Here is a 144,179-nt window from a genome sequence, read left to right as displayed (position 1 = left end):
TTCGTGAGGACCTGACCTCTTACTGCTTTGGAAGGGGAGGATGAGATTACCAGAGCTTTGGATCCATTTTTGGATCAAATGAAAACGTCAGGCTAATCCTTAGCGTCTCCCTCTCGGCTTACAGATGCCGCCTCACCCTAGGGGTGGGGCATCAGAGATCTAACAGTCCCCCTCTGTCCTAGGACGGGTGGAAGGTCACATGCTGCTCACGAGGCCTACAGCGCCCCTCCCGACCTCCGTCAGCAGCACCTTGTCTGCCCTGGGTGACCCAGTCTTTCCGGACAACCCCAGAGTCCCCTCGAAGCCCTCAGGGGCGATGTCCTAGACGGTTACCACTCTCTCCTCCTCCCTCCACAGCATCTGTTATCATTTGCTGTACCTTCTGTTCACTCGTCTCTGTTCCCAGCAGGACTGTGGGCTTTTTGAGGGAAAGGATCTGCTCTGGTCAGTGTTTGGTGCATATAGATCTCAATAAGCCTTAGATCCCACATCAGCTTGTTTCCTGCCTCTCAAACACTAGTACATAAGAATTACCTGAAGAATGGATTAAAATGCAGACCGCCCCCAACTCCCCACCCAGACCCCAAAGCAGTCATTTTGAAATCTGGGTCTTTAATAAGACCACGTGACTCTCATGCACACATGTTCACAAACCACATTTTAAGAAATACAGGTTTGTTCAATCTTTTCATTTCATAGGTAGGGAAACAGAGGACTAGAGAAGAAATGATCTGCTTCAGGACCCTAAGCTACCAAGTGTAATGGGATGTCATGGTGCTTTGAGATAGAACGGTCTTAAGTTCTTATTAAGCAAATCACAACCCCACGGATGGTTACTGGTGGGAATATTAAAAACAAACAAATCCTGGACTGAAATCACTGCACACTGCATCTTAAAAGAGCGATTGCATCTCAGACTCAGATATAATGCTTCCACTAGAAGGACGTACAAACAGGTATCAAAAAGCACCCCTTTTCCAGAGCTTATCAGCGTCCCCTGAGAATATGAGTTGTGGAACAAGGCCCCAGATGCTTTCTGCCTCTAAACTTGCCTCAGTGGCTGTTAGCAGGGCTGTCTGTCACAAGCTCTATTTCCAGCAGTGTCCTCTGCCCGCTTTCTGATGCTCAGGTCTGTAGCAGCAGACCCGGCATTCAGGTGTCCGGTTCAGGCCTATTTTTACGAGCAAATCCTTGTTTCATCTGTCAGTTGCTTGGCGAGTGCCCTGCGTGCTGGTTACCGCTTTGGGCAGCAGGTGCCACCTAGAGGGCCCTGTGACAGCCACCGTGCTCACCGTCAGGAGCTGGACAGTCCCGGGGCCTGAGGAAGCGCTGCAGCCACCCACCGAAGGTTACACCAGCTCCCTAGCAAACCTGGCAGTAGGGGTTCAGAGGAGGGGCTTGCCAGGGGAGCCCGGGAAGGACAGAAAAGATCCGGCCGGCCCTAGCCTTGTTCAGCTTCCTTGTTTGATGGGGTTCCGGGGTGGGGAGTGGGTGGGCGCTCTTTCTCTCGGCCACAAGGTGGCAGCAGTGGGCTGGCCAGGTGCCTGCTCTGCGCGGCTCCAGGAGGAACGCCCAGCACGCGGAGAAGGTGTCGCCGGCTGCTCTTTAAAATTCCTCGTTTTGAGAGGGATTTTTTGAGGAACTGCCTTTCTTTTTAGCAGGAGCACTGTATTGAAGTTACCAAAGCCCCTCCCTCAGTCTTGCCAATGGACCAACCACAGGCCTCTCTCACTTCAGAGGAGTAAAACGGCCCCTGCGGGGCTTCTTGACCAAACCACAGTTTCAAGAGGCGGAGACAGGTGGGAGTCGGGGGCGGGAAACATCCAGAAAGCAGTGATGCACCAAGTGTGGAGACAGAAGAGTAAGGACAGTTTTTAAATTTATTTTTAATCTAGGCGTGAGTTTTGGCTTGTTTGCTTGCTAGCTGTGAATCTGAAGCCTAGGTTTGCTTCCCATCTGTAAAATGCCACATTCCTTTTTCAAATGGCAGTAGTCGCAGGGTTGTTCTGTGGATCAAAGGAGACAAAATGGTTTGCAAACTGTGATGTCCCATATACACAGGGGTGTCGTTGTTGGGGTTGGTCTTTTGAGCTGAGCCATGTCACAGCGCTTTCTTGGGATTGGAGGCACAGACACCGGCAGGGCAAGGGGCCAGCTCCTCTCCCAGAGGGTCACTGCAGTTCGTGCATGAGCTGCAGGCTGTCAACTCCTGATCCAGCCTGATAGTCATCTTCCAGTGAGATTCTTCCTGGATGCCTTTCTGTGGCAGGTTTCCAAGCAGAGCGCTGGCAGTGGCTGCTCCCCCTTCCTCCAGTGAGCCTGCTTTTCCATACTGGAAGAAGATGAAATGCACATTTCAGAATGTAAGTTTTTCCTGCAGGACACTCTCCCCAATGGTGGAGTGATGGAGAAAAATATTAGATGAAGTCAGGGGATAACTGAGTAACATACTGATTTATAAACTCATGGAATGAAATGAAGGCGTTTTTTCCACTAGTGGGGTTATTTATTATGTCCTAGTTGGCCAGAGCCAAGGGTTGAAGAGGCTTTGGTTCCTGAGCAATAGAAATAGCAGGAACCAATTTTCTATGTTCCTCCTCTTTCAAAAACACAGAACTCAGCCAGTATTGAAACATACCCAGTCGTAGGTTTGACTGGATACTCCTCTGCTCATCACCCTATTGGGGTGAATGGGAACTGAGACCCAGACCCCATCACCCTGGGATGGTGGCAAAGAAGAGATCAGACTATCGTCAGTGGTCATTGCTCTGTGGAGTTTTTCCTGTGGCTTGTCCCTCCATGGAAATTAACTACTCTGGAAATATCCTATGAAAAACTCTGATGCTCTATGTTAATTTGTAGGAAAGTGGCATCTTTACAATATAACATTTTTCCTTGCATGAACATGGTGCATCTTTCCATTCATTTCATTTCTTCTTTATATCTTTCAGCATAAAATTTTATTTCTTAATAAAGCTATTGTACATCGTACGGTAGATTTATTCCTAAGTAAATTATAGCTTTTATTGCTATTATAATGGTATCTTTAAGAATAGCTACCTCTTCTAAAAACCTGTTTATTGCTTTGCCAGAACAACTGATTGACATCAGAGAAGATGGAAATCTATAGCCAAATTTTAACAAAAGTCTTTCCATAATTGGTGAATGAAATTTAGTTAAAACAGCCAATAAAGAAAATTATGGATTTATGTTTCTTCATGAGACATATTCCTTAGTTGCAAAAACCACTACAACAAAACACTGGAGAAAATGAATTAAGAAACATTTAAATGATTGTTGGACTATAAAGAAAGCTGAGTGCCAAAGAATTGATACATTTGAACTATGGTGGTGGAGAAGACTCTTGAGAGTCCCCTGGACTGCATGGAGATCGAACCCATCCATCCTAAAGGAAATCAATACTGAATATTCATTGGAAGGACTGATGTTGAAGCTGAAACTCCAATACTTTGGCCACCTGATGTGAAGAGCTGACTCCTTGGAAAAGACCCTGATGCTGGGACAGGTTGAAGCCAGGAGAGGGGGATGACAGAGGATGGGATGGTTGGATGGCATCACTGACTCAATGGACATGAGTTTGAGTAAACTCCGGGAGTTGGTGATGGACAGAGAGGCCTGGCATGCTGCGGTCCATGGGTTCACAAAGAGCCGGACATGACTGAGCAACTGAACTGAATGGAAGTAAATGATTGTATCACACATTTTTTTGAGTTTCAGAAAATAGTGAAGCATATTCAAATATAAAAATAATTTCAGTGAGAACAAAAAGACTTTGTTTCTTTAATAATTAAAATAAAAATAAAACCATGTTTATTTCATCATGAACTCAGCCTCTTTGGGTTATAATGGTATAGACTTTATGCTATGCTCAACAGATATTGACACAGTACTTTGTCTACAATTTTAAAATAAATAAGTATACATATAGTAAAAAAAAAAAAAGAATATCTACATCTAATTATCTGTGTGTGTATGTAACAGTTGATTGAAGCCTTATTAGTTCTAACAATTTGCCTGTTGCTTTGAATTTTCTGTGTAAATAATCATATCAAATAAATACCAGTTTTAGTTTTTCCTTTTTAATCCTAAATATGCTTTATTTCTTTCTGTTTTCTTCCAGTGCTGATTAGCATTCTGAGGTCATTTTACCACTCTTCCTGACTTGAAAAGAATTTTTTTTTGCATAAATATTTTATTTCAGAACAATTTTAGTCTACAAGGAAGTTGCAAAGATAGGATGCAGAGTTCCTGTATACCCCGCCCAGTTTCCCCCACTGTTAGCATCTTACAGAACATGGTACCCGTGTCAAAACTAAGAAGCCAAAACTGGCACGTTGATTTGAACTAAATTCCAGATCTTATTCAGATTTCAGGAGTTCTTCCATGAGTGTCCTTTTTCTGTCCCAGAATCCGAGGCAGGAAACCACACTGTTTGATTCCTTTGTCTCTTTAGCCTCCTCTGGTCTATGATAGTTTCCCACTTGTCTTTCTTTTTCATGACCCTGACAGTTTTGCATACTGGTTGGGTGTTTTGTAGTGTATCCCTTCATTTTTTTTTCTTTATGATGTATAATTTGGCTTTAAAGTTGAGTGATTTGTCTAAGGTCAAAGAACAAGGTGTTCTGGAAACATCTTACTTTTCTCTGATAATAAATTAAAACAATACTGAGAGAGAAGAAGGTGGCGGAGGAGTAGGTGGACATGGAGTACATCTCTCTCCATGGATACATCAGAAATACACCTTCAGACACAGACGTGCATGCAGAACACCTACATATCTCAGCTGAGAGCAGACAGGAGTACCTAACCAGTGGAAAAGAATATATAGAACCATGCAAAACTCGGTAGGACGAAGGAACTAGGGAGAAAAGCGGGAGTGTTAGTAGGACTGGACCTCCCCTCTGCTGGTGGGGGAACTGAAGCAGGGGTCTGATCCCCACAGCAGGGCATTTGTCTGAGTCAGAGGAGAAACATTCAAGGCTGAGAGTGAAATAGCTGATCTGTGGCAGCCTAAATGGGGTGAGAATCAGACAGTCCTTGCTGCAGCCATACATATCCCGGACAGGGACGCAGGTCCGGTGGAAGGTACAGAGGCTGGGAGCTGAGGATTAGGGATTGTGGACCAATCCCAGGGCGAGGGCTGCTGTTGACTGCGGAGAGAAGGATCGAGGGGATGTGAGGAAGGAAATTGTGAGGGGAAATGCCTGTGGAGGAAAGTCAGGCAGCCATGGAGGCAAGGTGATACTGCTGAGTCACACATAGCGGTGTGGAGCCATCACCATAGCCTCTCTCCCCGCGCCAGCATCAGCAGCTGAACAATAGAGAGGCTGGCCCATCAAGTGCCTGACACTGAACTACAGAGTAGGAACCCAGCCTGGGGGCCCCTCTATGTGCCTGACACACCAAACAACAGAGAAGGACCCCAGGGAAGGGAACCCTCTAAGTACCTGAATGGGCAGAGCTATGGAGAAAGACTGGCCAAAAAGGCCTTCTGATCGCCAGCTACAAGAGGCTCGAAAAATGACTCTGATAGGGCCATAACTCCTGCGGCAGAGGCAGTCTGTGTCCTGCACACTTGGTGCCACCAGGGTCCCCACAAGCCAAGTAGCTGTGCCACCTTCACGCTCATCTCTCACTGGGGCAGAGCTGCCATAGGCAAAAAATGTCCTGCATCTATGCATGCAGGGTTGCTTTGGTTGTGTCCTACTCTTTGCAACCTTGTAGACTGTGGCCTGCCGGGCTTCTCTGTCAGGGAGAGGGGATCTCCAGGCAGGAATACTGGAGCATATTGGCCAATACTGGTTGCCATACCCTTCTGGAGCACTGTATTTCCTGCTGCCCTAGCCACCAACTCTCCTGAGTACCTGGTGCTGCCAGAACCCCTGCGACCCAAGCAGCTGCACCACCTCCACACCTGGCCCTCACAGGGGCAAACCCAAGTCCTCCAGGGCAGCCTCAGGAGCAAACCCCAGTGGAGGACCCACTTGTAGAGGTGGAAACAAAACCACAGTTGACACTCAGGGGCAGTGTGGCTAAGGAAGAAGACCCAAAACCTTCCCACCAGCTGTACAAGCTGCAGATTAAATCCACACAATCAGGTAGGCAGACTCTGTGTCTATGGAATATATAAAAGGTCATTGAGAGCTCCCACAAAAGAAAACGCACTAGTTCTGAGAGCTGTGGACAGGAGTAGGACCAGATTAGAATCTGAGCTGCCCCCACAGCAGGTCCAGAGATTAGCACAGTGTTGGAGGGCTTCCTAGGGAGATGAGGTGGACTGCGACTCCCAGCGAGGGAAAGGACTCTGACAGCAGTGACTCAAGAAAAACATTTATTATTCTTATTTTTTGACTTGTTCTGTAGAATCTTTTGGATTTTTTCTTTTTTTTTCCTCCCCATCCCTGCGCCCCTCATCTGCCCATTGTAGTTGTAGATTTTATTGGCACTATGACAGCCAATTAACCTTTTGAACTTTTTTTTTCCCTCAGTCACATTTTTTATTGCTGTTATAAACCTCTGCCTCTACATTGGACTTTTGCAGTTCTGTGGAGTTCTCCCTTTTTAAAAAAAAAAAAAAAAACTTTTCTTTTTTTTAAAAATTTTTTAAACTTATTATTATTTTTTCTACATTTATTCCTTTGTTTGCTTTTCCTATTATTCCCCTTGCAGTTAATCTTTAATGTAAATAAATCTTCTTCATCTACCTCTATTTAACTTTGCATATCTGTTCTTTCTTTCTTTCTTTCCTTTCCTCTCAACATATTTGTTAGTTCTGTTTTCATTGCTTTATTTCCCACTTGGCCCCTTGCTTTAGTTTTCTTTTCCAGTTTGTGCTTTAATTAGTTTTGTTCTTAACTGGTAAATATTATTTTTTATTTCCTTTGTCTGCCAGGTCAATCTACTGTACTTTATTTTTGTTGGACTGTTTTGACTTTGCTCATGGGTGTATATGTATACATGTATATTCCATTATTTTAATTATGATTTGCCTGATTTTGTAACTGCCATTTGTCGGGTTCATCTTTGGTCTCTCATTTTTGGATATTTGTTTTAATTTCACTTAATGCCATAACAAACCACTTGTTGAATCTTCATTCCTGACCAGAGATCAAGCTCTGAGCCTTTGGAGTGGAAGCACTGACTCCAAGACCCTAGGCCACCAGAGAACTAACACCCTAGGGAGTATCAAATAATGAGAACTCACACAAACGAAACTAATTGAATATAAGACCCAGCATCACCCAACCACCAGTAGCACCCTGTGCAGGACACCTCATCTAAACAACAAAGAAAACAAAAATACAAACCCAATCATCAGCACACAGGATTACCACCTGACTCAGCCTTGCCCATCAGAGGAAAAACAAACAAACAAAAACTCAGCACAAATCTCACCTTATAGGAAACTTTCACAAACCACTGGACCAATCTTAGGAGGGCAGAAACCAAAAGGAAGAAAGAATTCAACCTTCTTCAAGGAAAGAATTCAACTTTCCTTGAAGCCTGGGAAAAGGAGACCTCAAACACAATAGGTCAAAAAAAAAAAAAAAAAAAAGAAAGAAAGAAAAGGCAGAGAAATACTACACAAATGAAGGAACAAACTAGAAACACAGAAGTCCAAATAAATGAAGAGGAAATAGGCACACTACCTGAAAAAGAATTCAGAATAATGATGGTAAAGATGATCAAAAACCTTGAAAACAAAATGAATAAAATGTAAGAATCAACTAATAAAGGCCTAGAAGAATTAAAGAATAAACATATAAAGACAAACAACACAATTACTGAAATTAAAAATACTCTAGAAGGAATCAATAGCAAAATATCTGAAGCAGAAAAATGAATCAGTGAGCTGGAAGATAAAATGGTGGAAATAACTTCTAAAGAGCAGAATAAGGTAAAAAGAATGAAAAGAACTGAGGATAGGCTCAGAGACCTCTGGGACAATATCAAAGGCACCAACATTTCAATTATAGGGGTCCCAGAAGGAGAAGAGAAAAAGAAAGGGTACAAGAAAATTTTTGAAGAGATTATAGTTGAAAATTTCTCCAGCATGGAAAAGGAAATAGTCAACCAAGTCCAAGAGCCACAAAGAGTCCCGTACAGGATAAACCCAAGGAGAAACATGCCAAAACACATACTAATCAAACCAGCAAAGACTAAACACAAAGAAAGAATATTAAAAGCAACAAGGGAAAAGCAACAAGTAACATACAAGGGAACCCCATACACTTAACAGCTGATCTTTCAGCAGAAACTCTGCAGGCCAGAAGGGAATGGCAGGATATATTTAAAGTACTGAAAGGGGAAAATCTACAACCAAGATTACTGTACCAGCAAGGATCTCATTCAAAATTGATGGAGAAATAAAAAGCTTTTCAGACAAGTAAAAGTTAAGAGAATTCAGTACCACCAAACCAGCTTTACAACAAATGTCAGAGGGACTCATATATTTAAGAAATACAAAAGAAGAAAAAAGATCTATAAAATCAACCTCAAACAATGAAGAAAATGGCCATAGGAACATATATATATATATATATATATATATATATATATATAAAATTATTTAAATGTAAATGGATTAAATGCTCCAACCAAAAGACACAGGCTGGCTGAATAGATACAAAAACAAGACCCATATATATGCTATCTACAAAAAAACCCCATGGGGTCACAAAGAATCAGACACGATTGAGCAACTGATCTAAAGACACATATAGACTGAAAGTGAGAGGATGGAAAAATGTATTCCATGCAAATGGGAAGCAAAAGAAAGCTGGACTATCAATCCTCATATCAGACAAAATAGACCTTAAAATAAAGAAGATTACAAGAGATAAGGAAGGACACTACATAATGATCAAGGGATAAATCTAAGAGGAAGATATCACAATTGTAAATATCTATGCACCCAACATAGGATCACCTCAATACATAAGACAGACATTAACATACATAAAAGGAGAAATTGACAGTAACACAATAATAGTAGGAGACTTTAACACCCCACTCATACCAATGGACAGAGCATCAAAACAGAAAATTAATAAGGAAACACAAGTCTTAAATGATACATTAAATGAGATGGATCTCATTGATATCTTCAGGACACTCCATCCAAATGCAGAAGAATACACCTTCTCAAGTGCATATGGAACATTCTCCAGGTTAGACCACATCTTGGGTCACAAATCAAACCTCAGTAAACTTAAGAAAATTGAAATTGTATCAAGCATCTTCTCTGACCACAATGCTACAAGACTAGATATCAATTACAAGAAAAAAAAATGTAAGAAAAACAAACACATGGAGATTAGACAACACGTTTCTAAATAACCAACAGGTTGCTGAAGAAGTCAAAAGGGAAATTCAAGAACTTCTAGGAACAAATGACAATGAAAACACAACAACTCAAAACCTGTGGGATGCCGCAAAAGCAGTTCTAAGAGGGAAGTTTTTAGCAATACAATCCTACCTCAAATAACAAGAAAAATATCGAATAGACAACCTAACTTTACACCTAAAACAACTGGAAGAAGAAGAACAAAAAAAAAAACCCAAATTAGTAGAAGGAACAAAATCATAAAGATCCAAGCAAAAATAAATGAAAAAGAAATGAAAGAAACAATAGTAAAGATTAATACAACTAAAAGCTGTTTCTCTGAGAAGATAAACAAAATCAACAAACCTTTAGTTAGACTCATCAAGAAAAAAAAGAGAGAAGAATCAAATCAACAAAATTATAAACAAAAAAGGAGAGGTTACAACAGACAATGCAGAAATACAAGGGATTATAAGAGACTATTATGAACAACTATATGGCAATAAAATAGATAACCTGGAAGAAATGGACAGATTCTTAGAAAAGTTCAATCTTCCAAGACTGAACCAGGAAGAAATAGGAATTATGAACAACCCAATTACAAGCACTGAAATTGAATTTGTGATCAAAACTCTCCCCAAAAACAAAAGCCCAGGACCAGATGGCTTCACAGAAGTCTATCAAACATTTAGAGAAGAGCTAATGCCTTTAACTAAAACTCTTTCAAAAAATTGCAGAGGAAGGAACACTTCCAAGCTCATTCTGCGAGACCACCATCACCCTGATACCGAAACCAGACAAAGACAACACAAAAAAAGAAAACTACAGGCCAATATCACTGATGAACATAGATGCAAAAATCCTCAACAAAATTTCAGCAAACAGAATTCAGCAACATATCAAAAAGCTCATACACCCTGATCAAGTTGGGTTTATTCCAGGGATTCAAGTATTCTTCTATATATGCAGGTCAATCGATGTGATATATCATATTAACAAATTGAATGATAAAAACCATATGATAACCTTGATAAATGCAGAAAAAGCCTTTGACAAAATTCAGCACACATTTGTGATTAAAACCCTCCAAAAAATGGGCATAGGAGGAACGTAACTCAACATAGTAAAGACAAAATATGATAAGCCTACAGCAAACATTATTCTCAATAGTGAAAAGCTGAAAGCATTCTCCCTAAGATCAGGAACAGACAAGGGTGTCCAGTTTCCCCACTATTATCAGCATAGTTCTGGAAGTCCTAGCTACAGCAATCAGAGAAAAAAAAGAAATAAAAGGAATCCAGATCGGAAAAGAAAAATAAAGCTCTCACTGTTTGCAGATGACATGATACTGTACACAGAAAACCCTAAAGATAGTATCAGAAAATTGCTAATCAGTGAACTTAGCAAAGTTTCAGAATACAAGGTCAATACACAGAAATCACTTGCATTTCAATATACTAACAAAGAAAAATCAGAAAGAAAAATTAAGGAATCAATTCATTCACCATTGCAACAAAAAGAATTAAATATCTAGAAATAAACCTACCTAAGGAGGCAAAAGAAAAGTACACAGAAAATTATGAGACACTAATGAAAGAAATCAAAGACAACATAAACAGATGGAGAGATAGATATTCCATGTTCTTGGGCAGGAAGAATCAATATTATAAAAATGACTATACTACCAAATGCAATCTACAGATTCAATGTGATCCCTATCAAATTACCAATGGCACTTTTCACAGAACTAGAACAAAAAAAAAAATCACAATTCATATGGAAACACAAAAGATCTCGAATAGCCAAAGCAGTTTTGAGAAAGAAGAATGGAGCTAGAGGAATCAACCTTCTTGACTTCAGATTACACTACAAAGCTACAGTCATCAAGACAGTATGGTTCAGTTCAGTTCAGTCGCTCAGTCGTGTCCGACTCTTTGTGACCCCATGAATCGCAGCACACCAGGCCTCCCTGTCCATCACCAACTCCCGGAGTTCACTCAGACTCACGTCCATTGAGTCAGCGATGCCATCCATCCATCTCATCCTCTGTTGTCCCCTTCTCCTCCTGCTCCCAATCCCTCCCAGCATCAGAGTCTTTTCCAATGAGTCAACTCTTCACATGAGGTGGCCAAAGTACTGGAGTTTCAGCTTCAGCATCATTCCTTCCAAAGTAATCCCAGGGCTGATCTCCTTCAGAATGGACTAGTTGGATCTCCTTGCAGTCCAGGGGACTCTCAAGAGTCTTCTCCAACACCACAGTTCAGAAGCATCAATTCTTCAGCACTCAGCCTTCTTCACAGTCCAACTCTCACATCCATACATGACCACAGGAAAAACCATAGCCTTGACTAGACGGACCTTTGTTGGCAAAGTAATGCCTCTGCTTTTCAATATGCTATCTAGGTTGATCATAACTTTCCTTCCAAGGAGTAAGCGTCTTTTAATTTCATGGCTGCAGTCACCATCTGCAGTGATTTTGGAGCCCAAAAAAATAAAGTCTGACACTGTTTCCACTGTTTCCCCGTCTATTTCCCATGAAGTGATGGGACCGGATACCATGATCTTCGTTTTCTGAATGTTGAGCTTTAAGCCAAATTTTTCACTCTCCACTTTCACTTTCATCAAGAGGCTTTTTAGTTCCTCTTCACTTTCTGCCATAGGGTGGTGTCATCTGCATATCTGAGGTTATTGATATTTCTCCCGGCAATCTTGATTCCATCTTGAGACAGTACGGTACTGACACAAAATCAGAAATATAAACCCATGGAACAAGATAGAAAGCCCAGAAATAAACCCATGCACCTATGGGTACCTTATTTTTGATAAAGGAGGCAAGAATAGACAATGTTGCAAAGAGAGTCTCTTCAATAAATGGTGCTGGGAAAACTGGACAGCTACATGTAAAAGAATGAAATTAGAACACTTCCTAACACCATACACAAAGATAAACTCAAAATGGATTAAAGGCCTAAATGTAAGACCACAAACCATAAAACTCTTAGAGGAAAACAGAGGTAGAACACTCAATGACATAAATCTAAGCAAGATCCTCTATGAGTAATGGAAATACTTCCATTACTCCTAGAGTAATGGAAATAAAAACAAAAGTAAACAAGTGCGGACCTGATTAAACTTAAAAGCTTTTGCACAGCAAAGAAAACATAAGCAAGGTGAAAAGACAACACTCAGAATGGGGGGAAATAATAGCAAATGAAACAACTGACAAAGGATTAATTTCCAAAATAAACAAGCAGCTCATACAACTCAATACCAGAAAAACAAACAACCCAATCAAAAAGTGGGCAAAAGACCTAAACAGACATTTCTCCAAAGAAGACATAGAGATGGCTAACAGACCCATGCTCAACATTGCTCATTATTAGAGAAATGCAAATGAAAGCTACAATGAGATATCACCTCAAGCCAGTGAGAATGGCCATCATCAAAAAGTCTACAAACAATAAATGCTGGAGAGGGTGTGGAGAAAAGGGAACACTCTTGCACTGTTGGTGGGAATGTAAATTGATACAGCCACTATGGAAGACAGTATGGAGATTCCTTAGAAAACTAGGAATAAAACCACTATATGACCCAGCAATCCCACTCCTAGGCATATATCCTGAGGAAACCAAAATCGAAGAAGACACATGTATCCCAATGTTCATTGCAGGGCTATTTACAGTAGCTAGAACATGGGAACAACCTAGATGTTCACCGTCAGATGAATGGATAAAGAAGTTGTGGTACATATACACAATGGAATATTACGCAGCCATAAAAAGGAATACATTTGAGTCGGTTCTAATGAGGTGGATGAACTTAGAATCTATTATATAGAGTGAAGTAAGTCAGAAAGAGAAAGATAAATATTGTATTCTAACGCATAAACACAGAATCTAGAAAAATGATACTGAAGAATTTATTTACAGGGCAGCAGTGGAGAAACAGACATAGAGAATAGACTTATGGACATGGGGAGAGGGGAGGAGAGGGTGAGATGTATGGAAAGAGTAACAAGGAAACTTACATTACCATATGTAAAATAGATGGCCAACGGGAATTTGCTGTATGGCTCAGGAAACTCAAACAGGGGCTCTGTATCAACCTAGTGGTGTGGGGTGGGGAAGGAGATGGGAGGGAGGTTCAGGAGGGAGAGGATATACGTATACCTATGGCTAATTCATGTTGAGGTTTGACAGAAAACAACACAATTCTGTAAGCAATTATCCTTCAATAAAAAATTAATTAAAAAACAAAAACAATACTAAAAATGCAACGAAAACTAAGGAAATAAAGATAGCAGAGACATCAGTTTGCCAACAAAGGTCCGTGTAGTCAGAGCTATGGTTTTTTTCAGTCGTCATGTATGGATATGAGAGTTGGACCATAAAGAAGGCTGAGCACTGAAGAATTAATGCTTTTGAATTGTGGTGCTGGAGAAGACTCTTGAGAAGTCCCTTGGACAGCAAGGAGATCAAACCAGTCAATCTTAAAGGAAATCAACCTTGAATATTCATTGGAAGGACTGATGCTGAAGCTGAAGCCCCAGTACTTTGGCCACCTGATGCAAAGAGCTGACTGGTTAGAAAAGACCCAGATGTGGGAAAGATTGAAGGCAGGAGGAGAAGGGGATGACAGAGGATGAGATGGTTGGATGGCATCACTGACTCAATGGACATGAGTTTGAGCAAACTCTGGGAGACAGTGAAGGACAGGGAAGCCTAGCATGCTGTAGTCCACAGGGTCACAAAGAGTCAGACACGACTTAGCAACTGAACAACAACAAAAGATAATCTAAAATTTCGTCACCCCAGAGGAAAGCTCACTTTATATTTTGGTGTATATTTCCAAATTTAATTTTAGCAAAGAGCAAGTTTAGAAGTTGAACCTAGACCAGAATTAAGGCCTCTCGGTCCCTTTTAAGAGTATTTGCTTTTATTTATTGAGATATATTTCAAATCACAATAGTACAAAAATCCAAGAAGCCAAGGCCCACGTGTAACACATTTGCATATTTACTTCAGATACCTTTTGTTTTAGTAAACACGATGTGGCCGAGTTTTGATACCCTTCCCCACCCCCAACCCTTTCCTCTCTCCTGGAGATAACCACCCTCCTGAGGTTGAGTCTCTTTCCCATGTGTGTTTTTCTATTTTTCTATGTGTATTTACATACTTAAGCAATAAGGTATCATTTTTGTATTTTTTAAGATTGACACAAATTTTATCAATATCCTTTGACTTTTTTTTTTTTGCATTCACCATTGTATTTCTTGCTTTATTCATGTTGACGCATCTGTATTATTTTAGTTACTGTATTGTAGCCCATTGTTGGAGAAGATGATGGCACCCCACTCCAGTACCCTTGCCTGGAAAATCCCATGGACGGAGGAGCCTGATGGACTGCAGTCCATGGGGTCGCGAAGAGTCGGACACGACTGGGCAACTTCACTTTCACTTTTCACTTTCATGCATTGGAGAAGGAGATGGCAACCCACTCCAGTGTTCTTGCCCGGAGAATCCCAGGGACGGGGGAGCCTGGTGGGCTGCCATCTATGGGATCGCACAGAGTCGGACACGACAGAAGTGACTTGGCGGCGGCAGCAGCCCATTGAATGAATATATCAGAGTTAGTTTATCCATTCCCTTGTTGATAGGCTTTTAGGTTGGTTCTAATGTTTGGCTATTTCAAGCAATGTTGCTGTGAATATATTTGGCCTCTTTGTGAATACCCATGAGAATTTCTAGAAGTGGAATTTTGCTGTTGTAGTATAGGCACATGTTCAACTTTGTTAGATGTCACCACATTGCTCTCTAAGATGAGATTCAGGTACGAGTCCTCCAGGTCTGCACCCTCTCCCTGGATTCCGGCTGGAGTTGGAGTAGCTCTAACCACACCTTGAGCTGTTCCATCTTGGAGCTGGGTGGCTGCTGTGTCTCCACCACTGCCCTCGGCCCAGGGCGGCTTGCAGGCATGAAGTGACCATGCTTGCCATGCACTCCTTGTAAAGAGGGCTGGAATTATTGCTTCCCTGCCATATCCATAGCCATTGCCATGTGCCTATCCTGTCCCTCCCATCCAGAGGCCTGTCTCCCCTTCCCTGAAGCCCTTGTGACTTCTTTGACTAATAAAATGTGTAGGAAGGACTTGTGTGACTTCTGAGCCTCAGCCCCAAGAGAACTTGCAGCCTTGTCTCCCCTCGTTAGAGCTCGATCCTGCCATGTTGGGAAGCCCAGGCTGCCCCCTTGAGGGTGAATGACCATGTACAGAGAGAGGCCCTGCCATCAGCAAGCAGCTAGATGACTGAGTGTAGCTGCCTAGACCATTCAGCCCCAGGTGAGCCCAAGTGAGCAACCGGATGCCTGTGGTTATGAGCAACCCCTGGCAAGACCAATCGAGGAAACGCTCCACGGCACTCAGCCCAAGATGCTTGCCTGTAGCGTCATGCTCTCATGAAAGTGCTGTTGTTTTAACTTAGGGTGGTGTGCTCCGCAGCAGCACACACCTGTCACAGTGCCCTCCCACATGCCAACCACCCGGTTCCTGCCTCTAACCTGCTGAGATGTGGGAGGCCACCGGTGCCCATACAGACACACCCGGAAATGGCAACTGGCATGCCAGTACCAGTGGAAGATGGGAGCTGGAGGTAAGTCCATCTCCCTCTTCCCCTTGGGGGGACTGTCTGAGGATGGGTTGTGTCATGTGGTCTCTGCACGGACGTGCTGCAGGACTGAGCAACTGCTTTCTCTCGAAGCCATGAGCAACTTGGTGACCCGCCTCCTTATGTGTTTGCCTTCTCTCTTCTCATTTCTCTTATCTTCAGTTCTGCTTCCCCCATTTCTCAGGAAAGTCTTAGCATTTAACCTTGGCTCAGACTCTGTTTTCTAGGGATTCTGGGCAGAGACAATTCCCAGTGTGGCCCTAGAGAGCAGATCCTCAGGATGGATTTGGGAGTTGAATCACCTCCTGGTCTGAAAGTGCTGGACCCCCATTGCTTGGGGGAACAACCCTGATGTGCCCTGACGTGCAGTGGCCACGCTAATACTTTCACAGCACTGCAGGGAGATGCGAGTCAAGGTGCCAGGATATGCCAGTAGTTTCCAAACTGCTGCATGCTATAATCATGTGGGGGAGCTTTCAACCCCCCGCTTGGGCCCCACCACTTATTTATTAAATGGAACTGTCTCTAGGTGGAAGCCAGGTGTCAACAATTTTTGAAATTTATCAGGTGATTCTTGTATGCACCAAAATTTGGGAACCTTTGAACTATGCATGGGCTTCCCAGGTGGCACTAGTGGTAAAGAACCTGCCTGTCAAAGGAGGTAGACATGGTTCGATTCCCGGGTCAGGAAGATCCCCTGGGCATGGCAACCCACTCCAGTATTCTTGCCTGGAGAACCCCATGGACAGAGGAGCCTGGCAGACTGCAGTCCATAGAGTCACACAGACGCAGACATGACTAAAGAACTTAGCACATGGTCTATGCATGGACCATGGTTCTCGACTGGTGAAATGGGATCATTATAATGGTAAGGATTGAAGAAGGTGCTGGCTGCTTTTGATGGCATTGTAACACTTGATTAAAAAAATGTTTGGGATACTTTACTGCCAACTTAGAGCATGCTGGGAAAGCCAAGGTTCTCTGTGGCCACCCGTGACTCTCATCGCCTGCGTCCATGGTGCAAATTGTGCTGAAAATCAGCCCTGAGATCTGATCATGGTAGAGGCAGAGTTGCCAAGGACACTGAGTGGACAGCCTGAGGTTTCCGGCAGCTAATCCACGGTTCTAAAAGTGACAGAGTGGGACCCTGAGATTTGGGATGGAGACATTGACTGGAAGCATCTGGGAATCTTCAGCCCCCCAGTTTTCCTTAGTTCTCCAGGTCAGCAGAAGCAGACCCCTCTCACTGAACAGAGGGGTTCCCTTTGCCTGGAGACAACGTAAAGTCTTCCTCTGAAGCCTCACAAGCTGGTCCATGGACTCTTCGAGATCTGCCCCCTCCCCCGACCTCACTCCAGGCCCTGGCTGCCTCCGGGTGGATTGCCAGGGGCAGGGCTCAGCAGAGCTAAGTGAGGACACACAGCCCTGCTTCAGGAGGGCATGTTCACACGCCATGTCATCCGGGACCTGGTGAGCGTCTGCTGGCAGAGCAGCGAGTGCACACGTGACTGTGAGTCTGCAGAGGTGGGACCGATGAGAGCAGACTCTAGCCAGACAAGGAGGACTCCATCGACGTGGGTCACTCACCAGTGCCACGGGATTCAGTGTGCTGGCAGGGATGTGAATCCTGAGTTTGCTTGAAAGTTACACACCACGAGGGTCTACAGTAAAGGATAGAGCACATCGGCTGGGAGTGCTGTGTGAATGTGTAAGAGTTGTTGAGTGTATTTTGAGTGTGTGAGTGTGAGCTCGTGTGCTTCTACTGAGAGGAGGCTTTATCCTTGCCTTCCTCCAGGTGGGCAAGGTGACAAAAACCAAAATTTCCCTTCATTCTTGTGCTTGGCATTTTGACAGCTTTTGAGAGGTTTATATTCATAGTCTCTGAGAGAAGGGAAAAGGTCCCCCTAGACTGAGGACAGGGGTTTGTGAGCTGGTTCTAGCCTAGGACAGAGGTCTGATCAACAGACCCGGTGACCAGCCTCGATCCTCATGGAGAACAAAGGCCTCCCAGAGGACAGAGCACCTCGGGGCGTGCTCATCTGGCCCTCCAGATGCCCACAGAGCAGGGTGGGTGGAGGAATCAGCCACGTGTTCATGTGAAGCACCCAGGGCTGACCTCGACTCTGAGCAGGAACCGAGGGGTGCCCATACCTGGCCTGCTCCAGCTGGAGCTCCACAGCTGCCCTCCCAGGCCCCGAGCTCGCTAAGGCCCTGCCTGGGAGGTTGCTGCAGGCTTGGGTTGCATGCTGGGAACTGGCCTCTTGGAGGGGCCGCCGCCCAGCTGCATAATCAAACATTAGGAGCCCAAATGAGAAATCACAGCTTAGAATTACATCCAGAGCCTCCACCAGCTTCTCAAGTCATAAATCAAAGTCAGTTCTCTGAGAACCATGGGTCATGGGGCCCTCAGGGCACCTCACAAAACAGCGATTTCAGCGGCAGTCAGAATGCAAGCAATGGGTAGGAAACCAGGCGACAACCCATGGGGCTCAAATCCTCCCTGTCTGGGGAGAGAGGGGGTCTGTGTCAGTAAAAGGGGAGGGAGAGAAGCCCAGAGCACTTGGTCCTGGCCTTTCCCAAAGCCCAGCGCCCCTCTCCAGCTCTGTGCAGATGGAGGCCCATGGGGGACTCTCAGAGCTTTACTGGATGCCTCTCTAAAGTATCTAATTTTAATGAAGAAATCTTTCATCTGCCGTCCTGTTTCCAGGAGACAAGTTTGGAAGGAATTTTCACAAGTCACTGAGGCCCTTGGAAGAGTGTTTGCGGGTGGAAAATGTAAGGCAGTGAGACTTGCAGAGGGATGGCCTTGCTGGGGTGGGGGCAGAGGAGGCAGAGGAGGAAGCAGAACACCGAGAAAAAGTACTCCGAGAGCCAAGAGGAGGAAGGATGCAGAGGTGCAACCAAAAGGCGAAAGAATTGGACTGGAGATGTGTAAAGAGTCATTCAGCCAGAAAACACAAAGTCCCTCCCAGGGGAAATCATATGCAGCGCCAAGAAATGCTGGGGACCAGAGGATGCGTGGGAAGGGGTGGGTGAACGGAGAAAGGGTGGGAGGGAACGTCATCCACGATGCAAGGAGGCAGAGAGCCTCCATATGTAAACATAACACACCCCACACACACACACCCCACACACACACACTCCACACACACACCACGCCCCAGAAAAATTCTCAAATTCATACCCTCTGGAGCTTTTTAAGCCAAAAGGAAAAAAATCAACCAAACAAAATAGCTGAATTGGAAAGTGGAGCAGTGTGGCGAGGGCATAGCAGGTCGGCTGGGTTGCATCTGTGAGTGTCGGGGAGGGGCTGAGACACAGCCATGCCCCTCTGGAGATGAGGCTGAAAGGGCTCCACTGCCTGCTCTGGCAGCAGCTCCCGCCCTGCATTTTGCATGGAGGAAACGGCTCCTCTCGCCTACATCTCTCCATCCCACAGTGCCTCCCAACAGCTGGAGGACACACTCGCCAGGACCCCGCCTCCCAATCCACAGGGGATGTGACGCCATCTTGGTAGGAGGTCAAAGCAGACGCCAACATCTTTAGCACCACCTGGTCCTTCCCCAGGCCCGTGGGGAAAGCGATGGGTGAGCCTGTATGAATGCATGCAGAGGAAATTTGGCAGATGAGGCTCTGGGATTTAAACATCAGCAAGAGCCAAGGGTGGGGAGGTGTGGGGAGACAGGGAGACAGAACTCAGAGCCCTGGAAGTGAGAGCTGAGGGGGGTTAATGGAAGTGGTTTTGTTGAGGCCAAGTGGCTCTCCTGGATCACTAAATCACTGCAAAGTCTCCTTCAAGGCTAATAAGCACTGCGACCTGGAATTGGCATTGACTTAGCCAGGCTCTTACAAGCCTGTGAATTTACTCTCAGTGGACTCGAGAGTGTGTTTCCTTCAGCTGGTGGTGAACAAAGGAGCTGCTTCCTACCTCTTTCTGATTTACACTCCACACCAGCACCAAACAATGGGTGAGCAGGGAAGTGGCAGGCTAGCACAACTATAAAATATTTGGATGAAAGCATCAGTCTGATTTGCACACAAACAGCATTTTCAATGTGCTTCTGTTTACCCTATTTCTGCTAACGAGATACTACTGTAGATGCAAAATTTCAAGGATGTTATCTTCAGCCTGGAGAGAAAGAAACTGTAATTTGCAGCTTTTGCTAAGTGATAACCTTATTAAGTAATGGGATTCGCTGATTAACTGCTGCTAACAAAACATCCTTGCCAAACCTGTTAGTCTGAAACCGGCAACAGAGCTACTGTCAGATCCACTTATTCTTCACCTCCCAATCCCGGGGGATTTTACAGAAATATTTAAATAGCCCTTGCCTCTCAATAGATTTTTTTTTTTTTTTGATTGCTTCCACTAATAGGTTAACAGTAAGTTACCAGCTACTCCTAGATGGATTTTTGAATCAACCTTGGTGAAGAGTTCAAGGAGAAAAGTAATTTTCCTTAAAAAATGATTTTTTTTTAACGAAAGGGGTAATTGGAAAATGTGCAAGTTCATTGAGCACTGAAATGAATGGAAGTTCTTAGCCATCAGTAGGCAAGCTGTGTCCGCCCTCAGTGTGACGGCACTTTACCTCCCTGCAGTGGAGCAGTATCTCTCTCACAGGAAATTCTCTTTTCTGGTAACTTGTCTGAGAAAAATCAACTGCATTCTGTTCTTAAGAATAACCTTCCCTTGTCGATCCTTAAGGAGAGACCCTGACATAGGTGGTCATCTTGGTCCCAGCTAATTAAACTCCTCTCTTCTCCTCAGGGCCCCACGGGTTTCCCACCAGCTCAGGACTCTCAAGATCTTGACAGGAGAATCTAGGCACACATGGTCTTTCTGCGACCAAGCCGCAGGCTCAGGGCGGCTGGAGTGGTCAGGGTGAGAGTGGGAACGTAGACCTTGGCTAGTCTAACACCCTTGGGGTCTGGAAAGTTGAAGTCATTTCCCCAACATCCGCAGCTGGTCGGTGGGAAAGTCAAAACTAAAACCCAGGCTGGGGTGGCTTCTGGTCCAATCTACTGATGAAATAAAATCCATCTTTTATGGCAAGACAAAAATGTACATAAAATGTTTCTCTGCCTGCTTGGGTCTCCTCCTTCTCCTTTAGGTGTGTTTGTGCATTTGCATTACCCAGACCTCCTTAGGGGATGACGTTCCTTCTTCATTTCATAAAGGGCTGTGACGACCCACTGCCTGCTTTGTCCGTGCAGCTCTGGATTGTGCAATCTGTCAGAATGTCACTGGATGCATAACCTTTTGTCTCAAAAACTTACTGTTTTGACCTCTAATGGACAGACCGGTCTTCAGAACTTCCTGGATTATAATATGCAGGTTGGCTTGGATAAAAATTTTTCATTTCTCCCTTAGATTGACTACTGATTAATTTTTTTCATTAACAATATCTTCTGGCCCTTAAGAAACAGAGAATGAGGCAGGGTCTGTGTGTGCATGTAGACGCATTCAGGGGTTTACACGCTGACATGCCAGCTTCAGACCTGACCATGCACACCTGCTACACTAATCCTGCCCTGCAGTGATGTCTGCACATCATGTAGCTGTTAAAATCTCAGGCAAGATGTATCCCTCCGTCGTGAAGTTCCCTCCTTCCTTTCCAGGTCTGCAAGCATTCAGCTGGTCAAATCTATGTTCAGATTTGACAGAAAAGCATATAGCATTTATTTCAGGATTTCTTCTCCACATGGACAGTTTATAATTAGGATACTACAGTTGGTACAAAATAAGAAAAAACTAGTCATGGAAGGTGGGTTTTCAGAGCTTTCGTCTAACAACTGGGGAAGAGCAGGCTCAGGGAAGGGATCCTTAGGACCTGTGTGCCTGGGTTTTCTTGGGGTGGCTCAGGGGCTCATGGACATGTGAGAAAGGCCACTAGCTTGGTCCTGGACTGGAGGAGAGAAGGGAGAGATGAGTTTGAAAATGGTTGTGTTCGAGGCAGGGCAAATAGTAAGGTTAATATTTTCAGAGGCTATTAAGTTTTAAGCAAACCCATGGCAGATAGCTGGAGAAGGCAATGGCACCCCATTCCAGTACTCTTGCCTGGAAAATCCCATGGACAGAGGAGCCTGGTGGGCTGCAGTCCATGGGGTCGCTAGGAGTCAGACACAACTGAGCGACTTCACTTTCACTTTTCACTTTCATGCATTGGAGAAGGAAATGGCAACCCACTCCAGTGTTCTTGCCTGGAGAATCCCAGGGATGGGGGAGCCTGGTATGCTGTCATCTCTGGGGTTGCACAGAGTCGGACATGACTGAAGCGACTTAGCAGCAGCAGCATGGCAGATAGTGGGAGAAGGCTTTGGAGATTTGCACCCCAACCCTTCCCAAGAGCTGTCCCCAAACCTTTCTTGCTGGCTTTATCCAGCCCAGAGAACACTGACATGAGAGGATCCCCCATCCCGGATTGTTTCATTGAGAACCACGTTGCCCTTGTCAGGGATTATTGCAAAGTGCCAGGGATGGGTGGGAGGCCTCTGGGCAGGGAACTGGCCACTCAGGGTGAGGGCTGGATCAAAAACCAGGAGGAGCCATGACCCCTAAACAGCTACAACCAATGGGAGTAAACAGCCTGGAACAAGGATTCCAGATTCAAAGGACTCTGTTTGAGGAGCTGTCCAAGCATTGCAATTTTAATCTTCCCAACTGTCACAGGAGGCAGCCCTCTTGTCTCTGATTACTGACCTAGAAGAAGATCCTGGTCTGAGATGACCCCTGGGGGACCCTCACTTTGAGCCTCCGACCAGATCGAGTTTTCCTTCCCTGCCCAGGGGCTGCCCGGTTGTAGTCATGAGCTGAAATTAGAAGATCCGGGGAGATATGAAGTGTACTCAGCAGAGACCCGCAGGCTCCTGTAACAAGTCCCTCCTGTGCAGTTGTGGGGCTGGGCCTCAGGCAGCCGGTGGGAGTGGCTTTCCAGACAGCTGTGAATCAGGCCTTTGGGGTCTTGGCTGGCAACAACCTTCATCTGAAAGACTTTTCCTTGTTAGCCACTTACAGGAACTAGTCCTAATGTAATAATAATGAACATTAAAATGTTGATCAGATAAAATATACAGAGGCTCATAGAAATTCCATTCTTTATTAAAAATACAGAAATACTTTTTACAGCATGAACAGAAAATACTGCATTGTCTTGGAATCTTAGGATTCAGAAATTTTATTGAATCAGTCCCAGGTCAATGATACACTGTGCTAGAAAAAAAAAAAAAAATACTGCATCAAAAATGGGGGGAAAAAGCACCTGAAAAATATTAAAATCATTAAGGCCAGTAGTGTTTATGTAATGAAACTGTACGTATCTATCATGTACCTGTAGTGACCATTTAAGGGAATACATTAAAAACAGACCCCTAAAAAATGAAAGAATTGTCAAAGGCAAAGAGTTACAGATAATCAAAAGGTTTTGAAAAATTTAAAGCACATTTTGATACGGTGTCTCACATAACAGTCTGTTTGTTAATAGTCCATTTGCACTGTACGCTGTAACAAATAAGCATATCAGCTCACTCCTGAATGCAGTTCATTGGAGCCTGCACATTACAAGTAAGAGAAAAACTGGAAATATGTGCGGTAAAAAACCATGTATGTTCACACACAGATAATGCATCTGTATGGACAATGTGTGATGAAATTAAACTAGAGGATAAATAACTTTAATAAGATCTACACCTTGAGGCACATGAGGAATAAAATTCATGTTCTTTCTAAGTTACGGACACAGCATCTTTTCTCCCCATGTGTTTTTGTACCTTAGTGTAATGCTTATTGCATTTAACCTAGTTATCTTATGTTTGCATGCTTTGCAAACTGAATTACAGAACCAAATTGCCTATTACAATTTCCCATCATGTGACACAATTACACAGGAACACTTTGAGGTGAGAGGATTGTCCCGATGTCAGGAAACACTGATTGCATCATGCTCGCAAAGAGCAAAAATTAAGGAGCCGCTGTTTCCCCAGGTGATAGAGTCTACTGCTCTGTCTAATGTAAATACTGTTCCCCATTACAATGAGTTCCATTCACTGATTTCTGGTCTGCAAATTTAGATCCGTTAGTATTTTAAAAATAAAAAAGCCAGATCCTAAGACAACACCATTTCCTAATCGAAGCTCTGCATTCCTTGCACACTTCTAAATAAAGCAGGGAGTTGAAGTAATGTTCCAGAATTAACTTCTAACCATAAAAAGTAAAAGCACAGTGGATTTTCAAGTAATTAGAGTATCTGCATCACACTCACCAGGCCCTTCTTGCACACATGCCTCGGCACAAGCAAATGCTGTAAAAATTTCCATCATCCAGTAAATGCTGGATGAACTTTGCCTCAAATTTACAAACTCAATCACAAGCACTCATGTGAACATCCATGTAAACGCACCCTTTCACAATCTTTAATTAGAAAGGAGGAGAGACCATCTAGGTTGAGAAAAGGGATGGAGTCAACCCTGTTTCTCTCTTACTGAGATGAGGGGATGGCCTATTTTCACCTTCATTAAAAGCAGAACTTCACCAGAGAAAGTGAGCAGCTGCAGTCAGTCCCCCAGGTGGAGAGAGCAGAGGGTCCCCTGTGTTGGCATATTGAGGACCAGACACAGAATAAGGAGGTGGAAATGTGAAATTAACTAAGGCTGAGTTGAAAGAAAGAATCTGAATATAAACTCCTCAGCTTACCAAACAAAAGGCACAACATTTCAATCATCATCATTCAATCTCGAGAGTTTAGTACACAATGATTTCCACTTACTCAGAATTCCTCGTTATTTACCTAGAGCCTTGTCAGATAATCACAACCTAGCATAGTAAAACACAAAACTTTTAGCCTCACGATGCTTTGTGATGTTAAAACGGACCTTAATAAAAAGTTTTCACTGTCAATGTGGAGAAAAATTTGCAACAGAATACAATTATGATGAAATGATTTTATTTCATCTATTTATTTAGTTTTCATGTGTATGGAATAAAAAGTCAATTTATCTACGGATGTACTTTTAGTATAAAATCTTTGTATTTATAAAATTATTTTATGTATATACAGGAAAGAAATAATCTAATCAACCAATAATTATAAAATGAAAATATACACTATATAAGACAACTGCTATTTCAAAAGATCTGGAGGATGAGATAAGAAGAGCTCATTTTTTAAAATCCTCATGTCATCCAAGATATAGCTGGAAGTTGACAGAAAATTAAGTACTGTGACTTAGTAAACAGTGGAGAATGAAAGAAATCAAAGTTCTCCAAACTCTTTCACATTTGAGCAGAGACACTTTCGGTTCCTGCGGAGGCAAACAAGTTTGATTTCTAGAAAGACCTTGAGCAGGTATGACAGTGTTAGATAAAGGCCAGGAACAGAGCATCCTTGTTCCAGAATTTTGCTGTCTTTCTCCCCCGTCGAAACCACATTTTCCTTTGGGAAATATGTCATCATCTTCCCCTTCTGAGACACAAGCCCCTTAACACTGCACACATCTCAGCAGACTTGTAAAATGCCTAAAAACAACCCTCACCCTAGAAGTGCCTCTGATGTAGGTCATTGTGCCTCACCTCTGATCCTGGCTGCCCTCCTCATTTAAACGGAGACCCTGGCCTGGTTTTGGTCACTGGGAGGTGCAATCCGTGCTCAGCGGGTCTGGACAAAGCTACACGTTCTATGAAGAACAGTAGCATGGCCAGCATTGCTTCTGGAGGGCAGAGTGACTCCATGCAGGCTACAGGAGCCAGCACCGCTGGGAGAAACAACTCATGCTTCTCAAGAGGCGTGTGTGTCCCAGCGGCTCCAGGTCACTTGGCTCTGGCCTTTGAGGCTGAATGAGGAGGGACAGCTGACAGGGTGGGCACTAGGGCCGATGCTGGGCGAAGGCTGAGGAGGCCTAGGAGGGAAATGTCAGGGCGAATCCAGAGTGAAGCCATTAAAGGGACAGGACTCTTGTTCCCAAACTCAAGGACAGACTGAGAGGGCAGGACCTTGAAGAGTGGAATGAGCAGGTGGAGATTGGGCCGGAAGCACCACAGAGCTGAGGAATGTTGTAGGTGGCTAACGATGGGATGGTGGGAGGCAGGCAAGGGCCAGGATGGCCCAGTTAGGCAGGGAAGAGGTTACTTGTTAATTCTTTATTTCCCTCTCCATTTCTCCTCTCTCTCCCCCAAGGCACTGGAGCGGATGGAATGGAGAAAAACAGAAAAGAGGAAACAAAGGAAACACAGAGGCAGAAAGAAAGAAAGAAATGGAAAGTAAAAATAATGAGAAAGGGTATCACAGTGATACTTCAGTGGCTTTGAGGAGGAGCCATGGGACTGATGCTGAGGCTGAAGCTCCAATACTTTGGCCACTGATGGGAAGAACTGGCTCATTGGAAAAGACCCTGATGCTGGGAAAGATTGAAGGTGGGAGGAGAAGGGGACGACAGAGGATGAGATGGTTGGGTGACATCAATACCTCGATGGACATGAGTTTGAGCAAGCTCTGGGAGTTGGTGATGGACAGGGAAGCCTGGCGTGCTGCAGTCCATGGGGTTGCAAAGAATCAGACACGACTGAGTGACTGAACAACCACAATGGGCCAGTGAGAGAAGAGAATGAGAAAACATCTAGACAAGGTCAGACAGGAGGAGAGGCAGAAGCTGGAAATCGTAAAACGGAATATGGAGGAGCCAACAGCCCCACTGGCCTTTGCTGGAAGTAATATCTGTAAATGCCTTTGAAGGACATCTGGATCCCACTTCTTTTCCAGATGAGGAGATAGGGTATGAGGCAACTCGGAGGGCTCATTTCTTTGCACTGCACCATAATCTGCCTCCAGAATGGTGAGAACCAGTGGGAGAAGGCTCTCCCCTGGAGGTGAGCCATCCAGGTGTCCCCCAAGGCTTCTTCCTCCCAGTTCCCCTGCCATTTGGGGCTGTAGGGACAGTCACAAGATCCTGAGCTTACGATGCCTAGAGATACAGCGGCGAACTACAAACGAGCTTTACAATGAACATGTTGAATGTTCATCCAGGTGATGTTGCCCTCCAAAGCAGTCTCTGCGGTGCAGCTCCTTATACTGATATATTCAAGTTAACAAATGAGTTGTGGCTGTTATTGTTCAGACCATCTGCATCCACTAAGGAAACGTGAGGAAAAGACAAACTGATGAGTATGGAGACACACTGACATCTCAAGTCGATCAGCTGTGCTGCTGTGCAGACATGACCCCAATCCCTTTGACTCCAGAAATAAAAAAGAATCCACCCTCAAGTGACGACAATGGGCTTTCCACTTTGACGAGAATGTGTTCTAGCTTCTAAAGATGACCCCCAAAAGAGATGCACTAGAAATATTCTAAGCAATGACAACATCCTTGGGACACACGCTCAGGCTTTTGAGCTGATTTCTTTGAAAGTGAAACACTCCAAAATTTGGTGTGGTTGTGGGGGAAAAAAGTCTGTCACGTAGTTCTATTTTCAATGCTCCTGTGTAACTATGTGGGAGAGACAGAAGCCCCTGATCTCTCCAAATCAGCTCTCAAGGGTAAAGACGGGTGAAGAGTGAAAAGGCAGGAGAAGGTGGTCCCCTACCACCTCCTGTAGGGTGCGCCTTCCCAACCGGGTCACCACCAAGAGATGACAGAGTGGCTTGTGGGGGGCTTGTCAGCTCTGCTGACCTGCCCTCTCCACAGTCAGCAAGGCACTGGGAGCGCCAGGCTCAGCGGACATGCCCTCTGACTCCCGGGGACCCTGACTGTCCTCGAGTGATCAACCAGCCCATGGAAACCCTACTCAGTGCTGAGAGCCATCATGGACTAGGAAGGAAAAGATGTCTTAATAGTAAAGCTGGAAAGAGTCTATTGTTATTCTCTGATACTTTGAGTAGCACATGAGGCCACTGAGAATGTGAGATCCTAAGACGAAAAGAGGAGTGAGATGGAGTTTACAACTGAGGGTCTGACCTCCCTGAGCGTTTGGGAAACTAGAGGAAACGAAAGGCTTCAGCTCTTCTTTTGGCCTCCGCCCTTCAGCACTTCTCCTTTCAGTAAAGATATGGTGTCCCAAAAGGAAATCAGTGGCTTTTTTGAATAAAATATGAAAACTAGTCAAGCATTCCTGCTTTCAGCCGATGAATATTAATGAGGTAGCTTTTATATGGCAGGTGCCACGAGGCAAGCTGCTGGATGGTAGCTACTTTTTCCAAATACCAAGTTTTAAATATTTTCAGAGAATCTGTTCCATTATCTAGAATTTTATCTCAGCAAACTACATAATCTACATGTTACTTTGGGATCTGATTTCTAAATCATTGCTCGATAGTTCTCCTGAATAAGAACGCTCTAGAAAGCAAAAGCTCCCTTTTGCAATCCCTTTTCATACCTTCCTCAATTCCCACCTCTTATTGCACAAACTCACAAATACACAGTTGCCAGGGCATGCACACACAAGCTTGGGCTTGGCGTCATAAACTCCATCACTCTTGCTTAAATTCACAACAGACCTTGTTTTTGTCTAAACTAAAGCTTCCTTAGTTTATTACATCACCAGCGAGTACAATTAAGAGGTAGGACCTCCATGTCTTTTCCAGTTATTGAGGAACATGGACTTACAGATTTGTTCATGCAATCTTTTCTAACTCACATGCTTATGTGACCACAGCCAGATTTACAACTACAGTAAAGATTCTCCCAGGACACCCTTTTCTGTGTGTGTGAGGCCGCAAGAATTTCGATAGTTTTTCCTGACAGGGCTGATGAATCTGATGGCCATGACCTATCTAAGTCCCCCATTTATACACAGTGTCTGCCGCTCTACGCTAATATAGTGGGGCTGGGGCCTACTTGCCAATGTCAATTTGTATTATAGGTGTGGTTACTGCACGGACAAGCTCCGTTGAAAAGAGAAAGATTGCAGAGTTGGCTTCGTCTCAAACGTCTGTGTCTGATTCACAGACATCTGTGTCTCCCTGAGAAATAACGTTTTCACAACCAGAGCCGTCCAACAGAGAAATAAGCCACTTCCTATGGGACTGAACTCCCCCTAAGGGGAAGTGGTCAGGCAGAGCCATTTCTCAGGGGTGTCGGGAAGGCATTCCAGCGTTGGAGGGGGAGGTGGGGCCCACCTGAGGTTTGAGGATGCTACGTTTATGGTGGAGGTAGCCTCCGGTCACGTATGCTTACTGTAAAATGACACCCAGCGAGGGTCTGCTATTTCATAGTGAGCTGCTTGGAGAAGCAAGGCTTTGGTTGTGTTCCAAAGTAGGATCCAATAGAAGGCGTTTGTGTTGGCCTTTACAACACGCATCTGATATGGGGAACAATACAAAGGCTCAGGCCATGAGGTGGAGCTACAGAGCAGAGAACGGTGGGCCTGCGGCCCTCAGCAGGTCTGAGTGGTACGTCTAGACCCTTCAGAGGGAAGATGCCCACACTGTCTGCTGTCATCACTCATCCACTCTGAGCAGCTCTTGGCTCTCAGATGCATCTCCATTCCTCTCGGGCCTCGTCTGCTGATGGTGGCCCGGTGGGGAAGGCACAGCCCACATGAGGTGGACAGAAGACCACCTTCCACTGCCTTTTTCACTCTTTACTCTGTATTCACTCTGGGCACCATGCACTGACCTGGAGGAAGGTGTCACTCTTTAGCTCTGCTGGCTGTGTTTCCTCTGGAGGAGATCAAGCTCATGGCTGAGAGGGAGGAGAATCCCAGGCTCTCTAGATGGGACTTGAAGAGCACAGGTCTGCAGGCCTGTTCAGAAGCAGAGAGTCAAGGAAAAGTACACCCTCCTCTAAAAAAAATGCTTTGCCCAGAACTGCTTCTAAGTGAGGGGAATTTCCTGCAGCCTGGGAGAGCCGGAGTGAGTGTTCTTCTCAAGTTCAGCGATTTGGTGAAGTCCGTGTGTGATAATACCACTGTAACCACAAAGGAATTCACCACAGGAAGTGTCCCAGCTGTTGCTTATTAGCATTAGAACAAATTACACAAAGCAAATTGTTAGCAGACATGTTTCCATAATATTTAACTGGTGGCAATAAATAAGAACGATTCTCTTTCAAGTAAATGCTAGATTTCAAAAACATCCAGCTTCCAATTGTCCATGAAGGAATCGTCTTCGATTAGGATAAAGGTTGGAGGGAAGGGCACCCTGGAAGCGGGGGCTCCCAGCCCTCTTCCTGGGGCAGTGTGGCCAGGAGTCACGTGAGAGGAGCTGCTGGGGTGACGTCACGAGATGGGAGCAGGACTCTTTGTACCACTAGGTGGCTGACCATCTGCGGGGCTCAGCACCCGTCTTCTCAGCACAGTCCTCCCCTGCCACCGGGGCTGTGGCAAGACTACAGCAGGGTTGTGTTAATTCTTGGGAGTGTGTTAGTAACTACAAATAAACCTTGCCCACAGACAGGTGTTCATCCCTCTCCTTAACCAAAAATCATCTCCTCCTTCCCCATCTTCTGTCTTGTTATCTGAGGTGTAAGGGAAAACAATGAGTCTCTCCTCCTCCCCTAAGCCCATCAGAGAAAAGTTGAAAAAGCACTGGTCAGAGCAAGTATCACAACTCACCTTCTCGCACGGATGGAAACCTGTCTGGTTCTTTAGAAAGAAAACAAAGTGTCTCCATCTTTTGAGAGCTTCTGACAATGACTAAATTTGAGTCCCTGGTCACTTTTGGGCATTTCCAATCTTATCTTCAGAGCTATAACAAAATTCTCCTTAAAACAATCTCAGAAAGTAATAAGAAAAATAATTTTAATTAAAAAAGAGAAATATTCCATATTCCATACAGCACATAAATACAAAAATAGGTCCTTGTAGCTGAAAGAGTTGGGCCTGTTAGAGGGGTGTCTGCTTTCTAAGACAGTCACTTTTGGCTTCCTCTCCTCAGTTTCCTCCTCACATACGCCAATCTCAACTCAGTCTTCCTTCCCAGTGTATTTTACTATCCTCTTTGTTTCTCTTGAGGAGCGTCCCATTCCTTTCTCCTGCTGTAAAGGAAAATACCGGACAGCCCTGCTGCCGGGAAATGATGGGAGTGCGTGGAGCTCTGGCGGGCACCGTACCAGGCGCTCAGGAGCCCAGTGGGCTCCCTGGCGAGGCCTGTCCTCTCAGTCACGGGGAGCAGAGCCTGGGCTGGCTTGGTGCGCCCAGTCAGTGCCTGACAGCAGGCAGGTCCAGAATCCCAGCACCGCCCGCCAGCTGCCTCAAGGGTGCACCCTGCTGCCTGGGGCGGGTTCTACCTCAGTGCTACAGAACTGAGAAGGCATTAGAAACAAAGCAAATGCGAGAGCTGATACCTTCCCAGCCACGTTCAAAGGCTCTTCCCACCGCACTGCCAGGAAGTACGCATGTGCCTGCATGCGCGCGCGCACACACACATACGAAATGCACATCTTTCACCTAAAATCTTCACAAAAGGAATAATGTGCTTTATAAAATATTTTAAATGCCTTAGGCAATAAAATTGTCTCAGATTTTTTTTAAGTGTTTAACAGACAAGTATAATTGGAAATGTTTCGAACATGAACGCACACGCCCGCGCACACACACACTCTAATTTGAAATTATGCAAAACTATATCATTATTCACCACAACCTGAAGCGAAGCTACTGCCATAGAATAACAAGTACCACATCTGTACAAGCGCAAGGCCTCCCCCCAAATAAGCGCCCATTTGGATCAGAGCGACACACATGGCCTGACTCTGTAAGGTCCATGTAGCGGAGATGGCCGGCATGTTTTACATTTGCTAAGCTATTTATCTGCCTGGTTTGACAAGATTTTTGAAAAGGGTGAAAATTAATTATAATTGCAGGATTGACGACAATAATTTGGCCAGCTAATTGCATCTCAGTGTAAAAACAGGCAAGGAAGAATTTCCTCCCTGGGTTATTCTCTGATGTGGCAGCATTCATTTTAAGAGTAATGAGATTTTTTTAAAGTCAAACCTTAAATATCATGGCTGCAGCAATCTGTCTTGCTTAAAGTTTAAAGCAAAATAAGACAGCACCTCTGTGAGAGCAGATCCACATGAACATGGACCCAATTTTCTCAAGATGGAAAAATCTCTCTCCCCTGAAAACTCCTCCAAGTGTCTCCTCAATATTGTTTGAGGATGATTTTCACTTGGTGGCACCAATGTCGGTATTTTTGTGCCAAGGGAAGCACTAGCAAGAATGGTAGAAAGTTTTGAAAGTTTCTGTATGAGGTACAGGGCTTCCCAGGTGGCTCAGTAGTAAAGAACCTGCCTGCCAATGCAGGAGATGCGGGTTTGATCCCTGAGTTGGGAAGACCCCCTGGAGAAGGAAACGACAACTTGCTCCAGTATTCTTGCCTAGGAATTCCCATGGACAGAGGAGCCTGGCAGGCTACAGTCCATGGAGTCATAAAAGAGCTGGACATGCCTTAGCAAACAACAGCATACAGGGTATATGTTGATGGAAGAGGCACCACAAGTCTCAGTGGGTTTGGAGTGAGGAACATGGGTTGTGGTGGAATTTTTCTGGATCTCACTGCTTTCATCCTGGCTGTTCTGAATATATACACTCCCCATGGTTTTCTGAGAGAGACTATTTAATTCCAGACCAGCTGTGAGCACTTCACGATGAGCAAACTTAGAGAGACAGAGTCAATTTATTGCTTCAAAATCGTGAAGGCCTGATTCAGGATAGTTTAGTCAGCGGCCGGGACCGACAGACATTCAGCTCTTCTGTAGCCTGATAACTCCAGCTCGGCTTCGTGGGCAGTTTTAGGACATTCTCCTCTGTCCTTTACATTCTCCTCTGTCCCTTCTCTGTCGCACTTTAAGTCAGCCACTGTTTGTGTGTCGAAAAAGGATTCTGCTCTGAGGTGCTTCCTCAAATATCACTCATTAAATGGGTCTAAGAGCATGGCATGGGAGGTTTCTTAGGGATTTTATCCATGGGATTTTTCAGACGAGAATACTGCAGTGGGTTGCCATTTCCTTCTCTAGAGGATCTTCCGACCCAGGGATCGAACCCTCATCTCCTGCATTGGCAGGTGGGTTCTTTACCACTGGGCCTCCAGGGAAGTCCTAGTAGAGGGGTGGGAGGCTGCACTCACCTCCTGCTCTACTCACCGGAGAGACACCTGTCCAGGTTGAATCCTGAGGACGGTGTGCCTTTTCTGATCACTGGGCCAAGGGAGGTCTGGAGTTATCGTTGATCCTCCCCCTCCCAGGGAACACAAAGTCTAAGATTCATCTCCTCATGACCAACAATATGGATTTCTTTTTCTTTTCTTTTTTTTTTTTTACAGAAGAGGATATGCCCATGGCAAAGACGAATTCATTTTGAAGATATGTTTCCTATTCAGTGAGAGAGGAAGGAAAAAGGAGACAGGAAAAGAGAGAAAGGAGAAGATAAGAAGAATGGAGATGCAGTTCCCCTTCTGCCTAGTAAATTGTGGATTCACTGCCCTTCCCTGGACACAGCTGCAAAGGGGTAGAAATCAATTTTTTTCTATTATTCCAGAGTGAGAAAGGAAAACCGATTTGTAAATTGAATTAAACCCAATAATAGCATGTCTGTGTACATGCTATTATTATTAAAATTAGCCACAGATACAACTATATAATCCCACAGTGTAACTAGAAATCAACACCTTCCGATTTCAAAGCTTAGTTGGGATAGCTTTTTTCTTTTTGAAAGAAATGCTGTGGCTAAATGTCACTAAGAGTCTATAGTGTGCCAAAACATTGACACCTCAGTAAGGACTCTGGAAGAGAAGGGACTCCAAAGCCCCATCTGGGAAGAATGTGCTTCCAAATTTTTGCCTTTGCTGCTTGTGCATCTCAGTCAGTCGATAATGACTGGTTATGAACAAGAACCTTCTAGAAGATGGTTTCTTCCCACATTGCAATCTGTGGTGCTGACTGTGGAATAAATTCTCTGTGTCTGTGTAGGCTAGATCTTGTTCCCAGAAACCCTAATTCATCCACTGGGTACTGAATATCAGGCTGCTGCAGTGAGGGTCCTGAAATTACATTGGCAGCCTGCCCCCTAGTGGGGCAACACAGTACTTCAGATAACTAGGAATAGAAAAGATTTTTTTTCTTCTTCTTCTCTTTCAGAGAGCAAAAGAATTCAAGTTTTCCGGATAGTGCAAGGTGAGGCATTTATCCTCAGAAGACAGCTTCCAGAGCTGAATCAAGCAAGGTTGACAATGATAGGTCTCCGGGTCAGAGTTAAAGACGGGGAGCTGCTGTGGTGGGCATCCCCACAGAGCCTGCGGAGACAAAGGTTCTTCCCACATGCTTGGAAATCTCCAAGGTCCTCCTTGGGTGATAGCCTTCAGTTCCCCAAACTCTCATTATAAAAACAGGACCTACCCTAAGAGCAACAAACCAACTAGAAATGTTTAAAAATAATGGGCCTTTTTTGGGTAATTTTTTGGCAAATCATTAAAACAGAGGAACCTTTCAAAAGGGCCATGTTGAATTTTTTAAAAGGTCAAGAACTATGAGTTTTATTTAAAAAAAAAAAAAAGACCAAGCCTTTGTGACAGTTCTTTTTCAGAAGAGAGTCCTTGTGATGGTGGTGATGTTGGTAAGGCAGATGGTCTGGAGATTCTGCTGTCTGGACTTTGCTTGTGTCTTTTAAACACCTTCAGAACTTGTCTTGCTTCAGTTTATCAATATGGTAGCAGAGTTTCAGCGCAGGCCCCAGCTTCAGGCCCAAGTATTTCATGATCATGTCACTCTTCAGCAACAAGAGGGCATTGCCATCAATCTCCTGGTGGAACAGGATGAGAAAAGAGAAAACCCAGAAGGTGGTCAAAGTAATCAAATAGTGGCCACGGTGAGAGTGTGGTCAGGAAATAAGGTAAGGGAATATAGATTTACTTAGATGTATACTCTCCTGGTCCCACAGCAGTGTCTTCAAAAAATAAATGAAAGCCCACAAATACTATGTGCTCGTCATGCCACATTCGCCCTGGGGTCATAATCCACTGGATCTTTCATATTCCTGCTCTGTCCTGATAGAAGGAATCTAACCTAATCCCAGCCATATTCCCAATACCATGCATATGTTTACCTCTTTATCCAATCTAGGGCTGTAGGAGTGAGAAAGCTCCAGTGGACTGAATGTGTCCTCCCCAACTGCTCCCCAAATTCATATGTTGAAATCCTAACCCTCAAGCGATGGTATTTGGAGGTGTGAGTTTGGAAAGTGCATAGGCCATGAGGGTGGAGCCCTCTTGAAGGGGATTAGTGTCCTCGTGAAATGAGAAGGTAGCAGTCCAAAACCTGAAAGAGGGCTCTCACTGAAAGCCGACTTTGATGGCAACCCAACCTCAGACTTCCAGCCTCCAGAACTGAGAAATGAATTGCCGTTGTTCATAAGCCACTCAGTCTACGGTGCTTTGTTACAGCAGCCTGAACTGACTAAGACAAAGTATCATCTCATGAGACCCTGAAACTAGTGGTTCCCTTTCCATTCCAGGCGCTGGTATAAGGCCCTGACTTCCATTCATCATCCTAATTGCTGGTTTCTATTCTTGGCAAGCCCACCAGCTTTCAACGGATTATCAAATTGCTAATGACAATCTAAAAGGGATTTCAGGTGCTTTTTGACCCTGTCAAGAATACTAGGTGGCACACAACTAAAAAATGCACCTGCTTCATCCCAGGGTTTAGCACAAACACATACTGAGGGAAAGCCAATCCTTTGAGGTCCTGAAATTGCTCCCATTTGTCTCTGAAAATGGTAACCCATCCAGACTGCATGCTGAGTTCACAAACTTAGTAAGGCTGGGTTTCCTCCTTCATCTATAGTGCTACTTTCAGATCACTAGAGAGAGAGGGTGGAGATTTTAGGTGCTCGGGTGGGAAGAAGAGGCACATACAGGACTCACATAACTTCAAGTGTTATCAGCCCCTCCCTTTCCTCTAACCAGCCAAGCTGTTCAGCCAGAGAAGCACCTACTCTGTGTCACTCACACTCCATGTCCTTGGTAGCAAGGCAAAGCTCATCTGTGAGCCCTCCCAGGAGCCTCTTTGCCTAATGTTCTCTCTTTACCCACTGCCTAGACTTCTGCTGACTCCTCTCATGCTGGAAGGAAGCCAGAGTCCTCCCACTCAGATCTGTCTAAACATCATCCCTCTGCAGTCTTTGCTCTCAAGTCCCCACTGTGAACTGAAGTCAAATATATCCCTAATAAAATATGAATGTTGGGTGAGATGACGATCCTCTCCAGGTCCGAGTGTATGATTTTTGTGAGTTTCATTTCAAATAAAAATAAAGACAAGGAGAAAAAAAAAAGTGGTAATGCTGGTAGAAGAATGCTCCCTCTCCTTCACATGAGATGTCTACATCCTAGTCCCTGAAAGCTGGGAATTAAGGCTGCAGATGGAATTAAGCTACTAACCAGCTGCATTTAAAATAGAAAGAGTGTCCTGGATTATCAGAGAGGGAGGGAGACAATACAATCACAGGGTCCTCAGAAGTGGAGGAAGAAATCAGAATAAAGAACCAAAGAGCTGGCAGCTTGAGAAGGACTCAGCTTGATGTTGTTGGCTCCAAGGATGAGGACGGGAAGATAGGAGCCAAGAATGAAGGTGGATCTCGATGCTGAAAAGGCAAGGAAATGAATTCTTCCTAAAGCTTCCAGAAAGATGTCAGCCCCACCAACACCATGGTCTTCTCTCAGAGAGACCCCTGTCAGACTTCTGACCCACTGAATTGTAAGATAATAAATTTCTGTCATTTTAAGTTACTACATTTGTGGTAACTGGTTACGGCAACAATTGTAACCATGACACACAAGGCTTGGCAGATAAAATACTAATCATTACCCATCTAATTTACCATCTTTATATATTTTAGAATCTCCTAAATAATGATACAAATGCCTGCTAACCAAAGGCCATCTTCAAGCCAGGCACTGTGCATTTTTTCATTTAATCCTCAAAGCAGCTTAAGAATAGGCACTGTTAGCTTGCTGGCACGTTGTAGGTGTGTTACCAATGTTTGCTGACTGCACAGACAAATAGACGGGCGAGAAAACAGGACTCCTGATAAAGGCCACGTGAGGGAACAGATGGGACAAACGTGCCTTCGGTACAAGACTAAGTGGCTGTTCTGCTCTGAGAAACCTGTGGTCCCATCTGGCCTCCCTTGAGTGGTGCCCCCAGGGTGTAGTGCAGACGCTCCCCAACCCCACAGCTCCCTGAACCCCACTCCCGAGGCCCACCATGGTGCATACATGCTTCCGGAAGAGCTCCACATGGGGCCCCAGAGCCTGCGGGTCTGCATCTTTCAGGAACCAGACCACATCCTCCACGGACCAGCTGGAAGGGTTCCTGCTCCTTGGCCGCCGGGCATCCTGCCTGTCCGGAGAAGGGTTTGAGGCTGGAGGGGAGAGCACAGAGAGGGAGGCCGTGAGGCTGCGGGCTTGGGCTCGATGCCCACCTGGTGCTGCCTGCCCTCTTGCCTGGCCCTTGAGTCCAAGGTGGCCTGAGTGATCTCCTGTGGCCGAGTGAGGCTAGAAGTGCGCTGGAGACGGCTCCCAGAGGCAGCCCCCCACCCCCTCATCTGTACAGAGGAAAGCACCAGAAGAGGGATCTCCTCCAGCAGTGGAAATGCTGACCCATGTTAGACTTCAAAGACCCCTCCTGACCACTTCTGTCTCCGTGGGCCTCGGACCTCCTGTGACCCAGGCCTTGGTGGCCAGAGAATGCTTATTATGATAGGCTCTGGAGTGCTGTGATGCCAAAATGACGTCAGGTCCTGTGTGACTTCACTGGCATCACCCTGAGATGACATGGCAGAATGGAGGCCACATTTCGGTGCTTGTCCTGGGTCTCTACTGCCATGGTCTTGGAAGCCCTGTCTGTGAGAGGTCTGTACCCTGCACCCACTCTGAGCACCTCCCCAGCCCTCGGTTCTGCCGAAGCGCTCACTCCAACCTCACCACTAGACGGGGTTGCTGGACAACAGGAGCCTGGTTCCGTGCCTGGTCCATGCTGGTCAGGGACTTGAGTTGCATTGTGGTATAAATGCTTTTCCCCCAGGGCAGATTAAATGGTGTAAGATCAGTGAAGGAGGAAGAGAGTAGGGAGTCAGTATTTAGGCAATATTTGGGGATGGTGTGTTTTGTTTTTCTTTTGTATGTCCCAAACTAATCCATCCTCTTTCCCTAGAAGCAGCATCTCCTCCTCTTCATGCTTCTGAAACCTCAGTCATCTTTCCTGTCCTTTATTTGCTCCTCAAATTTAATTATTCTGAAGCTCTTAGAAGGATTCCTCTCACAGGGCTCTCCTGTCTTCCATCCCTGCTGATTACAGCATGGGATTCATCCATCCATGGCATTTCACATGATGTTCTCTGCATATAAGTTACATAAGCAGGGTGGCAATATACAGCCTTGGTGTAGTTGTTTCCCAATTTTGAACCAGTTTGTTGTTACATGTCTGGTTCTAACTGCTGCTTCTTGACCTGCATACAGGTTTCTCAGGAGGCAGGTAAGGTGGTCTGATAGTCCCATCTTTTTGAGAATGCTCCACAGTTTGTTGTGATCCACACAGTCAAAGGCTTTAGTGTAGTCAATGAAGCAGATGTTTTTCTGAAATTCTCTCGCTTTTTCTATGATCCAACGGATGTTGGCAATTTGACCTCTGGTTCCTCTGCCTTTTCGAAATCCAGCTTGTACATCAGGAAATTCTTGGTTCATGTGCTGTTGAAGCCTAGCTTGAAGGATATTGAGCACAACCTTGCTGGCATGTGAAATGAGTACAGTTGTGCGGTAGTTTGAGCATTCTTTGCCATTGCCCTTCTTTGAGATTGGAATGAAAACTGACCTTTTCCAGTCCTGTGGCCACTGTTGAGTTTTCCAAATTTGCTGGCATACTGAGTGTAGCACTTTCACAGCATCATCTTTTAGGATTTGAAATAACTCAGCTAGAATTCCATCACCTCCACTAGCTTTGTTCATAGTGATGCTTTCTAAGGCCCCCTTGACTTCACATTCCAGGATATCTGGCTCTAGGTGAGTGATCACACCATTGTGGTTGTCTGGGTCATGAAGATCTTTTTTGTACAGCTCTCCTGTGTATTCTTGCCACCTCTTCTTAAGGTGTTTATCCTTCCTCCTTTCCAAAGAAGTTCTAGTAGCCATCAAAGCTCAGGTAGATCCCTTCACAGGCAGCATTTCCATGTCCTGCCATCTGGATGTCACCTTCCTCTACTTTTAACCCCCAAATCTTTGTTCTTCTCTTAAAGATGCTCTGCACATTCTGCTTAGTATTACCGTTATGCATGTGCTTGCCTGTAACCTCCAGTTATCTTTTAAATTCTTGAGGATAATCTTTTTCATCTTCCCCCTAGTCATCCACAGACACCTAATGAGCATCTCTTCTGTACCAGGTCCTGGGCTAAGAGTTTGGTGAAAAATGTAATCTTCTCATTGTGTGCGTGCATGCTAAGTCACTTCAGTCGTGTCTGACTCTTTGCAACCCCATGGACGGTAGCCAGCCAAACTCCTCTGTCCACGGGATTCTCCAGGCAAGAATACTAGAGTGGGTTGCCATGCCCTCCTCCAGAGGATCTTCCCAACTCAGGGATTGAATCCATGTCTCTCACGTCTCCTGAATTGGTAGGCAGGTTCTTTACCACTAGTGCCACCTGGGAAGCCCAGAATCCTCTCATTACAGGGTTTATAATCGTTAAGTCCTCCATGGCTCCAAGCAAATATATTTGTAATATGGGTTCAATGAATGTAAAACAAATCAATACACTTCGCAAAAACAGTATTAGTAATTTACACAAAAGCTTTGTGTGTGTAATCCTTAATCTTATTTTCAGGCTCTGAACAATGAAGCAGCTTCCCTACCGAGTAATTCTAAGTTCGTAGTTGAGAAGACTTCCTTTCCATTTATGTTCTTTAATTTCAGGGTGCAGCGGTTTTTCTGCTGTCTCTTTTTTCCTCCTCTTTTCAATGTGCTTGAGAAGGGCACAGCTCTGCATTGGTGCTGAGAAAAGTACATTATCACATTGCTGTGTCTATCCTCAATACAATGGTTTGGTTGAGAATTGGATTTTCTTTGAGATTTTCCCTGCCTTTTCCTTGTTAGACCTGGAAGGGTCCCCTTAGGTGATCTGGCATAAGGTGGGGGCTGCATTTTGCCAGGAAACTGTTAATGCACCCCGGGGCTATCTGAATGTGGATGCATGCTTATTAGAGATGATTTCATTGCATTTAAGGACATCTGCACTCAACAAGGGGAGGAGGAACCATGGAAATCGCATTTGCCTTTGGAGCCTGCCCCATCGGAGTGTCGGCAGTAATCAGGGTGATAATAGATGCTCTGATTACAAAGGCGGGAAGCCTTCAGTGCCAAGAATGATTTTTAGAGTGATCAGAGCAGAGGTCAAATCTAATTTCCCATGTTTGACAGGAAGGAAAAACACCAGACCGACTCACAACACCATCCATGGGAGCCTAAGGTCCTCTGAGCAAGGCCAGGGAAAGGCTCTCTCAGTGAGCCACAGCCATGGGATTGAGCAAGGGGTCTGGCTTGTCTTTAGGGTGAGGCTCTCCAGGCAATGAGCATGGAGGGAAAGTGGCTCTGCTCCTGGCACCTGGTCCTAGCTGTGGGCATTTTTGTGTTTCCTCTTTGAGGGGCCTTAGAGTCACACAAGACAGACAGTAGCAGGAAGCTGTCACACCTAGAGACCAGCTCAGGATCCAAAGTGAACTAGCTCTAGGAGGGAGAGAGGGAGCTTTCCAGCTTCTGCCATGCTCACACAAAGATAATAACCACACAGTCCCTTCAGCTGCTGTCAGGCTGTCAGGAAGACACATGGGTCTGGGCTGACATGGCCAGGCTAGGCAGATGTGACTGCACAGTGGTCAGACACAATAGATGTGAAAAAAATCTTGTTCCTAAAAGAACAGAGTGTGCAAAGCACTCGCTGATTGCCTTTGTGAAAGGGGGGCATTCTCCAGTGCAGAGAACTTGGTGCACGGTCAGGTCTGTTCCCTGGGTGCTGCTGGAGACATGTGCAGAGTGAAACCCAGCTGTGAATGGATGTAGGATGAAGATGGTGGTGGCTCCTTCTAATGCTGAATTCATACCCACCAGGAATGGAATGACTGTGAATCCGTCTAAAGTAATTCCGGGCACCTTCACAGCCCGGTCCGCCTGCGGCTGCCTGTGTATCACTCTGTCTCACACAGGCCCACAAGCACAAGCATAATTTCCTTTTGCTCACTCATAATTCAGAAGACACTTTATAGCTCATGATAGAATCCGATGAAGGAAGAGAAGGATCAATGATCCAGGAGTCAGAGGCCCCTCCACCCACCACCGTGCGAGTGTCTCTGTGCTTCTCTGCTGGGAAATGAGGAGTTGGGAAGGATCGCCAAGGTCCCCTCAAACCACCGCCTCTCCTGGGCAACACAAAGGCACTACATTCTCACACCTCTGAAGCCTTATCAGCGTGTCTGTGGGCAAAGTGCAGTGAATGAGAGCCGGTGGCCAGGTTTCCAACCCCTTCCCAGACCTGATCATCTTATTCTTCATGGGCTTTAGGTTCTTCATGCTGTTTCTCTAGAGTATTGTAAGAATCATATGATTCTGTGGCTTTGGGCTGGAGCCTGATGACAAGCATCCTGAAGGGAAGCCCATCGGCTTCCAAAAGGGGCCCCTCGGTTTTGTTTGTTAACCATCAGTCTCTCTGCAATTGGAGACTGTCCAAGAACAGGGCCCATATCTATCTTGCTCACAGCTCCACCCTTAGACCTTAGACAAGCATATTGTGCTCCATGAGTATATGCTGGCCAGGACTGACCAAAATCCCTCTGAGTCTTAGCTGCCTCAACAGTCAACTACCTACCACACTGTGAGGATTAAATGTGATAATGTGAAGCATTAAACAGTAAGAATTAATTAAAGGTAGCTGCTAGTCTTCTTACTGTTATACGTCAATTCCATAGTGGCCAATAGATTTGTCTTCCTGAGTTCTGTGGCCACCATCTCACGTCCCTGTTCAGAAATGTCTGATTTCCACAGAGTAAAGAAAGCCCGATCTGCTTGGTTTGAACCCCAAATCTCCCAGCATGATTTCCGTCCATGTCCCTGCACAAACTCTTCTCATTCCTCGGAATGAATAAGCCCTACTACACCTTCACTCACTTTACCCTCTGCCCCACATAGAGTGCTGTTCCCATTCTTCTTTTTCTGGCTGAATCATTCTCTATGCGCCACCCAAGGCCATACCCTATAGACTCAAACTCGAACCCATGGGAAGCATGTAGGTGGTAAGGTAAGAACAATGTTGAAGTCACTTCAATTCTGAAGCTTGGATGCACTCTCAGTTGGGAATTCTACAGCATCTCCTGTTATCCAAAATCTCTTTATATTACTAGTTCTTAGTGATTATATCTTGGATGAGAGACAGAGGTGAGCTCTCAGATTTTCACCTGAGTATCAGCAAAAAATAGGAAAATGTGTCCTGTGAATACACCCCTTGAGTCCATGGGCAGAGACGATATATCAAGCCAGTAGTAGTCCAGGGTAAGAATTCATGTGAGAGAGAGGACTGAGAAGTCTGTCACATCACTGATACCTACCTTCTCACACAGTCTCATACCAGTTTCTGATTTCTGCAGGTTTAAACCATTAAGGTTAGCACCATGGGGGAAAATCCATTTCTAGGTCCCTTCCAGTTTTATGACTTGGGTCAAACCCTCTTAAAGAAATATGGTTTCTTAATACCGACTGCTTTCACTTGGGATGCAATTTCAGAAAATACCAAGCACTTCTTTGGACAGAGGGAAAACTTAATAGCCCTCCAGAGGGCCTGCGGCAGCACCCAAGCTGACTGCTAGGTGACTAATGGGTAAGGAGGCCAGGATTTTCTCTCCTATTTTAATCTACCTTCACTCAGTTTAGCATGGTTTATCTCTATGGTTTCCACATGTGTTTAGCTGCGCAAGCTCTGTTTAAGCTACACAAATGGAGAACCCCACTCTGCAAATGTGAAGAGGCCCTGGTTACAGAGGGTGGTGGTAGAGTCCTGTCTGCTCCCATCCCCTCCAGCCTTCCCCTAGAACCTCAGAGGGACCCACTGAAGCCCACTGAGCATGTGAAAATCCCAGGCACAGTTTTTGAAAGCCAGCTTTGGAGCCAGCTTAAGTCAAATCCTGGCTCAATGCTTGACTGACCTCTTGATCTTCACATGCTTTATCTGTGTATCGAACCTAATAATGCCTACAATAATAATATACACCTGACATAATAATAGGGCTTCCCTGGTGGCTCATTTATAACTCATAAAAGTCATAAATAATGTGTGGAGAGTGTCTGGCCCATAGTAGGTGCTCAATACATAGCTATTTAGGCTATGCCTCAGACAGGCCACTTTTCTGGGGCTGCAGAGGATTCGAATTAGAGGGAAGACCTCATGAAGCCGAGAGCTTGGCTCCTACTGTGAGATGGAAGGGAAAAAGTACGAGAGATGAGGAGACACAGCACCACAGGAGGAAACAGGCAGAAGGAAGGAATGTTTCTAATCAGCAATGGCTGAAAACTGCTAGTTACCAACCCAATCCACCTGCTAGATGCACGGAGCATGGCGGCCACAGGGAACAGCAGAGCCACAAAACGGATGATCCCAGGTCTCTGAACTGTGATGCACACACCAACTATAAAGACTTCTACTGTAGCTGAGCCACTGTACATTTTGGATTCTCCTTATTCCTACAGTTTAGCCCACTCTCATACACCATTGTCTTTGCTTGTGGTCAAAGGTTGAAGTCAGCTGCCTTCAAGAATAACAAAAGTCCACAAAGGGATTTGTGGAAACATCTGATTTCCCTGTGTTCCCACATTCAAACAGCCACCGTCCCCAGTCCCTCTATACTCGGTGGTCTCAGGGCAAGGGCACAGGAGGTCAGGTCGTGGGGAAGCCAGATCATGCGTTACATTACCACATCTGTTTCCTTCAAGAGCCGTCCCGTTCCTCTTGGGGCTGGAGCCAGGAGGCCGCAGCCCAGGTGCCGAGGGGCCTCCGGGGGACAAGGGGCTGGCGCGGGGACCACTGACTGTGGTGGCTGAGCCGCCCCCAAGGTGGCCGTCTCCAGAGTTCTGCCGCTTGCAGTACAGTGAAGAGGAGGTGGGCAGGGAGCCCCTGTGGCTAAAGGTGGGGGAGGAAGGGTCCACGCCGTAGCGGTTCATGCTCGCAGGGTTCACCAGGCACTCCTCGGCGGTGACTGTTTTTGCTAGGCAAGAAGGCAGAGCAGAGAAGCAGAGATTAGAGAGCAGTCAAGAGGCCACCAGGCGCTGGGTCTTGGAAAATCTTTCCCCAGCAGCACGGGTGCCACTGTGTGTGGGCATGACAGAGGAGAAGGAATGGACCCGGGTGCCACTGTGTGTGGGCATGACAGAGGAGAAGGAATGGATCCGGGTGCCACTGTGTGCGGGCATGACAGAGGAGAAGGAATGGACCCGGGTGCCACTGTGTGCGGGCATGACAGAGGAGAAGGAATGGACCCGGGTGCCACTGTGTGCGGGCATGACAGAGGAGAAGGAATGGACCCCAAGGCATGCACCCCAGTAGCTCAACCCTCAGCAGAATGACACCTGCCTCACCAACAAAGCAGACTTTAGTAGGGATTAGGACATGTGACCCTTCGTGTTCCAAGGAAAATGAGATCATCTTGGTTATTGATGACGTGTAAATAAAATTCAAACAAAGGTCTTTCTTCCTCTATGGCTCTGCTCCTCCAGGAGTCTCTGCCAGCTTGTTGGAATCTCCTGGCTCCCTCTTCTTTTGCCCATAACCACTGCCTTCCTCACCTGGCCCAAGATTCCTGGGAGAGATCAAGCCAGAGTCACAGTGTCCCAGAGTCAGGAGAAACAACTTTGGCCTGCGTTCTGGTACAGGTGTGGCGGCGCTTCCTCCCCACACTTTCAGTTCCAGTATACATGAGGGCACTAACCTTCCACCAAGGTGAACAAACTAGGGACATAAATGACGATCTGGATGGCCCCATGGTCCTCCCCAAACCCTGCAGATAAGAGAGAAAGACCCCATCTAAAGTACAGAGAGAGTAGAGGACCTGAAGAGCCTGCCAATCTCCTCCTCAGCTCCCTCACCGAAACAGATCAGGACTTTCTCCACTTTTAAAGCTCATTCTTACAGCCTGTTGAACTCTATCTGTGAGCTATACAAATGGTGTGGGGCGTTTTGTTTTGTTTGAAAAGACAAGGCCTAGAGGAATTATAGGGATAGAAAGAGGAAGAAAAATATTCTAGCAATTCCTTTTCTTCTTGACCCTAGACAAGATCATATCTGTCTAACTCCATCAATAACCATCCAAATACCACACATGATAAAAACAGATATGGACATCCCCAAAGTGACTTTAAAAAAGAAAAACCAATGGACCCCCAAGGCTGGCAATAAGTAAGCACATCTGGGGCCATGAGATCCAGATGTCTTCTTCTGTAAACCAGTATGGGTTATTCCCACAATATAGGTATTAAAAGATAAAGACTTGATTTAATTAGGGCAACTAGCAGGTCTTCTCACATATGGGGATGCATATGGAGCTTGCCTAGAAATAAAAACCACTGCATATGGAATACAGCTAAAGCAGTGCAGTGCCTAGAGCAAATTTTATCTGTTAATATTTATATTTAAAAAGAAAAATATTAAATTAATAACCTAATCTTCCTCAATAAAATGCTGGAGTAAAGGAGGGTAAACCAAACCTAAAGCAAGTACAAGGAAGAAAATAATAAAGACTGAAGCAGAAATTAATTAAATAGAGGACAGAAAAATAGAGAAAATCATGAAACCAAAGCCTAGCTCTTTGAAAAGATCAACAAAATTGACAAACTTTTTAAGCTAGATTGGCTAAGAAAAAAAGAAGACTCAAATTACTAAACTCAGAAATGAAGGAGATGACATTAACACCAATCTCAAAGAAATAAATGGATTATTAAATAATATTACAATTATCACCAATAAACTAGGTAAATTAGAAGAAATGGACAGACTGACAGAAATAGACAATCTGAATCAACATAAAGCAAGTAAAGAGATCAAATAGTAATCAAAAAACAAAGAAATCCCAGACTTAAATGGCTTCAGAAATTAATTCTATGAAACATTTAAAGAAAAATTAAAACCAGTTCTTCACAAAGTCTTCCAAAAAGTAAAAATGGAGTGCTATGGACTGAATTGTGTCCCTCTCAAATGTTCATATGTTGAAGCTCTAGCCCCCCCGGGCAACTATACTTGGAGAGAGGGGCCATAATGAGATAACTGAGGTTAATTAAGGTCTTAAAGGTAGGGCCTCAACCCAATAGTACTGATTAAAAAGAAAGTACTGACAAGAAGAGGAAGAGACATAAGAGAGTCTCCCTCTTCATACACACGTACAGAGAAGAGGCAATGTGAGGACACAGAGAAAGTGGCTGTTCACTAGCCAGGAAGAGTGGGCCACTGGAAACCAACCCTGATGACAGCTGGATCTCAGACTGCTGACATCCAGAACTATGAGAAAATAAAGTTAAAGGATAGAGGATGAAGTTTCTATTATGGAAGCCGGGCAGACTAATATATGGAGAGAATATTTCCCAACTCATTCTATGAGAACACCAATGCCCTGACACCAAAACTAGACAAAGACATCACAAGAAAACTAGAGATCAATGTCTTATTAATATGGGTACAAAAATTCTCAACAATATACTAGCAAAACAAATCCATAACATACAGAATAACTTATAAATCATGGTCAAGTAGGATTTGTTTCAGGGATGCAGGGTTGGTTTAACATCTGAAAATCAATTAATGTAATACATGACATCGTCCATTAATGTAATACATGATGATGTCCATTAATGTAATATACAGCTTCCAGATATTCAAGCTGGTTTTAGAAAAGGCAGAGAAACCAGAGATCAAATTGCCAACATCCGCTGGATCATGGAAAAAGCAAGAGAGTTCCAGAAAAACATCTATTTCTGCTTTCTTGACTATGCCAAAGCCTTTGACTATGTGGATCACAATAAACTGTAGAAAATTCTGAAAGAGATGGGAATACCAGACCACCTGACCTGCCTCTTGAGAAACCTGTATGCGGGTCAGGAAGCAACAGTTAGAACTGGACATGAAACAACAGACTGGTTCCAAATAGGAAAAGGGGTACGTCAAGGCTGTATATTGTCACCCTGCTTATTTAACTTCTATGCAGAGTACATCATGAGAAATGCTGGGCTGGAAGAAGCACAAGCTGGAATCAAGATTGCTGGGAGAAATATCAATAACCTCAGATACGCAGATGACACCACCCTTATGGCAGAAAGTGAAGAGGAACTAAAGAACCTCTTGATGAAAGTGAAAGAGGACAGTGAAAAAGTTGGCTTAAAGCTCAACATTCAGAAAACGAAGATCATGGCATCCGGTCCCATCACTTCCTGGCAAATAGATGGGGAAACAGTGGAAACAGTGTCAGACTTTATTTTGGGGAGCTCCAAAATCACTGCAGATGGTGATTGCAGCCATGAAATTAAAAGACGCTTACCCCTTGGAAGGAAAGTTATGACCAACCTAGATAGCATATTAAAAAGCAGAGATATTACATTGCCAACAAAGGTCCGTCTAGTCAAGGCTATGGTTTTTCCAGTGGTCATGTATGTATGTGAGAGTTGGACTACAAAGAAAGCTGAGTGCCAGAGAATTGATGCTTTTGAACTGCAGTGTTGGAGAAGACTCCTGAGAGTCCCTTGGACTGCAAGGAGATCCAACCAGTCCGTCCTAAAGGAGATCAGTCCTGGATGTTCATTGGAAGGACTGATGCTAAAGCTGAAACTCCAATACTTGGCCACCTCATGCAGAGTTGACTCATTGGAAAAGACCCTGATGCTGGGAGGGATTGGGGGCAGGAGGAGAAGGGGACAACATCACTGACTCGATGGACATGAGTTTGAGTGAACTCCGGGAGTTGGTGATGGACAAGGAGGCCTTGTGTGCTGTGACTCATGGGGTCACAAAGAGTTGGACATGACTGAGCAACTGAACTGAACTGACAGCATTGATAGAATTAAAACCAAAGATCATATGATTATCTCAATATATGCAGAAAAAAGCATTTAACAAAATCCAACATTTTTTCATGAGAAATACACTCAACACACTATGAATGAAAGGGAACTTCCTCCAACTGAAAAAAGGGCATTCCACAAAAAACCCTACACTTAACATTATAGTTAACGGTGAAAGACGGGACACTTTTTCTCCTAAAATCAAGAACAATGCAAAGATGTCTCTATTCTTACTACTTCTATTCAACACTGAATTAGAGGTTCCAGCCAGGGTAAATAGGTAAGGAAAAGAAAAGCCATCTAATTTGGGAAGGAAAAATTAAAACTGTTTATGTAGAAAATTCAAAGGAATCCAATAAAACACTACTGAAATTAAGAGATGAATTCAGCAAAGTTACAGGATACAAAATATGTAAATATCAATTGTACTTTAAGCTATGGTTTTTCCAGTAGTCATGTACAGATGTGAGAGATGGGCCATAAAAAAGGCTGAGCGCTGAAGAATTGATGCTTTCGAATTGTGGTGCTGGAGAAGACTCTTGAGAGTCTCTTTTACTGCAAGGAGATCCAACTAGTCAATCCTAAAGAAAATCAACCCTAAATGTTCATTGGAAGAACTGATGCTGAAGTTCCCCTACTTTGGCCACCAGATGTGAATAGCTGACTCATTAAAAAAGACCCTGATGTTGGGAAAGATTGAAGGCAAAAGGAGTTGGGCGGGTAGGGGTGGCAGAGGATGAGATGGTTAGATAGCATCACTGACTCAGTGGACATGAATTTGAGGAAACTCCAGAAGATAGTGGAGGGAGGAAGAGCCTGGCGTGCTGCAGTCCATGGGGTTGCAAAGAGTCAGACACAACAGCACACACACAGAAAACTGGACCCTCACACACTGCTGGTGGGAATGTAAAATGGTACAACCTCTTTGGAAACATCCTGGCTCTTTCTCAAATGGTTAAAAATAAGTGCACCATGTGACCCAGCAATTCTACTCCTAGGTATATAAATTTCCAACAAAAGTGAAATTTCCACACAAAAACTTACACATGAATATTTACAGAAGCACTATTCATGAGAGCCCAAATGTGGAAACAACCCAAATAACTATCAGCTGATGAACAGATAAACAAAACATGGCATATCCACACAGCGGAATATTATTCAGGCATAAAAGTAATGAAGTATTGATCCATGCTACAGTGTGAATGAAGCTTGAACTATTATGCTAAGTAAAGAAACCAGGCCACAGAATATCACATATTAAATGATTTCATTTGTATGAAATGTCCAGGATGGGCAAATCTATAGAAACAAAAAAGTAGATTAGTGGTTGCTTAGGACCTGGGGATTGTGGGGGCTGGGGGTCCTAGCTAAGGGGTGTGCTGTGTTTGAGGTGTGGAAAACATTCTACAACTGACTGAGGTGAGAGCTGCACAAATCTGTGATTCTACTAAAGCTGTTGAATTTAAATGGGTGAATTGTATGATACATGAATTATATCTCAATAAAGCTGTTTTTAAAAACATCGCAGAGGCCCCAGTGTTTGGCTGTGAACAGATTCCTGAGAGTGCTATGCAGTCCAGTCTGACACTGCTTTGGCTACTAGGACAGGGACGTGAGAAGCAGAGGGGAGGCCTGCGTGCCCTGTGCTCGTCTTTTGTGGCTAACGCAGTGCTGCAAGAGGTCTGCAAGAACCTGGAACCCCACACCTCTGCCTGGATAGCCTCCATTTCATTATCCCTCCTGGTCAGAAGACATCAGCGGGAAGGAGCTGGCTATGAAGCTACATACTAGGCTGCTTCTTGAGTGGAGTGCTGAAGAGGAAGACAAACATTTTTGAGAATCTACTAATATGGCCAGCACATTCCTAGCCAGTCAGCAGCAAGGCTGCCACTCCATTCCCTTTATCAAAAAGTATTCCTAGTCTGGGATACTAATCCTTTCTGCGTCCGCAGTGGCAGGTGCTTTGATGTATGTGAGGAAGCTACTCATAGGGTCTGGCCTGATGCTTGGCATACAGAAGGTGCTCAATACATATTTATTAAGTAGGCATTTGGGCACTAAGGCTGATATTACAGAGAGGATGCATTAAAATTCATATTATTAAGAACTAAATATGAATGCTTCATGTAGATGCATGACAAACAATGAAAAACTCTAAAACATTTATTCTGTTTATTAAATATTTCAAATCCAAATTAAATATGCCTATGGAAGTCTGACAGTCTACGGTAGTGAATGTAGATAATTCACCAATCTGCAGTATGGCTGAAAAATACAGATGCAGATGGAATTTTGTTCTCCTATGACAACGTGTGGAGATGTGGAACAAGGGAATGTGGACTGTATTGGTTTAAAAACTGCTGACAACCATGGGTGAGATCAAAGGTAATAAAAGTCAGCTTCTGGGCTGTGATCCAAATGAATTCATCGTAAAGTAAAACTGACTTGAGAGAGCGTCAAACAATAGCCCTCTACCTGGCAAAGGCTGTGCCAGTGACTCCAAAGGCGGTCAGGTGGACAGTCGTGAAGATGGATCAATAAGCCGCAGACATGGTCCCGCACAGCCTGCAGCTCCCGGGAAGCCCAGGAGAGAGCAGCACGCTCAGGTGACACTCACCAGGGTGCCGTTCAGAATTGAAGAGATGCACCTGCTCCAACCCAACTAAGACAGCCTTTTCCTCACCTTTACAAATAGGGGTGCTGACACTTACATCACACCCAAGGGTAAAAATAACTGACCCAGTGAAGGCCGTCTTTCAACCACAGGACTGAAAAGGACCCTCACTGAGCACCCTGCCCAACATTTCCTCAAGTGTTAAAATGTGTCCCACTGGCCCACCAGGGGCTGATTCTTGGTGGTACTTAGGTGTATTCGTTTCCTAAGGCTGCAGAAATTACCACAAATCTGGTGACTTCAAACAACAGAAATCTATTCTCTCCTAGTTCTGGAGGCTACACGTCTGAAATCAAGGTGTTGGCAGGGTCATGCTCTCCGAAGTCTCCAGAAGAAGATCCTTTTTTGCCTCTATCTGCTTCTGGTGATAGCCAACGACCCATGGTGTTCCCTGGCTGCAGACACAGCACTCCAACCGCTGCCTCTGTTGCCACATGGCATTCTCCCTGTGTGTCTGAATCTGTGTCCACATTTCTTATAAGAACACCAGTCATTAGATTGGCACCCATAGTCCAGTGTGACCTCATCACAGCTTGATTACTGCCAAGACCCTATTTCCAAAGAAAGTCCCTTTCACAAGTATCTGCAGTTAGGACTTAAACGTGTTTCTTTTTGGAAGACACAAAAACTGGTGAACGTTATCTTTTTATGGCCATGTATTTTAGTGCACAGCAATAAAATATAATTAACCCATCAAACTATGCTTCCACTGATAAGATATCACTGCTTGAGAGGACTAAAGGCTAAGGTTAAAAGAAATGAATCCATTTAAAGGAATATCTTGAGTAAATACTTCTATAGGTTTCCTCAAACAAAGCAAAAATTACGAAGGTGGTAAATTAACGGAGAAACACCTGGAGCTCACTCCAAATTCTCTCTTCAGGCAGGGGTGGTGTTTGGAATGGAAAATAAAGTAAATAGCTGAGCCTCTTATTTAAAAGCTTCCCCAAAGAGATTTTACAGTCTCCTCACAGTTAGGTCATTATGCCACAAACCTCACTGCCTAAAACTTCTTCCTTATATCTAACCCCAGTTCCTATTGCTTCAGTTAAAAAAATGACTGCTGGATACATACAGTTTATACTCTTAAAACCATTAAGCCATCCAACATACAGGGAAGATGAATTACAGGTAAGCATAACTTCTAGTAGTTTAAGAACTTAATGAAGTGTGGCTCATGAATTGTTTGTTACAAAATGACTATTTGAAGAAGAAGAAGGACCAAACCTATCCTTGGAGACAGAACTATATTTTTCAAGCGGTTTTGTGGATGACTGGGGAGTGAACACCAGATGGGGCCAGCAGACCTGGGATTGTCTGGCGAGAGTGCCTTATGAAGATCCGGCTCCCACACGCAGACTCATGGCAAACCAGAGGGCTGACAGATTAACACATTCCTGGTCCTTTTCCCCCAGATGAGATGAAAGAGAAAATTCCTTCTCATCTGAAATGAGTTGTCTTGTCACCTGGCAGCTCTCATTAAACAGGAGGCAACAACCCAGCCTCTAGTTAAAGCTGTTTCATCGCTGTGGACACCAGCACAGTAGGGTGAACAGGAGGCACTCTGTGTACTTCTCTTCTATAAACCCTGCCTCTATCCAAGACACTAAGGATGCCACTTGTAAATCATGAAGTCTTTCCTCCCGGAAAAGGACTGATCTGCTTTTGTACAATCACAAGAGTGTGCTTAAATAGAAAGGCACAGGCACAAATGGCTCTCACAGAAGCCTGCCACATTTTCAGGATTTGGTGTCTTGGAAACTTTCAAAAGAGGCTTGGTGTGCCTTTTTCACCGTGGCTAGTCTGTGGACTATGGTTTCCCCCAGCTGCTACATATAAAGTCTGCCTATTAGGCCAAAGAATACACTGCGTGCTCTGTGTGTGCTCAGTTGCTCAGTTGTGTCCGACTCTTCGCGACCCCACAGACTGTAGCCCTGAGACCAAACTATGGTGGAGGTAATGAAGATGAGAAAGACTTCTGCTTTATTGACTACGCCAAAGTCTTTGACTGTGTGGATCACAACAAACTGTGGAAAATTCTTAAGGAGATGGGAATACCAGACCACCTGACCTGCCTCCTGATAAAACTGTATGCAGGACAAGAAGCAACAGTTAGAACTGGACATGGAACAACAGACTGGTTCCAAATCAGGAAAGGAGTACTTCAAAGCTGTATATTGTCACCCTGCTTATTTAACTTCTATGCAGAGTACATCATGCGAAATGCCAGGCTGGATGAAGCACAAGCTGGAATCAAGATTGCCGGGAGAAATATCAATAACCTCGGATATGCAGATGACACCACACTTGTGGCAGAAAGTGAAGAAGAACTAAAGAACCTCTTGATGAAAGTGAAAAAAGAGAGTGAAAAAGTTGGCTTAACACTCAACATTCAGAAAGCTAAGATTGTGGCATCTGGTCCCATCACTTCATGGGAAATAGATGGGGAAACAGTGGAAACAGTGACAGACTTTATTTGTTTGGGCTCCAAAATCACTGCAGATGGTGACTGCAGCCATGAAGTTAAAAGACGCTTGCTCCTTGGAAGAAAAGCTATGACCAACCTAGATAGCATATTACAAAGCAGAGACATTACTTTGCCAACAAAGGTCTGTCTAGTCAAAGCTATGGTTTTTCCAGTAGTCATGCATGGATGTGAGAGTTGGACTATAAAGAGAGCTGAGTGCCGAAGAATTGATGCTTTTGAATTGTGGTGTTGGAGAAGACTTAAGAGTCCCTTGGACTGCAAGGAGATCCAACCAGTCAATCCTAAAAGAAATCAGTCCTGAATATTCATTGGATGGACTGATTGCTGAAGCTGAAGCTCCAATAACTTTGGCCACCTGATGTGAAGAACTAACTCATTGGAAAAGACCCTGATGCTGAGGAAGATTGAAGGCAGGAGGAGAAGGGAATGACAGAGGATGAGATGGCTGGATAGCATCACCAACTCGATGGACATGAGTTTGATCAAGCTCTGGGAGTTGGTGATGGACAGGGAAGCCTGGCATGCTGCAGTCCATGGGGTCACAGAGTCGGATGTGACTGAGCAACTGAACTGAACTGAGACTGTAGCCCGCCAGGCTACCCTGTCCATGGAATTCTCCAGGCAAGAATACTGGAGTGGGTTGTCATTTCCTCCTCCAGGGATCTTCCCGACCTAGGGATTAAATCCAGGTCTCCTGCATTAGCAGGCAGATTCTTTACCACTGAGTCACCTGGGAAGCCCAAAGAATACTCCAGAAGAGTTCAAACCTGCTCAGCCTCAAAGGATACCCCTTTGCTCCTGAATCTGCACCAGGTCTAAGCCTCCTCGTTCAGGGAACACAGCTCTAGGGTCTGAGGAGTGTGGACTCCTCCCTCTGCCTGTGCCCCTGCAGAGGCTGGGGCAGGGTTGTTGGGGGAATGCCCCTGCATCCTCAGCTTCCAAAACACCCAGCACGGCCCAGCCTGCTGCATTTCCGGGTCAACTGAGTGCCTGGAATGTGGAGAACCTCTGAGGAGAAGCAAGAAGAGGCAGAGGTACAGGAGGGAGAAAGCCAAGAGCCAGGAAAGTCCGAGAGCAGCAGGAGTGGCCAGGGAGTTCTTTTGGGGGGTGTTGACCTATTTTCATGTAGGACACAAGACCCAAATGCTCACAGTTAAGTGAGCTTGGACTATTTAATTTATTTAAAGGATTTTTATGGCACTTAACTTGGATTCTCTAAAACAAAGCCTTGAAAAGTGGCAACACCACGATCTGCAAAATTATTCTCAAATAGGATCTCTACATGCAATAATAACCCTACACCCATCTCAGACCCTGTTCTTCCCAGCACTAAATAGTTCTCTCTCTCCCCACCCCTTCTCTATGTCTCTCTCTCTCTCTCTCACACACACACACACACACATACAGACATACTCACCCTCCATTCCCCATCTTATTTCCCCACATCAGTCACAACTTTCCAGCTGAAGGAACAGCTGCACAGAGTGAACCCTTTCCTCAGTCATCTCTATTCCTGGCAGATTGATTGCCAGCAGGTCTGACCAGCCCAGCCGGCCACACAACTCTGCCCAGGCTGGCAGAAAGGTCAGACCACGGGATCATGTCCAGAGGGCTCCGTGTGTGAATGCCTTGGCTCTGCTGCATAACGAGATGGCAGCACCACGGATCTCTAGCCCTGAACCCCAGATTAGAAGAGAAAGTAATACAGTCAACCTGATTACACCACCTCTTGATTATCTGTGGGGTAACTATTCCCCTCTGCTTAATCAGGTGCCACCACCTAAGAAGCACAGCCAGTACACTCTGAAAAGCAGGGAAAGAGACCTGCAAAAAGAGAAACAGAAAGAGCTAGGGAGGAGGGCCAGGAAACAATCGCAGGTCCCAGTAGAGCTGCCCTCCCCAGCTCAGAGCCCGACACCTGGGTTCCTACCTTGAGTGGCTGCTCCACCAGGTGCCTCACACACGCTCCTCTCCAGCACCGCAGGTGCCCAGCCCGTGCTCGGTGCTGTGGGACCTAGGGGGGACCTCTGAGGGACTGCCTGGTGTCAGAAACCCCCAGATTTCCTCTCTGCCTTCCTGCCGCCTTTCGCTGAGGTTCTCGCGGAGGTCTGCAGGTTTCCTTCTCCTGCTTGGTCCCGCCCCTTGTTCTTGTTCAGATAAGCTCATCGTGTTTTCCCTCAGGGCCCTCTGCAGCCTCCTGTCCCAGCCTTCCTGGTTCAAAGGGCACTGGGCCACACCACCTATGAGGCTTAGCCTTTCATTCGCCTCAATTAAATTTTCCATTAACTTGGTCTCTGGCCAGTATAGATCTTCCCTTCAAGCTTGTCTCTAAGTTCAGATCGCTCAGCCCTCAGAATCAACCTTACTACTCCCCTCGGGTCCATTCAAGCACATTTATACTTATCCTCCCTAATGAGATGTACAGAAACCAACCGTAATTTTAATGCCTGACACCTGAACTTCTTTAGTCCTTTCTAATGTTGATGGTTTGCCTGAGACTTTGTTCTTTATGATTTAAGATCTTCCCTCGCAGAAATTTTGCCCAAAGGCAATTTGGCCCAATGTTGGCCACTTTAGAACAGTGAATGCCCTTTCAGTCTCCAGAGGAGAACAGGTTCCCTCTCTGTAGTCTTTTCTTTGCAGCTTTGCCAAAGCCTTTACCCAGAGGCTTCTGGGAATTTCCAGAAGGAGGGGGAGGGCGAGAGTGGGGAGCTTTCTGCTGTCAAGCTCTGTTTCTTCAACAACTTTTGGGTCTTTCATAGGAAACTGGGGAAACTTAGAGTGACCCTTACTCAGGAAAATGCTGGAGTCCCTGGAATAGAGGACACCATATAAATTCTGGTTCCAAATGGACATCCTGACTTTTAGGAAGGCATTCCAATATTTCTCGAGTGGGTGAAGTAGGCTGCCATGTTGTGAGCATCTCTGTGGACGGGCCTACATGGCAAGGAATCAATGGCTCATGGGAAGCAGAATCCTGCCCACAACCACATGAATGAGCTAGGGACTGGGTCCTTCCTTAGCTAAGCTCTGAGGTGCTTGCCACCTTGTGAGAGACCCACAGCTGGGGAACACAGTCAAGCTGCACCTGAATTCCCGATCACAGAAACTGTAAGATGATACATGTTAAATTAAATTTTAGGGTAATTTGTCACACAGCCATATATAAATATTACAGGTGGGAAAGGAATAATACATTCCTCTTGACTCTGCATATCTAGGTTGGAAGTTACAATTATTAATTCAATAGCAGTTAAGATGTATATGCTATTAGAATATTTAATTCTCTGTCAGGAAGTTTATGGGATTCTTTTTTTTTTTTTTTTCCCAACTGTCAAAGGGTTTGCTACTTATGTCTGAGACCCAGAAATGACCCACTAATAGGAGAAAGTCTATGGAATTTATCTTAGATGCCTACTGGTTTCCAAAGTTGCTTCAATTCCTCTTGACAAGGTTTATCATCTTATTCCTAGTTCTGATACATGGTCAGTAGATACTGGTGTGGATAACCTGCAGCTATTACCTTAGAACCCGCCACAGAGGCTCAGGGTACAGGTCCAGAGGAGCAGCCCAAAAGATAGTCTCTGGTTACAGCTCCTGTGGGCCCTGGAGATTTGGGGATGGCCACATCTCATATACTCTTCCATCACAGGCAGGAGCCTCTTTGGACAGGCCTGCCAGAGACACAGAAGGCCTTCTGCAGCTGACCCAGATGTCCCCAGCATGATCTCCAGTACTAGAGTGGCTCATGGGGGACTAATGGGTAGGGTGTCACCTGAAGGACAGTTAGCTTCATGAAACAAAGGAAAAGATTTCCAGTAGATTTCATTATTTGAAGAGAGGCATGGCGTTGGGGTAGAGGTATCTTTTAGAGAATTCCTGAGGCCAGCCTTGTGGGAAGAAAGAGTCTACACCACCTCTTTTTTGACAGCCTCGTTTCTCCTTCTTACTCCCTCTTAGAAGGAGCTCTCCCAAACAGGAGAAAGCCTACTAGGGATTTACAACCATCATCATTCTGCTCCTCAAGTCTTGGTGTCTTTAATCCACACCATGACTTTATTTGTGACCTTGAAAGAGGAGCATTATCTTTGTTTCTTTTTGTTTCATTTTAACATTAAAATATTACCAAATTGGTCAACGTGATTCAGTACTGGGTTATTTATCTCATATTGAAAGTACCTTGAGTGACTTCCTTGGTGGTCCAGCGATTAAGACTCTGTGCTACCAATACAGGGGGCTGGGGTTCCATCCCTGGTCAGGGAAGTAGATGCTACATGGCGTAACTAAGAGTTTGCCCACTGCAACTAAAGATCCCACATGCCAAAACTAAAAGAGACTGCATGCCTCAACAAAGCTCGAAGATCCCGTGTGTTGCAATGAAGACCTGGTGCAGCCAAATAAATGAGTAAAATACCTTGGGAGGTTCCAACAATTTAATTGGAGCATTCATTCATTCATTTAACCAATAATTATTGAATCTTTGTGCTTCCTCAATATCTGTAGGATTTGAAAGAGAACCTAAGCCTTACAATGCAAAAGAATTCAATAAATTGCAGAACATGGTAAAAATCTATTTAAGATTCTACAAAACCCAGTGTTTTACTTAGAGGTTCCTTTTTTCCCTTTTAGTTCAGTGTTTTAAAAAGTACAGACAGTATACTTTCATGAATGATATCATTGAAAATAGAATAAATAGCTTTTCCTAAATGAACTCATATAGGCATACAAGCAGAATTAAGATCAGGAATTCTACACTGGCAATCGGTCCCTCCTGGACCCTCCTGGCTTCTCCTGAACATATCTGTCTAAAAATATAGGAAGGCCTTTGTATTTACTGCAGAACTTGTGGACATTCTATTTTTTTTTTTTTTTTTTTCCTGTGGCATATGGAACTTCCTTGACCAGAGATTGAATCTATGCCTCTTGCATTGAAAGTAGAGTCTTAAGCATAGGCCTGCCAAAGAAGTCCTGGACATTTTCCTTTTCATGTGTCCATCAAGACTCTCTCAAAGATTCTTAAAAACTGAGCTTGGCACTAATACTCTTTTCTCCTTCCAAATGACCCCAATTTCAATACATGGCTCAAAAATCTAACCACTCATTTTGTTCACATAGCCCATGGCTATACCAGGATGAACATAGCTCTGCAATATTCTGATCATTGGCCTGCACATGCCTTCCTTCATTGCTCTTTTTTTAACCCAATCATTTCATATATTATTTAAAATACTGGGTTAAACCATGCCTGGGGCTTCCCAGATGGCTCAGTGGTAAAGAATCTACCTGCCAATGCAGGAGATGCAAAAGACACTGGTTTGATCCCTGGGTTGGGATCCTCTGTAGTAGGAAATGGCAACCCACTCCAGTATTCTTGCCTGGGAAATTCCATGGACAGAGGAGCCTGGTGGGCTACAGTCCATGGGGTCACAAAGAGTTGGACATGACTGAGTGAGCACGCAAACCATGCCTAGCATTGGTGGAGTAGGCCACTTTGTTGGATTTTGTAGGGATGAGGAAGTTCTCCTGGTGTCTAGGATGATAGGTTCTGCCTGTCCTGTGGATGTCATCCAGCAATGACGCAACTAGGGCACGAGGATAAGGATGAGACACTCCTTGTGGCTAAGATATTAACCCAGAAGGAGAAAGGATAACTGATCTACCTAGAGTTCAGTTTCTGCCTGGATTTTGCTAAGTGGGCATTGGTGTTTGTTTTGTTCTTTTACATCTTTGCTAGAAGAAGTGACACAAGGGTACCACAAGCCACTTGTGAACATCCATTTTGTGTGGTCACACTTCTGAGCCAGGAAACAAGACATATACCCCACTCAGTGAGTGCTGGGTAATGGGGCCTTATCAATAGGCTTGGGAGGAAAAGCAAAGGGCCAGGGAGGAGACCTGGGCTCAGTTTCCACTTCGCTGCTGCCTTTCTGGTTGGCTTTGAACAAGTGGCCTCAGCTCTGCAGGCATCACAAGTAGAGGGAACTCAGAACACATTTGCTGTCTGGCCATATGGATGTTTCTATATAATGGAACTCATGCCACTTGGTACACTCTATTGCCTTTTAGAAATAAACAACCTTTTGGAAAGAGATATTCTCTGGATAGTCATTCTTTTGTAGAGCTATTACATTAGACAAATTTGTAGTTCAACAAAGAAGCAGATTTGATTTCTAGATGCTGGGTATGCAGAAGGTACTGTGCATGTCTGTTACTCCAAGAGTTTTCTGGTGCCTGTCTCCAAGACCACCAGCCAAGGACAAAAACATCAAGTGTCAAGAATCAATGGCCTTTCTCATCTCCCACTCTCACCATTTGTGTATCAAAAAAGCTACTCAACAAAAAGTAAACAATTTGTTCCCATCAAGTCAAACCTTTAGAAGACAGGAAACCAATCACTAAATTAGATCTCGCAAAAGACTTCAGCTATCACATTTGTGGTTTCCAAAGAAGATCTCCCCAATGCTTGGTGAGCACAGTTTGTTCTGTTGTGTCACACCGAATTGGAGTCAGTAAAATATTTACTGCGGACTTGTGTTTCAGACTCTCCTCAAGTTCCCACCCTCAAGTCTACCTAGGGAGATGAGGTCTGGACCTGGATTCTAGCAGAATAAGGCAGAATTAAGAGCCATGAATGCTGTGCAGACAAGGGTCTGAGAGAATGGATCCCTAGGGTCTTCTAGGGATTCTGGGAAGCTCGGAAGGCAACAAAGACCCTCCTGCCAGTGCTGGTCGGAGGTCACAGTGCTTTTCCGTGCTGCCACACTGAGAAATGTGCCAGTCATCATTCTTTTCTGTCTTTTACCTTCTTCCCCAGCACTGCAAACCTCCTTTTTCTCACCTGCATTTTCACCTGTGCCACTTTGTCTGACCACTCTGCCCCTCACACCCATGGACATCTCATCCAGCTCATCCTCAGCGTCAATGCTCCTACAGGGCGGCAGCATCCTAGAGTAGATAGGTGTATTTTACTGAAAACCTGACATAAATTTCCCTCTGTGAGCAGGACTCAGTCAGCACACACCTTCTCATTCCTTGTGTTCCTAAGCAGCAACGGCAAAGGACATCCCCTGGGAGCCTGTCAGAAACACAGGCTCTCAGCCCACTCCAGCCATCCTGAGCCAGAGTCCATATTTCATCAAGATGCCCGGGTGGTTCCAGGGCACAAAGTGGAGAAGCACTGGCTAAAGCTTACTTATAACTGAGACCTTTTCCCCCCAATATTCAAAGTGAAGTTTCTCAGGCATGTACAATTTTCTGTTATCCCATTGACTGTAGCCTACCAGGCTCCTCCATCCATGGCATTTTCCAGGCAAGATTACTAGAGTCAGTTGCCATTTCCTTCTCCAGGGGATCTTCCCAACCCGGGGATTGAACCCAGGTCTCCCGCATTGCAGGCAGACGCTTTAACCTCTGAGCCACCAGGGAAGCCACCATTCAAAGGTAAAGTAAAATTGTTATCAAATGCAAATCCAGAACCAAATGTTATCAAATCCATGATTTTACTTCCACTTTCCTAAAGCACCCAGAGAGCTGCTCTCCACCCGATAACATGAACATTTGGCGGTCAGTTAATAGACATAGAGGAAAATGACTGAACTTCCCAATCTAAAGCCAAGAACTCCACGGTCCAGACTGAATTCAGGCAGCTGAATGGGTCTGAAGCTTGTTTTCCCTGAACATAAGAGAAAGATCATTTGGTGAGAGAGTTTATATTTGAAAGGTCTGAGGAAGAGATGTGGAAGAAGCACGCTCTCTGCTCCACTGTGAGCCCTTCTACCTTGGTATCCTCATCTTCCCTCCTGGAGGATCCCACCACAGGGCTCCTGGGGGCCCTCACCTCTTACTATCTGCGGCTCTTCTCTGCCACTCCCAGCTGTGACTCTCAGCTTGGAAGGGACCAGAGAGGACATCTTGCTCTTACATCCTCTGGATGCCTGAGTTCAGCCTGATGGCCGTGACAAGTGGACATCTGCTTTTGTCACCAGTCATGAGGAGATCACACCATCCAAGCAGCTCCATCTACTTCTAATCAGTTTTGACTTTTCAAAGATCTTTACAATGTCAATGCCACCTGACTCCCGAGGGAGCCATCTTCTGAGAGTTCCACTGTGTTATTCAGCTTCCAAGTCCTTTACCTGGGAGAGTACTCCTTACACCCACACTTCTCAAACTTTAATGTGTCTTTAAACACCTAGGATCTGTTGTGAAGGAGTGAGGGAGGGCTGTTGAGCTTTTCCTTTCTCGGCTGATGGTGATACTCCTGACCAGAACTTGAGTGACAAGACTTGAAGGTTAATTAAGTATATCTTCAGGACCATAGAGGACAAATCCATGTGACCTGGTGTCACATCCTAGAACAGAAAATCATTTCTTTCCCAAATCATCCTTTAAAAAAAAAAAAAAACAAAACCACAAACATCTTAGTTTCTGTGACAGTTCCTTGTGTGTCCTGGCTTTGTATTTTCTTAACTGTCTGATTTACTGTCTTCTGGAAACGCCCTAATGAATGCTGACAAACCCTCTAACTGTGTGGCACCAAGCCTGGAACACTCCAGCTTTGAATGAACAACCTTGGGGCAGAGCAGGATCTGGTTCAAATGAGTTCAAGACTGTATGATCTTGTTTAGGAATAACATGGATATGAAGCCTTAAGTCAACAAAGACCTCCAGCCCTTCCCTCATAAATGCACCTGCCTTTCTTGCCACAATGGTGGGAAAGTGGGTAATAAACTAGTTCCTCATCCAAGGTAATAATAACATGATATGTTATCCTTTAAGGGAACTTTGGGGCTTCCCAGGTGGCACTAGTGGTAAAGAACTCACCTGCCAGTGCAGGAAACATAAGAGACATAGGTTTGATCCCTGGGCCAGGAGGGTCCCCTGGAGAAGGGCACAGAAACCCATTTCAGTATTCTTGCCTTAAGAATCCCATGGACGGAGGAGCCTGTTGGGCTACAGTTCATAGGGTCGCAAAGGGTCGGACATGACTGAAGCGACTTAGCATGCACACAAAGGAACTTTGACAAGGCAGTCCTACAGAGGCAATGTCTTATTCTAAAGGCAAACTCTTTAATGGTATCATCCTAGGCCCCATGGAGACAGGTAGGAGAGACATGTGCCAGGGGGCTGCTCAGAGCCTACCATGCCATTGCTGCTTCTTCCACCCTCCCCGAGGCCCCTAGACACATGAAACACACAGCACTTGGTCCTGTAACACCTAGGGCATAAGGAGCAATTTCCACAAAGTTGGTTGATTTGGAGCAATTCATTTTTTCAAAGCATCCATGGGCTGGGAAAGGTTCTTGACGACAACTGAAGTAATTGCTTCTAAAGCCACAACACCTAGGAAGGAAATCAGCTTTAGGTAGAAATACCTGCCCCAGTCAAGGGAAGAAACAACGTGGCTACTTCCAGGAAAAAGACAGGAACTTCACTCAGCATGTTGAGTTTGGAAGGGGAGAGAATATGGTGGAAACCAAGGCAAGGGTTTCTTCAATGATCACTTAAGGAAAGCTGGAGGGGGGTTCCTGGGACAGGATGTTAACATGAAATTATTTTAGTTTTAGTTTTGGCTGAAGCTGCACGACAGTAGGCTCCCCATACAAGAGTCAAGTGTGGAAATCTTGCAAAAAGAGATGGGGTGGTGGGAAGCCAGCTTTACAGCTGTAGATGACCACCCACGTGCAGCGGCGCACCCAACTGCAGAGGCTGAAAAGCAGGTTGAATAGAAGATGAATTGTGGAGAAAAAACTGTCCCACGTTCCCATGGGCTTCAGTGTGGCCCTGTGAGTAGCTTGATCTCCGACCCTGGAGCTCAAGAGACAGAAAGTATTATTGTTTCATTTCCATGAGAAAAAAGTCTGATGGAAGAACAAAGGAGAGGTGGTACAGAAATCAGCCCGCAGGCCCTGAGTCTGTTTGCGCAAAGGATGTGTGAGTGTTTCTAAGAGACCAGATCTGAAGTGAGATCAGCTTAGATCCTTTCTATGGGACTATCTGGAGGCACAAGGGGCCTCAGGAAAGAGAAGCCAGAGATTTACCTGCAGATGCCTTGAGGCTGTGGGAAGAACTGTAAATGATCAGCCAGAGAAGAGTTGCCTTCGTCTTTGACAATGAACGTGCAGATGAGACATGGGGACTCTCCAAAGGACTCATGGAAACAGTGTCAGATTTCATTTTCTTGGGCTCCAAAATTAATGCGGATAGTGACAGCAGCCACAAAATTAGAAGATGCTTCCTCCTTGGAAGAAGAGCTATGACAAATCTAGACAGTATATTAAAAAGCAGAGACATCACTTTGTCGACAAAGGTCCATAGTTAAAGCTGTGGTTTTTCCAGGAGTCATGTATGGATGTGAGAGTTGAACCGTAAAGAAGGCTGAGCACCAAAGAATTGATGCTTTCAAACTGTGGTGCCGGAGAAGACTCTCCAAAGTCCCTTGGACAGTAAGGAGATCAAACCAGTCAGTCCTAAAGGAAATCAACCCTGAATATTCATTGGAAGGACTTATGCTGAAGCTGAAACTCCAACACTTGGGGCACCTGATGTGAACAGCTGACTCGCTGGAAAAGACTCTGATGCTGGGACAGATAGAGGGGAAGAGCAGAAGGGAACAATGCAGGATGAGATGGTTGGATGGCATCACTGACTCAATGGATGTGAGTTTGAGCAAACTCAGGGAGACAGTGAAGGACAGGGAAGCCTGGAGTGCTGCAGTTCATAGGGTCGCAAAGAGTTGGACACAACTTAGCAACTGAACAATAACAACAAGAGCCCACAGGATGAAGAATCAGCTTGAAACACCCGCCAGAACCAGGGAGCCTCATGCCAGCTCACAGTGGGATTAGTCAAGCAAAAACTCTCCTACCTCTTTTCTCTCCTCCTTCCCTCACTCTGATCAGGAAGGATTTGGAATCACCGTTAGTTCCACACAGAAGGGGCAAAAACACAGGACTAGGCAGGAGGTGAAGAGAAGCCAACCATATCTTCCTTTGCTGCTGCAGGCAACTGGCCCAAAGCAGGGCTGTGCTGGGAATGGGAAGTAGTTACATCTTTGAGTGAAAATTAAAGTTTGATGATCACACTGACCTGGATGTTAACTATTCACTAAAGAATGTTTTGTTTTCTGAAAGGAGCCAGGAAAGGCAGGAGATCTGCCCTAAATTTCATCCATAGACAGGGAATAAGTGGTCTCACAGGCGACATTTATTTCAAGGAGAATGGGAGACATGAGTTCTATGACTTTATGATTATGTCCCCTAGGTCATTGCTTATTCAATGTAACGATGACTTAAGAGTTTGTCAAATGAAATCAGTCATCTGCTGTTCTCATTGCAAGATTCACTGGAAGATACATTAGCTTTACAATATGTTTCTGAGTCAACCAAGGTTTATAGGAGAGGCCAGATTCATAGACTGTCAGAACCAGAAGGTTATACATGAGCAACTCAACCCCTTATTTCACACAGGAAACTGAGGCCCAGAGACATGAGAAGACTTTCTCAAGTTCAGACATATAGAGGCATCAAGAAAACACAGAAGTATAGAGCATCTGCTCACACAGGCTATATTTAATTAGATACCTTTCTTTGTAAAGGCCAGATTTCTTCCTGTTTCCCAGGTCTCAGAGAGTTTAAAGTAAAATTGTAGACAAGATTCTTGACATTATATGAGAAAAATCTATGCTAAGAATCTTCCCTGATGTCCTCCTAGGCTTAAAATATAGCCACTCTGATTATAAGTATCCTTCTGCTGAACTCTCTAAACCTGTCTGTGAGCACATAACTGCAAATGTATTGGTTTTTTCATTATTCACACTGGTCACTCAATACCTCAAAAACTTCCTAAGCTCACATATTTGCCTTATTCCAAGACAGGGTCTCACAAGGTACTTGGAATAGGAAAGGGGTCAGCAAATGTTTGCAGAATGACATAATGGCTAGATTTCAGTTTCACCATCTATGTGTTCTTTATGTATCAACAACACTGCTTCCAGAGAAAGAAAAAAGGCGACATGTCTCCTCATCCTTGAAACCTGAAACCTAGAATCTGGACTCATGTTCTGCTGCTGCTAAGTAGCTTCAGTCATGTCCGATTCTGTGCGACCCCATAGACGGTAGCCCACCAGGCTCCCCCATCCCTGGGATTCTCCAGGCAAGAACACTAGAGTGGGTTGCTATTTCCTTCTCCAAGGTATGAAAGGAAAAGTGAAAGGGAAGTCGCTCAGTCGTGTCCAACCCTCAGCGACCCCATGGACTGCAGCCTACCAGGCTCCTCTGTCCATGGGATTTTCCAGGCAAGAGTACTGGAGAGGGGTGCCATTGCCTTCAAATCCATAACTCAGGGCCACTACGTGGGGGATGAGCAGCTCCCGCTGGCACCTAGCCTATTGGGCAGACAATGGTGTGGCAAGTTTGTCCAGGTGGTCTTGCCCTTCCCACCGACCACTTCCCTACACTGAGCTATTCTGGGGCTGGTGGTACAAAAGGCATTTAGCTCCTGGGATACCTTCTGTCCTGTGATGAGGGAGAAACACTAAGTCTCACTGGAGGACATATATGATTTACAGCCAGGTCAAATTCCTGCCATGATAGACACTGTATTACAGTTTTACTGTAATACACTGTATTACTGTTTTATTGACCTGGGTAGGAACCTGAGGCCCCCAGACAGGACCAACGTAATCACTTCGTTAGCCCTTGTTTCTTCAGGATTTCTTTGTTACTTAGGTTAGTAGTCTTTCAATTATTCGACAATGATGAATAAATGCTCAAGAGTCTTTATTAGAAGAGAGGAAAAAAGATCACTCATTACAAGTGATGCCGTCTCAGTGTCTACATTCTAATAACATAGGCCTAAAAGTTACAATGTCAGCTCTCAGTAGCTGGAGCCATCTCTTCCACTGCAGCCTGGGTGGGGACCGTCGGGGTGTCCTTGGTCCTGGCCGGTTCTCACTGTGCCTCAGATGCCCAGAGGGGCAGCTCATGAACCTCTAGCAGAAGGAGGGAACCTCTAGCTCCTAGAGCTCCCAGGAGCCCCCTCAGTGGCAGCCTCCTCTGCCCTGGGAGGGCAGGGACACCTGGAACCACCTGCAGGCCCCGAGGACAGACCACAAAAGCCTACCTGACTCCATCCTGCCTTCCTGGCTCTCGGGGGCGTTGTCGGAGGCGCTGGTGCCCCTGGGGAAGGGCTGGTGGCTAAAGAGGTCGTCACATAGGAGACTTCGGCACAGCTTGGTGAGGAAGCGGAGGACGTACCCGACGCTATTCACCACAGGCAGGCTCCGCAAGTGCTGCTTCCCATCAAAGGAGGCGGAGACTGGAAGAGCACAGACACAGCTACTCAGAGCAGGACTCTGGAGAAAGCCACAAGCCCATCAGCCCTGGGGAACAGGTCTTGGTGTGGTCAGTTCTGCTGTGCTTTTAACTAAGTTTTATTTGGATTTCACCTGTTTTTTCACTAACACCCTATTTCAGTTCCAGGATCTCATTCAGGAGATCATATTGGCTGTACCTGTTGCGTAAACTTGGTATCCTCGGGTTTGTGACTGTTTCTCAGTCTTTTCTTGTTTTTCATGATCTTGACAGTCTTGAGGAGTACTGATCATGTATTTTGTAAAATGTTTCTCAATTTGGTTTGTTTGACATTTTTCTCATGATTCGACTGGGGTTATGGTTTTTGGGGAGCTTCCCTGATGGCTCAGACAGTAAAGAATCCATCTGCAATGCAGGAGTCTGTGGTTTGATCCCTGGATTAGGAAGATCCCCTAGAGAAGAGAATAGCAACCCACTCCAGTATTCTTGCCTGGAGAATTCCATGGACAGAGGAAGCTGGTGGACTACACTCCAGGGGGTCATAAAGAGTTCGACACACGTGAGCAACTAACACCCACTTTCACATGAGTTTTTGAGGAGGAAGACTGCAGAGGCAAAGCGCCTTTCCCCTTGCATCAGATAGACACATGACATCTCTGGGATGTTAACCTTCATCTCCTGGCCAAGAAAGTGTTTGCTATGTTTCTTCACTGTATTCTTCATATTCTGTTCCTGGGAAATAAGTCACACGGTCCTATCCACATTCAAGGGCAATGGAGGGATTAGGCTCTACCTCCTGAAGAGGGAACAGTCTCTATATAATCTGAAATTCTTCCATAAGGAAGACTTGTCCCTTCTCCTCCACTTATTTATTTGTTTATTCATTAATAACAGTGTAGACTCAATATATTTATTTTGTACTGTGGGCTGTCCAACACTATGTTATTTATTTTATTGCTAAATTATTCCAGTTTTTATCTTTTGGGAGCTTGCAGATTTACTCCTGCATCCCTCTGACACACCGTCATTTTTTAAGCAACTCTAGATAAACAGACTTGGATCAAAGGTGGGTCTTGATAAATGTCTGTATCTAGATGTGACTGTGTGTGTGTGCGTGTGTGTGCACGGGTGTGTGTGTTCAGTCCCTTCAGTAGTGTCTGACTCTTTGCAACCCTATGGACTGTAGCCTGCCAGGCTCCTCTGTCCACCAGATTTTCCCAGCAAGAATACTGTAGTGCGTTGCCATGCCTTCATCCAGGGTATCTTCCAGACCCAGGGATTGAACCCACATCTCCTGCACATCTCCTGCACTGCAAGCAGATTCGTCATGCCACTGGGGAAGCCCAGATCTAGATATATATGTATATTCAAATAAAACTGAGTTCATACTGAGGTGTCCAATTCTAACCCAGTGTTCAGGGTTCTTTCAGCCTTCTGGGGAGGAGTCTTTATAAAAGAACTCCAAAGGTGTTCTCGGTGTTCTCTCCGTAGTGATGCTAGATCACACTCAATTTCTCTAGGGCTACCAGAATTTTGAAGAAACATCCAGTTCCTCCAGCTGAGAACTTGTTTCTTTGTGTAATCCTCCTCACGGAACTCTGTTGCCATGTGAAGCTCACACACCAGCTCCAGTGTGGGGAACACATAAGAAGATCCCCAGCAGGACATTCTGCTCCCCTCCTCCTCCAGGCTCTGCCCTCAGTGCGCACATGTGGAACGCAGCCTGGACTTTTATACTCTAGCTCCCAAAGGCTAGCGCACTGCAAGGACTGGGACAAGGCGACCAGAGCTAACTTTGATTTCAGAACTGAAAAATAAACTCTCACACACACCTACCCATTCAAATTAGAAATAAAAAGAATCATTTCTTTTGTGTAACTTTTAATAATTTAACAAGAGCTTTCACGTCTATCACCTCATTTATGCTGTCTGACTGTCCTGTGAAGACAGTGGAAAGAAGGTTATGATCCCATAATGTAGACGAGGAAACTGAGAAGGCCTGAAGTGTTTTTCCAGCTCCTGTGGCCTCTAAGGGGCGTTTGCCTGTCACTTTAATACTCCATAATAATGACTCTGATTGGGAGGGTCAGCAAAGAGCTGCCAAGGGGCTCAGTAAGGAGGATCTTGACCTCTGGGACATGCTGGAGATTCCCTCTTGGGTGGGGGGAGGGGGGGAAGTGGGGAGGGGCAGGCACTGCTGCTCACCTCCCATACCTTAAAAGACTAGTTGAGATGGAGACTGACCACACAGCAGGTGGGTCTGGGGCATCAGGCCTGTGCCTTAGATCAGGGTTTCCACATTCCCAGAGATTCCTGCAAGCTCACACAGTGGGAAAATCCCACCTCCTGGAAGCAGACATGTAATATGTGAGATCTCAATAGCTACCCCTCTGGGAGAACATGGTTAAGGCAGAGCATCCCAACAGGTGTGCCGGGAATGGGCCATGGTACTGGGACATGGGCCCTCAGCCTCTGGGGTGGCCCGAGGCCCAAGCATGGAGGTTTGAGTTCTTCAGGTCCACGATGCCCACACTAGTGTCACCATTTTCTACACGTTGTGCCCACGAGGATGTTTAAAAAGCAGTGTCTGAAGGCTCAGGTTCTAGGTGGAGAGTGGGGGAGACTGGGTCTTTCTCCTTAGGCCCCTCCCTAAACCACCTTGGAGCAATCATCATCTTGCTGGGCTCCCACATCACCACCAGAAAAGTGGAAGACCACTGTGCCGCTTCACAACCTCAAGGAGGAGGCTCCTCAGTGCCACTGCATTCTCCAAGACCAGGCACTCCACTCTGGCCTTCCTGGGAATCCCTCAGCCAAGGGAAACTTGGCAGGGCTTTGCCTGCTCGGATGTTGGTGTCAGGCTCTGCAGAACCTCCTCACCAGTGCCAAGGCCCCTGAGGCCACAGAAAGGCTGAGCAGCAGACCAGAGAGTTAGGGGTCTGCTCTCCCAGCCGAGGGCAGGGCCACAAAGAACCTGGGTGGGATTCACTCAAGAGGGAGGGGCACAGAGTGCAGGAAGAGCTTTCTCTGAGCACTGGTCTGTGTCTTGAGCTCTGCTGTTTAGCCAGGAAAAGGACAAGGCTTTCAACCTCAGAGAGTAGTCCAGGTTCGAGAACCTGGCTCTCAGATCAGGAAAGAACAACCAAGGAGCCCTCAGAGGTCTGACAGTGGGACTCTCCTCTTGGGCCCCTCTTGGTGCAGTTCTTCTTCCTCCTCTCTTCTGCCCGCATCTACTGGAGTCTCTTAGAAGTCACCCTGGGTCAGACACATGCACCCAGACCTCGCCAAGTTCTGTTTTAATCAGTTACCAGCTAGACAGATCCAGCTTCTTTCTCAGAGGGAGCTCCAGAAGGAGGGCTGAGTCAGGATGAGCTGGTGAAGCTGTGCTGCAATATCTCCCCACCTGCAAACCCTGGTTATTGACCTGGAGTCCAGGAAAACACTTATGTTTTGGTTTTGCAGGACACAGCCACATTAGAGGCCCCTCTCTCAAATCCTCTCTTAGCCAGCCAGCAGGGTCACCTGTACTGCCCTGTGAATGGAAAGTTGGCTCCCTTTTGCCTGGGTATATGGAGGCTGTGTCCATGATGCTGGGCCAGAGAAGACACCAGGCTGTCCTCTCGGATTCAAAGCATCTTGCAAAGGTGTGGAGCTCCAAGGCCTTAAGGGCAAGTGGTGACAACCACTGTACACGTGGAGAAGACAGGCAGTCTCGGTCAGGGGAGCAGCTGAGGGGGCGGAGCTCTAAAGTCCTCCTCCACCTTGTGGTGACACCTCCCCCTCCCTCTGGATGCTGTTCAGTCAGGGTGCAAACTGGAGGAGTGTGCTGCGACGTGGGATTGAGCTCTTGTTAAATACAAACAAAAACATATCCTGTGAGATAGGTTGAGACCATGAACTTTCCCCACTTCCCTGCACAGTGACAAGTGCTATGAAAAAGGAATGAAATGGAGGAAGGGAGAATAAATAGTGACAAAGGCTGATATGTCAGACAGGGTAGTCAGGAAAGGGATTTTTGAGAAGGTGGCATTTGACTATAAATCTGAAGGAAGTCTAGGAGCAAGTCACATGGACACTTGGAGAAAGAACATTCCAGAAAGAGAGAACAGCAGGTGCAAACGTCCTGAGGCAGGAGGAGCGTGGTTGGAGGACATACGAAGGAAGCCATTGTGACCAGAGTCAAATGGAGGACTTAAGAGAAGTGACCAAAAAAAAAAAAAAACAAGAGAGAGAAGTGACCAGAGCCAGGTCACATGGGGCCTGGGAGCCCTTGTAAGGATGTGAGCTTTTTCTGGGAGTGACATGAGAGCTGTTGAGGATTTGGAGCAGAGGAGGGGCATGATCTGGCTTAGATTTGGAAAGAACCAGAGTGATTACTGTGGGTCATGAAAAGTGGCTTGATTCTGAATGTATTTGGAAGTTAGAACAATAGGATTTATTGATGAGCTGGAAGTGGAGATGAGAGAAAGGGACAAGTCAAGGGAGAGGATTCAGATGTCTAGTCTTCTTACCCAGGTCCGGGAGCCTCTTCTCCTCAGGCCCCTTTGGCACACAGGCTCATTTAAGGCCCCTGGAGCCCAGCAGATGGAGACAGACCCTGGCCACAGTCCCCCAAGCCTGACTCAGCTGCTTTCCTCTTTGGAGACACCCATGGATGCCATGCTTAGTCGCTCAGTCGTGTCTGACTCTTTGCGATCCCATGGACTGTAGCTTACTAGGCTCCTCTGTCCATGGAGATTCTCCAGGCAAGAATACTAAAGTGGGTTGTCACGTCCTCCTTCAGGGGACCTTCCCAACCCAGGGATTAAACCCAGGTCTCCTGCATTGCAGGTGGATTCTTTACTGTCTGAGATATCAGGGAAGCCCAAGAATATTGGAGCGGGTAGCCTATCCCTTTTCCAGGGGACCTTCCCAACCCAGGAATTGAACCAGGGTCTCCTGCATTGCCCTCCTCATACCGTCCACTCCAGGGCCTTACCTGACACCATCTCGCCACCGTAGCCCTGCTTGACCAGGGAGAAGACCAGCTTCTGCTGGTGGGCACAGTCGATGCATGCTTGCACAGCCTGCTGCAGGACTGCTGACGGCCGCTCAGGCCCGAAGTGCTCAGGGAGCTGCTGCACCTTCCTCCTCTCCAGGTACGGCCCTGCATTGGCTTGCTTGTTGATGTAGAGGCAGACTGTGGAAAGAGACCCACAAAGCCCTCAGTATCGAAGCACATCAGGCCTGCAGTGGCTCCTGTATTCGGGGCTGGGGATGGGGGGCAGGGGCAGGATGCCTCAGCCATGTCCCCTTGGCTCTGGCCTTGGGAAAGCTGAAAAGGCCAAAGTGGCACCAATTCTTCCCAACTTGACAAGTAAAAGAGACAAAAAAAGCCCAACTACCAGGGCTTGCTCTCAAGACAGCCTCCTGGTTGGGAAGAGACAGACAGGTGTGTCCCCTCCGATGTATTCAAATCTGAAGCATAGACAGTTATGGACCGTGTGTACAAATGTATTTCTATGCTGGGAATATACACATATAAAATCTTCCCTCTGGGCAAACTGAGAGAGTAGCACTGAAACATAAGCATTACCATATGTGAAATAGATAGCTGGTGGGAAGTTGCTATATAACACAGGGAGCTCAGCCTGATGCTCAGTGATGACCTAAAGGGTTGGGATGGAGTGCAAAGTGGGAGAGAGGTTCAAGAGGGAGGAGACAGGTGTATGGCTGATTCATGTTGTGTGGCAGAAACCAACACAGCATTGTAAAGCAATTATCTTCCATTTAAAAAAAAAAAAAACCTTCCCTCCTCCTCTCAAGAAGCTCTCAAGCTATACATAATGTTTGGCATTTGCCATCATTGTTGTTGTTAACCTTCAGTTAAAAAAAAAATCGACATGATGCTAATTACTCCAAAAACTATATATTCGATGAGTTCTAAAGAGAATTCTATCAACAATCTCAGGGATAATGAACACTCAGTATTAGGTGAGCCCAACCAGAAGCCCCTGTAGTTTTAGTTTTGTTTTTTTTTCTTTTAGAATTTTATTTATTTTTGGTTGTGCTGGGTCTCTGTTGCTGCATGCAGGCTACCCTCCAGTTTCAGTACACTGGCTTCCCATTGTGGGCTTCTCTTGTTGCGGAGCATGGGCTCTACAGCATGGGTTCAGTAGTTGTGGCACACAGGCTTAGTTGCCTCGAGTCACGTGGGATCTTCCTGGACCAGGGATTGAACATGTGTCCCTTGCATTGGCAGGTGGATTCTTAACCCGTGGATAACCAGGGGAATCCTCCCTGCAGTTTTAAATACATCATACTGGTAAAAAAATCTTTTAAGCATGTGTCCCCAAATGTGTTTATTTATTTATAGGTTATAGACCTTCTCAACCATATTAATGTATTGCATACATTTAAAATGCAACCAAAAAATAGAAAAATTTAAAGGGTGATATAAAAAGAAATACTAATAGTAGCTATCATATTTTCTTCTACAGGTTAATGACTCCTCTTACGTCTCCCTATGTCCCCAGCCCAGATATGAGCATCTTACCTTGGGGGCCACTAGTGCAGAGGAGTGTTGAAGAAAGACTTTAAGAGGAAACCATAAGAATTTTGGAAGGATTAAACAGTAATAAAGTTGAAGAAAATTAGTTTTTACTGAGCAGCTACTATATAGTCCAGGCATTGTATATACTTTACCTTGTTTGATTTTCAAAATAAACCTGAGAACTACATATTATTATTTTGTTGGTAATGAAGAAACTGAGGTAAAAAGTGGTGAAGTGGCTGCTCAGAAAGTATAATTAGTGGTGCGACAGGGATTTGAACTCACGTCTTTCTGATGTCATGACCTGTGTGCTCTTTTCACTCTACCAGGTTGCCTTCTCCCCTACTAAGCCCAGATGATTCGGTAAAACCCCGAACTGACAAGGGACCTTCATGCCAGGCAGTAGTGTGCTAGGCCCCACAGAGAAAATGGTGAACCAAATCGACATGATCCCCGGCTTCAGAGAGCTTAGGGCCCTGCAGGGGAGAAAGATCTACTCAGAGAACTACAGAAAGTGAAGTGGGACCTTGGCTGCAAAAACACTAGGGAGGGGCTGGAAGAGCTCTTCCTGGGAACCCTGGCAGGAAAGTCAGTGAAGGCTTTTTTGAGGGAAGTACCTGAGCTGAGATGGGGCTTCTCTGGTGGCTCAGATGGTAAAGAATCGGCCTGCAATGTGGGAGACCTGGGTTCCATCCTTGAGTTGGGAAGATCCCCTGGAGTACTAAATGGCTACCCACTCCAATATCCTTGCTTGGAAAATTCCATGGACAGAGGAGCCTGATGGGCTGCAGTCCATGGGGTCACAAGAGTTGGACATGACTGAGCGACTAAACCACCACCACTACCTGAGCTGAGATACAAGAGAGGGTGACCAGAGGAAAGATCATTCCAGAAAGAGAAGAGAGAATATGCAGTGATCCTATGGTGGGCCCTAAAGACTAGAGCAGGGCCTTGTAGGCCATACTGCAAAGTCTGCTTTTTACCCAACAGTATGGGGAGGGCACCAAGGAATTGAAATGGGATGGGGCTGGGGGTGGTTTGTGATGAGGAGGATCTGTGTGTGTGTGTGTGTGTAAGAGAGAAAGAGACCATCCTATTGCTGTTACTCTTGGGATGGAACTGTCGGTCCACTGGTGGACACCCCATCAGAGAGACTGGGCAGAGGTCTACCCTGACTGGACTGGCTGGTACTAGGTGGGACTGGGGGACATCAGGATCCTTAGGAGATCTGGAAGCACAAACACAGGGACAGAAACTCTTTGAGGTGAGCAGGCTCACTATTGGTACAAAGTTAACCTGTCTCTGAAGAGAAGAAGATGGGCCAACAACCACTCTTTCTAGTCCCCATCCACTCACAGCAACCAGCGAATTCAAGATGCATTGAAAAACAACTGCAAATAATTCAGGCTGTGAGACATTTAAATAGATGTTCTCAGAGAATTTGGTCATCCTATGTGTTGTCCAGCTAACACACATTAAATCCTTCATTTGAGCCATCTCGGTGGTAGCTCACTAGCTCACAAAAGAACTTTAGCTTGTGGACAAGTCATCACAGCCTTGGAGTTCATTCACCTGACCTACCTGTGAGAGCCTGTGAGGCTGCCAAGCTGGGTACCGTGGCTGCATCCTGAGGGATGGAGCTGAGGTCGGGCTCTGGTGTGCTCCGTGGAGGAGACAGGGCTAAAGGAGTCATGAGAACTCGAGACTTAAGCTGCAAGAGAGAACCCATGGAATCAGTGAAAAATCTGGAGATGCTCCCTACACCTTCCCAAGCTCATTCCTGGGCTCAGTTAACCACTGCTACTCCATCATGCTTCCTACTGTGCTGCTTTGGAAGCTGAACTTCAGATTCGAGTTCATGAGCAAGACTCAAGTTTGGATCACAACCAGAGCTGAGCTCTGCACCCCGTCCTTACAGTGGAGCCGCCCAGGAAATGACTGTGTCAGGCAGTGGGTGTGGGACACACAGAGGTGTGAAGAGTTGAAGCCCGTAAGCCTCCTGAGGGCAGGATGCAGGGTGGGGTCCGTTCCCCGCCTGAGCCCCTGTGCTCCTGAGGTTCCTGAGACAGGGTTTTCCAGCCAGCCAGCCAGTGAGCAGCCCTGAAGCTCTGTCTACTCTGCTGAGCTTTCTGCTCACAGAGCGCACTGGATCCTGCTGGAAAAGAGCAGGAGCTGGTCTTCCAAATGCTTCTCGGGAGTTTTTTCCTGTGGTGGAGCCTAAGAGTGCAGATGAGTGCATTCTTTAGTGGTGACAAGCAGCCACCTTGAACGTTGTTCACTTGAAATCACAAATGAGGAGCTGAAATTTGCTGTTATGGATTAAGGGAGAAATGACTAGGTGATGGATCAATACCAACAAATCACTCTTTGTACCATGGTTCAACAGACAAGTTTCTAATTTCAGTTCTCCACCCTAAAAATATGAGTAAGTCAGTTACTTCACCTCTTCACTGCTGACCTGTGTTTCAACCCTGCTCCAGACTGCTTTTCATTGCTGCTTTCTTTTTTAATGGCTTGTTTTGGTTTTTAATGGATAATATAAAACAAAATGCTGCTATCTTCATTTCTAATACCATTCTTCAATCAAAGGAACCAGGTATCCTTGGAGAAATGGCTGATTCTAGGGCTAGGACTGGAAACATACAAGATGAGCCTGGATCATCTTACTGTGCCAAAAAGGCAAGTACTAAATTAAAAAACTACCTACATACACAAACAATGAAAGGGGTAGGTCCCAGGGACAAAGGAGTCATCTGAAAGAGTTTCAGTGGTCAAACCAGGAGCAACACGAGCAACAGATAAAGAAAGTAGTTAAAAAAAAAATAAAGTCTATAGTGAATATCCATGACTCCATACTTACATAAATGAATGACTGACTAAGTAAATATATGGGGAGAATAGACAAATCTCCCAGGGATAACAATTCTAAGTATTTTATTGTGGAGCATAGCTCCTCACTCCTGAGTGTGGGCCACGCATAGTGACTTCCTTCCAAAGAGGACAGTATGGAAATGGGGAAAAAGTATCTTTACAGGAGATAAGCCGGTCAAACACCACCTCAGTTAGGGGAGCCAGATCGCCATCCACAGTGATAAACCATGTCAGTAGTATGCACCCTTGATAAGACATGATGGTAATGGCACCTTACTTGTGAGACCTCTTTTCCAAAAACCCATAATCCCAATCTAATCATGGGATAAACTTCAAACAAGTCCAAATTGCAGAATATTTCATAGAATGAAAGTGAAAGTGTTAGTCACTCAGTTGTGTCCTACTCTTTGGGACCCCATGGACTGTAGCCTGTCAGGCTCCTCTGTTCATGGGATTCTCCAGAACACTGGAGATGGGTTGCCATTCTCTTCTCCAGGGGATCTTCCCGACCCAGGGATCAAACCCAGGTCTCCCTCACTGCAGGCAGATTCCTTACCATCTGAGCCAGCAGGGAAGCCCTTACAGAATACATGACCAATACTCCTCAAAACTGCCAATGTCATCAGAAACAACAAAAGTCTAAGAAACTTTCACAGCCCAGAGGAGACATGATGACTGAATGTGTGATGAGGTATCCTGGATGAATTCTGTAACAGAACAGGGAAGAAGTAATGAATCTCATTAAAATAGTGATATTATTTAACAATAATGTATTATTATTAATTCACTAGCTGTGACAAATGTAACACTATAATGTAAGATGTTAACAATACAGGGAACTAGGTGTCTGGTATATGAGAATCCTCTGTATCTTTGCTACTCTTCTCTAAACTTAAATTATTCTAAAATATAGTTTATTTTAAAAATCTTAAAAACAGAATCTGGCACAAATAGAAAAAAAAGAAAAACACAAATAAGAAGGAAGAAGAAGAGGCCTCTTTCTTGGCAGCGTAGATTTGCTGCCCAGGACGCCTTGCTCTGACATACAAGAGCTAACCCTTGGCCTTCAAAGCCAACAGCCCCATACAGATGCTGTCAGCTTTGGCACCTTTACCTGAAATTCAAAACCATAATCAAATGGGTGTGGCGATTCCTCATCCAGGGCTTGGTTGCCAGTGGCTGTGCTTTGCTGTGTTGAAGTATAGTGAAGGGATGAAGCAGAAGGGTAGAGGTGGCCCCTGCCAGCTGGAGCCTCCACCAAAGGGGCTGGGGAATTTGGGAGTGGCTCATCTTTCTTTTCCATTCACAGATCCAAAGTAAGGGCCTGGAGTGTTTCTTGTTCCTGCTGTCTTCAGCGGAAGACCTTCTCTAAGACACTTGCTATAGAAAATCACTGACAACAGCTGGGAAGGGATTCGCTTACAAACTGAGATGTGTGGCCAGGGCATGCTAAAGGAGAAGGGGTCAGAATGTAAAATTCAAGTATTTTTCTAGAAATATGCAAGTGTGGCAGAAACAGATGTACTAACTAAACAGTATTTGTTAGATTGACAACAAGAGGTGGGTAAATGAAGGATATGCAGTGTGATCTGGGGAGTATACATATGTGTAGAGGCTTCCTTGATGACTCAGATAGTAAAGAATCTGCCCACAATGCAGGAAACCCAGCTTCAATCCCTGGGTCGGGAAGATCCCCTGGAGAAGGAGATGGCAACCCACTCTGTATTCTTACCTGGAGAATTACGTGGACAGAGGAGTCTGAAGAGCTACAGTCCATGGGGTCGCAAACAGGTGGACATGACTGAGCGACTAACATTGCATATCAGCAGAGGATGAAACAACAGAGCAGAACTTAAAAATGAGTTCAGGAACTTCCTTGGTGGTCCAGTGGTTAAGAATTCGCCTGCCAATGCTGGGTACACGGGTTGGCTCCCTGGCCTGGGAAGGTTCCACATGCCATGGGGCAACTAACTGACTTAACTACTGAAGGCCGCGCACTCCGGAGCTTGTGCTCTTCCAGCAAGAGAAGCCACCACAATGAGAAGCCCATGCACTGCAGCTAGAGAGTACCCACCCCCCACCCGCCAAACTAGAGAGAGCCCACACACAGCAACGAAGACCCGGCACAGCCAGAAATAATTAAGTTCAGGAGAGCAGTGGGCACATGCAGTGGGGCACTAGCTTTTGGATCTGGGTTCAAAACCCAGCTCAGTCACTCATTAACGCTGTGCTAAGTCTTGTTACTCAGCCTTCAGAGTCTGCCTTTTCTCATCTGTAAGGATGATACCTTCTCACAAGGATGGTAAGAATGAAGTATAAACATTTAGTACAGGGCTAGTGCAAAGTGAGAACTCGGTAAACATTTATTATCATCATTGCTGCTGGTATTATACTTTTATTATTAGAAATTCCAGAAATACAAATGAGTTCCAAGTTTCCTGCTCCTGTAGCCACAGCAGGAAAGGGAATTGTCCATCTTCCTCCCAGGACCCATCTACATTTTCTACACCTACCCACTTGGGACCATATCTCCCCAATCTTTGAAGACCCACCTTCTTACCTTACAACTTGCTCATGATCCCCTTTAAAAAACATATTCCCAATACATTTTGCAATGGTCCCTAAGTATTGCTTAGGCAGGAGCTGCTCTTTCCAAGTTGCATCATTTAAGCTAAGTCTGAAAAGGGAAAAAAAATTCATTCCATGAGGTAGTCATTCACTCAACAAATATTCATTGAGCACCTACTGTGCACAGGAAACTGTTCTAGGCGCTGAAGATACAGCTGTGAATGGGAGAGATAAGGTCATTGTTCTTGATGAGCTAATATCATAGTAGGAGGAAACAAGAAACACACAACAAAAATGTCACATTGTGATAAGTACTACTCTGAGAGGTAGAATATGGTGATGTGATAAAAGGGAACCGGTGACTGGGGTAGTCCGATAAGGAAGTGACACCTACTTCAAGATCTGAATAACAAGAGGGAGCCTGGGGAAAAAACTTTCCAAGCAGACAGAGTGGTCAGTGTAAACCTCCTAAAGCTTGGCTTCTTCAAAGTACAAGGAAGCCAGGGTGGCTGGAATTGTAAGCAAGGCAGAAGGAGGTAAGATGGGGTTAGCCAGGTGGTCAGGGCCCAATCATGAGGACTTTCTAGGTCAGTGCTGTAGACTGAATCCTGTCCCCCTCAAGAAGACATGTTCAAGTCCTAAGCCCCAGTACCTGTGAATGGGACTTGACTGGGAAATAGGGTCTTTGCAGATGTAATCAAGTTAAGATGAGGCCACACTGGGTTAGAGTGGGCCTTAATACCAGTGCCTTGTGTCCTTATAAGATGAGGGAAATCTGAACACATACACACAGGTAGAATGCCATATGGCAATGGAGGCAGAGATTGGAGTGATAGGTCTACAGTCAAGGAACACCAAGGATTGCAGGCAACCACCAGAAGCTCAGAAGAGTCAAGAACCTTCAGAACCACTCGAACCTTCAGAGAGAGCATGTCCCTGCCAATATCTTAATTTTGGACTTCTAGCCTCCAGAACTCCTGTTTCAAGCCACACTCTTTGTGGTACTTTGTTATAGCAGCCTGAGTAAATAAATACAGTCTCTAAGAGGAATGGAAACAATTACAGCATTTTAAGCAGAGAAAGACACATCCTAGATTTTATTTTATAAAGTAAAGTATGGCTGCTATACAGAGAATAGATGAGGGGGTACAAAAATAGAGAAAAGAACACTAGTGAGGAGGTTGTCATATGGTGCAGGCAAGAGGCATAGGTGGCTGAACTAGGGTAAAGGTAGTGAAGACAAAGAATTGGTTGGATTCAGGTGTATTTTGGAATTGAAACTAGGGTGATGGGAGAGATAAAATGCAAAAGCAAAGATAACTTCTAGATTTATTCACACAAACTTTGTTTTGATAATATATTTCTATTACATTAGTTTAAAACATTAGCATTTTACTTGTTGCTCATTTAGTTAACTTTGCGGAAGACTCACTTGTCTCCAAGATTCTAAATATTCCTCCTCTACTACTCAAGCAGTAAGCCTGCAAAATACCACACGATAGGTTCTACATAGTACTTCTGGGAGAAAACATGAAGAGAAGCTAAGCATCCACATTTCCTCATCTGGGAAATGGACACTGAGAACTGACATGATTTCATATTGCCCAGCAAACTGCAGGGGAGTGAAGAGAACACAGGCCTCAGAGACGCTGGAGTTCTAATCCTGGTCCTGCCCCCAGTTCACACGGGACTCTGAGGAAACCACTCAATACCTCTGGGCTTCATCCTCCGAATGAGGGTGTGTGCCTGCCAAGTTGCTTCAGTTGTGTCCAACTCGTTGCGACCCTATGGACTGTAGCCTGTCAGGCTCCTCTGCCCATGGGATTCTCCAGGCAAGAATTCTGGAGTGGATAGCCATGCCCTTCTCCAGGATATCTTCCCAGCCCAGGGATAGAACTTGCATCTCTTACGTCTCCTGCACTGGCAGGCAGGTTCTTTACCACTAGCACCACCAGGGAAGCCCTAAATGAGGATAGGGTTGTTGGATTTATTTATTTATTTTTGGCTGTACCAACAGCATGCGGGATCTTAGTTCTCCTGACCAGAGATTGAACTCACGCCCCCTGCAGTGGAAGCATGGAGTCTTAACCACTGGATTTCCAGGGAAGTCCGGGTTGTTGGTTTCTAAGTTCTCTTTCAACTCATCATGTTATTTATGTACCCTGCATTAGACCACTTTTGAAAACAAAGAGTTTGAGATAAAACCAGTGTCAGTGCCATATTTTTGAGTGTTGATTAGAAGAAATGTGGCATCCTAAGTTTCTTTGGAGCTTTGTTTCTGGGAATATAGAAAACTATGTTATTTGGATCAACTGAAAACAACTACTTACAATGGATAAAATGTAAGATTAGTAAAAATAGGAGGAGCTAACAATATATAATATAAAGAATAATTGGGCCCAAATACAGGTGAAATCTAGGCCTTGGAATTGCCATAGATCCCAGGGTTCACCCGAAGGGTTAAAACCTCTGGGTAAGTGTGAGCCAGCTAGCTGTAAACTTGTCCTGTTTCATTCACCACACCCATTCCTGACTCTCAGGAAAGTTGCCTTAGTACAGGGGGCGGGGGTGTGCAGAATCCCTGGGAAGATATTGCCACAAGCCAGAGCTCACATAGGTTTGCAGCCCAAATTCACAAAATTTGGGTCACCAAGAAAACTTTAGCCTGTGAAGTTAGTTTAAAAATTACCCAATCTGGCAATGCTCCCAGATTACCTGAAAAAACAAACTCAAATCATCACTGGAGAAAGGTCTCAAAGAAATCTCCAAAATAATTTTTCAAAGTCAATGAATAACACAGCTCAAACACACAAGAAAGCAAGGAACCAAGCAAGAATGGGCAATAAAAACACACAGCAATCAAACTCTACAAATACTTGAGATATTTCAATTATCAGACTGAGATCATGAAAGCAACTCTGATATTCTGTATAAAGATATAAAAGACAAGTTTGAAAATATCTCTGGAGAACAGAAAACTATAAAAATAACAGCAAAACTACAAAAGAACCAAATTGAACTTCTATACAATAACTAAAATTAAAAACTAAATAAACAGATCTAACAGCATACTAAACATAGCTTCCAGGTGACTCAAGGGTAAAAATCCACCCGCCAAGCAGGAGACATGGTTTCAACCTGTGGGTCAGGAAGATCCCCTGGAGAAGGAAATGACAATCTGCTGCAGTGTTCTTGCCCGGGAAACCCCGTGGACAGAGGAGCCTGGTGGGCCGTAGTCCACGGGGTCACAAAGAGCTGGACATGGTTGGCACCCCACCTCCAGTGTTCTTGCCCGGGAAACCCCGTGGACAGAGGAGCCTGGTGGGCCATAGTCCACGGGGTCACAAAGAGCTGGACATGGTTGGCACCCCACCTCCAGTGTTCTTGCCTGGAAAATCCCATGGACGGTGGAGCCTGGTGGGCTATAGTCCATGGGATCACAAAGAGTTGGACATGGCTTAGCGACTAAACAACAACAACAAATATAGCTAAAGAATGAATTAATGAGCCAGAAGATATGTGAGAAGAAATTCATTAAAAAGTAGATAAATGCATAAAAACTATGGAAGAAAGGTTAATAGACAAGGCAAATATAGACATTTTAACGTTAGAGTTTCAGAAAGAATGGAACAGAAGTTACATTTGAAAAGATAATGGCTTAGAACTTTCCAGAGCTGATGAAAATTCTAATACACAGATTCATGAAGTCCAACAAATTCTAAACACACTAAATAAAAAAGAAATCCATAGGTAGACACAACAGGATGAAATTGTAGAATGTTGAAGAAAAAGAAAAAAAAATCTTAAAATTAGCTTAAAAATACAAAACCTTATTGGAGGGAATGCTCCAGTAAGTCAGATGGATAGCTGAGTTCTTTACAACAATGTACCCCAGGAGATAAACAAAATAATATCTTCAATGTGCTGCAAGGAAATAAAAACCTAGAAATCTACAATCAGACGCAGAAAAAAATATTTTTTTTCCAAAAGTGAAGATGAACTAAAGGTAATTTTAGATAACAAAAGATAAGAGAATTCCTCACTAGAGGATCTATAAAGAAGACTTCTAAAAGATGTACTACAGGCAAATGGAAAGTGATTTCAGGTAGGATGTATGATATGTAAAAAGGAATGAAGAATTTTTGAGTGGTAAGTAAGCAAGTGATTCTAAATGAAAATGACTCTACAAAACAAAAATAATTGTTTTAAGGGGACTAAAAAACAAAAAATAATTAAGATGTATGTTGACAATAATATTCAAATATGGTGATAAATCGAGTTAAAAGTGATCTAAGGTCCTTGTATTATCTGGGAAGAAGCAAATGTAAGATTAACTTTAGAAAACTCTACTATGTAAGCATGCTGTAATTTCTAGAGCAATCAGTAATATACTAGAAAACACAGTGCTTAAACTTCAAGGAGTAGAAAAGAAAGAATTATATGTTTAAAAAAAGAAGGCAGGAAGACAGGTAAAAGGAACACAGAATGAGTAGGATGAATAGAATACACAAAATATCGATTTAAACCCAAATTTTTCAAGAATTACTTTAAATATAAATAGACTAAATGCCTAGTTTAAAGATAAAGATTATTACACTGAATGCTATGGATTAAAATGTGTCTCCCCACAAAAGATGTTAGAGTCCTAACCCCCAGCACCTATGAATGTGATCTTATTGGGAAATAGGGTCTTTGCAGATGATCAAGTTAAGATGAGCTCATTAGATCGGGCGCTAATTTAGTATGACTGTGTCCTTATAAAAGGGGGAAATTCAGACGCAGAGACAAACATGCACAGAGGGAAGACAATCCACAAGCCAAAGAACATCTGAGGCCCCCAGAAGCCAGGAGAGAGACCTACAAAAGGTCCTCCCTACCAGCCCTCAGAAAGAACCAACCTGGCCAACCCTGATCTGATTTCCAGCCTGCAGAACAGTGAGTCAATAAGTTTCTACTGTTCCATCAACAAATGAATAAAGAAGATGTGGCATATATATCCAGTGGAATAGTATTCAGATTAAAATAATGCCTTTTGCAGCAACATGGATGGACCTAGAGATTATCGTCCTAAGTGAAGTAAGTCAGACAGAGAAAGACAATATATACGTATATTCTACCCAGGGATTGAACCAGTGTTTCCTTTGTCTCCTGCACTGCAGGCATATTCTTTACCTGCTGAGCCTTCTGGAGGAGGAAATAGCAACCGACTCCAGTATTGCTGCCTGAAAAATCCCATGGACAGAGTAGCCTGGTGGGTTACAGTCCAAAAGGGTCACAAAGAGTTGGGCATGACTGAGTGACTAAGCACAACAGCAACATTATAATATAATGTTGTTATATATAATATTATATACATACAATTATATAATGATATATATACAATTATATATACAATTACAATATATACTATTATATAACATTATAACTATATTATATAATATAGAATAAATATTTTCTTATATATGAAAGAATACATATATATATATCACTGATTCAGTTTGCTGTATACCTGAAACTAACACAACATTGTAAATCAACTATATTTCAATTAAAAATAAATAAAATTTTCATAAAGTTTTGTATTTTTTAAGTCACTCAATTTGTTGTATTTTGTTACAGAAGCCCTAGGAAACTAATATACTGGGTTCTATTTTTTTTAATCATGTTTTCCTCTCTGACTCCTTTGGAGGATAGCTTTGTCCACGTCCCTGCCCATTGCTTTCCCTGGGGACACATTGCTCCTTTAGGTTCGCTCTATTTCTTCACACAAAACTCCCTCAGGGTTCTGCAGCGATGCAGGAAGTGGGGTTGGGGAAAACTGAATACCTCACCGTGTTTAACCTCAGACTTCAGTCTAGAAAACTTGCCTGTTGGAAATGCAAATCAGCTCCAACAACAAGAAGTTTGTGGCCAATGACCTAATTCCATTCCGAGGAGTCAGCCTGTCTGAGTCTACCCACACCTTTTTCTCCTTGCCCTTGGGAGAGATTAAACATGCAAGGGATGGAGGGGCCAGTATCCTTTGGCCTTGGGACCTGCTTTGGCAATATACCCCTCAGTCAAATCTGAGACCCCAGTTAACCAATCTTTGCACAAACTTCTCAAGGAAAATAAAATTACCCCAATACAATATACTGCCTGCATAATAACGAAGACAGAAGAGGATGCTCAGAGATGGGAGGGTAATGGTCTAGCCTCTTGTGCTTTTCAGGGGAGCAAATGGGATGGGAATAACATGAGGATGCTGGAACTTTCTCCCACCAACTCTATGTTGGGTTTATATTCTCCTTTGGGCCCAGAGAGGTAGTGAAACTGGTGAAGTGCAACAGGGTGGGTGGGCATGGGGGGAGGTGGTGGTGGTGGTGCTACTGTTCTGTCTGGGTGGGACTGAAGAGAATGACTTAAATTCCTCCTGACAGAGGCGATCTGGAGAGGAGACAATGAAGCCAGTACTCCATGAGTTATCAGGAGACAGAAGGAAGAAAAAGGAAAACAAAAATAACCATCACTGGCTAAAGTGGAATTCAGAAAAACAGATCCATTCATGTGAAATATTTAATGGAGTGTCCACTCTGTCCTGTGACCCCGACAACCTTCAGTAGAGACCACACACTTCAAGGAATGTAAATTGCTGTGACTGAGTTTCTTCAGAAACGGGGGAAGCAGCTAAGTTCTATGCATCAGCAGGCATGGGGTCAGCCCTGCAGATACGAGGGGGGACATGGAACGTGCAGTTACAGGCATTCTGTGCATAGCAGAGCTCAGAGCAGTGGTGAGATGGAGCAGCTTATGTCAGTTCACAAGATATGATTGTTAAATTTTCAGGAATATTGCAAGTTGTTTGCAATATGTGTTTAAACACAGCAATTATTAAAAACTGAAGTGCATGTACTTACAGAGTATTAATCAAAACTCACCACTTTCTAATTATTTTACTGCTGCATCTGTGTGGAAATACAGTTACAGGAGTGATACTGCAGTATCTTTGACCAGCTCCACGTTCTGGAACATTACATTTGTGCCTTGAAATTGGCCATGTTGGGAATATTTACACCTTGGAAACTGGCAAATGCTACAAATAGGGCTGGATTTACTGTTTTGTTAACTCACAGGTTTAAGAGAGTAATGGAGAAAATACTTAAAATGCAAATTAAACTTAAAGTGTGCCTTTTCTGTAGCCATTACACAGTGAACAGCATGAAAACAAACACTTTTTGTTTTCACCAACTGGTATCCGATTCAGCAAAGTCAATCACATCCTTGATGAATGAGTGAAATTTCAACATACAACTTCATTGTTTACATTTGTATTACTCCTCAAAATAAGTGAAAATACCAACTAACATTCATTTCTGAGTTACATTCAAAATGCTGATCAGAAAACATTCACCAGGTACCGCTGCCCCTGACCCACTGCTGAGCCTCACCTCTGATGACTGCTCAGCCCCACCTCTGATCACTGCTCAGCCCTAGGGTGGGAGTGGGGGTGTCACAGAAAAACCCAGGGGAGACGGTCCCTGCCCTAGGTGCTGCACACTGTTCAGCCCAAGGGAATGCCCCCTGCCTTGTGCCCATGTAGTCATTTCCCTCATGGCCACAGGTGGCACATCATATGCACCATCAGCAGGTGAGGGACAGGAAGTAGGCACAGGAAGAGTTAGATGTTGATTCTTCCCTTGCATACTATTAGACTACATTTAGTGTTCATAACTATGACTCTCAAGGCAATACAAGATCTGGATAATCAAAGAAGCATTGAAACCCATTCAGCATTTATAACGAAAACACATTTTAGAAAGAGGCTTTAAAGAGTTTTGTTGAAATAAACAAAATCCTTTCTACTTTCAGCTTGAGCATTCTCTTAATTGAGATTTTTGGGAATTTGACATCCTTGTTACAGTGTCAAGAACACACACTTTTTCAGTGGGGAAAAGGATGACAATAAAAAAGGAGGAACAAAACCAAATGTTGCATTTACCCATGTTCTTTAGAAAAGTACTTTCTTCATAAAGTTAATTCTCCAGTTAATGGAAGACTGTCCTTTAAATTCTTAGCAGAGATTGCTAGTTCTTCCCAAATATCCATGCCCCTTTCTTCATTAATTAATGAGATCTCTGAATTTTAGCTCATCACCTTGTCACTCAGCACTACATTTTGTCACCTCCTGTGGAGCTAAGTGTGGCCAAGTGACTCAGTGAGTTCTGGCCAGTGAGTTCAAGCATGAGGGTTGTGTGCAATTTTGAAGCTTTCATCCTTAAAGAGGAACAACTTGCCCTCCGCTACCTCTGTCCCCATTCTGCTGGCTGGACTAGTCGGCTTGTGGGACCTGGAGGAGCCATCTTAGAGCATGAAGTAGAGACTGTGTCTTAGGATAGCACAGCGGTGGGCACCTCAGTCCTGCGACCCCATGGACTGCAGCCCGCCTGGCTCCCCTGTCCATGGGATTTTCCAGGCAAGAACACTGGAGTGGGTTGCTGTGCACTCCTTCAGAGGGTCTTCCTGAACCAGGAATCAAACCCATGTCTATTACGTCTCTTGCATTGGCAGGTGGGTTCTTTACCTCTAAGCGCCACTTGGGAAACCCATTAGGATAGCAAAACAACAATATAACAGAAGCCTGGGTCCTCAACACCAAGGCACGAAATCAGCCCCAGATGGCCTTCCCAGACACTAACATGAGATAGAAATTACTTTCTATCATCCTTAAGCCACTGTTCTTCAGTCTTTGTTACAGCAGCTGAATTTGTTTTTAATATTTCGGGGATGATGTTCTTTGTACATGTTACACTTTCCTCAGCTTGTTAAACAGAACAACGTAATCTACTCTTTTTTGAATCAGGAAACATAATATTATTCTGAACAATAATGCAAAGAGATTGCTGAGGGTCTAGAGTGCTCCTGACCTGACAGTTATGTGGTCTCAGACTGCAGGGTGTGGTTAATTCATGCCTAATTCCTGCCACTTTTCTGACTCCTCTCACTATTGAACTATCAAGGATATACAAGAAATACATATATATATAGTGCTTAAGCTCAGAGACTCAACTGTAGAAAGTGTTCAGTGTTACTTATGACTATTATTGCTATTAGTATTGATTACTGTAATTGTGTATTGGGGACAAATGGCTATCTTAAAAACCCATCACTTTTTCTCCTGCTTAAATTATAAAGACACAGAAGCTGAAAATTCTGCTATATGGAACCATTATAATCAGCTATGTTTGCAGAATGGAAGCTCGGGTTTGTCCCTGGAGCAGACCCTCTCTCTTTATCTTTTTAAAAAGACCTCGATGGTCTCCTTAGTCATGAAATGTAAGGAAAGCCTACCTGTTGGCCTTGGGGAGTCTCTGAGCTGACAACCTAAATCAATAACAGATTCTTCAAACTGAGGTATAAATGTTCTGTTTGATAATGAGGAAGGTTGTTTTCATGGCTCTTAAGGAGAAATTATGATGTTAAGAGGTTTTTCCTTCCTTTGACTGGGATGAGAAGGGGGCAATAAGGCCATAAAATGATGCTCTCACAGTAGTGAGCATGCCCCAGCAAAGTGGCTGCAGGCCAAGGCCAAAAGATATAGCCAGATGGGCCCTGGGAGAAGGGCTGACCCATGAACTCTGGAGCACTGACATCTGACCGCTAGTTAGACTCTTCCTTTTCTGCCTGTAATTTACTCATGTTATTCTCAAGACACAGAGAGAGGGTTAAATGTCACAGCCTGTGTTCAGCTGTGCTTGAGTCTCAAAGGGAGAGGCTTGTCCTCATACTTGGACCTGAGAGATTTTCCATGTCTGCTGGGACACGGAGGTGGCTGACTGAGCCGCTTGGGACAGCACTAGGCAGGAAGTGGCAAATTTCAATGAATACAAACCAGGTGATACAGTCGCTACAACAAGGCCTCCTCAGAATCCCCTGGGGAAAAGCCTGTCAAAGGCTCAACACTTGTCATTTTATGATAATATTGCTAACATAAATATATCATGATAATGTACTGATATAATAAAAGTTATATTATGTATTATTTTATAACATTGATAATATTATTATTCTAAATTATTAATATGAAATCATATAATTATACTTTCAGTATCCAGCTGTGTATGCTATCTTCCCCAAATATCTTTACCTTTAAATCGAAGGCTATTAAACTGTGATAATCAAGCTTGTAAGAAATGTGTCTACAACAAAGGTAAATAGACTCTGAGGGAGGATTTGGAAGCATTTTCTTAGTAATAAAGTACAAGATCTTTAAGGGTAGACCAAATAATATCTTATTTCACTTGCTCAGGAGTTTTTATTTTTAACAACTCTGGCTCCCCAACTGTATCCCAGATAGTTAAAATCGCCAAAATGAGTGACCATTTGGTAAATGAAATCAAACTGTACAGTTTCCTTGTTGACTTCTCCACAATTAAAACCATTTTGTTAATGGTAAAATGGGGCTTCAGGGTCTAAGAAATTGCTAAAAGTAAAATCGGAGAGACTTAACAGGTTGCTAACTTTATTTTGCCAAGTAAGGACATTATTTTTTTTAAGATTACCAAAGCCTTGCAACATATGGCACTTTATAAACTTTAAACAACAAAATAGCAAGAAGCAGATATTTCAGAATAAAAGATGTCCCTTTAGTCTGTGAGGACTTTTAGATATTTTTCTCCTCTCACCATCAACAGGTCAGGACTTTGTGCAGACTGGTGCCTGGTTTGGAGCTGTTTTTCTAGAACATGAAGCCCATGGCTTGGGGAGCTATCTGGGAGCTGCTGGCCTGAAATAACTCCCACAATTCCCTCAAACATATGGGAGATGGACTAAAGAAAGAGTTGCTACTGCTACTGCTAAGTCGCTTCAGTCGTGTCCGACTCTGTGCGACCCCATAGACAGCAGCCCACCAGGCTCCCCTGTCCCTGGGATTCTCCAGGCAAGAACACTGGAGTGGGTTGCCATTTCCTTCTCCAATGCATGAAAGTGAAAAGTGAAAGTGAAGTAGCTCAGTCGTGCCTGACTCTTAGCAACCCCATGGACTGCAGCCTACCAGGCTCCTCCGTCCATGGGATTTTCCTACCAGGCTCCTCCGTCCATGGGCAAGAGTACTGGAGTGGGGTGCCAGTGCCTTCTCCGAAAGGAGGAGCAGTGGCCTGTTATCCCCAGAAAAGAGATCTTCTGAGGCATGGGAGTCAGATCCACCTGCTGTGTGTCAGCTAAGGGTTCCCAAAACTTTCTTCCTGCCCTGAGTTGTCTCTGAACGTTGGGAGCCCTGAAAACTGCCCTTTTCAAGAGATGGGAAAACTGCAAAGTTGGGCTCAATCCACAGAGTGAATTTCCATTTTTCCTGGCCGCATAAATGCTGTGTCTGTCGGTAATTTTCATTCTTGGGTCACAGCTCCCAGGGGAGCAGGAGAAAGAGCAAATAGGAGAGAAATGTTTTCTGTGTGTTTCTTCAGTTCCTAGATTCACTCCCTGGCTCTAGCATGCAGAAGGGCTGCCCTGCTCCAGCCTTCCAGGTTCCATTCCCAGACCCCAGCAACTGTACACGTAGCTGAGTAGAGAGACCTGCCCTGGGCCAGCTTCAGAGACACAGTTCTGGAACCGGTGTGTCCATGAGAAAAAGGAAGCTCTCTTTGTTAGGAAAAGAACCGGTGATGGAAGACTTTGCTGCAAGAGCTGGCCGAGTAAAACCTTCTTTTACGAAAACCAGTGACCCCCCAAAAAACTTTGAGTCACCTTCCCCCTACCTCACTGCATCTATTTCCCAGCAGTTGGAAGAACTATGGAGAGCCAAAGGGACAGAGGTTGAATTAATGACCGATCCTTCTGGAAGCTTTGTCTTTCTGCTGACCAGAAATAATTTCCATACATTTTCCTAAATATATGAGAGTTAATTGCCAATTTGCATCTTGGTTTGAGTATTCAGATCTCAAGATGGAAACATAAGCCCTTTATTTCAAGAAAAATAGACAAAGGAAAACGTCTGAAGCTCATTTTCTAATGCCCAAAAGGCTCATGGAAAACAACTCAGTGGTCTTTCTTCTCCAGCAGACTCTTCACAAACATCTTGGAGGAGAAGCACTCCCTTGGGTTTGAGTTGTTTTATGTGATTTCAGTTACATCAGAGAATTTATTCTCCACCCCCTCAAGCCTCGCCAAATCATTAATTCTTGAAAGAGTAACAGGATTTTCATTTCGCTTCATGTGCCTCCTTGTAGCCAAACTTGACGTCAGCACCTTTTGTAAGCAGGAAACTATGAATTAACACCCTGCATTTTCATGATGAGTCCCCTTATTGAGGCTGTGTTAGGGAAAATTCTTCACATCCTTTGACACTAACTTGCTCGCATTATTAATTTAAATGTCTCAGGAACATCATCTGCTTCTACTAAAATTAATGACAAATGAGTTCTGGAAAGTGGCTTCCAGAGCCGCCCTCATAAGAACAGTCAGGGGAAAGCTCAGTGTCTGAAACGCTAATTGAGATGCGAAGCTTAATAACGTGTGTTTAGCTATGACCCTAAAATCTGCTCGCCTCACAACTTTCCCCATCTGGTGTAATTTGCTTTCTCTACTTGTAAAAATGCACACGACAGCAACAGCATGTATTGTGTGCCATGTTGCAACAATGAAGCTTCGTCTGGCACATTCTTCACCAAGAGAAACTTATTTCTCACCCTGTCTTTACCCAACTTCCAACCTTTCATTACACTTTGCACTGGAGGTCTGCCCAAGCACCATGCCCCGGCCCAATCCCACTTTGGAGAAAGGAGATGATGGAGCCATACCTTGTACCCGGGTTTCCGCCCTCTTTTCTTTGGGATCTTCACTGCTGGTAAAGAACCAGCTGAAGCAGAATAAATGTTATGAACTGCCATCTTCACAGGTGTCGAGTGAAGTGGGGGTCGGCCTCGCTTTCTCCCCGGGATCCTCTGAGACTGCATTTCTGCTGGTGCCAGTCTTACAGAAGGAAGTGACAAATCGCTCACAGGCAGAAGAGGTGCTAAGAATTAGTCCAGACACAAAGCAAAACAAAAACAGAAGTGTTTGTTTGGTTTGCAAGGCAAACATGGATCCGGTTTGGTGATTTTGGCCATACCTACCCCAAAGGGAGGGGAAGACCAAATAGGAGAGAGCCAGGCATTAGTTGGAGCTTTTAAAGTGCTTTTGGGCTCCTGGTATAATTTCAAGGATAGTGAATTTCCATGGGACTATAGTGAAGTAAGGAAGATACTGGCTAGGTGAAGAGGACAATAGATTCCCAGCAACCAGTACAACCAGTAGTATCATCAGCAAGGAGACAGTTTTATCTATGTGCCTCAATTTCCCAGTTAGTTCAACTTTGAACTGAAATAATAATAGCATTAAATAAACACAACCAGTTTTTTCTCACATTCACTCCTATCCCTTTGGCTGGGTAACAAATAGTTACACCTTTTTCCCCCCATGAAATAAATTTAATAGAGGAAATCAATTGTATTAAAGTTGATTATGTTCCTCAATCAAAATGTAGACAGAGATTTGCATACGGAGACGTTCATTTTTATGTGATCCAGCTTCCATACTCTCAAAAATAAAATGAATAGAGCCCAATAACAAGCAATCGGGGGATGGTTAATACATCTAAAGAATAACACAATCAGCTAAATACAAGCCTTTAACAATACTCTTTTTAATAACATGAGGTTGAGTGAAAAAGCATCCCACAAAGTGCAGGTAAAAGTTGTCTCAACTCTGCAAAATTTTATGTGGTGATAAAGTGGCCAGTAGCAAAGACGGTGGGACTATGGGTAACTGCTCACCATGTACAAATCCTTTCCCCCTTGTACTACTATGCTCAGCATTAAAAATACTTAAAATAAGTGCTCCAACCAGGGATTGAACCCACACCCCCTGCTTTGGAAGGCAAAGTCTTAACCATTGGACCGCCACAGAAGGCCTACAAAGCTCCTTTTGTTGAATAGGTTTTGAAGATTAAAGAGAGGGTAACAAACTAATCAGTACTTTACCCTAAGAATTCGTATTACTCAAAATTACACTTAACTATCCCCAAATCTCTCAATATGCCAGCAATAACTTCCTAAGGAAAAATAGTCATCTTTTAAATTGCATTCTTTTTTTCTACTTCCCTCTCCCTAGAGGGAGGAAAAGCCAGGATTTGTGCTGCTTTCCAAGTCCTTCTATAGAAAGCACATCAATCTCAGGAGTACAAAGGACCTTCCAGGGAACTAAATTGATCAACAGACTTCACGCCAATGGAACAACAGTGAAGTATTTTTAGTGGAATACTAAGTACCTCCGTGGTTGGGGAGATACTTGGAGAGAGTCTTCTCACAGTCCTCTCAATTCACAAAACACCTGAATGATTACGTATTGTATTTCATCCATCAATCAGGGAGATGCTGTTCACCAATTCCTTGTTACAAATATAGACCATTTTAACACAGAGTCAAATCCAATTTTAAGTAATGGGACAGAAATTTTTAAAAATTAAATAGGTTTTTAAAAATTAAATAGGTTATTTAATAGGGGAGTCTCAAAATAACTTCTTGGAATAATTTCAGAGAATTGGAGGAAAGCATCTACAAAATGGTCCTTTCAGTAACAAATCTAGACATTCTGGAAAAGATGGTGTCAAAAGTCCAAGGTCCCCCAAATCTCCCTTTCCAAAACCAAGATATGAACAAAGAAAAGTAAGAATAGCAAATATGAATACTTTTTTTTTTAAGTACCAATATTAGAATACAGTGGAAACAAAAAAGATGCATATTTTTTAGGGAAAATGTAACTATGGATGATAGACAACCATAATTTATCAAATGTTTAAGGATAAGGTCAAGACTAATAGCAAACTAAAATACTCAAAGATATATTAAAAGGCTGTCATCAAGCATTAAGAGTTTCTATGTGTCTTAAATTTTTTTCTTTAAGAATGAACAGCAAAAAATTCCTAAAAAAAAAACAAAAAATACTCAAAAGCAAAAAATCTATAAGCATTTAGGCAGAACAAACAGATCATTTACAGTGGGAAAAATAAAAAGGCTAGCTGTCTTCAGCACCATTAGCCAGAAGATAATGGAATAAGTATGATGGTCATTTTTCCCGTTATTTACAGTCTCCAAACTTCCTCCCATCACAGGGACTTTGCACATATAGTTCCCTTTGCCTACATTGCTCTTTCCTCTCGCTCTGGCTTAGTCCTCTCATTCTTCATCAGTTAACTCAACAAAACTCACCTTGAGCTCTCATTAGAGTTTCCTAAGCTTAGAGTTCCTCAGTTGTGACAATTGCATGTAAAGTATCCACAATGGAACTTGGACAAAAGAAGCAGATTGGAATGTGAGGATTATACCACCTGCAATACCTCTGACCTAGCAGTCATCTTTTTTTCTGCCAACATCTATGACACCAGGGTGGGCTAACTTGTTTGCTTGCAGAGGATAAAAGTTCAGACCCTTCACTATTTTTCATATAGAGTTAATAAGAAGTTGAAGGATTCATTTGATGAAAATAATAGTTTTTGAAATTATAATTATACCCTAAAATAAGACTTGAATAAAGAAAAAGTTTATCATTGGACAAATTGGTATTTTACCTAAATTATTCTGTAAATTAAGTGCAATCACATTAAAAACCCAAACTAATTTGGGGGGAAAAAAAGACAAAACAAGTCTCAGGACAGACTTGCCCTTCTGTTTCTTAAAATGTGTTTTTTGTTGTTGTTTAGTCACTAAGTCATGTCTGACTCTTTTGCTACCCCATGGACTGTAGCCTGCCAGGCTCCTCTGTCCATGGGAGAAAACTGTAAAAGTGGCAGTAGTTTGGGTACAGAAATAAGCAATCAGATCAATAGAAACATTAGTCCAGAAATTAAACTTATATTTTCATTTGTTTGAAATTTAGAATCATTTCATATCAATGTAGACAGCTCAATAAATGGTTTGTGGACAAAGGGCACTTAGAAACCAATAACATTTTACTATATTTATAAATCCTAGAGATATCCAAGACTAATACATACAAAAATAAAAGAAATATTAAGAGGTGCTGGAGACAATATAAGTCAATACTTTTATACTCTTGGGACTGGAAAGGACTTTCTAATATGATGGAAAACTTGGGAAGTGGGCAGGGAAAGACTGACAGACATGACCACAAATGCCTTCATACAGGAAAAGGAGAATCATGGAGAAGGTTGAAAATAAATGAAAATCTGAGGATACTATGTGTGCATATGGAACCAACAGAAGGTTAATATAAAGAACTCTTTTAAATTATTAAAACAAAAATGACTCTCCAATAGAAAAATGGACAAAGGACACGGAAAACTCACGAAAAGCGCAGGCTATGTTAGAGAAGGCAAGAAAGAAAAGAACAAGAGAAGGAAGGGTCAGGGGTGGAAAGAAGGAAGAAAGAGAGAGAAATAAATGATCAGTTATTACAGAAAAAAAAAAAAAAGGATTCTGAACTTTACTGGTTATTTCCCAAAAAGTAAATTGAGGTACATTTGTCATTTATCAGATTGACAAATGTGAATAACTCTGACAATACTAAATGTTGGTGAGGGTGCAGAGGACATTTCCATTTATTGTTGGTAGAGTTAGAAATTGGCTAACTTTTCTGGAGGGCAATTTGAAAATCACAAACTTTACTGCTGTGCTGTAGCTCAGTCGGTAAAGAATCTGCCTGCAGTGCAGGAGACCCGGGTTTGATCCCTGGGTTGGGAAGATTCCCTGGAGGAAGACATGGCAACCCACTCCAGTATTCTTGCCTGGAAAACCCTATGGACAGAGGAGCCTGGCGGACTACAGTCCAGGGTGTTACAAAGAGTCAGACACAACTTAGTGACCAAACCACCACCATTTACAAACTGTATACATGCACGCTCCTATTCTAGCTATATCACTCCTAAGGATTTGTCCTAAGAAGATAATCTGGGGAAAAAAACAAAAATATAAGGCTAAGGATATTCTTCAAACATCATTTATATTAGTAATAGTAAAATACTGAAAGCAATCAAAATATCTCTCAAAGCAGCCTCAGTTTAGTAAATTATTTTGCATTCATAAAATGGAATACTTGTGTGTATATATTAACACACATACATATATATACATGCATCTATAAAGACTATAAAGTAGCATTTATAGTATGATTCTATTCATAACCTTTTTATATATACAGATTGAAATAAATCTGCATGTGCTTAGGCATAGAAAGAGGTCTGGGAAAGATAATCATCAAAAAGTCTGATAGTAGTGGTCTCTGGGCAAAAGAATACTGAAAGATGTTTTTGCTTTCTTTTTTGTACCATTCTGCATTGTTTGTAAACTTTAAACCATAGGTAGGAAAACAGTTTAAAGGGAAAAATAAACAATGAGTGACTAATTCTCATTCTCTGAAAGTTTCTATTGGAAATTTTTGTTTCTTTCGATGGCCTTTTGTTTTCTTGTTTTCTAATGCTTTGGGCTCCAAAGCCACAGAACTTCACTGGCCACTGCTTTAGCATCTCAAGTAAACTGTAACAAAAGCCAAAAAGACATTATAACCAACATTACAGAGAAGGTTGTTTGAGAGCTAAGAAGACTATCCATAAACAGATGGCGGATGGGGTGCTTTGCTGGGCCCCTAAGAGAACCAGCTCACCACCCTTACCCACCTTGACACCACCTCCTGCAGGCTTTTCTATCTAGTTGGCTCCTGGGTTACTGCTCTCCACCCAGAGATTTCCATTCATCTCCAAAGACCTTCCAAGACCTCAAATGCTGTCCAAGGACATTTGAGCCATGGACACATAATCTAATATCACCAATCATATAAATCATTTGAGAACTGTCAAAATCTCAAGGTGTATGTGACACCTCTGAATTTCTCTGCTTTCTCTTGAGGACTTCAGTGAATACAGATGGCCTCTGTTCACTTCAGAATCAGAGCCATCTTGGAGCAAAGAGTTTTAGTAAACATTATAAGATTCTGTCCCTAGAACAACTTAACATTCAAGTTTCTAAATCTCCAAGTTATAACCCCTTAAGCAGTTGTCAAAACCTGGCAACATATTAAATCAAGTGATTTGCTGCTGGTTTCCTAAGTCTCCTTCATCTTATACCACCACCCCCCCACTGAAAAAAAAAGGCTTGGCTAGAAATATTATAGCTGAAGCCAAGAGAAACTAAGATCCAGTCTTTGAATTTGGGGATGACAGTTTCCCTGTTAACCTTGCAAATATAATACACATAAATCAAGATTCTGGCTAATGGTGCTTCATCAAGGTAAAGAACAAGGAATTACCAAATTCAAAGCACACACCAATCCCATGGGACCGCTGAGTCACCTAATTCAATCCTGAGGCATGTGTTATATATCCATTCATTCATTCACTCTTTCATTTATTAATTTATCCAACAAATATCTGTTGAATATGCAGTGAGTGTCGAGTACTATGCACAGGCACTTGGATTACAGATGAGAATAAATCATTCACATCTCCTCAGATATTCACTGTGGAGAAGCAGACAAGTAAGAAGGCAACAATAATACATGAAGTAGCTGCTGCTGCTAAGCTGCTTCAGTCGTGTCCAACTCTGTGCAACTCCATAGATGGCAGCCCACCAGGCTCCCCCGTCCCTGGGATTCTCCAGGCAAGAACACTGAAGTGGGTTGCCATTTCCTTCTCCAATGCATGAAAGTGAAAAGTGAAAGTGAAGTCGCTCAGTCCTGTCTGACTCCTAGCGACCCCATGGACTGCAGCCCACCAGGCCCCTCCGTCCATGGGATTTTCCAGGCAAGAGTACTGGAGTGGGGTGCCATTGCCTTCTCCGACATGGAGTAGAGGGTATAACAAAGATTTCCTATTAAATGACATGCGAACATCAGGGATGGAAGAAATCATTCTTTTAACTGGGTTGGAAAGAGTGGAGGCAGGAGAAGCACAGAAAAGGTGACATCGGAGCCTGGCTTTTCCAAGCAGAAGAAGCTAAGCGCACAGAACTGGCAACAGAGTAGGTATGTGCAGGGATGCTTGGTGGTCCCTGGAGAAGGGATGGGCCATCCAGACTGGAGGCAGGGGCAATGGCTGCCTGTTGTTTCTAGAAGTACTGAGAGGAGGTAGTTACAAGGCTCTCTAACCTCCTAATGGACTTGAGATTATTTCCTTCTGCATGGGATGGGTCCCTGACCTTAGTGTCACACTCTTTCTCACTGTCACTTTAAAAGTACAACCAGAATCCTATTTTCTCTTGTTCTGGGGCACCCGTTGAATTCACCATAAGCCAGAATTTCTAGTGTCATTTTTTTTACCAGCAGCCTCGTATGCACCTTAATATCCAGGGCTCCCCACTCTGTTTAGGTCTGTATGTGAGGTGGTTTCAAGCAATTAAGATGTGCCTTGCCATCTGTCTAAAATTTGGCTGCTCTGCATGGTGGCCCAAGTCTTCCTACTTCAGAGACTTTCCCTTCTACATACTGGTCTCTGTCTTCTCTCAACTTTCTTACTGCCTGTTGCCTGCACCACTAGTTTCAGCAGGCACTGATTGAGTGATGGTTTATCTCATTCTCTCATTGTTTCATGCACATACGTGATTTCTGTGCACCCCTGGAGGCCAGGGGCTATGTTTCTTTCCTCTGTCATTCTGCACTTCGAAGCACCTGGTACAACGTTGCCCCCACAGAGTGCACCTGGCACCTGGGGCAACGCTGTTCACTGTGGAGTCTGCCATCTCACTGAGGCTCACAGCCCACAGTCAGGGTCAAAGCTCTGCGTTCAAATGTTTTAATTTTGGATAGAAACGTATCAATATAATAGATCACTTTGCTGGTCAACGAAAGCTTCATACCATAAGAAGCAGGACAGTAACATAATCTGTTGAATGGAAAAGTATATTCCCTTAAGATACATTTTTTCCCCAATTCTGTCACAAGAATTGGGCCAACAGAAGCCAAAACCAACACTCATGTAGACTCACTCCTAGCACTCACTTTTTGCTCTCTGATACTATTTTCCACTTAAAATAAAACCAACACTCCTTAGAGAGCTGATTCCATATCTGGGGGACAGAGAAAGGTCGGAATTAGCTTGGAACATCTTATTACTACCAGACAAGGATGACTGCTAAGAGGACAAAGAAGCAAGTTGTAACAATTTATGAATCAACAATAATAAATGGTGATACAGTAAATTGGAATGATTGTGAAAGGCTATGAGTTCTTTATGATATTCAGAAGAGTAAGCTAAGGTGCACCAAACTCTATTTGTAATTTTTTTAATGCAATAGAAATAAGAATAGAATAAAATATAATTTATATTTCTTTTGTTGATTTTAATAAGTATAGGAGAGTTTTGTTGTTGTCATTGTCATTTAATCACTAAGCTGTGTCTGACTCTTTTGCAACGCCAAGGACTGTAGCCTGCCAGGCTCCTCTGTCAATGGGATTTCCCAGGCAAGAATACTGGAATGGGTTGCCATTACCTTCTCCAGGGGATCTTCCCCACCCAGGGACTGAATTCACATCTCCTGTGTTGGCAGGCAGGTTCTTTACCACTAAGCCACCAGGGAAGACCATGGGAGGGTTTATCTACAGGTATTTTTGTTCCACTGATTGCATACTGATGTGCCCTTGTCTTTCCATGTTTAAATACACATGGAGATGATAAATGTCTTTCCATATCTAATACAAAGAAATTATAAATAAGTCAATTTGTTCTGGAAAAATAAGAACCAACTTAGGAACAAAAAGGACTGGGTAGCCCCAGTTGTTGCACATAATAACCAGGTAAAAAGTGGGTTGAACAGAACATTCTTAGGTGATGAGTCTGTTAAATGTCTTTAGAGGGGTTACAATGTGCAGACTTATTCCCTCAATCCCTGACATGTGGATTCTAGATGCAGATAGTAAGTATATAGAAACTTCAAGGCATAAGTGTCTCCTTGCCCACAGCCAGAACTTCCAGCTCTGCTGCCAAGTAGGTGAAAGGCCTTCCCACTCCCTTGTAACTAACTGGTCGTTGGCTGAGAGGGCAGATTCTAAAACCTGTCACATCCATTCCACCCTTGGCCAAACTTATAAAAGCTCTTTCCTTGCTAATACTGGAACCTTCCTTGTATCCAGTAAGGGTGAGGTAAGGGTGCAGGGTGATAGCCAAAATGTATATATTTAAGGAGGAAAGATACATGAAGCAAGAGCAGAGAATATGCACCTCAAAGTGGGGAAAACATGCATCCCGATCTTCAGGGTTAGAGAAAACATTAGAACATTTGAAAGCATGAGAGATAGGCACACTACAGAGTGACAAATTATTTACTGACTGGGCAGTAAATCAATCAACTATTTTCTGGGTCTCACCAGTCCCCTCAGCCAGCACAGGAAGAAGAGAAATTTGCTTCTAACTCCAGCACTGCCGTCTGGCCTAAAGCTGCTCCTAAGAGGTGTACTTGAGAGAACAAGGGAAAGCAGAGGACAAGCCCAGAAGGCACTGGCTGCTACCTTGTTGGGGAAATGAACATGAAAGAAGTCTTGTTAGGGTTTCAGAAGCAGGAGACCAGGCCTCTGACCTGCTTCTGATCTGCCTGGACCCAGACCAGATTCTGTGCATGCCTGCAAGCATAGCAAGTCAGGTGGCACTTTAAAAAGAAAGGAACGGAGTGGGTCTTAGAAGTCTTAGGCCCCCAGAGGTCTGGCCAACCCTGCCTCCCCACCCTGCCTGGGGTCTAAGGAAATCCTATGACTCACAAGGTGAAACAAACAGCATTATAAAAAGTAAAATCAGAGCTTCATTTTTGCATGCAAACTAATGGTAACATCAGTGTGCAGCCTAGAATTAGAACCAGGAGCCCCCAGACTGCAACTTGAAGTCTCACCCATGGGGTGTATGCACTGCCCAGAACCTTTTCCCAGTTGGGATTCCCGATTGCTGTTAACAAGGGACTTTCCCAGCGCTGTTTAAGTCTGGATGTTGGTCAACCCAATTTGGTGATGTACGTGCTATAACTCTTTTCTGTTGTTTCTGTTTCTCTTCTTTTAATGACTGTATTTTCAAATTAAGCCAAATAATCCTCTATTAAATATTGAAATTGTTTATTTTGTGTGATGAGTGATTTCTTTTTTTAATGAATCTTTCAAACCTAAAACATAAGTAAAATTTTTGGCAAAACACACTTTCTTGTTTCAAATGTTCATCCCTTTCTAAAAAAATCAAGTTCCCCACACTGAGAGGCCTTTCTTCCCTTTCAGGTGACATCCTTACAGAAAAGAGCTCTCTGGAGATTCTGTGGGCCAGCACTGGGCCTATCTCTTTCAAGTCCCATCCTTCACACTGCCCAGCAATTTTCTATATGAGAGGCCTGGTACCCAAGGTGGCTTTCCAAGGTTGCCATGACAGCTGACTGCTGGCTGGGTTTGCCCAATGGGAAGTGCCAATCTGAGTTTGGAGGGTGGTTGATGGCATGGGTGAAGCCAAGGGCTCTATCATCCACCATCTTTGCTTTGCTAGGCTCTGCCAGAAACCACCTATGCTCTGAGGCTCCAGCTCCCACTAGACAGGCCCACACAGTCCCACACTCTGCAAGGTGGCCTGGCCCTGCCTGCAGCACCACCACCTCCTCTCTAGCCTACAGTAGTACCACTGCAGGAACTGTGGCTAATGGTCCAGCCTCCTGGGTTGGCCCGTCCATCCCTGTACCTCCATTTCCCTGCGTGACATGCCCAGCCCTTAAATACTAATGAGATTTCCTAGTTAGACCCCTACAGGCAGACATGGAACGGCAGGTCAGTTAGTGACCAGGCAGAACTTTGTAAGAAAGACTCCTTTGGGAATTTCCCATCTTTCCTGCTATCTCAAAGAATGGAGTCTGTCTTTCTGTTGCCATATCTGGAGCTCTGCATAGCTGCAAACCCCTCGGTTGTGTGGAGGAGGGAGGTGATAGAATGCTTTCTGCCATTGCTGTGGTCAGCAGAATTGTGGTTAAGAAAAATAAGAGCACATAATCTTCAAGATAAATGTTTAATTTTACATAGTAGCACGGATAGCCTGCTATCATATGGTAGGTGAGGAAGATATACTTACATATACATATATTCATAGATAAATATATACACTTTTATATGCATAAAATATCTCAGAAAGTATTAAAAAATGGCAGCAATCATCTGGAAGTTGGTAGCAGGGGGACTGGAACTTTTCTCTGCACACTCTTTTCTACCTTTTATATTTCGTGTCTATTCAAAAATAAAAATAAAATAAATTAGCTCGTCTACAAATTCTTACTCCAGAGAAGAATGAGTGAGTGGCTCTGCCATCCACAACCACCGAGCAGCAGGGCTCCCTGCACCAACATGTGGGGGGTAGGATGGGGCAGGTGCCCTGGACTCTTCAAGGACCACAAATCACAAGTCATCCTGTGGGCGCCACACTCATCAGGTGCCATCGTTGTGTGCATTCACACTGACCAGATACCTAATATCCCAGTGATGTGACTGATTGGACCAGCAGCCATTTCAGTGGGCATTCACAAATTCACAAATTCCTTCAGCTGCCTCCCAGGGTCAGCCCTGAGTAGCATGCCAGGAGCTGGCAATGGAGCTTGCTAGAGGCACAAGGGGGGAACCTGACCCTTCAAGACACATTTCCACATCTCTATAGGCTCTAAAGAGATGGCACTGACACAAAGAGAAAGCTTAAGTGGTACTCAGTTCAGTTCAGTTCAGTCGCTCAGTCGTGTCCGACTCTCTGCGACCCCATGAATCACGGCACGTCAGGCCTCCCTGTCCATCACCAATTCCTGGAGTTCACTCAAACTCATGTCCATTGAGTCGGTGATGCCATCCAGCAATCTCATTCTCTGTCGTCCCCTTCTCCTCCTGCCCTCAGTCCCTCCCAGCATCAGAGTCTTTTCCAATGAGTCAACTCTTCGCATGAAGTGGCAAAAGTATTGGAGTTTCACTAGGCAACACAATCAACTCACTGAGCATGTGATGACTGGAGAGATACAGGAACACACTTATTTGGCCAGTGCCTGTGACCCACGGGCTGATCTAAATACTTTTAGAGGATTATTCTAGTTTCCGTAGCAGTAGGGCAGCTTGTACTGGAAGACGCTGTCTCTGCTGGGAGGTGGAACCAGTGAATTTCTGTCACTTGGGCTCTGAACTCAGTTTACAGTGTAAGGAAAGTCACTTTTTAGGGCAGCTACAACTATATCATTTTTTTTGCAAACCACGATTTCCTGTTTTGTTCTCTATTTATACTTTACATTTAGTTTTAAGAAAGCACTAGCGGTTTGGTGTTTTGGTTGTTTCTAGTTCAATCTTTATCAACAAAGCAAACTTTCTTTTCAAGACTATGTTTTGTAATATAAGTGAACTGTAGGCCTAGATTCCTTTAGAATACTTTGCTCAGAAAGATTCTTAAAGCTTTAATAATAAGACAAATCACAACTCTCTAAATCAATGTCTCATGAAGTGGGAATCCACTCAGCAGTCTTGAAGGTTGTGAATTCCTCAAGGATTTCACACAGGGCTGTTTTAGACAGCATCCTTTCAACACAAATGTTTTCACACAAAATTTCAGGCACACAGTTGTCCAGGTTGAAGTGCAGAAATGTGTAACTATGATATCTGCATTATGATACTCTTCACAAAACACTAAAGTATCCAAGACACTTTGTTAGTTGTCTCAAGACTTAGCAACTCAATGTTTGCCCTTGAAGAATTTGTTGTCTAAGAAAGATACACACCTTGGCTCCACGTAGGCATGATACATCACTCAATAGAATACAAATACGAAAACAACTCAGGAACCAAAGCCCTCGCCTCTTTGCAAGTCAAGGAAAGATGTATTTTAGAGATGAATGGCAACAGCCCTTAAAACTGATTTTGGTCCTCTGTGTTCACTGGCAGAGCTTTGCTTTCCCAGTGTACAAGGACCGTGTGTGTTTCTTTGATTGCGGGGCTTATAGGAGGAGCCAGTGCGGCCAGTGAGCAAGGATCAGGTCTACACACACACCACCTTCCAGGTGGCCCCTCTGGCATGTTGTGGTGTGCAGAGCACGGCCAAATTCTCAGTCTCAGTCTTTCGGGATGGCTCAGAGCCTGATGATGCTCTCAGGTCACTGGAAAAGGAGAAACGGTCATAGCACACACTTGGGGTCCAGCTAAGGAGCGGTGGCTGGTCACCACAAATACAAAGCCTCTGCAGAACAGGCCTGCCAGCCCATGGTACAACAGCCAAGTTTATGTTCAGGTTTTCCCTGAGCAACTCCTGCTTCCCTTGGGACACACCACCCATGGAGCATGGGATCCCAGGTCCCACCAGTCCCCGTAAGCTGCTTCCCTCACATCTGTGCCTGAGATGCTGCAGGTGCTGGCCCTGGTAGACGTGGCAACACACAGGACCAACAAGGTAACAAACAGAGGATGGATCAGTAAATGGATGAAAGAAGCATCTGAACGTGCACACATTATTTAGTTAAATTTTCACTATGAGCCTTTAAGGCAAGTATTATTATGTACCCCCATTACACAGATGAAGAGTCTGTCAAACCTACACAGATGACGGCTCAGAGAGGCTCTGTGTCTTGTGCCAGACACAACCTCTCCCAACCACCACCTGGTTAACAAGATGTTAGCCATTGAGACCGAAAGGGGTGTCACCTCTCAGGGCTTTTTGCTTCTGGCTGGAGGTGGAGTGGAAGATGTTGCATTTTAAAATGTCTGACCAAAAAGTCTGGAAGCCTCGCATACAATATTTGAGAGAAATCAAGGATGTTATTATTGTTGTACCTGGGCAGGGTAAAGTTAGTGTGACCTCCTGGGGCCCTGCAGGCACTGAATCCTCATCAAATATGATTTTACTGACTCATAAAAAGAAAGGGAGGGAGAAGAGCACACAATGACACAATTGTGGCCTTCTATTGCTGGGTTGTGAAAGAAAAGGTCAAAAAAAGAAAACAAATAATGACTTTCATCCTGGCCCCTCTCCAGTGGGATAGCAGTCAGCAAACAGGGGCCTCCTGGATAATTTTCCAGATCTTCTTCCCTTCTCAGAGGTCTCCTGAGGCTGTGCAACAGCAGTTAAATCAATTCTTAATTCGCTTTCAGCATTTATCTTTTGAAAATCCAGACCTATATGAATATTTATTGAACACTTACGACTTACTAAGCGCGGAGCATGTGTGCCAGGTCCTGGAGATACAAAGGGGGATTGGGACAAGCCTACAAATGGAAAAGTATCTGCAGCGGCAGGTGCACCTGGTCTGGGACGAACCTTGCATACTTGCCTCGGGAAGCAGGCGGACAAGTCTCAGCAGGAGTCAAAGCACAGAAGGAGCTGAGGAGCAAAAAGTGCTGAAGAGTACAGAGGGGTGCCACTGGGCTAACTTTTATTTTTCAGAACAAGAAGAACAAGGATGGGATTAGCCTACTGCTTGAAGTAGACTCGAGAGGTCACAAGTGACAGTGAACCGATACAACAGCTCAGGGACTATTTGCTTCTGTTTAGGATGGAAAGGGGAAGGATTTCAAACTGGGAGATGGCAGAACACAGAGTTAAGAGAGAGGATGGCTGCCTGGGGCCGGTGCAGAAGAATTGAAAACTGTTCATCACTTTCATGAGCGCAATCCCTTTGGGCTCAGACAAACCCTTCCTCTGGGGCAGTAACAATTTACACATAGGGTCTCAGAGCTAGTTAGAAATCTCTGAGGACTCATAGAAAGAGAAGTACTAGAAGAGCAAAGGGGCATATTTTATCCCAATTTTCAAAACTGTTTGAATTCTGGATGTGAATAATCCATTAGTGAACTGATTATTAAACAAATTGGCAAGCTCTTATAAAAGAATGAGATCATCGCTAACATTGGAACATTGGTTCGCTAAGCGCAAATTCCCTTAAAATCTAAGGGTTAACCTAACTAGATTTATTGGTGGGGTAAGAGGGTGAGATGGGCAAGTAGAGATTAGGTGGAAATAAGGAATGCTATAACCATGGGCTGTCTTGATATCTCAAAGTTTTGACAAAATTTCCCAAGATTATTTCATGGATCAAGATAGTAAATGTGAGCAGAGGATAATACTTTTGGGTAGAATTGTAACTAATCAAGTTCCAATTTGCATAATTAATGAAAACACCAATCTACCAGTTGCCTCCATTGGCATGCTACATGTCTCTAGTTTTATTAATAGTTATTAATACATTCTCCCTGATGACATGGATGAGGATCCGGAAAGCAGACCTATCAAATAAAAGCAGATGATACAAGTCTGGGAGGGACAGCTAATGCTACACATTACAGAATTAAAATTCAAAATTTTTCTAGCCAGGTAGACCAAATCAATGAAATAGAAACTTTAAAAAATGAAATATTTAAAATCTTCATTTACAAATGTAAAGGAGAGGTTTGACAGGAAAGGTTTCCTATGTGGAAAAGATCTAGGAATTTTAGTTAATGACAATAAGATCACATTCTGAAGTTCTACATTGACATGAACTTTGGAGGAACACTATCCAGAGCAGTATAAGTACTATATATTGATCTTTGATTTGGGGAAATCAATTTGGGCTTCCCTAATGGTTCAATGGGTACAGAATCTGCCTGCAATGCAGGAGACACAGGAGACTTGGATTCAATTCCTGGGTCAGGAAGATCCCCTGGAGAAGGAAATGGCACCCACTCCAGTATTCTTGCTTTAAAAAAATCCCATGAACAGAGGAGCCTAGCAGGCTACAGTCCAAAGGGTCACAGAGTCAGACATGACTAAACAATTAAGCACAAGCACTGTCTTTATCTTACCATTTGTGGTGGCATGTTAACTAGAATATGAATTTCTTACAGAAGTCTTTTGCTATACTTTAAGGCATCCCACTCCAGTACCCCTGCCTGGAAAATCCCATGGATGGAGGGGCCTGGTAGGCTGCAGTCCATGGGGTTGCTAGGAGTCGGACACGACTGAGCGACTTCACTTTCAATTTTCACTTTCCTGCATTGGAGAAGGAAATGGCAACCCACTCCAGTGTTCTTGCCTGGAGAATCCCAGGGACGGGGGAGCCTGGTGGGCTGCCGTCTATGGGGTCGCACAGAGTCAGATACGACTGAAGCGACTTAGCAGCAGCAAGGCATTTTTATTCCTATATCGCCTGGGAAGAAGAAGAAAACCTGATAGCCCTTTTTGTAATTTAATCATGATTTATTTACATTCAAGCTAACTTGTGCAAGTAAAGTTTTCCATTTTACATTTAAATTTCCCAAGTACAAATATCTGTTTTAATTGAGATACAAATATATACAGTGAAATGCACAGGTCTTAAAGGTACAGCTTAATGAGTTTTGCCAAATGTATATACCAATGTAATTCATATATCCCCAGTAAAATACAGAACATTTTCTTCAACTCAGAAAGTTCCTTTATGCCTCTTTCCAGTCAACTGCACTCCTCCAAAGCCAACCATTGCTCTGATTTCTATCACCATAGATTAGTTTTTTCTGTTCTTGAGTTTCATATAAATGGAATTATACAATATGTATTCTTTTGCATCTGGCTTCATTAGTTCATTAAGTATATTTTTGCATGTATCAGTAATTCGTTTCTTTTTATTGCTGAATAGTATCCTGTTGTATGAATATTCCACAGTCTGTTAATCCATTCACCTGTTGATAGACATTTGGGTTATTTCTGTTTTTAAGCTATTTTGAACAACTTTGATAAAAAGATTCATGAACAAGTCTTTTGTGGGCATATGTTTTCATTATCTAAGGTAAATGCCTAGGAGTGGACTATCTGGTTCATGGGATAGGCTTATGTTGAGCTTTGTAAGGAACTGCCAAACAATTTTCCTGTGGTTGTGCCCTCTTCACTCCACCAGCAGTGTGAGTATCCATATCCTCACTTTCAGTGCTGTCGGTCTTTCATTTCAGTCATTTTAGTGGGTGGAATTGAATCTTCATCTCTTAGATGAGTAGAGATGTTGAACACCTTTTTTCATGTGTATACTGGCTGTTCACGCATCTTCTGTTGAAAGTATATGTTCAAGTCTTTTGCCTGAATTTCATTGAGTTGTCTTTTTTATTATTGAGCTGTATGAGTTCTTTATATATTTTAGATACAAGTCCTTTGTCAAATACCTGTACTACAAAACTTCTCTCAGTCTTGCCTATTTACTCTCTAACTAGTGTCTTTTAATGAGCAGAAATTTTGGTTGTCTTTTTTTTTTTTTTCATTGAAGTCCAACATAGCAATCTCTAGTTGATTAGTGAGTTTTGTGCCCTCTCCAAGGAATGTTTTTTCACCCTAAGATCATGAAGTTATTCTTCTGTTTTCTTCTAATTTAGAAGCTTTGTGATTCTACTTATTACAGTTTAGGCCTATCAGTTCAGTTCAGTCGCTCAGTCGTGTCCAACTCTGCGATCCCATGGACTGCAGCACGCCAGGCTTCCCTGTCCATCACCAACTCCCAGAGCTTACTCAAACTCATGTCCATCAAGTCAGTGATGACATCCAACCATCTCATCCTCTGTCATCCCCTTCTCCTCCTTGCCTTCAATCTTTCCCAGCATCAGGGTCTTTTCCAATGAGTCACATCAGATGGCCAAAATATTGGAGTTTCAGCTTCAATATCAGTCTTTTCAAAGAACACCAGGACTGATCTCCTTTAGGATGGACTGGTTGGATCTCCTTGCAGCCCAAGGGACTCTCAAGAGTCTTCTCCAACACCACAGTTCAAAAGCATCAATTCTGCAATGAACATTGGGGTACACGTGTCTCTTTCCCTTCTGGTTTCCTCAGTGTGTATGCCCAGTAGTGGGATTGCTGGATCATAAGGCAGTTCTATTTCCAGTTTTTTAAGGAATCTCCACACTGTTCTCCATAGTAGCTGTACTAGTTTGCATTCCCACCAACAGTGTAAGAGGGTTCCCTTTTCTCCACACCCTCTCCAGCATTTATTATTTGTAGACTTTTGGATCGCAGCCATTCTGACTGGTGTGAAATAGTACCTCATAGTGGTTTTGATTTGCATTTCTCTGATAATGAGTGATGTTGAGCATCTTTTCATGTGTTTGTTAGCCATCTGTATGTCTTCTTTGGAGAAATGTATAGAACAGTCTTATGGACTCTGTGGGAGAGGGAGAGGGTGGGAAGATTTGGGAGAATGGCATTGAAACATGTAAAATATCATGTATGAAACGAGTTGCCAGTCCAGGTTCGATGCACAATACTGGATGCTTGGGGCTAGTGCACTGGGATGACCCAGAGGGATGGTATGGGGAGGGAGGAGGGAGGAGGGTTCAGGATGGGGAACACATGTATACCTGTGGCGGATTCATTTTGATATTTGGCAAAACTAATACAATTATGTAAAGTTTAAAAATAAAATAAAATTAAAAAAAAAACAAAAACAAACAAACAAAAAAGCATCAATTCTTCAGTGCTCAGCTTTCTTTATAGTCCAACTCTCACATCCATACATGACTACTGGAAAAGCCATAGCTTTGACTTCATGGACCTTGGTTGGCAAAGTAATGTCTCTGCTTTTTAATACACTGTCTAGGTTGGTCATAGCTTTTAGGTCTATGATTCATCAAATTAACATTTGCATTTGGTGTGGAGACAAGATTCAGAATTCATTCTTCCCCCATACAGATATTCAGTTATCCCCAAAACAATTAATTCAAAAGGTTTTCTCTCTCTGTTGAATTGCTCTGGTGCCTTTGTCAAAAATCAATTTACTGTATAAATTTGAGTCTATTTCTGGACTCTCTTGGTGCCAATGTCTTTTGGTCCTATAACTTTATAGTAAATTTTAAAATCAGGTAATGTGAGTGCTCCAACTTCATTTTCCTTTTTCAAGTTTATTTCGTGAGTTTCCACATAAGTTAAAAAAAAAAATCTGTTTGTTTTTTTTTTTTTTTTGGCTGTGCTGCATGGCTTGCACGTTCTCAGTTCCCTGAACAGGGTTTGAATCCAGGCCACAACAGTGAAAGCCCAGAATCCTAACCATTAGGCCACGAAGAAATTTCTGCTAGCATTTTAATTGGGATTGCATTGAATCTATATATAAATTTTGGAAAAATTGAAATGTTACTAATATGGAGTCTTATAACATGTATACAGAGTATATCTCTCCATTTATTTATGATTCCTTTGGTTTTCCTTGGAAATATTTTTGTAGTTTTTTGGTGTAGATATCTGGTCATTTAGAAGTAGCTTACTTTTAATAGAACATATAGTCAGTGTACAAAAGTCAATTGTATTTCTACATAAAAGCAATAACTGGAAAATGAACCATTCCAGTAGCATCAAACACCAAAATATACATAAAGATATAATGCACATGTTTTATTAAGTGTATCATTAAATATGCTTTGGTTTTTGATGCTATTGGAATGGTTCTTTTTCCAACTGTTACTTTTGTATGGAAGTACAATTGACTTTTGCACAATGACTCTGTATTCTACTAGTAAACTACTTCTAATGACCAGATATAGTAAGGTTTTTTTGTACATTCCTTTAGATTTTCTTTATACACAATGCTGTCTGTGAATTTAAAATTATATTTCTTTATAATTTTTTAAAAATTTTGTTTTCTTGCCTTTTTATAACATCTGGCACCTCCAGGATAACACTGTACATAAATTGTGAAAGAGGATAGACTGGTTTGTTCCTGATTGTAGGGGAGAAGTTTTTCAATATTTTATCCTTAAGTGTAGTGTTATTTCATTTTCCATAATTTCAAAACATTTACAACTTCATTTATAATCTCTTATTTAACATAATGGTTATTTGATAGCATATTTTTTATTTTCACATATTTAGGATTTTCCTAATGTTTCCATTACTGACTTTCAAAACATTCTGTATGACTTCAATCCTTTGAAATTTGTTATTATTTTATGGACCAATTTTTGGTCTATCTTGGTGAATGTTCTATGTACATTTGAAAGGAAAGACTATTCTGCAGTTGTAGGGTATAGTGTTCTGTAAATATTAATTAGGTTAATTTGGCTGATATGCTATTCAAATCCTCTATACTTTTATAAATTTTTTCTATACTTGTTGTTCTACCAAGTATACCTAAATGTGCAGTATTAAAGTCTGCCACACTAATTATGAGTTTGTTAATTTGACCCTTTAGTTCTGACAGATCTTATAACATGTACTTTGAGGCTGTTGCTGAGGTACAGATACATTTAAGATTTTAATGTCTTCTTGATGATTTGACTGTTTTATCATCATGAGTATCTCTATTTCTGATAAAACTGACTGTTTTTAAGTCTACTTTGTCTGATATTAACATAGTAACTCCATCTTTCTTATGATTAATGTTCATGCAATTTATATTTTATTGATCTTTTACTTGTAACCTATCTTCAGTTTTATATTTAAAATGTGTCTCTGGGGGCCAGCTTGCTAGGTTTGTTTTATTATCCAATCTGACAAAATTACTGCCTATATGTATGAGGTATTTGGTCCATTTGTATTTAATGTAATTATTGAAAGAGTTGACTTTGGGTCTACCATCTTGCTATTTGTTTACTACTGGTCCTTTATTTCTCTTTTCCTATTTTATTTTGTGTTAATTTTCAAATTTTATTTTACCCTTGCCTTTCAATTTTGAGCTGTTTGCTTTCTTTCTTAGTTGTGTTCAAGTTCACTTATCATTTGTTCTTCAATGGCTAATCTGTTGTTAAGGCCATCCAAGCGTGTCTTGAATTTCATTTATTTGTCTTGTATTTTATGTCTTATATTTTATTTTTGTATTTTATCTTATATTTTATTTTACTTTTTAGCTCTAGAATTTCCATTTCCATTTATTTTTATTTCAGAGTTTTCATTTCTTTCCTGAAATATCCTTCTCTTTCCCTTACATTATTTAAGATATTTATAACAGTTATATAATTATCAGTACTTATCTGATAACTCCAATACTGAGTTCATCCAAGAATATGTTCCTATTGTCTATATTTTTAATCAATAACGAGTGACATTTTTTCTGCTTTTTTACATGTCTCTCTCCCTCTCTCTTTAAAAGTTATGCTTCAGAGAATTGTGTATAGAAAAATAGTGGAGAATGGAACATAATCTTTACCCTGCTTTTGTTTACTTCCCAGGCTGCAAGCCCTTTCCTCTGCCAGGTAGCTATTCAGGTTTACCTAGAATTGAGTTGAAATGGTGCTGGTGCAGTTTTATTTAGACTGAGTCTACCTAAAATTATTCAGATTAATTTGCCCAACTTCCAGCCAGTTTCCTTGATTTTTTGTTTACCTTTGAACTCTTGTACAGCCCCCAGAACTTAAACACCAGGTGAATGTTTGAAACTATGTGGTTTCTCTCTGCCTACAAGCCACTCTTCCACTGGTGCTGTCCCAAAAAATTTAGAAAGGGGGAGATAATAATATTGGGGTTTTTGCAGGTTTTGTGAATATATTTTTGTGCCACTTATTAATTTATTGCTTCCCAGCAACAAATGTGTCTTTCTTTGCTCTATTCCATGATACCAGAGCTGGATTCTACAGACTGTATTTCACCTTTGCCAGTTGGCTTGATGCTAGCCCCTGTCAACAGACGGTATTGGAAAGACATTGCAAATCTGGAAGAGAAAGACTTTTTCTTCTTCCAGTATTTTATTTTTCTACATGGTGGCAAGTGGGTCAGTATGCAGGGGCCCTGGCAGTGTTCCTAGCACGAAAGATGGTTCTTGGGTTCAGAAGCAGGCTCTCTCCAACACATGTCAACACACTGTCTCCACAGGCAGAGGTCTGAATCCTAGCCTTACAGGGGCCTCTTCCTCTGAGTTTCTAAGTTTCTTCATTAATCACTTATCCTTCAGCTTTAGGGATAGTTACTGTTCTCTGCAGTTACTACTTTAGAGTTCTTCTTTACCTCTCTCAGTAATTAACCATCTTTTACTTAGCAATTCTTTATATTAAATCTTTCCTACTAAAGTTGCTGTGTGGTTTACACCTTGGACTGATCCCAGGGGTCTTTTAGTGCTTCCTACCAGCACACACTGTTATACAAAGTCCAAAAATTGTTTTTTTCTTATAAACTCCCTGTCTTTTACAGGCCTACTCCATTACAGACCCACACTTTCTCTGGTCCCCACACAGTGCTGTCTAGGCACACACTATTCTCAACTCCTCATATCCCTTCCCCCACCTCCCTTCCTGGCCTGGTGCACTCCAAGTCATCCTTCCAGATGGCTCAAAGGCATTTCCTTGAGGAAACTCTACTTCTACACCTACCTATACCTGGCCATCCCTTAGGTATGGAAGCTAGAGTTCTCTGCTACACCTAGGAAGGGCTCATTTCTCTCTGGAATATAGTTCATCAAGGTATCTTTGCATCCTTCAACTTTTTGCTAGTCTCATTGAAAAATTTGGATTTTATTTTTCTAGCTTTTTCTTGTTGCTTTCCATGACCAAAAATATTTCACATTGTTTTTACATCCTAACTGGAAGTAGAAGCCTCTAGGTGTTCTTACACATGCAAAGACAGTTTCCAGAAGTATATACTAATACAATGCCAAGCGTGGAATGGGTTTGAGCACATAAATGGGTAAAGAGAGACGTCATTTACTTTCTACTATGATCTTTGTTAATTCATTCATTTATTCAGCAACTACTTATTGAGCACCTACTATACACCACTGTACGAGCACCTACTTCTGAACCCTAAGAATATAGTGTTTAGTTCAGTTCAGTCGCTCAGTTGTGTCTGACTCTTTGGACCCCATGAACCGCAGCACACCAGGCCTCCCTGTCCATCACCAACTCCCGGAGTCCACACAAACCCATGTCCATCGAGTTGGTGATGCCATCCAACCATCTCATCCTCTGTCATCCCCCTTCTCCTCCTGCCCTCAATCTTTCCCAGCATGAGGGTATTTTCAAATGAGTCAGCTCTGTGCATCAGGTGGCCAAAGTATTGGAGTTTTAGCTTCAACATCAGTCCTACCAAAGAACACCCAGGACTGATCTCCTTTAGGATGGACTGGTTGGATCTCTTTGCAGTCCAAGGGACTCTCAAGAGTCTTCTCCAACACCACAGTTCAAAAGCATCAATTCTTCAGCACTCAGCTTTCTTCACAGTCCAGCTCTCACATCCATACATGACCACTGGAAAAACCAGGGGCTTGACTAGACAGCTTGTTGATAAAGTAACATCTCTGCTTTTTAATATGCTGTCTAGGTTGGTCATAACTTTCCTTCCAAGGAGTAAGCGTCTTTTAATTTCAGGGCTGCAAGCACCATCTGCAGTGATTTTGGAGCCCCCCAAAATAAAGTCTGCTACTGTTTCTACTGTTTCCCCATCTATTTCCCATGAAGTGATGGGACCGGATGCCATGATCTTAGTTTTCTGAAAAAGCCAACTTTTTCACTCTCCTCTTTCACTTTCATCAAGAGGCGCTTTAGTTCCTCTTCACTTTCTGCCATAAGGGTGGTATCATTTGCATATCTGAGGTTATTGATATTTCTCCTGGCAATCTTGATTCCAGCTTGTGCTTCCTCCAGCCCAGCGTTTCTCATGATGTACTCTGCATAGAAGTTAAATAAGCAGGGTGACAATATACAGCCTTGACATACTCCTTTTCCTATTTGAAACCAGTCTGTTTTTCCATGTCCAGTTCTAACTGTTGCTTCCTGACCTACATACAGGTTTCTAAAGAGGCAGGTCAGGTGGGCTGGTATTCCCATCTCTTTCAGAATTTTCCACGGTTTATTGTGATCCACATAGTCAAAGGCTTTGGCATAGTCAATAAAGCAGAAATAGATGTTTTTCTGGAACACTCTTGCTTTTTCCATGATCCAGCGGATGATGGCAATTTGATCTCTGGTTCCTCTGCCTTTTCTAAAACCAGCTTGAACATCCGGAAGTTCATGGTTCACATATTGCTGAAGCCTGGCTTGGAGAATTTTGAGCGTTACTTTACTAGCGTGTCAGAAGAGTGCAATTATGCGGTAGTCTGAGCATTCTTTGGCATTGCCTTTCTTTGGGATTGGAATGAAAACTGACCTTTTCCAGTCCTGTGGCCACTGCTGAGTTTTTCAAATTTGCTGGCATATTGAGTGCTGCACTTTCACAGCGTCATCTTTCAGGATTTGAATATAGTATGAATAACAACAAAAGGTCACTGCTGTCATGGAATTTATATTCTAGTGGGAAGAGACAGGCAATAAACAAACAAATATGTGATAAGCTAGGTAATGATAAATGCTATAAGAATAAGTTAGGTTAAAGGGGATAAAGTCTGATGGTAATTAGGGTGCTATTTTATATTGATGGCCTGGGAAAGCCTCTCATCAAGGTCTATTTGAGCAGAGACCTCGAACTTTGAGAGTGAGCCCTGAGGATATGTGAATGAAGAATATATCAAGCAGAGAAAACAGCAAGAAGCCCACAGTAATTATGTATTTGGTGTACTAGGACAGTGAGAAGGCCAGAATACTCGGTGTAGACAGTCTGAGGGGTGGGGTGGGAGAAGAAGTGAAAGAGAGAATAAGGGGCCAGAGAGTGTAGTACCCTGTAGATCACTTATGAGTGTTGGTTCTTCCTCTGAGATGCAGAATCACCAGACATTTCCGAGCCAGAGAAGTAATGTGACTTGCTCTGGCTGCTGTGTGGAGAACACAGCTATGTGAATTCCATACCAATTTACTCATTTTCATCTTAAACATGAACATGTGTGTGTACAACTTGTATAACTAAAAAAAATATAGTTTAAAATAAATAAATAACCCTCAACAGCCTGCTACAAAGTTAAGCCCTGGCAGAGTGCCCACCATTGCCTGAGGCCAGACCCCTGGCAAGGAAAGGTGGGGTCCAGGGCTCTGCTTCTCAAGTTTCATTTCAGCCTTACAGATGCAGGATACCCAGAGGGGTGTACAAAGAGACAGAGAAAATGGAGCCAGATTGAAATTGCAATATGTTGGTGAAGCATCCAAGGACCTAATATTGGAATCCAAACACAATATTTTATACCTATGTATATGTGTATACACACACAGACACATAAAACCTTTTAATTTTAAAAGTTGGCCAGCCCTCTATATTTCTCCTGCTAGCAGAGGATATTGTCCAGCTGTCCCACTTTTTCTCGTCCCTTAAAAAGAAAAAGTGTGACAAAACTGAGGCTCTTGAGGCAACCCAGAGCTGAGCTGGACACACAGCCCTTACCTGGGAGGAAGCTCTGCTCTCATCCTAGCCTGAGGCATGAGACCAGCACCTGTCATCTGAGCAGGGTTGGGTGAGGGTGGAGTTCAAGTTCACCTCTCCCTCTCATCCCATTTATGAGTCCTCCTATGTTTGGCAGAGGAGCCAGTCCCTACATTTGCCGCCCTCATATGCCATGGGCCTACACATGGTCTACAGAAACCTGCTCCATTGCTAGATATGACTGATTGCAAATTCTTCTTGATCTTGAGCTGAACCTTGCCCTCCAGAAACTTCTCTCCCCTGGTCCTAGCTCAGTCTCTGGATTTACATGGGGAAGTCTGCTTTCCCCTCCACATGGAAGCTAATTCTTTGTTTCTAGAGGATAATCATGGTGAGATTCACACCTTTAGCCTGCCTTTCTCACCTTGTCTCTCTCCATTCCAGACCAAGGCATGTTCCCCCTGATCTACAGACAGACTGTCTTGTACACACTGTTTCACCTGTGCAATCCCTTCCCACCTCTGCCCTGGCACACTGAAAGTCATCCTTCCAGAAGCTTCCTAGGTCATTTCTGTGTCAAGACTCCCTACCTGTCCAGCAATGAGGACCACCCTCTTCTTACACTCCCATGGCACTTTGTAGGAACTCCTCCTCAGCAGACCTCTCAGTGCCTGGTAATGATGGCTGCGTGTGACTTGCCTGGCTCGCTTCTCTGCACCAGACTGAGAGCTTCTCTTAGGCAAGCGCAAACTTTTCATCCCCAGGCCTTTCATAGAGATGAACATATAGCTGATGCTGAATAAGTATATATTGAGTAGATTTATTATTTAATGAAATTAACCTGGGCACCTATGTATTTTCACATGACCTGAATCCTATATTGCTTTCTTCCAAGTCTTAACAAAGATGGGGGGAGAACAGTAAACAGCCCCCTCTTCCCTAAACCCCAAGGAAGGAGGCCCCTGCCCTTCCTTAAGCAGCTGGTGGAGGAGAAAGAGATCTATTGAGCATCACTTGACACATGCCAAGTGCTGACACACTGCCTTTCACTGATCTACTTGCTGAATTCTCATAAATCCCTTCATGAGGGAGGTCTTGCTGTTCCCATTCTGTAGGTGAGGTTCTTGGTGCTATGTAAGTTGCCCAGGCTCTGTAACATTACAGACGGTGATGCAGAAAGTGTGCTTGACTCTAAAGCCCTCCTTTTCTACAGCTCAATCTATCTTTAAGAGGGGAAAACATAAGGAAGAAACAGAAATTAACAAAGAGATGATGGGAAAGTTAAAGTAGCTGGAGACCAGTTGGATTGACAAGAAAAAGAATGGTGGCTAGAGGAGATTCCTCCTCAACTCTCCTCCTTTAAAGGCCTCTTTAAATAGAGGAGACCTAAGTGTGTTTCTCGGAGAAGGCTAAGGCACCCCACTCCAGTACTCTTGCCTGGAAAATCCCATGGATGGAGGAGCCTGGAAAGCTGCAGTCCATGGGGTCGCTGAGGGTCGGACACGACTGAACGACTTCACTTTCACTTTTCACTTTCATGCATCGGAGAAGGAAATGGCAACTCACTCCAGTGTTCTTGCCTGGAGAATCCCAGGGACGGGGGAGCCTGGTGGGATGCCATCTATGGGGTCGCACAGAGTTGGACATGACTGAAGCGACTTAGCAGCTTCAAGTGTGTTTCTAGGCAAAGTGTAACAGGACAGAGGGACGGTAGAACGTTCAAGAGAAAGAGCTGTATGGATAGTAGTCTTGGAGAAGATGTTTGGGTTGCAGTGGGGCACGAGTCAATGATCTAACCTCGGAGAGGGGAGGGATGTTACTTTCTCAGATTCCTCTGGAAGGAAGGGAGGCAGCCAGGGTCTGAGTGAGAGCTTTACACTGTCACCTTGGTTCATCCTCACAATCAGCCTGTGCTGGAGATCCTGCCAGCTGTCCTTTGGGTGAGGAGACCCTGGGTGTGCATAAGGTGAGGAGTGAGGGTCAGCAGGCTGAAGGGAGGGAGGGGGGACTGGAGAGCTGAGGGGCGTGGAGAAGGCACTATTGAAGGGCTGCAAACAAAATGGCCCATATCCTAAAACATCTGACAATTTGGCCCTTTACAGAAAATGCTTGCTGACCCCTCCAGTATATCATCAGCTCCATGAAGGCTGGGACTATGACTTAACTTTTTTCTTGTATTCCAAAATAGTGCCTAAAATGTAGAACTGCTCTTAGATGTTAAAATATGAATGGATGGGAAAACATCAGACACCACTTATTTTTAATAGCGTGCTTTTTCTCCCTCATTGTGAGAACAATGGAGATTGTGGCCTTTAAAGCAACATATGATGCCATTAGCATACCCTCATTTTCTAAAAAGTGAGGGATGGCAGCCAGTGCAGGAATATATTTAATAGAGTACCTTGAAGCTCTGACATTGGACTGATTTTATGAGCCCTGATGTTTCTGTTAGATGAAAGCTGCCAAACTACACCTGAAAACCCCAATTATGCCCAGACCCAGCCAAAGCCATATTTTCAACCTGACTTTGTGTTCTCCTAAACTATAAAATTTCCAACTTAGCTAAGTGAAGAGTGACGTAAAGTTTCCTATGTATGGTGAGCGGTTTTATGGGCCCTCAGATCTAAGAGCACATGATAGCTAGAATATTGGAGACCTGAGGAGAAGTTAGCTTGGGTCTAAAATATAACATTCTTAATTATAATAGGAACAATGCCATTGAAATGGACAAATGTTATCTCTGAGGAGAACCAGGATTGCTGGGGATCAGAGAGCATGAGAGCCCAGGGATTCATGTGGAGAAGGCCACGGTTATGAGTTCTTGATCTATAGATTTCTGCCAGCTTCAGAAGAATATCTAAGGAGGAGTTCATCTTCTTTTCCTTCCTCACTGAATAAAATAAGATTTATCATAGGGCCAGGAGACACATAGGGAGTTCTGGGCCTACTACCTTCTCTACTTCTTCCAAGCAGCTATCAACTTAGAGGGTCCCCTATCAACTCAGAAGGACAGACAATCAGAAGGAGACTTTGTCCTCACAGACAATGAACAGGGGCTCAGTTGAAAATCCACGTGCTAAAAGACAGACTCACGTTAGCTTCAACTTATTGCACACTCCCTGTGGCCAGGCAATATGCTAGTGTTATACCCATCTTACCTTGTTTGTTTCCAGAGCTACCTGGGATACAGGTGTTTATGTCTGCAGAGCAGTGGGCCCATCAGGGGTCAACATAAGGAGCAGAACCACCCAGCTGTGCCCTGGATGGTGGTTACTAAGTCCCTCTGCTAGTAGTGAAGTAGAAACCAACTGGTGTTGTTACTTATGTTTGTTCAGTTCAGTTCAGTCGCTCAGTCATGTCCGACTCTGTGACCCCATGAATCGCAGCACACCAGGCCTCCCTGTCCATCACCAACTCCCGGAGTTCACCCAGACTCACGTCCATTAAGTCAGTGATGCCATCCAGCCATCTCATCCTCTGTCGTCCCCTACTCCTCCTGCCCCAAATCCCTCCCAGCATCAGTCCTTTCCAATGAGTCAACTCTTCGCATGAGGTGGCCAAAGTCCTGGAGTTTCAGCTTTAGCATCATTCCTTCCAAAGAAATCCCAGGGCTGATCTCCTTCAGAATGGACTGGTTGGATCTCCTTGCAGTCCAAGGGACTCTCAAGAGTCTTCTCCAACACCACAGTTCAAAAGCATCAATTCTTCGGCGCTCAGCCTTCTTCACAGTCCAACTCTCACATCCATACGTGACCACAGGAAACACCATAGACTTGACTAGATGGACCTTTGTTGGCAAAGTAATGTCTCTGCTTTTGAATATGCTATCTAGGTTGGTCATAACTTTCCTTCCAAGGAGTAAGCGTCTTTTAATTTCATGGCTGCAGTCACCATCTGAATGTTTGTTAGTAATAGTTAATTAGTCAACTTGACAAAAAATTACTAAACTCCTCTTGACAGGTGAGACACACAGAAGAGACTTACTCTGGCCATTCAGATGGACAAAGTCAGATCCACTAGCACCAGAAGCGAGTCTCCTGCCCTTTAAGGATGACCTCCTTCAGGAAGCCTCCCTGCCTTCACCCAATTCTTGTACTTTCTCTTAGAGAGCCATTCAGGTCAATACCTCAATCCCCTTAGATTGGAGGTTATCTATTTCGTGTGTGTGACTGTGACTTGTCACTGAGGGAAATCTCTGAGGACAGCTGCTGCCTCGCACTTGAGGTTGTGATGCAAGACTGGTGTCTGAGCAACCCAGGATTTGAATCTCAGCCCTGCCACTGCCAAGGTGATTAGGTCGCCTCTTTTCATCTCTCTGACTCATGCATCTCCAAGGCCAAATCACTGACCTGAGGGCAGCTGCCATATCTTTCTCTTGGTTCCCTGGCTCTTTGCCCATATGGTGCTGGTATCTGGGCAGAGCTTTGATCTCCACCCTACAAGAATCCCCCAGCTTGTCTGATGGCAAAGAACTGGTTTCCCCCACCTTAGGGCTCAGGTGCTCCTCTGTGATAAATCGCTGGCAACCAGAGCACGTGCATCAGCAACAGGGGAGGGAGAGGAGGGAAATTTAAATGAGTCTTAGGGGATTGGAAAATTATTTGGTGAAATGTTCCTAAGCTTTTTCTACTTAATACCCATAAATTTCAGGGGCCATGTGCGCTAACAGCTTTTGATTTACAATGTCTTTATTCTTGCATTGTATTTATGCCAAATTATGAAAAGGTAGCAAGAGTCAAAAGAACCTTTTAAAAATGCTTGGGGACCCATCATGGGGTCGAGCCATTTCTGTCAATCTTTGCCACCACTTGCTTAAAACGAGGGCTCTGGGTGCTGACAGCTGAGTAGCTAATTGGTGTTGGACGCCAGCCCACCAGGAGTCCTTCTCTTCATAGAAACTTTTTCCTCCCTTCCCCCAGCTCCCTGCCTTGGGTAAGACCTTTTAATGGCTGCTGAGGGCAAGGAGGAAAGCCCGCCTTGGGTAAACTTTGTGGGGCCAGGTTTCACTCAGCTACAACAGCAGAGAAATATTCCCAAGACCTCTAATTAAAATGCCTACAGTCAACCAGTATGCTCCTGTTTCATTGCCCAGGGGTTGCAAAGCTCCCTGCTAATGCCGAACACAAATTAACTAAATGCTGTGTCAGCCTTTCTTGTCCCATTACAATGTTATTGTCATATTTATTAGCACAATTCCCTGTTGGACACTGGCTGGAATATCTGAAAAGCGAGTTAAGCACTCTCCTTGGCTAGATGGGAAAAATGCTTGGCCATTTCCCTGCACACTCATCAACTCTGTGATTTGTGTTCACAGCAACACCCCGCCAAAGACAAGCTGCCCTGCCCTGCCGATGTTGTCTGCATTGGATGGAGACAGTTCTCCAAACTTGATGGAGACAGTTCCCACAAACTGTAATTGTCTTTCATTCACATGACTGTTAAACGACCAGGTTGTTGCCACTGATTTTACTTCAAAGAACAGCTCTATTACCTGCTTACTAAAATTTAACCATCTATAGTGCTTCCTTGAATTAATTACAGTGTCAGGGGAAAACAAACATCACGCATCACATTGCTCCAAATCACATCAGCCCAATTGCGTGATATTCAGAATTCAGTTTACTTTTGCACATCTCCCTCAATGACTCCCTCCTGCTTTGTCGGTCTGGCTGCATGCCTCCACACTCATCTGTGGGAGACATATTTTACCCAGAGTAATAGAGAAGCTGGATGAAAAAAAAAGAAAACATAAACACCTCTTTGGGATGTTTGACCCTGCTACTGTCATAGACACAGCAGCAAGAGCGCGTCAGCCTCCTCACACAAAGCCTGTTAACCACATGCATCCGAGCATCAGTGTCAAATTCAGGTCACAATAATTATCATTCATTTTCAACAGGTTAACCTCTCAAGAATAAGAAGGAACTACTACACTGAAGAGTTCAAGAAAATCTAGTTAAAGGGATGAAATGTAGATTAGTAGTTTTCACTTAAGTAGAATCTGTATCTTCAAGCCTCCCCCCACCCAACTGGTGCACAAAGCATCTTAGGATGTCTCCCAGGACATTATCTTAGGAGGTCTTGTGTCCTACTGAGAGGGGCAGTATGCACTGTGGAAAGTTCCATCTGTCTCTCAGACACTGAAGTCAGGGAGAGGACGAGTACAGGCTCTGCTGATTCACAGCTCCTTGTGTGAGTGAGGGCTGTCCAGAGTACCCCCAGTCGAAGGAACCCGCCTGGAGGAAAAGATGTGTCTTCTTCAATCCCCTGAGGTACCCACCTCTGATTTTCTGTTCTGCTATAAACCTAAGTCAAAGGGGTCAAAGAGATAAAAATGTTGTTCTAAGGACTTTTCATCCCACCTCCAAGGGCAGTTTGGACACAAATTCACAGAGAGAAGACAGAAGATAAGTGAAATTGATGGTGTCACACAGCATCATCCAAACAAGCCCAGCCCAGAGGGGCATATGAAAATGTCCAACTCCCGTCATGGTCATGAGACATGGACTTATTATAGCACCTATGATGTCACACTGTATACATCACATCTGAGCTCCTTGTCACCATTGAGCCAGACTTCACATTACGTATTGAGAGAGGATGTCCAGCGACCCTGACTCCCAGGGTAGACACTCTCTTACGAGAGGACCAAGCTGGCTGTGACATACAATTCTGTGCAGGAGCTGGCAGGGGTGGCCTGAGGTGCCCACAGAAAACAGGGCAACCAGCTGTAGGGTGCAGGGAATGGCCATTCCCAGGAAGACAGCTGGAAGTCTGAAGGGTGGCTCAAATCTCCCCAGAAGAAGAGTCACCAACAAGGACATTCTCTGATCTAAAATCTCCTCTGAAAGCCAAAGTATAACTTCTCCAGGCACATTACAGGGAGGATTCAGAGTCTTACAGCCTCTATAGGTGAACTAAGCAATATCACCAAGAATTTTAGCTCCAAACTCTCAGACCCTCAATAGGGATGGCCCAGGGTACAATACAGTGCTTAGCCAACTTTAGATCCTTAGCTACAACTTTTGCGATGTCTGTCATGTCTGAACATCTCCTATGGTGATGGTGAATTTTGTGTGTCAACTTGACTGGACTGTAGGACAACCAGATAATTTGGTCAAACGTTATTCTGAGTGTATCTGTGAGGATGATTTTGGATAAGATTAACATCTGAGTCTGTAGACTCAGTAAGCAGATTTGTTCCCTCTAATGTGGGTAGTGAAGGCCTGAATACAACACAAAGGCTAAGTAAGAGGGAATTCTTCCTGCATGATGGCCTTTGAGCTGGGACATCAGGTTTTTTCCTGCCTTCAGACTTGAACTGAAACATCAGCTCCTCTTAGGTCTCAAGTCGGCCAGCTTTTAGACTGGAACTACTATTGGCTCTTCTGGGTCTATAGCTTGTTGACCAGAGATCATGGAACTTCTCAGCCTCCATAATCATTTGAGCCAAGGTGGGAGTGGGAGGAAGGGGCAGGGAGCCACGCTGCGTGGCTTTCAGAATCTTAGTTCCACAACTGGGCATTGAACCCAGGCCACAGCAGTGAAAGAGCCAAGTCCTAACCATTGGACCACCAGGCAATTTCCTGCCAATTCCTTATAATAAATCTCTATCTCTAATTAGTCTATCTATCTATCCTCTTGGTTCTGTTTCTCTGGAGAACCCTAATAATATGCCTCCTGTACCATATTTACCTAATAACTACTAAATCTTTTAACAGCCTATTTAAATAAATGAATTTTAAAATGCAACCCTGTCATGCTATGCTATGCTAAGTCACTTCAGTCGTGTCCGACTCTGTGTGACCCCATAGATGGCAGCCCACCAAGCTTCCCTGTTCCTGGGATTCTTCACGCAAGAACACTGGAGTGGGTTGCCATTTCCTTCTCCAATGCATGAAAGTGAAAAGAGAAAGTGAAGTCACTCAGTCATGTCAGACTCTTAGTGACCCCCATGGACTGCAGCCTACCAGGCTCCTCTGTCCATGGGATTTTCCAGGCAAGAGTACTGGAGTGGGGTGCCATTGCCTTCTCTGGCAACCCTGTCATATTGATGTTTAAATCAAACATTTTTATATAAACATATAAGCTAACTCTAAGATTAAATACACACATTAAAATAATAGCTCCCCTGAAAATACATACTCCTGATGGTAACTGTATATGGACAAAACTTCTCTCATTTCAATTCCTACCAAGTGGAAATCAAGTATATTTTATAGTGAATCTTACCCTCCTTTTTAAGTGGAAAACCCTTCTCTCTTAGGCACCAAAAATAATACCCAACACACAGTACAACACACAGAGTGACATTACTATGTGCTTTAATGTGGCCACACTTAAAAACTACTCCAAACTACTTGTGGCTTATTATGCAGGTCTCATCATTTTGTGGGTCAGGGACTTAGGAAGGGCTCAACTGAGCAGTCTGTCTCTGATCCTTGAGGCATCAGCTGGGGAGGCTGGGACAGGAAGATCCACTGCCAGGATGGCATCTTCACTCACATATCTAGTGGCTCCGTGTATCCTATCTCTTTCTCTGTCCCTTTGGGTGTCTCATTCTCCAGGGTCTCCAGAGCTTCTTGTGGCCTGGCAGCCCTGGGGCAGTCACGCTTTCTTGCGTGGTGTCTCAGCACTCCAAGTGTGAGCATTCCAAGAGTCCCAGAGGCTCTTTACCTCTGTCCTGGAAGTCACATCTTATGAGCCAAGCAAGTCACTTAGGACAACCCAGAGTCAAAGAGAGGGAATGAACCCCTACAGCTCCATGGGAGAAATGTCAAAGAATCTGTGCCATCTTTATTCCTTCACCCCATTCTTGTGTACGGAAGGAGAAAGTACTCCAACATGAGGTTTCCACATCATGGATAAAAGTGTATCATGTATCCAGAATGAAGGCAGGAGCCAGGTCACACTGGAGCAAAGGCATCAGTTTGAAGTCAGGCACAGTCAGCTTTGAGACCATATATACCACTGACTGGGTGACCTTGAGCTTAACCTCACTGAATCTCAGGGGGTATGGGGGTTGCATGGGGGAGTGTTGTCTGTAAAGTGGAATAATGGTATGTTCCAGGGTTATTGTGTGGATACCTAGTAAAAATAAAAACTTTAATCAGTAAGAATTAATGAGCTTAAGCAAGCCCAGGAAAACAGTGATGATTTTACAAAGGTATTTATAAAATACTGTATTTACCATAAAACATGCTCACACTCTGAAGGAAAATGAGACATAATAGAAAGAGCCTTCTCACTTAGCTTAAAAGCTACAGTTTTTGGAGGAAATTCACCAGCAAGCATCTTCTTAGAATGTCAGTTACCCCCAAATTCCTACTGTGATACCTGAGATGGCTCTGCTTAGTAATCATGTAGGGAGCTGGCAAAACAGCACCATCTTCTTTCTAAGCCATAATTAATCAAGTGTTTGAGGAGGTAGTGAAATGCACAGCAACTTGGCAGGCTCTGATCCTCCAGGTGCTTGGTGATGGTGATAACACCGCTTGTGGAGGGGCATTTTAGAAGTGTGTGGGAGATGCTTTTACCTGGTCTGCAGCTGGGGGCAGGGTGAACATTACTGGAGGGTGGCGACCAGGGATGCTGAGTGCGCGGAGCTGTCCCACATAAGGTGGCAGTGTCATACCAGACCATCACATGAGGGAAGACCTCATTTTTCTGAACCTAGAACTAACTTCCTGTACATGTAAACATAATGTATTTCTATTTGGCTATGATATTTTCCAGGCATTCAATCAGTACATAAATCAAGGAAAGACTCTTCTCAACTCCAAGAGTTGTTTACCACTTTGGAAAATCCTGTCACTGGCAGCAGCGTGAGTGCGTGCTATCCAAGGACCCAGTCCCACTTACTGTTCCAGCTGCACTGGAGGTGGCAGGTCATGCACCTGATCTCGTCACTGTGGAGCATCCAGAGCCGGGCACCTGCGCTGGAAGTCATCACAAGTTATGCTGCCTTCATTCCTCTTTGTAATACCTCACAGGTGACATCATCCTGACTTTTCTTAAATCATGGATGTGGGTGGGTTATATTATCTGGGAAATTTACTTCAGGACTGTAAGTGAAATTCGCTCAGTCGTGTCCGACTCTTTGCGACCCCATGGACTATACTGTCCATGGAATTCTCCAGGCCAGAATACTGGAGGGGCTCGCCTTTCCCTTCTCCAGGGGATCTTCCCAACCCAGGGATCAAACCCAGGCCTCCTGCATTGCAGGCAGATTCTTTACCAGCTGACCACAAGGGAAGCCCAGGATTGTAAACAGGGTGTGAAAAAGTATTTGTAATAAAAATGAGAGTTGAGTTTGACAAGCCTGAGAGCCCATTGCTTTAAAAAAAAGAAAAAGAAAAAGTTTGCTCTGGATCAAAAATGGCTTGCCAAGTGGAAACACCAGGGAATCATTTCCTTTTTGGAACTTGCTGGACCTAGGAGCAGCCCAGCCAGGCTGAGCAGGAGCAGCTGGCACTAAGGCACGAAAGAACTCTTTCTCTTCACCCTCAGTGGTGAAGAGACACGGACACTTCATCAGCTTTTCAAAACTGAAGGCAAGGCTCAGCAGACTTCACGGGGCCATGTGACCCACGACAAGTTAAGCCTTGGTTTCCTTATCTGTGTAATGAAGGTAAAAATAGCCCCTCCCATACTGACTTACTATGTGGATTAAATCAGACAGATGAGATAAAGCATGTTTCGTGCTTTCCTCAACACCCCTGAGCATATGGTGCTCAATAAATGGAAACAGGCATTTACTACTGGGATAGGCTGGGACCTGGCACCCTTTTCTTCATGCTTGCACCTGGACAAATGTCTCTTGGAGCAACAAAAGACAAAGAAATTATATGGGACTAAAAATAGCTATGTGCATGTGCAGTTGAGGCAAATTATGGATAACGAGATACAAAAAACCAAAAACCCAACTGCTAAGTCACTTCAGTCGTGTCCGACTCTGTGCGACCCCATAGATGGCAGCCCACCAGGCTCCCCCATCCCTGGGATTCTCCAGGCAAGAACACTGGAGTGGGTTGCCATTTCCTTCTCCAGTGCATGAAAGTGAAAAGTGAAAGTGAAGTCGCTCAGTCATGTCCGACTCTTAGCAACCCCATGGACTGCAGCCCACCGGGCTCCTCTGTCCATGGGATTTTCCAGGCAAGAGTACTGGAGTGGGGTGCCATCGCCTTCTCCGACTGCCACTTCTTAAAAGTGGGAAGCAAAAGAAAGCTGCTGGAAGCAAAAGCAGGGTATTATGCATGGCCCCTGCACACAACATCACCAACGGGGTGGGCAAACCCCACTCTGCCCAACCCCTGGACACACCCCCTACAGCTCACCCCATATAAGCAACCAGCTCAGCCCTCCTCAGGGAGTAAGCAAGGGAGCAAGGGAACCTGTTACTTGTCCTCGCTCCCTCCTGCTTCAGGAGGGGCCCCAATAAAGCCTTGCCTGAATTTCTTTCCTGGCCTTTGATCAATTTCCATTGATTAAGGAGGCTAAGAACATTACCATTTGTATAGCACTTTACAGTTTATAATGCCCTTTTCCATATACTGTCTCCTTTGAACTTTATGTACATTATCCCAAGTACCCTTCCCAACAACTAGACTGAGGCTTGCCCTGGGAGGGAGACCTTCAAAACCCATTCAGTCAAAGAATCTTGTGATCACTTAGAGACCACTTCTCAGAGTATGTTTTCACTTTTAACTCTTCAAATGTCAGATGTTTTTCCCTCAATATCATTATTTAGGCTATTATTTTAACCTTCCAGCTTCCACTGAGGGGTGAGCTGGCTAGAAAATGGTCCAAGACTTAAGTGGATCCACAGTCTCAGTGTAAATTCTTCTTATCCTGTCCCAAATCTAGCAAGTGCACAAGCAGAATATATGAAATCTCAACCAAAGGGCAGCTGGTCACTGCTTAACTTTGTCCAGGAAGCCACCTAAACCACCCTGTCCACTGTTGGAAATCTACAAAGACCAGCTAAGTCTTGGTCCCATGGAAATATTTTTTACTTGGGCTTAGAAATGTCAAGTATAGTCATAAAAGCAGTGGCCCGAGAGAAACAGATTTTTTTTTTTTTTTTCTTGATGACTGTGCTGTGCTGTGCTTAGTCGCTTAGTTGTGACTGACTCTTTGTGACTCCATAGACTGTAGCCCGCCAGGCTCCTCTGTCCATGGGGATTCTCCAGGCAAGAATACTGGAGTGGGTTGCAATGCCCTCCTCCAGGGGATCTTCCCAGCTCAGGGATCAAATCCAGGTCTCCTGCATTGCAGGTGGATTCTTTACTGTCTGAGCCACCAGGCGAGCCCAAGAAGTAGAGTGGATAGCTTATTCCTTCTCCAGTGGACCTTCCCAACCCAGGAATCCAACTGGGGTCTCCTACATTGCAGGCGGATTTGACTGTACTTCCAGTTTATCCTACACTACTCTGGTCTCAAGCCAACTAGTAGGAACTCAATTTCTCTACACTTCATCCTAGCAGACTTGGGCTGCTTCCAGGGAAATGTGTGTAAAAGACAAACTTTTCTGAATGTATTTTTTCTTTACTCTGCTATCAGAGAATTTTAGGTACTTTATTCTTTACTGGGTTCATGCCAAATGACTTCATAACTAAAAGAAGGGCAATAGAAAGAAAGGACCAGACCATTTATAGCATCTTGTACCTTTGGCCCCCACACATCACCACACACATTGCACCCCAACTTCAGTTTCTAACTTCAATTCCCTGGAGAGAGTTTATATTCACTTAGTCTCATTAACACAAAACAGTTGTACAGCTTCTCACTGTGGGACCAATTAACTATTTCCACATTAGGCACCAACACAGTCTCACCTTACAGTCTGCTCTTATTATTTATGCTAAATACTTAGTATTAATTACATTGCAAACACTCAATACAAGGGCTATATTTTCACACTGTAGGTGATGATTTCAGGCATTAGAGCCAGATGGATTTTTTTTCCCACTGTTCCTATGTTTTATAATTATGTGCACCAAAATTTAAAGCTTTCTACAGCTTTCCACTTGAAGCACCTTTGCAAATGAGATTGTAAAGTCAAATCAAATGTGCTTGAGTATCTTTTGGCATCTGTAAGGGGGAATGCTCAATAGAAGTGGGAACGCACAGATGGCTATTGACCCCCAAATCTGGCAGCAAAGCCCCCCAGCACAGGCAACAATGGCAACAGCATGAACCACACTAGTGACCACAGGTTTCTCCGGACTGAAAAATGATAGAGCTGCATTCCGACAGTGGAGTTCTTTCCTGATCAAGAAACCCAATGCCTCACCCACTTTCGGATAAAGTTATTCACTTTGGGATAAAGTGAATTTAGGAGTTATTCACTTTAGAATAAAGAGCATATCTTCAAAGCTAATAATGGTTTAATTAAACCTTGACATCACCATAATTTCCCAAGTGAGGGCACTAAATCCTAAAGGCTGTGAAGAAAAGAGGTCAGCCTCTTTTCTGGAAGGCCACAAAGAATGAGAATGATTCCTCCTGGCTTGTAATAGTTTAGAAATGGTTAGACCCAGAGGAATTAAGTAACACAAGCTCCAACTACCAGCTCCAAAACAAAAAACATGAATGCCCTAAAGTTGTTTTGTACCATGGGTTTTTCTCAATTCTTCCTTTTTTCTTTTACCAGAACTCTGTCAAAACAGGATTCAAATCCTGACGCCAGCCCCAGGCCTGCTCAAAGGCTGCATTCAAGGCAGACCCCGACACATGGCCGCTGAGTGTTAACGTCAGTCCAGCAAGAGGGCTCAAGGCCTGGCTCGGGACACCAGAGAAAAACACACTCCTTGGCGTTCCACCCTGGTGTTCTCATCAGAACAACCATGTCTCAGGATGAATTGTGGACAAATGTGAAAGGGAACACAGAAAATCTTTCCTTCCCAAAGAAAACGAACGACCCATAAGCTCTGTGAGCTGACAGCCATGAGCTACTGTCGGCTCTTACTGAATCCTTTCTGAACTGCACCAAGGGATACAGGAAGAGAGGGTGATGGTCAAGTCCTCATTGGAAGAGGGATAAAACAGGCTCTCTCCCTGGTTTTTACCTTGGTTCAGTGCTATTTTCCCTGGGATGGACTAGGACCCAACCCATATAATTCTTTGCTTTGCCCGGATCAGCATTTGCTCCCAAGTTTAGTGCCCATCTTGATGAAAGGCTGTCTATTTCATTAGAATGAATTTCAGCCATATGTTTCTGCTTTGAAAGAATTGGGGCTTTTGCTCTAGAATGGTCAGCACAGAGAGACAAAAAGGGCAAGGCTTTTGTTACCAAAGATTCAGCTCCCAAAAGTTGAGTCACAGTCATGGAGCTAACCAGACAACATTACCGCCTTTCAAAGTATAGCGATGACACTATTTTTCCCTGGCACGTTACTTTTCTCACAACAGCCAACTCCACTCCTCTGCTTCTGTGCTGAATGCCCTATGGAGACAGGAAGGCCACCACTCCTCAGCCCAACCCCTTCCCCAAAGGGCTCAAAGGAGGGTGCAATCTTTCCTAAAAAGCACTAACATGAAGAGGGAGTGGGGTGGGAAGCAGCAACACTGGGACCAGCTTCCACTTATGTAATCAATAAATGCAGCTGATGACAATGAAATGCACACCTGCCTCCCCACAAATAAAAATTCAGGGAGAATGTGTCTGAGCTGGTGGGATGGTAAAGAAGCGTTTCTACAATTCTCTATAAATCACAACTGGTCAAACAGTAAGGACAGCAATCCCAGGGAAGCCCCGTTGTGGATCTCAGAATACACTCCGGTTACTCAGGGTGTCACACAGACTCGGTGGAATGACTTTTCAGTTTAATGCAAAGTGAGAACTGCCACTGGGTAATAAATTCCTTTCTGGGCTAAAATAGTAGTCCACGAAGTAATCACTGCAAGAAGCAAGAGGTGTTTTATCTCGGTGGTGGCAAAGTGCCTCTTCAGATTGAAAAATGCTGATTTATTCCAGAATGCACAAATTCTGCTGGTTGTTCCTCTCCATTCCCCACCCCGCCAAGGGAGGAATGATCTTGACTGCGTCAGAGCTGCCAGCTTAACCCAGTAGGAAGCTTTGTCTCCAGCATCCCGTCCTATCCAGCCCTCTTGACTGAGAGAAGTAACAGCTCACCGATGCTAATGTTTAAAGAACCCAGAGGGTGAAGAGAGAGGTCTGACTCCTGAAGGAGCAATCTACACCCATCACCACTTGCCTTCCAGCCTCTGTGGCCGGATAGCAGCGTCCCTACTCAGGCTGCCCCTGAATGCCATCCACAAGTGACCAGCAGCCCCGGGAGTGTGTGGTAGGGGAGGGTTCGCGGTAGAGCAGGCTGCTGAGGGCTCCTCTGCCTCCTCAGACGTTAATCCTCATAGCTCAGAATAAGCCCGATTTCAAACAGCCCTGAGCACGTCGAAAATGGCCTGCAGCTCTTCTCATCAGTCTCAGTCAATCTCGGCATCGGACAAACCGCGGGTGAGAGTTTGCAGACATATTGAGGAACGAACCCTTGCCAGAACTGAAACCGAGATGAACGCAACAACAATGAAAAACACTTAGAACCACGTGGGCTCAGAGCCAAACACTCGAACTTGGTCTGTACGTAGCAACAAACGCAGGCTTCACCACATAGATTTACAGCAGAGATTCTAGCAGAGATTTACAGCAGAGACTAGCTTGTGGCGTTCTTGCAAATGCAGAGGGTTTTTTTCGGGGGGGGGGGGGGCGGGGGGCGGGCCGCGGGGGAAAGGTAGAAAAGGAAAATGAAGAAAGACAAAGCGACAGATGCAAAGGCAATCCAAACACTCTGAGCCACTCTTTCAAACTTCAGAAATTTACCACAATTTGGGTGATCCTAATGGTCTCTGAATCACGTTAGAAAATGTCACAATAGACATTTGAATTAAAATCCAGTAGGTCTGCCAAAAGACCAATTGTTAAAAATTGGCAAGTTTCCAGAGAATTTACTAGGCTTCATACTGCCCGGGGCTGAGAGAATTGCTAATTCCAGAGAAAGTTAATTATCACCTTATTGATAAAGGGGTAATTTTTAAAGCTTATGGTGTGGCTTTTGTGACTCATTAATTAAAATTTAGAGTAATTTACTAGACACAGTGGTGGCTTCTGTTGTATTATATAGGGACCAAACCATTTGATTTTTCTCCCAGTGGCTGTTTTTAATCCCCCTTGCCTCTCCTCACCTGTCTGCCTTTGAAAGCAACAAAAGCATTAAAAACGTGTAAATCTTTAAAAAGCCTTTTGAGAGACTGCAGGATTAAGAAGTAGAATGTCCAGGGGGCACTCACACAAAGTTCTCTCCTAGAAATGTCAGATTTGCCCACGGAAATGAAGAAGCACATGTGCTCACACCAAAAGGGACTGCTTTTACAAACTTCAGCTCCAAAATATTAAACCAAATTGTATGCCCTTCAATAATCTGATAGAAAAGAGTCTTTCCTCATCTCTTTTCTTTTCTCTCCCACACCATCCCCAAATAAAAGCAGAGGCTCGGTGGAGGAGAAGCCTCAGGGAATGAAACTGGAGGTGTCTGGGCTCTTAAGTTCCCAGGTGGTGTGGTCTCCTGCTCTCTCCGGGACGGGTGGATCGGGGTAAGCATGCCGGGCCACCTGGCGTTGGGGTGACGCTGCGGCTTCCAGGGTAAAGCCTCGGGAGGAACCTCAACCCGCGGAGCTCTGTCCGGAGCCCCAGGGTGCCAGTTCTGAGCCCCGCCTCATCTCTGCCCGACTCGCGTTCGCTCTAAAGCGTCCTCAGGAGCGAGTGAACATGTGTGATGTGTCCGCCCACCGCGCCAGACTGTAAACAAACCTACCAAACCCTGTAAAATCTAACTCCCCACGTGTGCATAAAGATTATTTCTCTCTGGACATCCCTTGTTTAAAGGGCACTTCAGCAATGTTTCCTTAAACTTGTTGAAGTGTTTAAGGTCCAAAATTGAGATTTAAAAATACATAAAAGCCGCCACAATATGAGAGGTTTCTGCTTTTGATTTTTCACATCAATTAAAGTCTAAAATTAAAAAAAAAAAAAAAGAAATCCTATCTTTGTACTTTGGGGCATCGCTTGAATTTTTATAATAAGGAAACATTATTTCACATTTAAAAAGTCATTATTTTTTGAATTTTCAATACAAAAGCTTTAGAGCAGAGACAGTACCTGGGGCTGGCTTGTGTTCTAGCAGCTCGACTGCGTATATTACCTGCTGCTGGAAGAACCCCTGCGACCCCAAACCCCAGAAACCAAGAACTATAGAAAGTGAAACTGCTTCTGCTGGTTTCACTTGCCTCAAAAACACACCACAAAAAGCAAATAAATGACCGAAAGCAATTTATTCTTGTTTTCTATTATTGTTCATTTTCTTGTTAGGTTTTTATTATTGCTGTTGTTTTGGGCGGTGGGCGCTGGCAGCAAAATAAAAGTAATTTAAGTGGCACAGGGAAGAAATTTAAACGTGTTAAACATAAAAGAACTGGGTGTTTGTGGAATTTTCACTTTTCTTATAATTCAACAAATCAAGCAGACATATATTTACCAAAATGATACATAGCCTCTCCACATGCACAACTTACAGAGATAAAGAAAGTACATTCATATTTTTTAAAAAATATCTGTCACAAATATGTTTGAAAGATAAAGACCGTGAAGTCACCAAACTACTTCCCTAAAACCGAAGGTTCTACATTCACATTTTATTTGAGTTTAGACGATTCATTAATGCTTTGCTAGGTAATCACCGAGCGCTGTTGCTCAAATACCCGCTTCATTTTTTCAGGCTAGTTTTACCAAACAGCACACACAAAAAATCACTGCACAGGAATATTGCACCCTAGGTAGTTTACTTTTCCATACTGTAAATTCCTTCAAAGTTATTTTATGCTTTCACTCTAAATAGCCTATTAAAAAAAAAAGTCGTGAGGATGAAAAAACCAAGTTTCTCAGTTTTCAAAAATGGTTCCTCAGAAAAAGAAGAAAAACAAAGTATACAACAAATATCTGGATTCTGAAGTGACTGGATTACTTTCTCAAATACCACAATTTCTGAAACTAACCCCAAAGCCACTTTCTCAGGAAGCTACTGATTGTCTTGACCCTCAGGAGTATTATTGTAGAATCCAGAGCCTCTTCTCCTAAACTGCTACAGGTAGTGGAAAGAACTTTTGACTTTGCACCTGAACCATCAATGAAATGATTCCCTTGCAGCTGGCACCTCACCCTCATTCACTGTCCTGTCCTATACAGCAAGCAACCTTGATAGGCAGCTTCATGCTGCTGGATTCAAGTCACAAAAAGCCCCACCTGGGAAGGAGGTGACTCTGTATTCGAACTTGGGTAAACTGTTCCTGACACTCCACAATCACCTGGGTTTTTTTGTTGTGTTTTGTTTTTTTGTTTTTTGTGTTTTTTTTTTGCCAAAACTAACCAACACCAGCAGCTAGCAATAAATAGTATTCTCATCTATCCTGGTAAATTAGGCAAACCAACACAAAGACATATGAAATATTCCATCTGAGATATAAAACACAAAATTCAATGTTAAAAAGCGCTCTTGCATGTTCACAACATATTGATTATAAACATTAAATTTTAGGCTAATATATTTTATCCTGAGATGAACTGTAATTTTTTTATAATTAAAAAACAAAAAAAGTGAAATCACCATGCCCCAAAATAAGCGAACCAATTATTTGAGTTCACATTTGGGAAAAACAGTAACTCTCTACATATTCAAATGCAGAGTGAAAGTAGTGTGCACACCAAATGGGTAAACTATATAATTCTATACCACATCTCCCCCTCTGAGATCTGGCCAAGACATCACTGTATTCTGAGTAGAAGGAACTAAAGTTTACCTGCCAGCCTCAGCAGTTTTAGTGCAGGATGCTTGTGCGTTGTTGTAAAGGTAGACATGCAACCCAGAAGATCTGAAACAGGTAACCTGTCATGCTGATAGTGAAAACAGAAGGATCCCATGGCAGCGGCACACCCACCAATTGTGCATCTCCCTTACCTACAGTTCGTGCACCAGAGCCCTGATCAGGTTCTTTACCAGGCCGGGAATGTTGACTCAGAAGACAGATGACTTTCAGTACATGCAAACCGAGTGTTGCAAAAGCTAATCTTCCACCCGTGTGTTAGTAGCTCATAGTTAGTCTCCAGCAGCCCTGCTCTCCGGCTGCAAACATCTCATTAGACTAATGCATTCAGCACAGGCAGAAAACTCGATTTACCATAGCTACAGCAATGAATTTCCATTACGATGACAGCTTCAACCACATCATGTCCGGAAAACCAGCCAACCACTGGCTTTTAAAGAACACACACATTTTACATGCAGAAAACGAGGCGCGCGAGTGTGTGTGTGTGTGTGTGTCTGTGTGTGTGTTTCCTTCCTCTTAGCAGCCCAACTAGAGAAATGTGCAATGTAGCTTTTTTGCCAACACGAGCTGCAAGGTAATGACACTTCTGCTTCTTTAGTAGTTACATCCTTGTAATAACCTGAATTATGTTACAATTGTCAGAATGGGTGTTTCCAACATTTCGGTTTTCATTACCCCTCCTCTGTTGCCATGGAAACCAGACTGTAACATCATCTCTTTGTCCCAGTCCTGCAGCAGTGTGAGCCAGCACCGGGCTTATAAGATACCGGTGATCTGAAAGAGTGAATGTTTGACCTTGGACAAATAAAACAAAAAGAATTATTCTAATGACATCATTGTTTAGGAGACTGCATTTGCCAGAAGAGTGTGCCTACACAGGTGAACATACCATGGTCATATGTATACAGCTACATACAACGCATATGGTTAGTTCTTTTAAACAGGGCACTGACCTGGGCCCTGGACCTATGTGTAAATGCAGAAGTGTAAACATGGTTTATACTCATAAATATAATAGGGGCCTCATGAGGTGGAATGGTCCTTACATGGGAGAAGGGCTGCTATTCACCCTCCATGCCCTATTGTATTCTCTGTGGCAAATCAATTTATACTGGTAAAGGGACTTTTTCTTCTTTTCTTTGTTAAGTGGAGCAAGGCTCCCCATTGCCCACCTCTTTCACCCCATCCTGATGTTTTATTCCCAAGTATTTCCTACAAAATGAAACATCCATTTAATATGTGACCACCCACAGGCTTACTCCTGGGGATGAGCAACAAGCAAATTTAGCCAGGACCAAACATCAACCAGGGCTAATTAAAGTTTAGGCCACAACTTGGACAGTTACTGAGAGTGAAAAAATGAAATTACAACTTGAGGTTTTTCTGAATATATATACAGAGTCCCATAAGAAAGAAATAAGAAATCTCCCTCCTCAGATTATAAACATAGAAAAAAGTTAAATTTTTCTGAAATCAAAGCATTGTACTTATTGAGCAAGAAGTAAATTCACCACTTTAATTTACTTAATCATGTAATTTTGTTGTTTTGCTTTGTGTGGGAAAAGGCAAGTTTGGTAGTTTTTCATTTTGCTCATTTAATACAAGTTTATTTCATTAAAGGGGGAGAGGAAGAAGAGGAGGAAAGAAAACAGGACCCAATGGATGCTTTCCGTTTGGCCAGCAGTGGTAGTATTTTATGCCCATGGCCTTGAACATAATCCTACACTATACTCAGCAAAGTATGTTGGCCTGAGATGACCAGTCTTCACTTTAAAATGGTTCTTCAGAGAAGTCAAATAAAATTTTCCTAAATAATCGAGACTATTTCCCAAATCCGGTAAAAGAAGAAAAAGGCTTGGCAGGATCTGCCTGAAATAAAGGAATTTTCAGTTGTTCTACCCAGCTCTGTGAGGGTTTGTAATTCTGATCCTTGGGGCCCACAAGACCTGTCCTTAAGTCAAGGGTATCTGGGATACAGGCATTGGTAGCATAGGTAAATCGTATAATGAGGCTTAAAATAGAAATTAACTAAACTTGCTTTAAAAAACTAGATAGATGGCAGCTAGATTTTTTAAAATTGGCAATTTTACTGGGATTTCTTTCTTTACACAACCATGACTATAGGTCTTAAGTAATTAAGTTCATGTTTTTAATTCCAAGAAAATTTTAAGTCAAACACATAAGAGAAAAGAAATTTGGTAGGATGGTTGCAGACAAGCTCAGGAGTCTGTGGGAAGAAAAGGGGCCCTTCCGAGCTAATGTATCTCCAGGTCTTGGGCTACATCCCTGGGCTATGATCAGGATGCTTAGCTGTGCCATGTTGTCAATTTTCTTTGATACTGTGGTTACATTTCTGTCTCAGACCATAGGCAGCATGCTCCACTGTTTCCAAACAAATGCTACTGGATTTGTAGTAAGCAAGAAGTGTCCAGAGGGAGCAGGCTAATTTTAGGGCCTCCCAAACACAAACCTACTTAGAGTAGCCTCTTTCTGAAGAGTAATCCTCCTCTGTCAGCTGCTGGTGGAGAGCTGTGGTTCCAACACAAGAATCAGGTAAAGAACTAAGACTGTGTCCTGGACAAGGGCATCAGTGCTATAGAAAACACAACCCTTGTTATCATAATAATAACAAACATTTACTGGGGAAATATTATGTACCAGTCCTTTTCATATGTTATCTCATTTACAGCAACCCTACGAAGTACGTATTATGAGTATCACCCCCATTTTACAGATAAGGAAACTGAGACTTGAGGATTTTAAATAAGTTCCTCAAGTACATAGCTCAGAAGTGTTAGATACAAGACTGACCCAGGCTGTTTGTCCCAAAGACACAGTACTTAGTCATCTGGTCACACAGCCTCCTGGCACTGCTCCTGTTTCAGCTCTGCCATTAACCAAATAACACTGGGTGAATCACTCTCTATAATGTAGGGATGGGAGTAGGAGACTAGAACACCTTTCTGGTCTCTTATGGTCCTAACGTTCTACAGCCTGATGAATTGCTTTACCTGCTGGTCTGGAACAGACTAATACTTTGGTTTGGACGTGAATTCAGTTGCGGTTGTGGCTATGGCCATGACTACTAAGGGGGAAAAAGCACCCTCTCTTTCATGAGAATAAGATCTGATAAACTAGTGCTTTGAACTGTCAATTAGGGACGGTGACAGTGGGGGAGAGAGCATGGAGAAAGAACAGGGAAGTTTTAAAGGCCAAGATTCCATTCCAAAGGCCTAAAGTAATAAAAGGAGTCCCGTTTTCCATGCTCAAGAGGCCCCGTGACACTGTTTCTACATTATTCAAAGCATACTTTTCCCTAAAATGTCCCTGAGAATTTAAGAAATTCAGCATTATGGAAGGCATGAAGCTCATGATCACATTTTGCCAGAGGGGGAGTTGAGGCAAATGGTTAACTTGATTAATCAGACAAGAGACACAATTTGTAGACCCAGATTTCTTGGTTTCCCCAAACTGCCACTTCTTCAATTCAAAGCTCTGCCTTCCACAGGGTCAGATCTTTGTTTAAACTATACAAGCAGGAATCTTTGGAAATGAAAAGCAAAACTGCTCTTTGTAGTGAGGTTAAACAGGAAACAACTTCAATGACCAATAAAAAGAGATTAAGTTAATGTATCACAAAGACGCTTGCTCCTGAAAAGGAAAACTATAACAAATCTAGACAGTATTAAAAAACAGAGACATCATTTGTTGACAAAGGTCCCTATAGTCAAAGCTATGGTTTTTCCAGTAGTCATGTACGGATGTAAGAGTTAGACTATAAAGAAGGCTGAGTGCTGTAGAATTGATGCTTTTGAACTGTGGTGCAGGAGAAGACTCTTGAGAGTCCCTTGAACAGCAAGGAGATCCAACCAGTCTGTCCAAAAGGAAATCAACCCTGAATATCCATTGGAAGGACTGATACTGAAGCTGAAGCTTCAATACTCTGGCCACCTGGTGCGAAGAGCTGACTCATTGGAAAAGACCCTGATGCTGGGAAAGATTGACAGCAAAAGGAGAAGGGGGCAGCAGAGGATAAGATGGTTGGATAGCATCACCTACTCAATGGACATGAATCTGAGCAAACTCTGGGAGATAGTGAAGGACAGAGGAGCCTGCATGCTATAGTCCATGGGGGTCACAAAATGTTGGACATGACAGTAACTGAACAACAGTCACATGTCCACATTATAGAATATACAACATAATCACCAAAAAGGATGCCACTGAAGGCCATGACATGAAAACACACAAGTTACAAAAGAATATGCAGAATAGAATCTTATTTTTAAAAACAGCGATTTGCAAATACTGAATACATCACTACGGTAATAGTGATGATCACTTGGTGATAGGATTATGAGTAATGTCTATCTTCTTAATCTATCTTTTTTATATTTTCTATAAAGGAAGATTTACTTTTGTGGTAATAAAAAGTTAATGTGAATTAATTGATTAGTGATAATTTTTTCTTATCACATCTGCAAGCATATTTGCTTATAATTGTCATAAATCTTAAATCTCAACTTTTTTTCATCAATGAAATAATAATTAATCCTTTGCCTGGTGGTTGTAGGCTACCTTCAGCCACGGCCTCAGCCAGTGCTTTAAGCTTGAAGATTGCTCCTCAACTCATTCAGGTTATCCTCCTGTCCCCACTCAGCTTCATCATCACCTCATATCTTTGAGCCCATGCATTGTGCTCAGCACAACTAACACAAAATCAGGGACAGACTCCCTATCCTTCCATACCTAAGAGCTTCCACAGTCTATGGGGTTCTTTTAGACCTGATAATATGTAGTCTTGTTTTAGTAAAGCCAAATTTTAAAGATAAAAGAGTTGAGGAGGGGGAAAGGTGATCAAATGAAGTTAAAATCACTCCCATTCAAGGAAAAAGTGACTCATTCCAATTCTCCTGGGCCTAAAACATAGTTCCTTTCAGATGGGGCCTCTAACTTTGTGGCTCTGGGCCTGTGGCCTTGGCTGATATTCAGGGATTGACTTAGTGGAAATATTTGTCTCAGGACCTGGCAGTTTTGGTGGTAGCAAGTCTGGTGACCCTCATCCCAAGGGCAGTGTCTGGTAACAGAGTTGGTACAGTGACGGCGTGTGCTGACAGCCAGCAGAGCTGCGGGGGCAACAGCCAGGGCTTTTCCTTTGGTCACTAGTTTGTAGATTGTAAGCTGCCAGGGAAGTAGGCTTGCTCTCCACTAAATCCCCAACATGTGTCTGGTCTGTAGTAGGAAATCAACAAATACTTTAAGCTTAATGAATAAAAGAAATTAGGGGTTAAAAAAGTGACCTAATTTTAATCAATATTAGTATAGTCCTTTACACCCAATTCCTTCCTTTTCCCCACCCCAAAAAGGATTGATTTTGGATATCTGCCATCAGAAAAAAAAAAAAATCTTAATTTATTAAAATTGAATGGATGACTTTCATTTCCCATCTCCCACCTCCTCTATGCTCTGAAAATGCTGTCTCCTTGGCATCATTACTGCTTTGAACCATGTTTGTTTGAAACTGATGAATTTTTATTCAGAATTCATACAGCTACTCTCCAACACTTTTGGCTATTTTCTAGTTCTCCTTTTACCCCCTAAAATATTTTCCCTAAGTTAAATATGAGAAACCAATGTTGGAGTGCTGAGAAACTCCTAGAATTGGAGAAAGTGAGCATCAGTGAAATCTGTATATATACTCCAAAAAGACAGAAAAAGAGACTTCAAATAAAGTGAAGAGTGTATGCAATATTCTCTCTCTTTTTTTTAAACCTGAATAGCCAAAGCAATCTTGAGAAAGAAAAGCAGAGCTGGAAGAATCAGGCTCCCTGATTTCAGATTATACTCAAAGCTACAGTAATCAAAACAGTATGGTACTGGCATGAAAACAGAAACGCAGACCAATGGAACAGGAGAGACATTTCAGAAATAAACACACACATCTACGGTCAATTAATCTATAACAAGGGAAGCAAGAATATACAATGGAGAAAAGACAGTCTCTTCAATAAGTGGGAAAACTGAATCGCTACTTGTTAAAGAGGGAAATTAGAACATTCTCTAACACAGTATACAAAAATAAATTCAAAATGGTTTAAAGACCTGAACATAAGACTGGATACTATAAAACTCCTAGAGGAAAGCATAGGCAGAATACTCTTTGATATAAATCACAGCAATATCTTTTTGGATCCATATCCTAAACAGAGTAATGGAGGTAAAAAATAAAAATAAACAAATGACCTAATTAAACTTAAAATCTTTTGCATAGCAAAGGAAACTATGTAAAAATGAAAAGATAGCCTACAGAATGGGAGAAAATGTTTGCAAATGATGCATCTGACAAGGGGTTAATTTCCAAAATATACAAACAGCTCATACAGCTCAATATCAATCAATAAATAAATGACTCAATCAAAAAATAGAAAAAAAATGAAATTAGACATTTCTCCAAAGAATACATACAGATGGCCAGCAGGCATATGAAAAGATGCTCAACATCGCTAGTAATTAGATTAATCCAAATCCAAACTACAATGAGGTATCACCTCCCTCCAGTTACAATGGCTATCGTCAAAAAGTCTACAAATAAATGCTGGAGAGGGTGTGAAGAAAAAGGAACCCTCCTACACTATTAGTGGGAATGTTAATTGGTATAGCCACTATGAAAACAATATGAAAGTTCTTTAAAAAACTAAAAATAGAGTTACTAATACCATTTCATCCTGCAATCCCACTTCTGGGCATATATCCAGGGAAAATCCTAATTGGAAAAGACATACACACTTCAATATTCATTGCAGCAATATTTATAATAGCCAAGACACGCAAGCAACCTAACTGTCCATCAACAGAGGAATGGATAAAGAAGATGTGGTGTATACACACACACAATGGCATATTACTCAGCCAAATAGAAAGAAATAATGCCATTTGCAGGAATATGGATGGACCTAGAGATTATCATACTAAGTGAAGTACGCCAGACAGGGAAAGACAAATATCCTATGGTATGACTTATATGTAGAATCTAAAAAAAAAAAAAAGATACAAATGAACTCACAAAACATAAATAGACCCACAGACATAGAAAACAAATTTATGGTTACCAAAGAGGAAAAGGCAGGAGGAAGGATAAATTAGGAGTTTGAGATTAACACGTACACATTATTATATACAAAATAGATAAGTCACCCAAGCCAGGCTTCAGCAATATGTGAACCATGAAATTCCAGATGTTCAAGCTGGTTTTAGAAAAGGCAGAGAAACCAGAGATCAAATTGCCAACATCCACTGGATCATTGAAAAAGCAAGAGAGTTCCAGAAAAACATCTATTTCTGCTTTCTTGACTATGCCAAAGCCTTTGACTGTGTGGATCACAATAAACTGTGGAAAATTCTTCAAGAGATGGGAATACCAGACCACCTGACCTGCCTCTTGAGAAACCTATATGCAGGAAAAGAAGCAACAGTTAGAACTGGACATGGAACATCAGACTGGTTCCAAATAGGAAAAGGAGTCCGTCAAGGCTGTATATTGTCACCCTGCTTATTTAACTTCTATGCAGAGTACATCATGAGAAACGCTGGGCTGGAGGAAGCACAAGCTGGAATCAAGATTGCCAGGAGAAATATCAATAACCTCAGATATGCAGATGATACCACCCTTATGGCAGAAAGTGAAGAGGAACTAAAGCGCCTCTTGATGAAAGTGAAAGAGGAGAGTGAAAAAGTTGGCTTTTTCAGAAAACTAAGATCATGGCATCCGGTCCCATCACTTCATGGGAAATAGATGGGGAAACAGTAGAAACAGTAGCAGACTTTATTTTGGGGGGCTCCAAAATCACTGCAGATGGTGCTTGCAGCCCTGAAATTAAAAGACGCTTACTCCTTGGAAGGAAAGTTATGACCAACCTAGACAGCATATTAAAAAGCAGAGATGTTACTTTATCAACAAGCTGTCTAGTCAAGCCCCTGGTTTTTCCAGTGGTCATGTATGGATGTGAGAGCTGGACTGTGAAGAAAGCTGAGCACCAAAGAATTGATGCTTTTGAACTGTGGTGTTGGAGAAGACTCTTGAGAGTCCCTTGGACTGCAAGGAGATCCAACCAGTCCATCCTAAAGGAGATCAGCCCTGGGTGTTCATTGGAAGGACTGATGTTGAAACTGAAACTCCAATACTTTGGCCACCTGATGGGAAGAGCTGACTCATTTGAAAAGACCTGATGCTGGGAAAGATTGAGGACAGGAGGAGAAGGGGACAACAGAGGATGAGATGGTTGGATGGCATCACCAACTCGATGGACATGGGTTTGGGTGGACTCCGGGAATAGATGATGGACAGGGAGGCCTGGCGTGCTGCAGTTCATGGGGTCACAAAGAGTTGGACATGACTGAGTGACTGAACTGAGCTGAACTGAACTGAAACCACAGGGACCTATTGTATAACACAGGGAACTATACTCAATATTTTATAATAAACTATAAGGAAAAACAATCTGAAAAAGAATTTATATACATATGTATACACACACACACACACACACACACACACACACACAACTGTATCACCGTGCTGTACACCTGAAACTAACATAACATTGTAAATCAACTATACTTCAATTAAAAAAAAAAAGGAATATATGCAATTTAGCTGATAACAGTTACTGCTTCTAGACCCAATTTCTACAGAAAGGGGTGTGTGTGTGTATAAAGTAGGAAGGACATAGCAGGGGGCCCAGCTAAGAGAAACTACATTTTTAAAATGTCGCTTAGAGAATAGCCTGTTGTGGGTTGCCAGAAGTTTCAGTTTCTGGAATAAAGTCATTGATCATCTGAAGCTTCATCTCCCTTTACTTGAGGGAAGATCTCCAAGATGGGACCTTTAGTCACCGAAGGGCAAGAATACAAACATTGTCCTTGAAACAGAACTTGAATGAGATAATGCAGCCTAAACTTTTTCACTGTCTTTAGATTTAAAAACAGTTGGTTGGTGAATAAGAAGCAAATAGTTGATGAGTTCTCTATAAGGATAATCAGCTTTACCATGAGCCATTTCTTTGACAAGCCCACTTGTGTTAGAAGCTGAACCCAGAAAACTTGAGTCTGGGGCAAATAAGAAGGAAGAGAGAGGTTAAGTTACATTAACAGAAAAAACAAAAACAAAAACAAACAAAAAAAAAACCCACCTCAAGATTGGCTTTAAAATAAAGACCATTCATTGGCAGGGAGTCCAGTGAGTTTTCAGTGACGCTGACCCAACTCAGTGATATAACCAAAAGTGAAAGTGAAAGTTGCTCAGTCATGTCTGACTCTTTGTAACCCCAAGGACTGTATGGAATTCTCTAGGCCAGAATACTGGAGTGAGTAGCCTTTCCCTTCTCCAGGGATCTTCCCAACCCAGGGATCGAACCCAGGTATCCCACATTGCGGGCAGATTCTTTACCAGCTGAGCCACAAGGGAAGCCCAATACAACCAAAGAGCTGGTGTGAATCATCCCATGCCTGGCTTTCAGCATCCCAGTATGGCTTCCACTTGTTTCCAGGCTACATATTTCCCCATTTACATTCAACATAAGAGAGAGCTTCTCAAGGTACCTCCCACAGAGGAGCTAAGAAGTTTCTTTCCTAGAGAATCTTCTCATCTCATTGG

The 144,179-nt window shown here is 43.6% G+C and overlaps 1 protein-coding gene across 4 annotated transcripts; it reads right to left on the bottom strand.

The window, feature by feature from the left end:
- Window positions 1-23,085: 23,085 nt before the first annotated feature.
- On the bottom strand, window positions 23,086-134,910 carry SCML4 (Scm polycomb group protein like 4). 4 transcript variants are annotated; one of them, XM_027551280.1, is made up of 8 exons: window positions 134,659-134,910; window positions 91,281-91,495; window positions 74,653-74,782; window positions 71,518-71,718; window positions 66,349-66,543; window positions 43,936-44,226; window positions 37,210-37,355; window positions 23,086-23,217 (listed from the first exon to the last, which is right to left on the bottom strand). In XM_027551280.1, the coding sequence occupies exons 2-8, from the start codon at window positions 91,434-91,436 to the stop codon at window positions 23,191-23,193; spliced, it is 1,146 nt and encodes a 381-aa protein (XP_027407081.1). In that variant the 5' UTR covers window positions 91,437-91,495; window positions 134,659-134,910; the 3' UTR covers window positions 23,086-23,190. The 4 variants fall into 4 exon arrangements, with proteins under 4 accessions (XP_027407081.1, XP_027407080.1, XP_027407082.1 ...); XM_027551279.1 differs by lacking the exon at window positions 23,086-23,217 and adding an exon at window positions 34,438-34,736 and having other exon boundaries at window positions 134,659-134,901; XM_027551281.1 differs by lacking the exons at window positions 23,086-23,217; window positions 91,281-91,495 and adding an exon at window positions 34,438-34,736 and having other exon boundaries at window positions 134,659-134,898.
- Window positions 134,911-144,179: the final 9,269 nt, after the last annotated feature.

Source organism: Bos indicus x Bos taurus, chromosome 9 (assembly GCF_003369695.1).
Source record: "Bos indicus x Bos taurus breed Angus x Brahman F1 hybrid chromosome 9, Bos_hybrid_MaternalHap_v2.0, whole genome shotgun sequence".
In the NCBI taxonomy this organism is placed as follows: Eukaryota; Metazoa; Chordata; class Mammalia; order Artiodactyla; family Bovidae; genus Bos; species Bos indicus x Bos taurus.
Note: the sequence above shows the minus strand (reverse complement) of the source record. Positions and strands in the feature narration are given on the sequence as shown.

What these genes read in the sequence shown, in the direction of transcription:
- SCML4 (XM_027551279.1), bottom strand. Translation starts at nt 91,436, where the DNA reads ATGCAGTCTCAGAGGATCCCGGGGAGAAAGCGAGGCCGACCCCCACTT. An exon ending in GGCGGAAACCCGGGTACAAG is followed by an intron (nt 74,783 to 91,280) that starts GTATGGCTCCAT and finishes TCTCTCTTGCAG; the next exon opens with CTTAAGTCTCGAGTTCTCAT. An exon ending in TCTTGAAGGAAACAGATGTG is followed by an intron (nt 37,356 to 43,935) that starts GTAATGTAACGC and finishes TCTCCCCTCCAG; the next exon opens with CCTCAAACCCTTCTCCGGAC.